Here is a 142094-nt window from a genome sequence, read left to right on the forward strand (position 1 = left end):
CAGATTTCCCAGAAACTTTTTGTTTATGTTGTTAAAAAGAAAGAGGTGGCCACTTCAGGAATATTTGGAATCAGATGAAGAACCAGTAACAACAGCTGTAAAGCAGTCCTTGCTAAGTGACAATAATGGTATCAGAATTTCAGAATTAATTTAAAAAATCAATTATAAAGTGATAGTCCGGAAGCTTTGCTTTCACAGAAAGATAAGAATGGGGTCCTCCTTAAGAATTAAAACCACATTACGTACAGTTCTTATCGTGACACGTAGGAGGCAGTAAGGGTGTTTCTCAATTTTTAGTTTAGGCTGTCTTCAAGCTATAGCTGGCACGTTAAGATGGGCTGAACTACAACACCTGCATCAACAGAGTTCCAGGTTAAATTGCTCCTCAAGTCAGCAAAATGCTGTTTCCAACCCAGCCTCAAATGAACCTGGCTCATGGAAAAGCTCAAGCTGAATGCATGGAGCAGAGATTACAACTTACACAAAACTCATGTCTCCTGTTTCAGCACTGGCATACTTCACATGCTCATAAGCATTTCTTAAAGACATTAGCTTGAATGCTAACCACTAAAACCTAGTTAGTCATTTGCTTACACAAAACATTGGAAAAAGTTGAAACAACTTGCCTGGAAACTTATCAGGTATATTTATTAAGGAATAACATTAAAAACCACAGATGTTATATTAGTATTTTTGAACTTCCATATAAAATTAAAAAAAACTTGTCTGGTTTTGTCAGCGTACTTGTATCTGCAGGTTACAACACCTGGGGAAAGATCCGTACAGAGAATTTTGTTAGTATATTCCCAACATTTAGCTATCACAAAATTTTATGCAAGCTCAATATGCAGAAGACACATCTGCTTCCAGTCCGAGTTCAGCTTCCAATCATTAACACATTTTGGGTCAAACAGAACTACTGAATCACTGTCAAGGCAACAGGTCTTCCCAGGTTCCCAAGAGGAGGTTCAAGTGTACAATAAAATCGCATCTGCACACAAGCTATGCTTCAAGCTTCAGTAATTTATGTAATCTAAATTTGAAATTATGGAGACTTGTGTGTGCACACTTACATGACTTCCTAACAGGTTCAAGCCAAGTATCTGCCAGCCTACAGCTGTTTTTAACAACACTGCTGATGAGCTTGATTTCAATATATTCAATTTTTTTAAACTGCTGTCAACAGGACTGAGCAGAAGTTTAGTTGAACTACTAACTCCCTGTGAAGAGTATTATCAGAAAAGCTGAAATGAAGAAGGCAAGCTTGACTCTTGCCCATCATGTGCAGCCTACTACATGAGTGATCCAGAACAGTTTCAGATCACATAGTATTACAAACTTCTTGATCCCATGTATAGAAAGGTGGAGATAAAATGAAAATAAGGTTCCTCAAGACAATGTTGTCAAGAGTTCTAGTGCTACTTTTACCTCAGTTGTTGGTCCATTTTCTCCTGTATCTTCTGTTAAAAATCTGAATAATGTTTAAGCCTGAAGAAAAAAAAAGTTGAGAGATCTAAAACTTTTCAGTAACCTGCTGTGTGAACACAATTAAGAAGCAACAACTATTCAGTAGTGCTGTTTTGAGTATTTTTAGCTAATCTGAAACACAGGTATAGCAAAAGATACCAATCATCTCCATGCTAGATTTACTTGGAAGTGTCATTACAATATGCAGTTCAAATTCAAGTAAAGGACAAATCACAAGATTTATTCACATTTTTACATACTTGCTTGAGAGTCTTTTTGTAAATTCTCCCTGTCAGACTTCATAGATCATTAAAATCTCACATTAAAAATAAAGTTTTTTCAAACATCACATGATGTTAGTTTAAAAAAATAAATATTCCTGCTCAAAAAAAACAAAACAAAACAAAACAACCAAAAAGACCCAAAACAAAACAAAAACCCAAACCACAACACTTCCCAAAGTAGGGCCACCCAGAGACAGCTGCCCTGGACCATGCCCAGGCAGCTTTTGAGTATCTCCAAGGATGAAGTCTCTACAGCCTCCCAGAGCAACTTGTGCCAGCATTCAGTCACCCTCCTTCCGAAGATACTATTCACCCTGCCTTTACAATTAGAACAAACCCATGCTAGATAAGGATGTTAACACCGAAGCACACATCTTCTTTTAATCCTCTGAACTTTTTTTTTAATGGGGAGAATATCCAGTATTTGGCTTTTTACACCCAAGTTATTTCAGAAAAGGACAATGACAGTTTTGACAAGGATGTCTGTAGTACTGTATCATCAGACAATAAACACATGTCATTCTCCAGAAGGGAAAGCCAGCTCCGCACTCAAGTCATCAGGTGAAATTCAGATCACAAAGTCAAACCTTATCATTTACCAGTCATCTGCCCCATCTTACAGAATATAAACATGCTATCTGGGATTAATGAACTTAGCTTATACATACCTAAATAACAAAGCTTTGCCTTTGTTATTTCCTACAGAGAAAAAACCACTTCTGGGAGAAAAGTCCATAGACTGAGCAAGATAAATCTGTTTTCTTCTGAACACCGGGAAGTTTGAGAATACAGTATATGAAGGAATGTGTACCTATTGATAAATAGGTTAATTAGTTATAACAATTAGGCAAAAGACACAGAAATTCAAATTTAAGTACAAATTTAAACTTGAAGGTCAATGTTAAGTTCAAATATTCAGTTATATTCTATCCTACACCACTCCATATAGAGAGCTCTACTGGAGAAAAGGTGCAGGGAACATACCACAAAGTCAGTTATTGCAATTCATTTATTTTCAAGTAATTAAATCTAAGTAGTAAAAATATGCTTCCAAGCCCTCAGATTAATTCATTAGTTCCACTGTTGGGCAGAATTCTGACAAGGCTGGCAAATTTTGGATGAGTTAGGAAAAGCACTACATAGTAAGACCATTACAGTTAACAGCTGCTGAAAATTCACATTTGCTGCCGAGTTCCATTTACAGCACTGAAATAAGGGCATTTTAAAAAGGGGGGGAAAAAAAGTAAATAGATCATAGGATGTTATTTTCAGAACAAGTTCCCTGAAGAAAAAAATATTCTTACAAATGTACATTATCTTGTACACGGTCTGATCAGCTCAGTCTAGCAAATATTGCAGTATATATATCTGCTTAAGATCAGTTTTATTATGTCACCAGGAACATTTCTGAACAACATACAAAAAATCTTGTACTAAAGAAGCTGAACATACCAATTTGACAGCCTCATCAGTTTCACGTGAAGCCACTGCCAAAATTTCCGTGGTGGGATTGAAGGTCACGCATGTAGCAGATGTAACTAGGTTCATTATGGCTTTAACTGGTTTAGGATGGTTTTCTTTGAGACAGACATCAGTAGTATACAAATTTACAACTCCAGAAGCTGAACTGAAAAAAGAAATTCACAAAGACTACACCAAGAAGTAATATTTACAGTACATATTACTTTGTTTCTATAGCCACCATTCAACTAAAAATATAATTTCCAATTATTTACTGGAGTTTGCAACACTATTTTACTTGGATCTTGATTTTGCTTTGGAGCCTATAACAGTATTTAGCAGAGGAGTCTGGGGTTTTTATAATTTATTTACATATAAAGAGACACGCTGAACTGTGGATGGCCTTGATATAAGCCCATCTCTTACATCAAACAAATTCAAAGCAACAAGAGTTTGGTATTAAAAGATCCTGGGATAGATTCAAGCTTTTTGATTTTTTTTTTTTTTTTAAATCCTGTGAAGCCCTCTTAAAAGTCCTCCTCTACAGCGGGCTACGAAAACGCATACTGTACGCAAGTATTTGCTAGTGTCAGCCACCAATAAGTTTACTGAAAAGCTTCAAAATGAGATAGGAAGAAGTTGTCAAAGTCAAGTCACTTACCCACACGCCACATACTGGTTATTTTTTGAAACAGCAATGCACTTCCCTTCCAAAGAACCTTCATCTTCAAATTTGTGTAGACACTTCCTGCTTCTCACATCCCAAATGAAAACTTCACCTTCCTCTGTTTACAAAATTATAGAAACCACATATACCGAACATATTGTTTGTACATCTTGTTAAACAAATTTCATTAGATGACAACTATTAAAAATAGAGTATTTTTTAAAAAACAACCAGAGCCATACTAAAATACTTAACTCCATTCTTTAATGACCAATCTCGGTTGTATTTTTAGGCCAGATAGCAGCATAAAGTCTTTTAATTATCTTCGTAAATCAATAAATGACTTATAGTAACTTAAGAAATTTAAAAGGAATTATGATTGGTGCTGTTAGAGAGAATACTTACTTGAATAGCTATATATTTTACTGCTGTCTGGAGTGAAAGCAGATGCAGTGCATCTTCCATTTACCTTCATAGTGCTAATCAGTTCCTTTGTCTATAGGATGAAGAACAACAATGGTGACAATGATTCTGCCAAAAATCTGTAGGAAACTTGTTTCCACACTCCTGTCCCACAAAAACCTTAAGTTAGCTCCACTGACATTACAAGAACAGCATCAACATTTTCAGTGCCTACAGACCAAAGAGCAAGTCAATGCTCCTGAGTCCTTGATCAATTCATTATTGCAAAACTACATCTAGTTCAATAAATACTAATTTGCTCCCTCAGTGAAGGATCTTAATTACATAAGGGAACTGAACTTTCTTTTTAAAAAGTAATTTTCCTACCAAAAGCTTAAAACAAATCCAGCTGCCATCATATGGCATTTTCAAATTTAACTGAGAAGATCTCTATGCATTATGAATCACAGTAGATGGCATTATTCATGAATACAGTACATCAGCATGCGCTAGCGCTCGTCCCAAAAAAGCAGTTCTGTATTTCTTCTGCCCTCAGATGCCCATTTCCACACTGAGACCACTCCTTTTGCCAGCACAGTGTTTGCGCAATCAGACAAAATACAACATTGACATATGACTTTTCCCAGCGACAGCTTAAAAACCCATGATAATCTGGATTTAGCTCCACCAGTCCCAAAGAGCATAGTCAGAAAAAAATAAATTCTCACACTCAAAAAATTTTTGAAAGCTACAGTTAGTTGATACAGCAGCTCATTTTTTAAGACCATCACAGTATGTGTCATATTTTTGTTTCAACTGAAAGCTAGATTGCTTTTCAGATTAAATATAAGCAAGTAGATTCAAAAGGAAAAAGGCACCACAGAACTGAAGCTACATGAGCTATGAAGAGAAACTACCTTCATCGACAACAAGTGAAGGTAACCTGACGTTCCGGTTACAAGCATAAATGATCCATCTGGAGAGACTTCAAAGCTTCTGAGAAATCTTTCCTCCACACCTTTAAAAAGAGATTCAGAACTTTAAATTGGTGTAATTCTTTTTCCTCAAGATTCAGAGGTATGATGAATATAAGACCTAACTTCACTTCAGCTATCATTTCTAATACAGTCACAGTAAAGCTACAACTCAGCCTTGTTTATGCATGACAGTTAACTTCTAATATCCCAGACAAACGAAAGATAATGGTGCTTCAATAAAGATCCCTGAAGATAAGTTAAATATACAACCTCCAACAATCCACTGCACTTCCTTTTAAAGCAAATTCATATGCCACCTCTATTTGGGAAAGCTTCAACTATGCCCAGACACTTACAGCACTATAAAACGTACCTCTTACTTTCTGTATAGGAATAATGCTTCCACTCATCATGTCATACACGAAGAACATTCTATGGTGAGTACCCGTGGCAATTACTTGTTCGCCATCAACACTGAAACAAGCCTTATAAATTGGAAAACTCTCCAAATAGATGCTCTGTATTCTTGGATTCTTTACACCGTCAACCTTAAAAAAAAAAGATTATCATATTAAGGAATACATTGAATACTTTTACACAGAAAGTTCCTATCAACTAACCAGTATAAGAGACCTAAAACAGTAAGAGGTACACCAGTTTGGAGCATTAACCTCTTCCTCTCTTCCCAGTCTACAAATAACCTGGCTCTCAGCTCCTATCTAGGCTTCCTGGATACACTTCGCACCTCCTACCCTTCACTGTCTTGCCTACGCTTTGCACAAGTAATCATTTCTATAGCGCTTTTCTGAACAGAAACATTTGCTTCACTTTGTTCTTTCCTGCAGCCCTGTGGGAGTGTCAGATTTGACTTGTGTCTTTGACCATTTCACTGATATTGAGCTATGTTGAAAGTTCCTGAGCAAAGTTAAGATCTTTAATTTTCAGAGAAGCAGGGCAGGAGTGTCCAGGACGAGTAGCTTCCTGCTGCAGTAGAGTCTCTCCAGCCCCAAAATGATTTCTCAGCAACATTACAGTTTTAAATCGAAGCGGACTGCTCCTCACACTGCTTTAAAAACAACTGAAAGAAAAAAACCGTCTTAATCCTCATCACTGCAAACCTTAAAACCAAAAGCTTTATTTTAAAAAAATAAAGCTTCAACTAAGAACTATGACACAAACAAGTTCGCCTGTACTCCATAAGTGGTTGGTATGAAGTCACAGATGGACATTTCTTCCAACAAGACGCCTTTAAGCAAGCAAATCCCACTGTAACCACAGACATTAGAACTCCTGTGAACACACTACCACAGGAAGATAGAAAAGGAAGTCTATTGAATCAGGCTATTTCAGGTATACATATCAAAAAAAGATTCTGTATTAGTGGCCATTTACATAATAGAGATCGAAATTGTTCACCTGAAAGAGTGACAGAGACCGATCGTGTCCAGCAGTCATGACTACTTGAGCAGAAGGATGAAACTGCACAGTTGCCAGTCTTCCGTTAGCAAAACGTTCCTGATTAGCAGGCAAACAGGTGCTCATCTAGGACACAGATCAAGCAGTTTAAAAAAAAATACAACTTAAAAATTTTTGCTTATGCTGACGAACATCCAATTTCATTGCTCTTTATTCTACAAGAGCAAGATCTCAAACCCTATGACGAACTTCTAGACAGCATGACATCAGCAGAACATACATACAGTAAGTTCAGTAAGTTGCTTTAAGGCAGCAGTGTAGACGCAAGATAAACTAAGTAGTATTTCTATTGACTTTGAAACTAATAGTCTATGTAAAACCAGTTACAGTCTGACTCATCAGAAATAGCTGTAAAAGAGAGTGTAGGAAACACTCATTTAAGGCTGCCACTTCTCAAAGACCATTTCAGTAGTCTCAAAGTTGTGAGAGAATTCCATCCTTGCTACACAAAAATTAAAATTTTACCACAAGATGCTACTTCAAAGTACATAAAGTAACTCTTATGTCAAACAATATATCTCAATTTATTGTCTCACACTTTCACAACGTGAACTATCCAATTTGTCCAACTGTTTACTCTTTAATTTCCAGTTACAGAAACAAAGAAAAAAATCATACAATCACTAATTTAACTGCCCAAATAGCAACAAAAGTCAAAATGTGTATACGGGTCAAACGGAGGTGGAAAGAAAGGCTTGCCTTTACCTTCAAAATACCTCTTGGCAGGGACTCTGAGTTTGATATGAAATTGCCAGTCCTACATAGCAGATCAGCATCTTCATCACTGTCACCTAATTAAAACAAAGCCCATTGAAAAGGCTAATTCCACAAACGCTCCTGCATCAAAACCTACAGATTTCTTACAGAAACAAATTAATCAAAGAAAAGTGAAGGAAGGAATAAAGCTGAGTTATCCGGCATATTATCACACTACTGAAACCAAGAAAACATCAAAAATATTTTCTTTCTAAGAAGCTGAATATGGAAACACAGAAATACTTATTAGAATAGTAATGGATTGATTTACTGTCACTTGCAGTCCTTTTGGATTTCTTCATGTTTTCTAAGTCAGCCCAGGCAGGAACTCCTCCCATAGCTCGTTGAAACCTAGCAAGAGAAGGGTGAGGGGGAAAAACAAACAAACAAACTGTTTTTGAGAAAGTCATTTCCTTCTACGCATTAAGCACTTACAAGACGTACAGTTACAATTCGGCAAGATTACTTGCACTTACAACACTATGCAAGTTCTTAAGAATTTCATTCAGCTTTCTGTGTTTTGCTGACTTCCTAAATGTGAAACCAAAGGAAAGTTGATACCAAACATTAAAGTACTGCACTTTGGAGCGATACCAAGACAACCAAACACATCTAAAGTTCTGCTTTGCTATCCAACTATATTCACATTTCACTTAATCCTTATATACCATACGGCATTAGCATCTTCCATCATTACATTTACAAAGCAAGGTATCATTATGAAAAGATAAATTAATTCATGCACCTCTACTAGAACAAGTATTAAACACATTAGTCTAGACAATACTCACGTACATTTTCCTTATCCTTCTTAGCATTTAGATTAGAAAACACTGCAGATACTGTAAGAAGCACTAGCTTCAAAACACGTCACATTAACGCAGTGGGTAAAGAGGAAAGTGACTTCGAATGTCACATAAATGTATCTTATTTCACCTTAATAAAGTTAGCCAGAACGTTAATGAAACTCACTGTTCTTCAAGTCGTCTTTTTAGCTTTTTCTTAGAAAGCACCTTCTCAGCATCACTTTTCATGAAGTCTTTTCTATACTTATGGGTCATATCAACACTAAAGGGGAAAAAAACCACACAGAATATGAAGACCATTTAAACTGAAGTTACTTACAATCACTCCTAAGCACAGCACGCACTTCCTACCTGCAAACTTGAACTTACTTTTCCTCAGCTTCATCATCTTCATCCACCCAGGCTGGCTTTTTAGACAAGAAATTACTTTTTGCTTCATTTTCCACTTCCGAATCACTGGAGTCTTCCTGGAGGCCTTTCCTCTCTGTAGCATCAAGCTGAAAACAACCGAACAGGCCATTTTAACCCAACCACGGGTCAGTGCAGGGAGACGACAGACACGGTGGCTGGAAAGAGGAGGCGGGCAAAGAGCCGAAGCAAGCGCCAGCCCCCGCTCAGGACCGGAGAAACCGCCGCCTCCCCGCGCTCGCCTCCGGCGGGGCCCTCAGGAGAGGCCGCGGGGCAGGAGCTGCCCGCCGGGCCCCGAGCCCTACCCGCCGGGGGCCGGCCAGCCGCTGCAGCAGCTCGTCCTCCTCTACGTTGAGGCTGTCGCCGAACACCAGCTCCTCCAGCTCCCGCTCGGCGCCCGACGGACCGCACAGGGCCTTCAGGTGCCGGGCCCGGCGAGCCGCCTCCTCCGCCGCCTGCGCTGCCGCCGCCCGCTTAGCTGCTGCCACCGCCGCCGCGGGCGGCTGGAGCCGCTTCGCTGTTTTCTTCGTTTTCTTCGTCGTACTCGTCTTCTTCACGGTACCCGTCTTCTTCTTTTTCCCCTTTTTCTTCATCGCCGCGGCCACCGCCGGGCCCGGCCGAGGCGCCCCCGCCGCAGCGCGCATCGCTCCCCACGGGGCTGCCGCCGCCGGAACCGGAACGCGCGCCCGCTGCCACGTGACTGCCTTATACCGCCTTCCTTGCCCCGCCCCCCGGCCGTGATAGGCTCGCGCCGCTGCCCCTCCTCACCCCACGTGACCTGGCCACGCTCCCCGGCCTCAAGTCGCTGTCACGTGACCTCCTTTCTTTGCCTTCCTTTCCTCCTCCTCCCTCCCCTCACCCCGCGTTCCACGTGATGCGGCCCGCTGCCGGGCCACTCCATTGCGCTCCCAGAGGGGTCCCCCTCCCCATTTGACTAAAGCCGACCCTCCCCGGCGGCCCAGCGGCCGCGTCGCGCGTACTACCATCCACTAGAAGGCAAAACGAACCGCAGCGGGGCTGCTTTTACACCCCGGCTCCTGCCCCGTCGCACGGCCCCCCCCTTTTCCGAATGGTTTCTCCCAGAGGGGGTACGGCGAGCGAGGAAGCCCCAAACAGCTGGGAGCCCAATGAGGGCGCGCGGTGGGCCGGGCGCCGCGCCTGCGCAGAGGCGTTATGCTAATGTTGTTGATATTCCGGCGCAGGGAGTTGGGTTTCTTTCTCCGGCTGAGTGAGAGGCTGAACTTTCCAGGCCGCCTCCTGCCCCGCCGGGCCCGGCCCCTCGCAGAGGGGAGGCGGCAGGCGGAGGGGGCCGAGCCGAGGGGAGGGGGCAGAGGCAGCGGGCGTCTCCTGCCCATGAGGGCCTGATGGAAAACACAAAGGACCTGGTGAGTACCACAGCCCCCGGGGGGGGGGGGGGCGGGGGCTGCCGCACTGAGGGGGCCACCCCCCGGGCCTGGGGGGAGCGGCGGGGGGCGGCTGAGCGATCCCCCTCGCTGCCTGTGCCGGGGGAGGCCGGCCCCCGCACTTGTGTGGGAGGGGAGCAGCCCCGGCACCCTCCCGCGTTTGGGGGAGTGGGGAAGGGGGCGGCTCTGCGGGGGGGGGGGGGGTGGGCGCCAGCCTGGGGAGGGGGCTCGGCCGTGCCGGCCCCCCGCGGGCTGCGGGGTTGGTTTGGGGCCGGCCTCCCACGGGGTGCTGTCGCGGAAAGTTTGTTACGGGCAGCCCCGCGGAGCCGAGCCGTCCCGCGGAGCGGGGGCAGCCCGAGGCGGAGGGGCCCCGTGGGGGGAGGGGTGCGGGAGGGGTGCGGGGAGCCGTGGGTGGGTGCCGGCAGCGCTGCGGAGCCTGTCACCCGTGGGGAGCTGCGGGCACGTGGAGGCGGACAGCGGCGGCTGCCCCTTTGTTGTGATCCCGTCGGCTGGCGGGGGCTGTGCTCTCACTGGGCTGGGCGGTTTTGGTTTTTTTTTTTTTTTCTTTTGTGGTTTTTTTTTTTTTTTTTTTTTTTTTTTTTCTTCCTCCCCTTCTTCTTCCTGCCTGAAGTTTCAGATTTTCTCGTACCGAGCGCTGCAGGCGTGCTCGGGTACGCGGTCTCACAGTGGTCCACTGCACTGCTGGCTTTTAAGCAGCTTCCTCTTGCAGTTAAAGCCTTTAAGGTTTAGTTTTCCCGTCGTGCTCATTTTAAGTGCTGTAAAGTATTCTTTAATATTAGCACTTCAAAAGTTTAGGGTTCTTTGCATCCAGTTTCCCCCTCTATATAGTTTTTATGACTGTTTATATTGTTACTTTGTTCTTAATGTGAGGAGCAGTAAACCCGTGAAACCAGTTTCACTTTCAGGCTGTTGCTGGAAGTGTTTTAAAGTGTAGCAATTTCTGTCCAGTGTGGCTTTAAAAAAAAAAAAATCCTACTACAAAGCATATGCTAATTACGGTAGAAACTACTGTTTGTGAAAAAGTAATTCGTTTTAAAATAACGATTTAAGATGTGGGTGGCAGCCCTTGTCATTTTTTCACATCTAAAATCAGTTAAAACTGAAAGCTGCAGGGCAGTCTTCTGTATTTTAGATTAAGATTATTTTTGCAGGTTTGAGAACTTGCATTTATCTCTTGCATTTGTTTGTAACCGTCCAATTGTGATTTGTAAGGAATAGAATAAAAAAGCATGACAGAGTCTAATCTGGAACGCTAAATGGGAACTAAAACAATATATTGCTTTTAAAAAAAGCGGTCAGACTTAGTGGGTTAGTCTCTATTCATGCTTCTGCCTAGGGATCATTTTAAGGAAGTGTGTAATGTAAGCTATAGGGAAATGTAGCAGAGGTATTTACTCTCCTCTGTGGAAGTTAGTGTTTATGCCACAAGAATAGTTCAGGTGTTTGTTCCTGAGGCTTGTCCGTGTGCAAAAAGCCTGTAGACTGAAAGTAAGAATTCTCTTAATTGTGGTTCCCTAAAGAGCTAGATGACTGGCAGTAAAGATAATGTGTACAAAAGTTCCCTCTCATTGGCTTTCATTTCTCTTATTTTCTAAAATTTGATTTAATTTTGCAAGGCTTTTGATACCTTCTGCAAACTGCTACTGCATACCTCCATTTCTCAGGTAAGTCGGTAAACTCTGGGCACGTGTGATATTTTGTTGAATCTGTCTCTGAGCACATGGAATGAATTCAGGTGTTGAAGACTTTGATTTGGGGTTGATGTTGTGTTTTGTTTTTTTACATTTAAACTTTTTTTTTTAATGGTAACACAGTGTTTAAAGTTAAATATTTGCCTCTTCCAGATACAACTGTAAGGGCTTTGTAGAAACATAATGGAGTTTGTAACAGATTTTCAGTTTTCTCAAAATTCAGATGTTGCACATATTAATCATCGCACACACCCTCCAAAATTGCCTGCTAATTTGATATATTTTTTTATGAAAGAGTCTCCCCTCTTGTGTGAAAACCCCTGGGGAAGAGGCTATGGACAAAACCATTGGCAAACAGCAGAAACTGGCTTCAGACAAAATGCTGTCATACATAGCAAATGAAGAGACAGGAAAAAACATTTCTGTAATTTTCCAGCAGAGATTTTACTTATAATAAGAGTGGAAGGCACATTTCCAGATAGAGGTGAGTTGCTTATATAAAAAAGTAAGTTTGGTTCTGATTTCCAGGAATCCCAAGATGTTTAGCTTTGGGTTTTTTTTTTTTTTGTTTGTTTGTTTTTAATGAAAGCTGAAAATATGTTTTCTTTAAATTGGTACCATGTTTGAATTTTCTTTTTTTGTCACGCTATGAGGCACAATTATACTTCGGCTCCACAGGGAGGAAGCTAGTATTACTACAATAAATTATTTTGGCCAGCTTACATTCTGAAGATTTGCAATAAATTAGTTCCATCATCTTGTTTCCTTAATGCCAACATCCAGAGCTAAAACTAAGCTTGTAGCATAAAACATTAATGAACTTTTGAAAACAAAAACTGTGTATCTGATTTAATACCACCTTGGAAGTACACAGTGGGAAATGCATGATCTGTTAACAATATGTGATTAAAGTAAATGTGTCCTGTCACAGACCCTTGGCTTGAAGGTTGTGGTGACCTTGTTGTTGACCTTGGCCTCAAATACCATCTGTCCATACTTCTGTCGTGGTTCTGGGGGTTAAGTCTGAGTATAGAAAGTGATGCCTGTCTGTGTAGGTACTGGTAGGCCTTTGTTAAGCTACAGGTCTCGTATTGAAAGCTTGCTTTTCTGAATTCAAGCACCAACTTGATTCAGTAGAAACAATAACCATTTTGAGTGGTTTGAAATCTTTCTGAGACTGTTTTGGATCATCCACAAGGATGCACTTGGGGGCAAGGAGTTTGGTTACTTAATCATGGGGTATTTTTTTGTAGCAAATTTTCACCTTCAAAACACTTTCTCAAAAATTTTGCCAGTACTTGAGCATAGTCTTCATCAAGACACTTAAGCAATTTCCTGAGTAAGTATTTGATGTCTAAATAACATGAAATGGTTTTATTTTGTGTTTTGGCCTTGCATTGTTCACCCTTTGTGACCAACTTTTTATGCTGAAAGAGTAGTTGTTATGCTTGAAGAACATGTGCTATAATGTGCTGACCAAATTCAAGTGTATATATGTAAGACTGTGTGTTAAGAGAGTGAGAAACTAGTTATTTTTCATATTTATTTAGAGTTGCCTTACTGCTTTTAGGGAAGCTGGTTTCCTTAACTGTGTTCTTTTATTGCACCGTTTGCCTTCTGTAATGGTTAATTTAGAGTATTTCTTAAAAAGACATTGTTGCCAAGTATTCACAGGGAGGAGAGGAAGAACAGGAAAATGGGAAGTTGGGCAGAATAAAAAAGCAGTTCTTCAGAGTTCCTTTCTCCACCCATCCCTTCAATAAAGAAAAGTATGCAAGAAAACCCCCAAGCAAATAGACGTACAGGCCTATTTGCCAGTCCCGCTTACCCTGAACTTTGCATTGCTTTGTAAAAAATCTTTCCTGTTGAGGAACCGGTAATCTCATTAGAAAAACAAGCCTTAGCCAGTATGCCTAAAAGTTTGTCTTGTTCTTTTGTTTGTGCATTGCTTCTGCTTAATGTACCAATAGAGACTCTCTTAGTGGTGGAGTTACGTAGGCCACTGCTCTTTTGATATGAACCAGCGACAAGGTTCTGTGTTTTGTAGTAAGCCAGGCTCTTGCTCAAAGCGTGTTTTGCAGATGGGTAGATTCTATTCTCTCATCTCTTAGAAAGTGAAGAACACTGATCTTGTTGAGTTTTGAGGAAAAGACAACCTTCTCAGCGTGATTTTTAGTGCTGAATTCATCTAAGAGTAGGAAACGTTTTTCCTTCTGTGCCTATATGGTGAAACGTGGATTGATCTTACTACAGTTGGAATTGGTAGATTAAGTTACTACTACTGTTAATCTCTGGTAGCTTTTTTGAGTGAAGGACTGCATTCTTATAGACAGTGTCTCAAAATTCAGTAGGAACACCTTGCAGGGTAGTAAGTTGTTCTTTCTGAGACTTCCATTTGCAGAGGTGCTGTAGGTACCACGACGAAGTGCTTCTCTGTCAGACAGACAAGATATTGCCAGTCAGCTGATAAGGCACACTGCTGCTCATCGCTTGCAAGAACTCCGCAGGAATTGCAGGCTGCTGCTGTTACCGAGGCAGCTGCTTCATCTCTGTTATGGTTCTGTTTGAGGCATGTATTGTCCTTTTTGTAAAGATGCCATTTTTGACCTTTGAGTTCAGAGTTGTACCCCAACTCTTTTCTGTTTCAGATGTTAGACGGAGTTTGCCAAAGAATAGGACCTCTAACTTCTGCAGGACGGGTTATCAGAGGTTCCACGTGTTGTTCGCTTGAACCTTAGTGGTGTTTATTACCAAAATAGAAATGTCTTGGTCCACTCTAGCAAAATTCCAGCATAAGTATTTGCATGTAGTCTTCCCTAACTTCCGACTACTTTTGCACACAAAGTACTTGGTATTTTTTTGTTGCAAAACTGTACCTTTTCCAAGTCTCACAAAACTTATTTTGACATGGTCATCTTCTGTCAAAAACTTGGATAAGAATGTTTTATAAAAACTACAGTATTATCTTAAAACAATAAGCAAAGCTACTGTTTTGAATTACTCATAACTTCAACTGGGATAATCTTTCCAAATATAGACTTAAATGGAAAGGTGATGTATGAGACTTGTTTTGACAGTGTAGTTAAACTTGACAAACTTGAGGACTGCTACTTAGGAACTTGTGTAATGCTGAAGAATTATTTTCTCAGTAGAGGGCCCAACTTTCCGTAGAGAAAGTGAACATGTTTTCTCGTCAGGGGATATTTTGGCAAGGAGGGCTTGGCAGTAATATTCAGGTTCTAAATATACGTGATGCAGAAGAAGAACAAAAACTAAAAAGAGCCAAGTGTTCTGTTGTAGTAACTGCAATTGTAATCTTGCACCATGCTTCAGCTTGCTTAGAGCAGCCCATCTTCACTTCTGTGCCGCTGGTCCTTCATCTTGCCTCCAACCTCCTGTTTCTTCTTTGACCTTCCCTTGTGATGGGAGCAGTGCTGGCTATAGCGTTTCTCTACTGTCGCATCTGAAAGTTGAAGGGACTGGGAATGGGTGCAGTTCTCTTCCTTCTGAGGAAGACCTCTGCCAGCAAAGCAGAACTGCCCTGTGGGTCAGGAGCTCTCCGATCTGAAACAGAAAAGGGATGTCCTGGGACTACCTTGAACTGCAGCCTCCTCTAAAGGCTTGAAGCCCTCCTTTAGGTAGGATGAGGTCCTAATCGCTTGGTGAAATTGGATCAGCTGACTTCTGGAGGTTGAGTGAATGAGGAAGGAGACCCTGCCCGTGGGCTCTGAAACACCACTGATCTAGCCATGATACTGGAAGATGTCACGTTGTTCTGGTATTACCGTTGTGAATGGTTAGTACAGTTTTGCATTTTATTTTTTAGCAGAGACTGTGATGAAGGAAAGTTAAATATTGTGAGACATTAAGGAGTTCATGAAATCTTGAGGAAGATGACTAGTCTTCTTGTTCTGATCTGTAAATTGCTGGCACTGTTTGCAGAGCACTGTATCCATGGCAACGTTGTGCTCAATTTCTGCCTTAATCTACACACACGTGCACACACAAACAAATAACTGATCTTGCATCTTGTTGGCTAATAGCATCAGTAAGTGTGCAGGTAAGACTGGCTGCCAGCGCAGGTCAGGACTAGGTTTTGTTTGGCCATCGCTCTGCTTTTCCTCTAATGATTGCAGCTGTTACCCTCGCTCCTTCAGGCAGATGTCAGTTCCTTCAAGGAGTTGTCAAGTTATCCCCTAATCTAAGTTTTGATTGGTTTTAATGTAATTTTGAATTGTTTGGCCAAGGAATGTATGCATAATTAATATTACACTGACTTTTCTTTTGTTTCAGAGCTGCTTTAAATGTTTTAAATTTGTTTACCTTATTGCTTAACCTTTTGTGCTTACTGGTTTTTGTTTGTTTCTTTTTATTTGGATCCTAGGATTGGGTCAGTGGGGAAATCAATTTTCCCTTTTAACTGTAAGGAAATCCTTCCATAATAGGATTTAGCCAGATTGCAAAGAAGAGCAGAGAATATTACAATAAAGGAATAGCATGGCAGAAAAAGAGTCGGATGAGATCCAAGAATAAAGACGTTGAGGCATATACTCTCTAGGAAAGGGATTTGGGGAATTACTGTGATGAAATCTTAAAGCTATGAATCCAAATGCAATTTAAGAAGGAAAAGTCTGATCACACATTATTATTTTTCTATCTACAATGACTTTTAAATAAAATTAGCTCTTGAAAAAGGAAGTAGAGGCAAAGGCTCTCTTAATATTTTTTTTTTTTCTATTTTCTTGGCTGTACTTCATTCTTCTAACTTGTGCTTCCATTGTAGAATTTTTCTTTGTCTTCTCTTTATCTGTTACTTCCTCTACAACTTAGTAAAATACTGTTAAGGTTAATGGAAATAGTTTGAAATTTTTTTTTTTTTTAGCTTAACGAGAGCAGCTCATGTAACAACAGCCTTGTTTCAGTAGAGCTGCGTAAGATATTAATAAATTGTCATGGTATTAAAATGCATGTACTGAGTGTGCCTCAGAAAAAAGACATCAGTTAATCTATTGTTTATACCTCTTTAATGTCTTAGCTGGAAATTGCTTAACTCTTATGCGTTCTTCAAAATTGTATGTTTTCATTTGACCTCAGATATTTGGTTATAGTGAAACTATTATGTAACAAGTTTTTGTATGTGACAGTGGCAAATTAGTCACCTTTCTATCTTTTAGCATTTATACAGACCCCATTGCCATAGTAACTGAGCTCTTCATAACTGTTAATGTATTAATCCTCAGAGCATCCCTGTGAGGTAGAGAGGTATTCCTGTGTCGCACGTGAGAAACTGAGTCATAGGGAAGCTGAGTGATTTATCGATAACCCCACAAGCCAAGGAGATCAGAAATGTACTCTCGTTTCTGTTCCTGGGGAATAAGTGCCCTCTTGGTTGAACTGTCTTTTCTCTGCCCAGCTCTCTCAAATGAATGAATTTTAGTGAAATTGACTGCAGCCATCTGGAATGTGCTCATTTGCATATAAGAGCTGTGTGGCTGTCATTATTCAGCACATCAGGATTAATGAACTCTGAAGATACCAAGAAAAAGAAATGTATGGACTGCTACTGGTATTCACAGTGTATTGTGAGATAGGTTTTTCTTCCTGTATATCACAATATTGGCTAGTTTTGACTCTAGTAATGCTAGTTTAATTTGCGATATGTGGCTCCTGTCTCTGTGCTGAGAGAGCAGTTTGTTAGCACATCAACTTTTGACAGATGAATTTGACCTTTGAAACTTTTTAAGCTTGATTTTGAAATATTTGTGTTCAGAATGCTCTACTGTTCTTTGGGATTTTTGTTGTTGTTGGTTTGTTGTTGTTTTTGTTTTAATTTTTAGACAGAACGTACTTCACGAGCAGAAAGGAAAAGACGTGATTCATTCGGGATGTTTGACGGTTATGATAGTTGTAGTGAGGACACCAGCAGCAGCTCCAGTTCAGATGAGAGTGAGGAGGAGGTTGCTCCTTTGCCATCCAGTCTCCCAATTATAAAGAACAATGGACAGGTCTATACTTACCCAGATGGCAAATCTGGCATGGGTAAGTACGTGGTGCATGAGTGCAGAGTTTGATATTTGTGTTTTTCAGCCTGTGCTGTGAGTTGTGAAAGTCCAATCCCAAAGTATTTCAATGCTGGTCCTGATTGGAAATAGACCAAAACAGCTGAACGGTTGAGTTTGGTTTGTTTTGGGAGGGGGAATTGTTTGACTTTTGCTAAAGTGAAACAAGATAGATTTTTTGAATTCTACTGTCAGGAGAGAAATAGTATGGGAACATCCGCCCTCCTATCAAATGTGTGTGGTATATGTATGCACATGCATGTGTATGTTCTCATGTACATTGTTTTTATTCTTTGAGCTTTGAGGAAAATGGCAGTGTTCTCTCTATACTTGGGCATATATTCTCTCTACCCTTTATGTTCTATATAAAATATATTAAAATGTATTTCTTCACATACAGGAAAACTTCATTACTGCTACTGTATAAAGTCTGTCAGTGTGTACCTGTTCCCTACCCACTAGCTGTGAGCTAGCATACACTGGAAAAAAATTAAAAAAGGGAAGATTGCTTTTACCATTGAGGAATAAATACTTCAGATTAGTGTTTAGTAGAACCTTGGTTTTGTCTTATTGGCATAAGTTGGTCACAAACTCTTATTCCTCATGGAACAACTCAGTGGGTGATGCTCTCAACCTCTGAAGCTAGAAGACAATATTGGTGGGCTAGGGTACTTTGGATATACTAATTTAAGATTCAAATAAGAGATCTGGTTTTACTTCAAGTCGGAAGTGTTAAATATTTAGAGAAAATCAAGACTGGCAGGCCCAGATTCAAAGCAGACGTTTCCTTGAGAACCATGAAAACACAGAAATTGGGCTTTAGCTGATTTAGCTGGGTCATTCACTTCTACCAGTGGTAAAATTAACAGGGAGCAGAAAGGAGGGACCCTTTCACTAGCGAACTCAAGGTTCGTAGTGTTTGACTGACATTTGTGGTGTTCTAATTTTAAGTTATTTTTCTGTGCAGTTTTCTTCCGGATCAGACCCTGAGACACTGTTTGGTGGTGCCACCTACAGGACCTGCCTCATGTCTTTGTTCTGAATTTTTACTGAGGTCTTTATTACACTCTTAACATTTGTCTTTTTCCTCTCCTCTGATTAGCTACATGCGAGATGTGTGGAATGGTTGGTGTCCGTGACGCTTTTTACTCTAAAACAAAACGCTTTTGCAGTGTGTCATGCTCTAGAAGCTATTCATCGAACTCCAAGAAGGCCAGCATTCTGGCCAGACTTCAGGTAGCGGTACAGACACCATTTTCTTTATATACTTATTATGGTCTGTCTTTGTGAAACGTGTATATTTGTAAAACTTGCATGATATTTTAAGATGAGTCAAATTTCTTAACGCATAAAAATTTTCATGTGAGTGATTTTGTAAGCCAAAACTCAAAACGGCATCAGTCATGAACAAAGTAATTTGTTCAGCAGAGCGAATTCTGGAGAAAACTGACTCATTTCATTTCTGCTGCAGTGGCTCTTCTGCAAGAAAAAGATCAGGAAAAATCTTCAGTCTGCATATGCAGTGACTTGAAATTCCATACGTGTCATACCCAAGATGCTTTCTGGCTTTAGAGAGTATAAAGGTTTATTTAGCATTGTTGTGTTTTGAGGATTTCCTTAACTATATAGATTTGCAAAATGGGTTTTGGTCTGTTCACGCACTTAAAATATTATTCAAATAGTCATGAAGGTATATTTGTAACATTCAAGAAAACAGATAGAAATGCCAGGAAATACAATATCCTACCTCAAATTCGTTACAACAAATGCCAAGAAATGGCATTAGTAAAAATTAGATTAAAAGTTCTTCTTTTTGGCCTGGTTTTAAAAGATATCTTTTTTCAGCTAAACAAAAGTGAATTTGTAATGCTGTTCAAGTTGGAATACTAGTAGAAAAGTAATCTTTTTGACATTCTTTGCTACTGTTTTTTTAAATTAATTTAGTATTACATTTAGTTTTGTGATACTTAGTCAACTTCCATTCTGTGTATTTTTAATTTTATTTGAATGTACCAGAGATATGCTACAGTCGTGCTGGAATTTCCTGACGCGAGTTTGGAAAGACTGTATTTACGTAGCTTTTTTGTTTTAGGGTAAACCTCCAACAAAGAAGGCTAAAGTTCTACAAAAACAGCCCTTAGTGGCTAAATTAGCAGCATATGCTCAGTACCAAGCAACTTTACAAAACCAGGCAAAGACTAAAGCAGGTAATGGGCATATAAACAGAGCTGAAACAAATTCTTTGTGATACAAGATTTGTGACTCCTTAGCACCTCCCTAAATAAAATAACTTTCTCTCAGCAGCTGTCCCTGTGGAAGGTTTCAGCTGGGGTAACTACATCAATAGCAATAGCTTTACAGCAGCTCCTGTTACCTGTTTTAAACACGTAAGTATTTTTAATAGGTGTTATCCTTTTGTGTGTGTGCGTGAGAGTTAATTTTTACAAAACGTTCATATCCCAATATGTTTCATGGCCTTGAACTATGAAGCCTACATTGTAAACTGTGTTAGTGTGACTACTTTTCAGATCGGTATGTTTATCTGTCCTTTAAACCATTCTGAACACTATCAGTTACTCTCATCATACGTGCTCTCATAAACAAAGAAAAAAGAGGAGGGCTCTTACTTGTGAAGTTATTTTTCTCACATTCAAGGTGCAAAATCATTGAATGTACTACAAAGTATCAGACCGATCAGGTCATGCAATGCTAGAAAATGTTACAAAAGGCTTTTTAGATTGAGTCAGGCTTGCTCCATTATTGAACTGATCTTTGGTTACATATTTGGATTTGAGATTTTTTTTTTTTTTTCTTAGTTTTCAGTCACACTCTCCATGTCAGTCATACTGCCAGGTAATTTAGAAGCAGAGGAAAATTGAGGCTTTTTATAAATCTGAAATTTAAAAGGTTGGTTTTCTTTGTATTAGACTTACAAAAATTCCAAACAAAAAGTCCTCAGTCGTTGCAGAACATAATTAGGGAATGAGAAAAATATTTAGCAGCATCTATCGTTATTGTGTTTGTTAAATTCCAGTTCTTAGATCTTGTTTAAAATATTGTCAGTACTTTATATCTCTTAAATAAAAGCTTTCTAACAGAAAGTGTTTTCTCAGCATACTTTTTTTTTTTTGGGAAGTTGAAGTGTTCCATCTTCTTACAGAAGCTTTATTTTGCTCAAAATTTTCTGATTAAAATTGCAATCAAAACAAACACTTTGCTTCATGGAAGTTGTCCATAACGAAGGAGAGAGACATATTTCCTGTCCAGTTCTGGAATTCATGCTGAGCCCTGTCAACTTGTAAATCAGTGGGAGCTGAGAGCTTTTGGCAGTTGGCGCGTTCTGAATAGCACCCTTCATGCTTAGAGGCCTTAACCACTGCCCAGAACAGAGCCTTGCATTAGGATAGCTTCGTGAATTGGTATCAAATTCCCCGTGCTTAAGTAAGCACGTTTGCACTTTGCTTTTGCAGTTATGTGCATGCTATAATAAGTAATTTTATAAGTACCTATCAAAAGGTATCTTTAAACCAGTCAGCAGCTGAAAACGCATTAGTACCCTATTGTTAAATCCTTCTCTCTCTCCCCTACTCTCCACTGATAATTAAAAGAACCGATACTCTTAGTCTATCTTGGAGAGATTGTTGCTGTTTTCTTCTGTGTACTAATATTGCTTTGATTCGTGAAAGTTTGTATTAGTTGATGTTTGTTTGCCATCCATGTTGTGGATTCTGTGCATGTGTTGTGTGTGTCCAAGACTGAATACATAAAGCTTAACTCAAGGCATATCTAACCTTAAATTTGTTATCAGATAAGTATCTGGTTATGCTGGGTGTATCTGTATGGATATTTGATAGGGAACATTGGGATCAATATTAAAGAAGAGAATTATGAGATGTGGAATTTGATTTATTGATTGAGGTTTTTTAATAACCTGGCATACTTCAGTGTTTCAGGTCTGATGTAATTTTCCCAGATCAGTTATTTTTGCTTGCAATTATTTCCTCTTCAATTTAAAAAACAGTTACCTTTTAGAATTAAAACACTTAAATCTTGACATTCTCTCTATCTCTTTGTATGAGAAGAATTAGTTTCAAAGTCTTCTGATGCCCTTAATGTGGCTTTTGTACTTCTCTGATACTTTCATTCCAGACTTTGAGTATTGAGTAACACCAGTGAAATTCACAGTGACAGTGTAACTATACCTGCTTTGCAGTTCAGCAAACTGGAAGCTGCTTTCATTTGTGTTGTATAGGAAGCCTGTGACAAAGCCAGAATCACGGTTTGTGCACCTAGCAGCTTGTTGTTGTTGAATTGCGTTAATCAGAGACACAGCAGTAGCTGATGCAGGGAGGAAAACTCTGAAATTAATGGTTTTAATATTGTGTTATAGCTTAGTAGCATACAATGTGCTCATTGCTAACCTGTCTTTCAATTTAATTTTCTTCTAAACAATTTCTGCTTTTTTCTATATTTGCTTTTAGTAGCTCAAACCATTCCTAGAAATGAAAGCAAATACAGTGCTTTGAGTCATTTGTCAGTACTAATTAATCTACACTTAATGCACAATTAATAGTAATTATTCTCTTCCACTCTGTTGCTAGTGAGATACACATTTTTCTGAAGCTAAGAATTTTTCAGTCTTTCTTCCAGTTTAATTTTATTGAAAGCTGCAATATTTTCATTCTCTTGATTTCTTTTGTAATTAAAATAAATAAATAAAGTTTACTCTAAGGGAGCATTTCCAGGATTTCACACTAGGTGGCAGTGATTTGCTTTGAACTTTGTATTTTAAACCATTTTACACATTGTCTTCTCTGAGGTTAGCTTTTGTGGGGGTACTGTTCACACACAAGGTATCAGCATAGCGTCCTTGCGCTTCAGGAATTGGTAGCATCACTTTGCCATTCAGATTCTAATTCAAGTTCCAAGTCTGCAATCATGGCAATGTTGGTGCCATCCAAAACCTTTAGAAGCCAGTTATTTAACCCATGAGATCTTTGTTCAGCGTGTGGGGATACTTACCCTTTAGGCTCTCCTGTCAAACAGAACCTTCCTGATTCCAACTTACCTTGCAGAGAAGGCAGCTGCCGCTCACAGATAAACCCTCCCAAGTCATCTCCCGGAGCAGGAAGCGATGAACCAGATCTTCCTTGTTTGGGAGTGACATGAAGTGGATCTCTTCGTCATGAGTCTGAAAGGTAAATTTGTTCTTACCTGTAAATTATGGTTCTGCTAGTTCGCACTATGCCAATCCAGACTTCAGAGTTACCCTTCTAGCCAGCAGATGAGTAAGACTTAACACTTACATAGTGCTTTGTAAGTTTTTAGTTTTTCAAAGCACTATGCAAACATTGATTGATTAATCAGATGAAGACAGAGAAGACATGAAGGAAGATGGCTGCTATAGCCCTGGTTTATCCAGTCTTCCTCCCGTAAGAATATTCATAATGAGTGAAAAAAGGAAAAGATGGTGCAGTACCCAGGTATACTGTAAACCATCACTTCAGGACAGTAATGTTATCTGTCATTTCAGTAGTGATGCTACGAGGATGGCTTCCTTCTTCTATAGGGTGAGCCAAATGGATTGGTGTAGGAGAACTAGCAGAACCAATATTTTCACAGACAAGGACAAATTTAACTTTCTGCTATTTCCCTCTATACCAATCCACATGTTAGAAATAAACGTTTGTGACATGTCCGTTACTGGTTGATGTGAGAAGTGTTTTGATATACTTTCCTCTCTGAATCAACTGAATAGATGAGCAGGGAGTAAAATATATTTCAATTAAGTGCAGCTGGATTATGAAATTATTCAGCACTGCTATTTTTAATTGTTTGGCCTCATCTGTATCTCTATACAAGGCAACAAGAATTACTAAAATATGCAGTTTGAAAAGGTTATTTCTCCAGTTCAATTGAAAAAGCTACACATGTCAATTTATAGATGATAGTGAGTATGTAATAGGACTTGATTAAGCAGCTGTATCTGCATATTTTGTGTGTGAAAATAAGCCATCGTCTTTCAAGTTGTTTTTTCCCTCTGTCTGCCAGATGGCAGAAGAGAGCTCTGCGGTCTAGACTGGTGTAGATGGGACATAGCAGAACATGAAGAGACCAGGCTTCAAAAATAAGAAACTGGCATACTTGCAATAACTTATTTTTCTTTTAATAATTAAAACTAGTTTTAAGTTTTGCATGCCTAGCTTCAAATATTTCTGCTAGTGAAGGGCATTTCTTTTTAAGATACGTTTGGCTTTTAGTGCTGCTAGTTGGCTATTGCCAATTGACAGCAAAATTCCAGTATTGTGATTTCCAGTCATTCAGAATTAATCCAACTTTCTTCACTTGTGGCTCTCAGCCAAAATTCTGTGAAGTTAGAGGCTATTCCCACTGAGATGTTAAGTTCTCTCTGTCTGCAAAGAGCTTTGTAAATAGACATAGCCTTAGAATACGTCTGCACAGCATTCCGCTGGAGAGACCAGCAGCTCATGGCTTGGGCAGGCGTCCTCTTTGCTCGTTAAAAAACTGGCTGGATGGCAGGGCCCACAGAGTTGTGGTGAATGGAGTTAAATACAGTTGGCAACTGGTCACAAGTGGCGTTCCATAGGGCTCAGTACTGGGACTAGTTCTGATTAATATTTTTAGCAGTGATCTGGAAGAGGGGATTGAGTGCACCCTCAGTAAGTGTGCAGATGACACCAAGTTGGGCAGGAGTGTTGATCTGCTTGAGGGTAGGAGGGCTCTGCAGAGGCGTCTGGACAGCCTGGGCCGATGGGTCGAGACTAATTGTATGAAATTCAACAAGGCCAAGTGCCGGGTGCTGCACTTGGCTCACAACAACCCCATGCAGTGCTATAGGCTTGGGAAAGAGTGGCCGGAAAGCTGCCCCGCAGAAAAGGCCCTGGGGGTGCTGGTAGACAGCTGGCTGAACGTGAGCCAGCAGTGTGCCCAGGTGGCCCAGAAGGACAACCGCATCCTGGCTGGTATCAGAAATAGTGTGGCCAGCGGGAGTAGGGAAGTGATCGTCCCCCTGTACTCAGCACAGGGTGAGTGTGTGGTGAGGCCATTTCAATACTGTGTTCAGTTTTGGGCCCCTCAGTACAAGAGGGACGTTGAGGTGCTGGAGTGCGTCCAGAGAAGGGCAGCAAAGCTGGTGAAGTGTCTAGAGCACAAGTCTTATGATGAGTGGCTGAGGGAACTGGGGTTGTTTAGCCTGGAGAAAAGGACGCTCAAGGAGATGTCATTGCTCTCTACAACTGCCTGAAAGGAGAGCAGGCTGCCCAGGGAAGTGGGTGAGTCACCATCCCTGGGGGTATCTAAAAGATGTGTGGATGTGGTGCTTAGGGATGTGGTTTAGTGGTGGACTTGGCAGTGCTAGATGAACAGTTGGACATGATCTTAAAGGTCTTTTCCAACTTAAATCATTGTATGATTCTAATACTGTCTGTCCACTATGGTACAGAACCAGAGGATACCTTCCATGGTCCCTGTGATATCTGGATATTGTCTGAACTGATAAGAACTTATTTTTCTCAGAACACTTTAGACTTTGACTGTTGTTCTAAAATACTCCATATCCAAATCATTCCCTTGTTGGTCATCTCTAGCTTAATGTAGACTGAGTCATTTTCTATTTTGTTACCCATAGAACTTAAGTTGAGTAACTTCTAAGGTTTAGATTCTTCAGCACTGTGCATTTCTCCTGTCTCTACAATACCATCTTTGACTGTCTTTTCATGATGCTCTGTTGAACAAAACGTTCTTCTTCAGATAGCAAACTAAATGTAATTTTTATCTCCAGTTTCCCCAAACCCTTAATAGTTCATCAAGCTTGTATTTCTTTTTGTTACTAGCACATTAGTCTAAGCCTTCAGGACAGTGTGTGAGGAATCTAATTGTGCATTTCCTTTTGGCGTTCATTAAAAAGGTGTCACTCAGCCTTCTGTTCTTTTTGCTTGCTTGATGGAATGATCATTTGTAGGTGACACGAAAGCCTATTCCTCTGAGAAGATGTGAACCAGTGGATGATAAACCCCACCATAATAAATTGTCAGAATAGGTTGAAGAAATAACTTTTAGGCATTTTTTCAGAAATGTTTCTGATTTACGGAATGTAAAGATTTTGATGTCTGTGGTATAGGTATAAATTTAAAGTACCATAATTTTTTTTGCAAGTAAAGTTGCAGAGGAATTACACCGTTCTCACTAAAATCAGTAGCTTGCACCTAGTTGAAACATAGTAGAATAAAGCTGACCTGTGAGTACATGCAGTTTGTGCTCGTGCTTTGCACGTTTTTAAACTCGGAATCCTATTGTTTTTGCAGGAAATACACAGTAATAATTGTATACAAGTAATACTACACATAAAGTTCAAATCAAAACCAAACTAGGTTTTCATAGAATGACTGTTTTCTAAACATATGCTTATGTCTTGTCCTATTTATTGATTGTTTTGTCTTTTTAAGTTGCTTGTAAAACACTAATATAAAAAAAAAAAAAAAAAGAAAAACCCAACATTTTAATCTGGTGAACTGGTGACTTTTTGCCCCTTACCTTAAATGATAGGCACCTATGGGGACGTGCTGGGGTGATATCTCAGAAGGAGTGCGAGTGGAAGTTCCGAACACCGACTGCAGCCTACCTACCAAAGTCTTCTGGATAGCTGGAATTATAAAATTAGCAGGTGAATACATTTTAGTGGAAATTATTAAAGTAATGAAAATACCTGTGTGATGGGAGCTAATAAGTTAGTCAGTGATTACCTGGTTAGTAGCATGTAGGCTATCAGAGCTGTGTCGATAGGTCGTATGTTCTAGCACTGTCACTACGTTATGCTGTTTTACGGTGTCCTCAGTGAAGCTTGAGAGTGCCTGTTGGTTTCGTGGGGTTTTTTGTATTGCCTAGGTATAGTAAGGGCAGTGCAGAATGAGACAGGAAATTGTACAATAGCTAGCAAGTAAGCCTCCTTATACAAATCACTTTTCTTGGTTAAAAGTTAAAAATTCGAGGTCACATAGCTAAGAGATGAAAAAGCAGATACTGTGGGTAATTAATTAGTTTTGTCCTCCTACATGTAACTTCTAAAGGTTTCTAGTTCAAGAGTTTTAATTTAAATTAAAATTTTACTTGCATGATAGCACATGCACATTTATCAAATTAATCCATTCTGTGCATTAATAACATGTAGAAATGTGCCAAAAGAATGAAGTTCTATAGAAAGTTCTAGTCTAGAGAATCCAATGTAATATATATTATAATTGGTAAAGACATATTAGTAGATATTTTATAATGTTTTTTAATTTCTGTCTTTTTTTTTAAATGGGGTTACTTTCTTTCAGGCTATAATGCTCTATTAAGATACGAAGGCTTTGAAAATGATTCAAGTCTTGACTTCTGGTGCAACGTTTGTGGGTCTGACATCCACCCAGTTGGTTGGTGTGCAACCAGTGGGAAGCCCCTAGTCCCTCCTCGAAGTATGTAAATAGTAGCCTTACTGATTGATATAAAAGTCTGTCTTTGTTAAACAAAATTTGTTCATGGTTCAGATATCAAAGTGGTTTGTTTTACCATAGCAACTTTTTCAACTGTTGTGAATAAATCATTTTAACTTTTGGAAAAATAAGGACTTGACTGATGCTGAAAGTGTTTCTTCAAGTAGCTCATCTGATGCAAGTAGTTTTTGAGATTGAGGTGGAAGCGGTTAGTTAATCAGGGATATGAACATGCACTGATTTTGTTAATATTTTGTTATTAAATTATTTGCCCTGACATACCCATGAATTTAAATCTTGGGTAGCATTCATTCTCTAAAGAGGTTTTTGTCATTATTGTCATCCAGGTTTTTTAACAGTCATCTGGGATTTCTTCTTTACATATTCCAGACTCTAATATTGTCTCTAATGGACACAATTAAAAATCAGTGGCTTATTTTTTCCCCTTCATTTGCAACAGCCATCCAACACAAATACACAAACTGGAAAGCTTTTCTAGTGAAACGACTTACTGGTGCCAAAACACTTCCTCCTGACTTTTCTCAGAAGGTAAGGCTGATGCAATATCAATGATGTACTATAAACAAAATTGCAGCGCAGTGTGAAGAACTGAGGTATTTTACAATGGCACATTAACTCCTTTTACAGAGAAGATGGTAACAGTAGTTTCCTTCCTTAAATACAATTTTCCTTGGAATCTCTGTTTTCCATTTTTGTCCACACTTGTCAGTAGGTATTTGGAAAACTGTTTCCTCTAGCAGAAAGTAATGTTCTTTAAAAACTAGTTAGTCTATTTTAGTTTTAAAATACCTCAATTGAAAAAAAAAATGCTTATAAGCTACCCTGTGATATTGAAGAAAAATTAAAACTGATTTTTCTAATTTAGGAATGATTTTTATGCACTATTTCATGAAACTGAACAAAGCTTGTTAATATAGCACATATCTAGATGCAATGAAGTACGTACTTTTGAATGTTAATTTTTCACCTGCTCTGGACTAGATTTTTTTGCTGTCTTTAAGTGTGGCAGCTACCTGTATAGTGTGTTATAAGTTTACTTACTAATATTGTGAGAGGGTACATGGCTTTTAATGGGAATGTGAGACTTAGTGTGTTGTTGTCTTACACTACATGCAAATATTAAAAAAAAAAAAAACCCAAACAAAAAAACACAACAACCTAAAAAAACCCAAACCTTTTTGCAGTTGTTCATTTCTATTGAAAAATTGATTTCTGTTTAAAAATTGCCTCGGTGGAAGCCAAATTAAATTGGTGAGGTCTCAGCATTTTGGGGAAGTTCATAATGGAAATGGCAAGTGACAGATACTGATTTTTTAAACAGAATGTATTGTAACAAGGCAGATTAACATCTATTTCCATTCTGTTCCTTTCTTTTTGGTATATTATGAAGAAATAAGTTTGTGAGTTGCCAGTTTTAATTACATTGAAGTGTTGTTTTCCATGCTTTTTATAATGAAGTATTTTAAACCTATTTTGTTTGCTGTATTTTGAGTGGATGACAAAAAAAAAAGTCTTTTGTGTGTGTGTTAAAATTGTTTCTCAAGGTAATTTTATCCATTTTTAACAACTGAACAAACTTTCATTAAGTCAATGGAAAATTCCTTTAACCTATGTGAGAATTGTACTAGGGGCTGTACTTGCTACAGTTAAAGCATTGCAGGATCTATTCTGCTTAGTTTTCTGAAATGTTTGGTTTTTTTCCCCCTGTACAATGAAATATAAGAGAAAACATTTGTGTCATTTTTGCAGGTTGATTAACAAGTACTTGAGTTAAATGAGAAGTGTATTGATATTGTGCTTTAGTAGCAGATGACAGGTGACTAAGGGAAAACAAAGTATGTTGTTAACAGAATGTTTGGGTTTGTTTTTTCCTGTTACTTTAAGGTGTCTGAGAGTATGCAGTATCCATTCAAAACTTCCATGAGAGTAGAAGTTGTTGACAAAACGCACCTTTGTCGAACAAGGGTAGCAGTTGTAGAAAGCGTCATTGGGGGACGGTTAAGATTGGTGTATGAAGAAAGTGAAGACAAAACTGATGACTTCTGGTGCCATATGTACAGTCCGCTCATTCACCACATCGGTTGGTCTCGAAGTATAGGTCACAGATTCAAAAGATCCGGTAAGCTCGTGTTTTTGAGATGTCTTTGTGGGCAGTGTTTTTTAGTATTTCTCTGCTCCACTGAGCTTCCGTCCTTTGTCAGGAACAGAATTTCTGTAAAACATTCCACAAGGCATCCCTTCAGGAAAACCTTCAGTTTTCCTAGTGCTTAAACTTTCACTGAAATAATTTATAAATAAGAGTAGTTGGAGAAATCAAGAACAGTGCTACTTCCCAGAAATAATGTCTCTAACATAGTTCCAGGTGTTCCCCTTGGAAAGCAGTATCCAACAGTTGGCTAAAACCAGCTATGTATATGTGTTTAAAGTAATTATGTACTATTACATTAAAAATATATAATTTTATGTCATAACATAGTGCAAAGTAGTTTACTTGCCAGTCTTTTTTCAAAAGCTTCTATATATATTGGTATCAATTTTGTGATAAAATCAAGTGGTCCTGTAAATATTTGGTTTGGGGTGGTTTTTTTTTTCATAACTGAGATTGTTATAGAGGTATTTCAGGTAGAAGTCAGTAAGGAAAATAGATGGATTATGTCCTCCAGGTCTTTGTTTGGTAGTCTGTTTATAAATCGTATGTGCCTCCCACAGCAGTGATTGCGTTGTACTAGTTAACGTATTCGGAAAAACATACTGTTTGCTCTGTTAACAGAACTTCTGAATAATACGTGTTGTTATTGTTGTAGATATTACAAAGAAACAGGATGGACATTTTGATGCACCCCCACATTTATTTATGAAGGTGAGTTTGCTAGCAAGAACACTGTTTTTTTTTTTTTTCCCAGAGTTTATTGAGGACCTTGCGTTCCTGGTGTGTGTAAAACAGACCTGAAACTCTACTTAAGTCCTGGAAATATGCCCAGCACAAGTATTACTTTTTATTCAAACACTTCCCTAATTTGATGTCCTTGACATAAGCAGAGATAAAACAAGTATTTACATCTGTGCCTTTGACAGCGTGAGGTTATGTTTTGTTCCAGGCGTATTAGATCCTTAGTTTCTGGTGCTGTTTTGTGATTCTTTAGGTAAAAGAGGTTGATGCAGCTGGAGAATGGTTTAAAGAAGGAATGAAATTGGAAGCTATAGACCCCTTAAACCTTTCAGCAATATGTGTGGCAACTATTAGAAAGGTAAGAGAACAAACATGTATTTTGGGAAGGTAGATAGGAATCCTTCTTTCACTTGCTTTTATTCAGGTTTGAAACAAAAAGCTCAAAAATAAAATGAATGCAGTCCATTCACATGGTGAATGTTTATGGAATATGTCTATTGATTATTTGTATACAACTGCTATGAAAAAGAATATACTTATGTAGGTTTTTTTTTGTTTTTTTTTTTTTAAATTTTGACTTTAATCTCTGGAAATTCAGCCTTACCTTTAATTAGAATGTGTTGTGTTTGTGAGATTAATTTGGAGGACAATCTTCTGCTAATTATACCAAATGTTTTGCCACTGTTCAAAAAGAAGCCTCATCTTGCTCGCTTGCAGAAATCTATCAAGATATTTTAAGGACATACTGTTTTCGTAGCTTGTTTGGAAGGGGTCCCATCCATGTGAAATTGTTTTAAAAGAGGAAGAAAATGTAAAAAGTAGCTTAGCAGAGTTGCATAACCTTACCAATGAGGAGTGTGGTTAGGATTTCAAGTCTTTTCTTCTTATTAATGGTGTGCAGAATATCCTTGCAAGCTGAAGAGTAGACTGAATTATAAAGCTTTAGAAGTAGAACTTATGTTCACAAGAAAAATAAACTAATGATCAGAAAAAGAAAATGTTCATCTCATAACTTTGCAGTTAAGAAAGGTACATGTGACAATAATGCACACAGTGTTGGAGACAGGTATGATTTGGGTTTTTTTGTTCTGTTGTGATTGAATGTCCTTCTAAGTGTACTTCCATTATTACTGAGTTACTTTTCACTCTTTTGAAACATGGCATGCTTTCTTTCTAGCCTTATCACACAGTTAAAGGTATTTAATGTAAAATTTTGTTTTTCTTTACAAAGGTTTTAGCAGATGGCTATCTTATGATTGGGATTGATGGCTCAGAAGCAGCAGATGGCTCTGATTGGTTTTGTTACCATGCCACTTCCCCTTCTATTTTCCCTGTTGGTTTCTGTGAAATTAACATGATTGAACTAACTCCACCCAGAGGTACATATAGCATTCTGACCACATTTTATTTTGAATATTTTTCAGTGATATTGTATGTGCCATATGCTTTGTTTCTTAACTCAGTCTACAAAATTCATGTCACTTCTTAGGACTTGTCTCAAGTCTGAAACAAATACAACAGCATAACTTCAAAGTAATCTAAAACAGAGATAACAAACTTTTCATTTAGAAAAAATCAAATTGAACTTCTGCTTGGTTCTGTGGCTAAAATGATTTGCTTTTGCTGTCAGAGATTGAAGATCGCCACGAGTTGAATAGTGTGTTCATTAAGTGAATGGGAAGTATGGTAGTCACCAAAAGGGCTGTTTCAGAATATGTCCTTGCTTGGGAAGTCCTGGCCACGAAAAGGATTAACGAACACTGTAAAGAATCTCAGGCGAATTTGCAACAATACCAGTTAGTTTTTTTGGAGAATATGCACAAACTTGAGCTTTGAGGAAGTAGCCATTAGAGCTGTATGCTGCGTAATCCCTTCTGTGAGAAAAAGCTGTCTGTCCACTAGTACCTATGCCTACAGAAGACTGTATTGCCTTATTTTTTGCATTTTATTGTCTTGGTCTAGCAACTTATAAAGAGGATTGTAACTAGCTCTGTAACAGCAGATAATGATGGTTTTCTATGGATTTTTTTTTTTTTTCCACCATTCTCATTCTTGCAGGCTTCTACTTGCATTGATTGAATTATTTTTCTAGGTAATAACTACAAAGAGAGTCTAATGCAACATGAAGAAAATTTCATATCATTTTCATTATTACACACTAATGAATCTGTCAGTTGGACAGACTTACTATTTTTTCAGCCAACTCACTTAAGGCATTTATTGCCTAGAAATTCATGAGCATAGTCACTCCTTTAAAATATGTGGTGTGAGAGTCTCTTGCAGTAGGAAAAGTTTTTGTGGGAGGGAAAAGCATGTGTACTGATACATGTCAATCAACTTAAAAATAAATACATTAAATTGATTATACAGAATAGGAAAAAAAACTTCCCTTCTGTGATGAAACTTTTCCTCTTTGCTCTTCAAACACTACTTACACAATAGCATGTGAATTTTGTTGTTAACAGATTTAGGATACTTTCATGTTTCTTGTATCGTGGCAACCTTATTCTTTATCTATGTGTATATTATCCTTTTTATTGCAGTTAACCCTAACAGTCCTGTACCATCCACTGAGAGGCGATTATAAATCACTCATGCAATAATCTAAAAGTCATTTGAAAGAGGAATTAACAGGAGTAAAATACAGAACATAAGGCGCATTAACAAATCTAATAGGATCAAAGTGATCAAAGCTTCTTAGCTTTTACGAGAGGTGTATTTTGCTGTCTGAATTTTGGGTTTGAAAATGGAGAGTTTCTTAATTCTGAGTACTCTTAACAAGGGCCATGTGCACATCTCTAGTGTGTGTGTGGTGAGAAGTTAAAGGATTTGCATATAATATTGATTTAGCCAGAGGAACTGTGCATTAGGAAAAAAGCATTAGTATGCAGAACTGATATGTTATTACTCTAATTAATTGTTAGCTATCCAGCTACATCTGTTCATGCAGCTATTACATACCTCATGTGAACGCTCTCTTGCAGATTACATTTAGCAGTGCGGATAACTTAAGTTGCTGTGAAATCATTGGACTTTATAAGCTCATTCCTTCCAAACGTCTTCATCTCTTGCTGAAATCAGTAGAAGATGAAGGTGCTTAGGCACTTTGAAGAATGGGATTGCATTTTGGGCTGTGAATCTTGGCTGCCTGATGAGTCTGGCCCTGCAGTGCTGAGCTGTGACTCAATGGGAGCTCTCTACCCTCACTGCTGTTCCTTGTAGCTCCCCATGCCGTGCCCACTGCGTTGCAATCTTTTAAGAATGTCCAACGCTGTGCACTAGCACAAAGAAATCTTTCAAGCTGTTGTTGCTCCAGCTAGAATTTGAGAATTGTTGGTTTAAGGAATTGTAGAAAGAGTCCTGCATGTTCCATACATATTCAGGAGAAGAGCGAAAGCTAAATATATTTGAGAGATTTTCTTCTCCCTATAGTAGCTTTTAGATTGAAAAGTGAAATCCTGAAATTTTCCATATTATTGCTATTTCTAGCCTTATTTAAGTTTTAAAATATCCATCCTTGTTCTTACCACTCTGTTCCTAACAATTCAAATGTTTCAGTAGCAGAGCTCTTCCCCACAGGAAAGGCACTGGATGTGCTTAATTACATGATCTGTTCTGGGTCGTTTGTGTGGGGCATGGTAGAAATCAAGGACCTACATGGACAGAAAGCTGCTATTATGAATGATTAATCTTAACACTAAACAATACTTTCTGTATTATCCAAAGGTTCATTCATCTTGTTTGTTGCAAGTGGGCCATGTCCCAGGTGACTGTCTTGTCCCTTAGACCAAAGCTCAGAGAGTGGAAGTTTCTGATGCTAATGTTTTGCTTCTTTGTTGTCTTTTTAGCCTAATGCAGTGCCAATATACTGTTTTTGTTGTTGTTCTTACACATGAAGTTTGCAGCTGATGTATGAAAATGTTGTTTAAAATTCACAGGTTATGCAAAACTCCCTTTTAAATGGTTTGACTACCTCAGGGAAACGGACTCAATAGCAGCACCTGTAAAGCTTTTCAATAAGGTAATAAACATACATGTGTGTTTAAACTGCAGTTGGTATTATCTTGGAATCTGTCTCATTTCATAAAATACATTTTGTAAAGCTAAGACAGCAGACTTTTAGAAATAAGAACCATTTGAGTATATTAAGCTTGAGTATTTCTGAAATGTTAAATAAATACAGGGGTACATGGTACTTGATCAATGATACTTGGTCTCTTCTTAGATTAAGTTGACTGAAGTACTCACTTCAACACTGTGCTTAAACCACTTTAATTAACATGTTTGTTTACTGATGTTTGCCTGGTTTGTGTTTGCTTTTCCAGGAAGTTCCAAACCATGGGTTTCATGTTGGAATGAAACTGGAGGCTGTTGATCTGATGGAACCTCGCCTGGTGTGTGTGGCCACAGTCACTCGCATTATCCATCGTCTTCTGAGGATACACTTTGATGGGTGGGAAGATGAATATGATCAGTGGGTGGATTGTGAGTCCCCAGACCTCTATCCAGTGGGATGGTGTCAGCTAACTGGATATCAGCTACAGCCTCCAGCGCCACAGTGTAAGTTCCTGTTTTGTAAATAATGTAACAGTTGCTTCCTGGTCCTTGTTCCTGGGTGATGATTTCCCTAACTTCATCCCTTTCAAGTCAGGTCTCCAAGTGCAACAAAAATAGAACAAATTCAAAGCACGCAGTTCTAATCTCTTCCAACCTTGACTTTTCAAGTTCTGGGCGTTTCTGTGGCTACTTACTGTATTTTTATTTTTTTAATGCCGGAAGATGCTTATTTGATCCAGAGAAAAAGCCTGTTACGTACTCATCAGTTCTGGGTAATATCACTGAGAATTTCTGTTGCTTTAGGATTGCAAATATATATGTAATACCAAATTTGAGGGAACTCGGTGTACACATAGCTGATAATGTGCAGATATTTCTGTGAGAAGACAGTATTTTTAGTGCATCAAGACTTGTCCTGTCAGGTCAATTTATATGATAAATATATCTTATTTATTATATAAATATCCTCATTGATAACTGTATTTCAAGAACTGTTAGTTGTTTAATGGAAGGGCAACAGTAGTTACTGTTAGTAGTTTAACGGGAGACTTTTCCTGCATTAAAGGTACCCTGCCTTTGTTCAGTCACTAAGGAGAAATTCTGTAGCTGTGTAGCAGCTTTGACACATTCTGAAGTGTTTTTCCAAAATACTGAACTTTAATTTTAAATTATTAATTTCTTGCAGCATCAAGAGATAGCCAGTCAAGTTCATCAAAACAGAAGAAAAAATCTAAATCGCAACAGTACAAAGGACATAAGAAAAGTGGGTGACAAAGTAGTATTTGCGCTTCTCTGGTTTAATAAGTTTGTGGTCTCTCCCCAATTCCTTTTCTGTTTGGAAATGTTTGTGTTTAAACAGGTGTTATGCTTAAAGGTTCAGTATGCCATAAAAGGAACTTTTTCATTGAGGCGAACCATTTTTTTATAACTTGCAACAGAGTTGATGTTGCTAATAATAACCTATATGAATTGTAGGTGGGCAACTGTTACAGTACTTTTGGTATTTGGACATCATTTTAGTTAAATAATACATTGACTATGTAGGTATACTGCCGTATACAAAATACTTGGGTATCAATTAACACAGCTTTAACTCTGCTCTTTAACATAGGTGTAGGAATAAGAATCAATTTACTTTGATCAGAAAGAGTAAGATGTAGAAAAATTCAATTACCATCTAGCTGGTTCCTTTTTAAAATAAATAACTTAATTGCCAGTTTTTTAGATGAGACATCTGTGGGAAGCTGTATGTAAATAAAACTTCTATATTATTATTTTCAGAAACAATAAACAGCGTTGCTGTGTGTGACTATTCTTGTCAACAGTAAAACATAGTAATGACATTTTTAAGAATCTGAAGTATTCAGGTTCTTTCCATGGTAATTGTTTCTCCCTGGATCAAGTCATCTTCAAAATACCCAACCAGTGCACATTTTGCATTTCTCCAGTCTTTGATGCAAAAGAGAAGCCTTGCTTAGGAGAATGTGTTCTCGAGTGGCTGTTTCTGCACAGCTTTTCTTCTCTTACTGCAAATCTGCACCTAAAGTGCACTTACATAGTGCACAGACATGTGCACTCTGAGTTTTCTGTGTAATTAGATCTCCGAGTTCCTACGAAACTCCTGTATTCTTTGATTTCTGTAATTATTTTGGGGAACTTTCCAAATTTCCAAGTTCTGAATTTTGGAGAGGCTGGACAAAATTAGTTTTATTTACATGTAGCCTTGTCATTGTCCAAAGGTGTTTAAATTTAAATAGAAACTAGTGTGACCACACTTGTTAAGTCTGCAGAAGAGAGAGCATAGCCCTGATAACAAAGTAAGTTAAGAACACATTTGAGATCAGCCAGAACTTATTAGTTGCATGTGTATTCCTCAGCATTGCACACTGCCTCACCTTTTAGTAGCCATAGCTAGGATATAGGCACGTTGCAGGAGATGCTTATTTGGCTTTGAGTTGGAGTAGTATAGGATTAGTCATGAGACAAGCATCTAGTCTAAAACTTGTCTATCGCAGATCTCAGTAAGGCTCGTGAAACAACTCTTTCCCCTTTTGTACTGTCCTGAGCACAGGAGGAAGTTTCAGCTGTGCTTCATCTTACATGGTATGAAGTGGTTTTGCTCTCTGGCCATCTCATGGTGCTTGTTTAGCCTTCCCACATACTTTACATCTTTGAGTCCCATGAAATGATCTTTTCAGCACAGAAATGCAGCTGTTGGACAGCGCCACTTAAAAAGAGCCGGTAACCAGCCTGTCAGAGAAAAATGATGGTTCTGAGAGACTCGCCTTCCTCTTGCAGATATTCCGGACCATATCGCCCTATCTAACCATTTATTTTTGTACAATCAACCCTTTAATGTGGGTACTGCACCTTTAGTGAAAGTTTTGACATGTTTTCTTTTCAGTGTTCTTTTGATTGTGCCCATATTTTGATAATTATCAGTATTGACTAATGAAACTGGAAAAGTAATTGTGACATTATTGCTATTCATAACATTTTTTTTGTCTTAGATCTCATTTCTTTTTTTTTTCTTTTACAAAAGAAAGAAGAGAAAAATAAAACTGAAAAAAAAAAAAAGGTGTTTTACTTGAATGAAACTTATCTTCTGGGATTTAAAAATTTTAATGTATTGATTACTGTTTGACAATGTTTTTTCTTGTCTCACATAGATGTTTACAGTCTGTTTTGTAGATTGTAAATGGCTAACAGTTAATCTTATTTTTACTTTCCTGAAGGCTAAATAGGGAGTAAACAGTAAACAAGAGGGTAAACTGTAAAATAAGTGTTGTTCTGAGCAACAGTCATTATTCCTATTAACATGTTCAGTTACCTTCTTAAACCAGTGTTTACCCAGAGTTTCTGGAGAAAACTCTGTGGCGAATGTATTATTGTAAGTGATTTGTTAAAATATGTTAATACTAGAGCATAACTTAAAGTTCAGTTTATGGTCAGAAAGCATTTACTTTCTCCGAGATAATGAATGTAAGATAATGGGAAATGTGGAGTCTGTTCCCAATTTCCATAATATTAAGTAAATTTAAGGATAAGTTGTACTTACTTTGAACATTATAGATCTTTAATGTTCGTTTTTGTTTGTTTTTTTTAGTGACTTCATTGCAGCTGAAAGAGGAGTTGCTAGATGGAGAAGAGTACAGCTTCCTTCAAGGAGCATCTGATCAGGAAAGCAACGGATCTGCCAGTTACTACATCAAACAGGAACCGTAAGGCAGCTCAGAAAAGTGAGGGACACAGTATTGGTGATACAAAAAGAGCCTTTCTCCAAGACTGACTGATTTTGTTCCCACTTTGATGGTACAGTTCGGGAGACTGTACCTGGGGCACTTTGCTAACTGTAGATGAGTTAGACTCAGTTCAGAATTTTTTGGAAGGGCGGGGAAACTATTTTAGTGAAAAAGATTTTTCAATTTATTAAAAAAAATGGACACTTTTGTGTTGTATTTGAAGCTTTTGAAAGAATTTTGTAATATTTTCAAGTTCAGATTTATTGTGCATTGTTAACAAGAACTGAAATTCTAATTTTTTTGTAAGATTAAAGTTTAATTAGCATGATTGTGGGAAGCGGTTGGAGGAAGATATAGTTGCAAATACAAATGAACTGTCATAACAAATGAACCTTTTTGGTACAAGTTGGGAGACTTTGACTCTTGTGAACTGCACTGGTCACGCCTCTGGTTTTCTGTTGTGAGAATAAGGCATTTAAGCCCTGATTTAGAGGCATAAATTGTATGTGGAAGATAGTCCTGTAAAGCTCTACTCAGTGAGTAGCCCCAGTTGCAACGGAGCCATCACCTGAGGAAGATTTTAACTTTTCAAGATGTTTTTATTTAGTTTAAAATACTTTTTTTATGTATAAGATTTTTTTTTTTGCAAAGTTCCTTAGGGTCTGATTCAGTGCCCATTAATATCAGTAGCCTTGTCTCCATTGACTGCAGTGGGCATTGGGTTGGGACTGTAAAGCTTTTGTCTGTACGTGAATGTCTGTAGTCTTGGAATGCTTCAGCAAATGTTTGCAGAGCCCTATGCCAAACTGGAACTTCAGGAAAATTCCCTCATTTGGAAGATTAGTGTTAGCTATGAATATAAACTAAAGAAGAAACTTAGATGAACCATAACTCAGGCCTCCCTTAGTCATGGGAAGGAAGTTCTGAGTATTCTTCTGATTATTTTTTTTCCATTCAGAAAGATCTAGATGTTTCCGTACCATCTTAAATATTTATTTCTGAACATTCAAAACCAATGTTCCACATGGTTTTAGATGAGCTAAAAGGAGCCATACAGTGTGGATTAAAAAACTAGTTCAGTTCTGCACAGCCTGCAATATTATTTTCTTGCTGCGATAGCGTAATATGGAAGTTGAGACTTGAGAACAGTATATAAGTCATATACTCTCTAGTATACAATTCATAAAACTGGATTTGCTTATTGCTTGGAATCCCTGTGTCTCACTTCATGTCCCATTAGCCCCACCTGCTTTAACTGTCTAGATTTTTTAAAGGCAGAAGTCATGTAAAAGGGTGACAGTGACTCCCAGCAAAATACAAAGTATTTTAGCACAAGCTCTTAATAATTTGGATTTTATCTTTCTGTAATTTTAAACTTTGTACATTTTTGTAAATGACATCACTCATGGATTTGATTAGTAAAATTGATTAATCAGCCCTGCAGAGCTGTGACTGGAAAAATGTGCATCAAGAGCTTTAGCTTTTACCAGTAAGGTTCATTAACTAAACTCTCAGGAATTAACTGCATATGTTCTATAAGTGCTTCTGGGTCTTAGCAGGTCCCCTTCAGAGCAGTACAATGATCATCTGACTCTTGACCATAAATTAGGGCTTAAAAAAAAATTAATCAAAATTATCACCTGTGTTCCTACAGCCTAAGAAATGCTTTAAGGATATCAACCCACAGGGCGCCAGGAGACGGTTTTTGTATATTGTTCTTTGAGCTTAAAAAAAAAAGTGCATAGAAAGTTGAAAACCAGCAATTTGATTATTTTCTAAAATATTGCTCTAATTTTGGGTACATAGTATTGGTAGTATGCACAGGTTTACCTCATTCTATGCAAGAGGGGTTCATTATGTAAAGTTTTGTATTTACTACTGGAAGTAAAAAATGTCCTGTATAGTGTAGGAATGTCTGGAATTCTTTTCTCCCTTACTGATAAAATTTCTTAAAGAATGACCCCTTTTTACAGCAGCTTCTTATACTGACTGAATCTGGTTATCAGATTATAAGCATCTGTAAATTCAGGTGGTAAAGACATTTTAGCTCTCTAAAATAGCCATAAAAGGACTTTGTCAGGCTTGGTAGACTTCAAATACGTTCTCAGATTCTGACCCACCTTTGACATTTCTTTTGAACAGCCTGGATTGGAGAAGTAGGATTATAGACCATTGTAGTGACACTTTGAGCCTTGATTATTTTTTTTTTTCCTGTGTTCTTCATTTAACCTTCTGTAAAATGCAGCTCTGCAAGCATTGATTTGGTTTGGTAAGTACATTACTATTGATTTTGAAATTTTTTTTTAATGCAACAACTTGCAGATTATCCCAGTCAGCTGGAACAAGGTTGCACAGTCTTACTTTCTTCTGTCATCAATAGCTTCTGACTTCAGTAGAAGAACTCTTGCATTAATTTGTGTTTCATAATGTGAAAATTTGGGCTAGCCGTGAGCAGGGTATATTGCCAAGTCATGAAACCTTGGGCTTCTGCACATTGCCCAGACTCAGGACTTGGTTTCCCGGTCATACCTGATTTCTGAGTTACAGTCTTCAAAGATCAAGAGGAAAAATTAGCACTTAAGTTGAAAACACTTCCAGTGTTGGAGAAATGTACGAATAGGATTTGAGGTCTGTCAGTCTTTATAATGTTCTTTAAAAATAGTTATTTTATTCGTTAAACACTAAAAAGTATGTGAGTTGACTTGCATTCTCGGACACACATGTGACTTCAGTGGAAGTTGTGTGTTGAGATTTATGGGTGAAATTTCTCTTCTGTTTCTGAACTCAAAATAGATCTCAATTGTGCAATTGTCAAGTACAGTGAAATCTGTCCAATTGATTCTTTGTGGCTTAATTGAAGTCACTTGCTTAGGAGAGGTTTAACGAAAACCTGAGCAAAATTCTATCAGGTATGTAGAGAATGGTCTCTTCAGAGAGTTGGGTTACCTCTCGGCTGTGATACCCATAGTGTAGGCTTCACTGTATTTGCAAAGCATTTGTGAGAACATGGCTCTAGGCATTTTTATCTTTGTTTTACTCTAAGCCATGTTACTTGGCTAAAAGAGCAGCAAAGTGTTGGACATCTGAAATCTTCAATGGGGTCGAACTAATTTCAGTATTTGGCATAGTGCATTTTTATAACCGTAAGGTAGCGCAAGTTATGTACCTTACTTTGCAGCTACCCTTCTTCTACTGCTCAAAATCTTTCTGCTGATCTTTGGATTTTGTTATTTTAAAAACAACTCTTTAACCTTTTCCTTGCTGCATCTGAGGAAAGCTAAAGCAGTTATCAATTCCTTGTTCTACGGATACTAACACGGGTTTCAGTGTTTGTTTGTTTTTTTTATTGTTGTTTTATGTGATGTGAATACCCTCTCCTGTCAATATTTGTACGATGGTGCTAATATATTTGGTAACAATCCTTTATTGGGAAGGGATTTTTAAAAACTGTGATTTAAACTGAATTTTTCTTCCTTTTAATTTTCATATTTAAAAAGCCACAGCCATTTATACAAAAAGGCGTCAGCTTTGGCCCCTGGGAAAATGTTGGGGCGGGAATCAAGATTCAACAAATAGGGTTTTTACATCATTTCTGTATGTATTTGATATATAGATCAATATCTGTACAAATTTAATCTTTTATTTTCTTGGTAATTTGTGTGGTCAATGAGAGAGAGTATTTAAAGCTTTCTCATGCAATGTACATAACTAAGTGAAAAAATGCTTTTGGAGAAATTAATGTTACTTTCATTTTTACAAGACTGCAGATTTTCAGCATGGATGTGAAAAGCATTAAAATTATAACTTTGTGTACAAGATGAAAATAATTCACTAAATTTGCCTTTTTTACACAAAAATAAAAATTATAAAAAGCCTTCTGAATAGTGATTGTTTTACTTAAAAGGCACTCCCTTGCACACTCACAAATGCATTCCAGCTTGTTTCTCTCCTAATACAGTGCGGATCAAATACCCACAATTTCTAAAACCATGAGCACAAATAAAGCAGGAGAGAGTCTGAGCACAGGTAAGGTTTTTAATATAAGGTGGCATTAGATAAGCATTTAATAGAGAGCAAGCTTTGCACTTGGTCTCATTTCAGCTGGTGTTAATAGTTGGGTGGGGAGGGACATTTTGTCACAGGGTAGTGACACATTTTTCTTCTAGTTCAGTTCTGCTACGCTGGAATTTATTCTGATACAGCTGTACAGGGACGTTTGTGCTAACTATTCCTTTTATGAGAGGAAAATACTGACCCACAGAGTAAAGTGGCTTATGTGACTATTTGAACTCAGTACTCCGTTTTACAGTGAATGCACCACAACAAATTAGTTCATATCATCCATTTATTTGACAGTGCTGAAAAATGACTAAGATAACCGTGGTGATAATTGCTCCCAGGTCAATAGCTGGAATGAGATGATGTGTTAAGAAGGCACAATTCATTGTGGAAACTTCTTTCACTCATAGATCCAGTCATGTGCACAGGACTTGAAGTCAATGAGCTCTGCAGGTTTGAACCAGAGGTTGATCTCCTTCTGTGCACTTTCTACGGAGTCGCTGCCATGAATGATGTTTCTGCGGAAGGAGACAAACGCATTGTTTCAGCAACACGGTAGTTCCCCCTATGCCAGAACTTGGATGAAGCATCTAGAGCTGCAAGACTACTCTTTCAGGTACAGTATTCAAATACCCCCCCTATATGAGCTACCTAAGCCTAGCAGGGTGACTAGGGCTACTTTACTACAGCAGCCACTGCCAGTGCCTGATCTTACACGAAGCTCTGATGAGGAGCTGCATTTCAAGAAAGTCAGTTTTGTACCAAGCCATTTTCTTAGGTAGCAGCTATGGATTGTGACCTGCAAATAAAATACCATCAGAGTAGGATCTCTAATAACAATTTTGACTTCCAAGAATAAAAGACTACCACCACTGAGTTATTAATCTCAATTGATTAAAAAATTGAGCACAAACCTTCCTACTTGAATGCAGAAATCACCACGGATGGTACCAGGCTTTGAGTCTGCAGGGTTTGTTTCCCCTAGCATTACTCTCCCAGTTTTAACCACGTTGAGTCCTTCCCATACCTTAAGGAAAAAAAGACAAACCAATCCTATTAATCTATGTTTATATAAAATAACAAAGATTAATCTTTGTCAATAACATACTTTGTAAAGAAACAAGGCCTCCACCACTAAAAAAAAAATAAAAATCTAGCCTAGATTCTCTTAGGCCCGTACAGACAACTAGGGAAAAAAAATGAACTGAAAGTGATTATAAAAAAACAAAAACAAAAACCAAAACTATCAACATTATCACTACACTAAAGGAGATGCTTTACCAAGCCTCAGAGTTAAATGACATACAGGGCAAATGTCACCACCTTTCTGTAGTGACAGGGTAAGGACACTCTGCATTGCAGGTGCTCCTAGTTAGGTACATAGCCAAACAGAAGGAGATGCTACTAGGGAAATCTTATTGCTTTGGAGAAAGTGCAAAAAAGGAATGACACAGAAGATGGGTTTCTGTGGGAGAAGGCAAGCCCAAAACCCTGACCCCTTTTTTCCACAAAACAAAAGATTCTTTGGTGCAGAAAACAGGCTTTCAGAAATTTTAGTTAATCTATGCTAAGCATTTTAATATGTATTTTATACATGCACACTTTTATTCTTGTTAATAAATAGTAATTTCTTACTTGATTGTCTTAATTTTAATTTTGGTTTTCTTTTATCAGAACCATGTAGTCTGAAAAAAATGTATTCCCGTAACAGTGTATCTGAATATTTTAAAATAATTTACGGACCCAGACAAATATATTGGAGAAAATAGCCTTTAAGTAAAATCAAGCCACTTACCATGGCCACAATAGGTCCAGAGTTCATGTATTTAACCAAACCAGGGTAGAAGGGTCGGTCTTTCAGGTCAATGTAATGTTGTTTGAGAAGGTCTTCAGAGGCCTTTAAAAGGACCAGTGTAACATTAAGTATCACTTCCAAAATATCATACTACAAAAGGTGTCAGTGCTGCAGACTAAGTAACTGGATTCACCAGCTGTTAGATTATCAGTGATTGCTGCAATACTATTAATGAGTTTCAATGAAAGTTCCTAATGTGAAATTAAAGGAGTGCACGATGCACCATCTTTCTTTGTGGTAGCGTCAGCGGTGCCAAGTTGTCAAAATTATTTCTTTGCATTACAGTAATCCTCAGCAATAAGCTGAGCGCAGGATGTCTGGATGATGTTACCCGGTACAACCTTTTAGTCAAGGTCACTTCAGCTCTCTCAAGGAGGCTGCCTTAAGCCATCCGAGCAAATTTTGTTTCCTTAGGAAACGGCACTGACCACATGTTTGTGCTTGATGGAAAGCTTGGCCTGACGTGTGATCCACTACTGCCAGCTGTTGGGCAAATTCTGCATCAGATTCCCATTCTGATGCAGGAAAAGCCACAGAGGGATATATATATTTATTAAAATATATAAATATATATAAAATAAGTACGTATTTTGGCAGGTGAGGGATATCGTTTCAGACAGAGCCCGAGGGCCGTTCCCGGGCGCGGACACTTACGTGCACGAACTTCATGGCCACCAGCCGGAAGCCCTTCTGCTCGAACCGCTTGATGATCTCTCCCACCAGCCCCCGCTGGACCCCGTCGGGCTTGATGGCGATGAAGGTGCGCTCGCAGTTGGCAGCCATCGCGCTGCGGGGAAGAGACACGGGCAGGGCTGAGGCTCGGCGCACCCCGCCGCCGCTCAAGGTCGGAGGGGGCCGGCGGCCGCCCCGCCCGGGCCCACGTGGCGCCGGGCTCGCGTTGAGCCTCCCCCGCCCTTGCCGCGCTCAGCCCGCGGGGCCCCGCTCCCTCCCCTCCCCTCCGCCGCCCGCTGAGGCCAGGCCCGCAGGCCGCCGCCGCGCCCGGGGCTGAGGCGGCCCCGTCCGCCATGAGGGGCCCGCCGCTGGCGCGGCCCGCACCCCCTCGGCCTCCCCTCACGGAGCGCAGCGCTGAGGGCGGGGGGGGGCCCTCGCCTCACCTCGCCGGAGCTCCCGCAGCCGCTACCGCCCGCACCGCAGCCACCGAAGGAAGAGAAGGAGGCGGAGGCAGGCGGTCTCCGGATCCCCCGCCCTGCGGAGAGGAGGAGCCGCTCGCTTTGCGGCGCTTAGGGGCGGGCCTGCCGGGGCTGCGGGCTCGCTTCGGGGCCAGCCCGCGCTGCCGGGGTGCGGCCCGGGCCGGAGGGACGCTGCTGGTGCGGGGCCTGCTGGCGGCCGCTGCGCTCCCTCAGCGCCCGGCCCGGCTGCCGCCCAGCCCCCGCCGCGCCTGGCAGCCGGCCCGGCCCCTCTCCGGGCTGAGGGCAGCTGCTGGCCGGGCGGCCGGCGGCACCTGCCGCCTCCAGCCCTTCGGAGGCCGCCTATGCAGGGTGACTGGCTTTCAGCTGCCGCAACGGGGCCGTAAGCCTCTTCCACAGGGAAAAGGTCAAGAACGTTCAACTGCACTTAACCATTTTTTACTACTTTGCTGTTTGCAGGGGTATCCCTGCAGCCTGCTAACTAATGGTGGCTACTGCCAGCCTCGCTTAGGCAGAGCAGCACGCCTTACAGCTCCTTGAAATTCTATTTCTCACAGAAAAGTGATGCAGGATCTCTAAGTCAGGAAAGTTATTGGTGATATAGCTGAGATGCAGGAAGATGAAGCTGCCACGTGTCAAAACGCAGGTGTAAAACTCTACAGTCCCTGTACCCGGGTCATAACGAGAATTAGCAACAGTGTTGTTACTTCTTAACTTTACTACTTGGTACTTTACTAATTTACAGAACACATTTTATCTTCCTGAGCTAGTTATGACCATATACCATCACTGCAATTCTAATACCCTTTGCAGTGCTTATGCAGTCTGTTATTGATGAACCACTTAGAATTAGTGAAACTGGACATGCTCAGCCAGGCATCTCAGGTGTGCAGGAGTATTGCATTTCCTCTGAGAGATGGCTGACCTCCACCTTCTCTCAGTCTAAATGCGTTAGAAATATTCATCAGTAGCTTTCTGACAACTCTTACATCTCAGGATAACCCAAATTTATTTATTTTGTAGTAAGCAAATCAAGAAAAAGAAACCTCAAATAATCCTTCAAGCAAAAGTGGAATTGGAGACAACTCATCTGGTGCAGAGGTTTGTCACACGTTTCCATTTCTCTAACAACCTTTAACTTAATTATTTATTTTCTATAACACTGAATGTTTTCAGAAGAGAAGCTAATAACCTCACCTACAGCTTGGTAGTTAGGGAATTTGTTCCTTCTCCTTATTAATTAGCTCTAAGACAATATAATGAAAAATGCCTTTTATTTCACTTAGGAAACAGCAAATATTGTTTTATTCTGAACCATCTGTTTTTAGTAGTTAGATATCCTCATAAAGTATCATAACCATTGAATTCAGCATTCATTGCACACTTTAGTATTTGAAACAAGAACTCACTGTAGGAAAAAACCTGAGAGTTCAAACAGCTAATTTCATTAAACTCTTGCTTTTAATGAATGCAATCTTGCAGGTGAAAAAATACATAATTTTGACCCCCAACACATTTCTTGTTCCTCATCCAGTACAGCTAGGGAGTATTTGTTAAAATCTCTGCAAGAAGCTGACAGTTTTCTCTGATAGAAGCAGACACTTCTACTGAAATATATTTAGCATTATTATGACTGTATTTCTTTACATGATTAAATAAATTTAAAAGATAATGCTATCGTAACTTCTGAAATTCCTTACATAAGAACACCTTGTCGTTCTAACTATTAAGGAAAGAACACAAATGAGAACCTAGCTAAATTATCAGCTGTTAGGTCAGTAAAGCAAACAGCACTGTTGTTGCCGTGTGCAATGTCAGAGGACTGCTACGGCAAAGTGGCTGAAGGTAGATCTCCCTCATCCATCCTCACATTAATCTTCTTTTCACATAAAAGGGCATTTCATAAAGCCTGGCCTGTTAATCCTCCCTTAAAATGCTAAATAAATCCCATGTGGGGAGAAAAAAAAACAAAACAAGTTCAAACCATGTCAATTTAGAGAAAAGTTCCCATTTTAATCAAAACCATGCTCTCCAGGCACAGCATGTTCTGGAGAGATAAATAAATCAGCTTTTTTATACAGCCATTCTGGGCATGGGGATTCGCTTGATATCAAGTTCAATCCTCAACATTTGGGCACACTATGAACATATTTACATACCATGAGTTGTCCCCTAACATTTTGACAACGTTAACCTTTCACGCTGAGCCATTTGCATATTTATTTACCAAATGCCCTCTTTCACCACAGAGTATTTCAGGAAAATACATGTGTTATATACTCTGTATCTTAATCTCGTATGTCTCAGCTTTTTAAAAGTACAATTCCATCTATAACTTCACAGGTTTTTAACCAAAGCAGCAGCAAACACTGACTATATTTAATATTCACAACAGAGCAATCTCACAAATTTCTGAGACAGGTTTCTACCAGTTTATAAGAAAGGTTTTGAAATAGCTAGAGGCTAGCAGATGTTTGCAGAGTAAGGATATCAGAAGGAACAGGCTCAGTTCTACTCATAGATCCATTCATGAGCACAGCTTCTGTAATCAACCAGTTCTTCAGGAGTGAACCATAAACTGATCTCTGTCTCAGCGCTTTCTACAGAATCACTTCCATGGATGATGTTCCTAGGAAAAGAAAAGGTGGATATAAAAGTAATATAATCCTCAAACTCAAAGCAAAGCACAGAGTGTGCCATCCCAGCTTTGCTCATCGTTTTTGCCACCGGGGAAGACCTCAACTCAACTTCCATCTTTAGATCATAACATTACATGGGCACAGGGAACTGCAGCCCTGTGCATAAGAGAGAGGAGGATGGAGCACAGTTCCTACGTATATGATGACATATCACTGGACACTTAGTGTCTTTAGATGATACCAACAGTTTCAAAGAATACCTTCCAACTTGAACGCAGAGGTCACCACGAATAGTGCCAGGCTTGGAATCGAATGGATTAGTTTCCCCCAGCATCACTCTTCCAGTCTTAATCACATTAAGACCTTCCCATACCTTTAAAAAAACCAAACCATTGAGATTATGAAATCTTAGCAGTAGATGAAATAGCAAGAGTTAATCATACCTTCCAGAACTACACAATGCTGTCCATCATGGAACAAATCACCATCTGAATATTTCTAATAGCAAGACAAATTTTATCTCCAGTTTTTTCTGCCAGATTTTTGAAGCATCTCCTGAAGTTCTCCTCTTCTGCACAATACCTCTCCCCTCACCAAGGATGGGAAGAGAGTAATTTTAAATCTCAATATGGTAAACAGCCATCCAAAGCTGTCTGCTCACTGAAGATCTAGCTCTCCAGCTCAACTCTTTTAAAAATATGCTATCAAGGAAAAAAAACAGAAAATCCCTTCTAATTAAGTTAGACTGAAAGAGATTTTCAAAGTTACTATAGTTTAGGAGTATGGTAAAAATATTCCACCACCATTTTTCAGCTTGCTTAATACATGGCATTTCATAGCGGGTTTTTTTGCAGGTTTACTGTTTCTCAAAGTCCCAGCTTTGGTTCCCCCTTTACCCCTGCCCTCTTCCTCAACATGCTGACTCAAAGGAGAGAAAGATTATGAAAAAAAAGATTAAAGGAAAAGGAGTTAACAGCACACCTTCCTAATTACAGTATTTGAATCTCGGTTTTAAGTCTTTTTAAAAGTAAACCAGAATTCAAAATTTAACACAATCTTATTGCAGGTAAGACAGTTAAACAGTATGTTTTTCTTAGCTGAGCTTTCTCTTTAAGAACTCACCATAGCTACAACAGGTCCAGAGTGCATGTACTGCACCAGACCATCGTAGAACGGCCGGTCTTTCAGGTCGATGTAGTGTTCTCTCAGAAGGTCTTCAGAGGCCTGCATTAAAAACCAACCAACCAAACCAAAAAAGCTCACTGTAAGAACTTAGGAGCATACTGAAATCACATAGATTAACCACAGAGCACTATTAATCCTAAAACTTGCACGCACTTGAAAATTCAGCATTTCTAGCATCTTCCTAGAAGTACTTCTGGTCAACATGAATTGGAACTGTTTGCTTTAACCACAACTGAACACAAAAAAGTATCTTTTGCCAATATAGACACCTTATGGGACATGGTACTTGTTGAAGATATTCAGAGATATTTATTAGGTATAGGATGCACCTATAAGAATATTCTCTTCAGACTAAGGACATCAAGCATCAAGTTACTAAAATTAGCGTGCTTAGCATGTCTAAAGCATTTAGCCAGAGCTGGGATTTGGAACTTTTCCAAAATACCCAAAATATTCAAAGACTTCCCACAATTTCAGATATAATTGTTCTGAAGTCTACATTTGTCATTATAGCACGCTGTGCTATTTTAAGGCTGCATTTTATATGAAAAAGGAGACATACGAATTAAGGAAAGCTTACATGTATCAATTTCATGGCCACCAGTTTGAATCCTTTCTGTTCAAACCGCTTGATGATTTCTCCCACCAGTCCCCGCTGGACTCCGTCAGGCTTGATGGCGATGAATGTGCGCTCGGAGATAGAAGCCATCGTCCTAATGAGGAAGGGAATAAAAGTCATTATTCCAGGACCAGCAGGCAAGTGCAATCACAGCCCCGTATCGCGTGTAATATCAGCTATTATTATAATTAAATCTGAAGGTCGTTAACCCATGATCTGCACCAGTCTGATAAATCAGTTGCAGTACAAGGGTTTTCACGAGTGCTACCAAAGTAAGTTTAAAACAATAACAATGTGTCGCATATAGAAACATGCAATTAGCAAACATGAAAATCAGAAGAGCTCGAAGTGGAATGAAAGGTTGGGACTGTCACTGATACATCTCCAGGTGCAGCGTGGGAGGCTGCTGCCCGCAACTCGGGGCAAAGCAGGTGGAATAAAGCCGTATGCACCGTGTTCATCCGTAAACCGATGTTATGGGGGCTGTTTTTTGGAGCAGCGCTTGGCTGCCGGTGTGTCTGTGCGCGCTCACGTATCTCTGTCTGCAGCGGGCACAGCGGGGAAGGGGGGGCTGCAGGGGGGCCGTCACTGCGGGACGCAGCCATCGGTGCGGTTTCGGTGCTGTCGAAAAGCGCTGAAACGGGTCGGGGTTCAGCCCCTGCCCGCGGTGGGGCGAGGCGGGGAGACCATTCCCGCGGCCCCTCTGTCCCGCAGAACCGGGGGCTGTCCGGCCCGCTCGGCCTCCCGCTCCCCCCTCGCGGCCCCATTTCCCCCCAGCGCCGCCCCGTCTCACCTGCTGGCGGCCCCGGCTGGGTCTGGCGGCCCGGCGGGGCGGCCGCACCGGCCAGCCCGCGGCTTAGCCCTAAGCCGGCCCCGCCGCCGCCGCCGGGGCCACCACCTCGGGGCGGCCTGCGCTCGGTTGCCATGGCGACGGCGCGGCCTCCCGCCTGCAGGGGGCGCTGGGCCGGGCCCGGCGGGCGCGGCAGCGGGTGTCGCCGTTCCCACCCCCGCCGCTTCCGGGACCCCCCCCCCGCCCGTCTCCCCCCGGGTTGAGGGTCCCCCGCAGCCGTTCCCGGGACCGCCCGGGCGGTGCCGGCCCGCCCCCGTACGCCTGATCCGCTAACGGGATTTGTTTCCGTGGTCCCTGTTCGTCTCCCGCCGGCGGTCCCCAACCTCCCACTGGACCCCCAGCACCCAGCTCGGGAGGGCTGCTGCCGGCCCACACCATCACCTACCGATTTTCCTTTTTCCAGGTTATTTAAAGCTGGGATGCCCGGGAAATGCCTTTTTTAAGCATTTAAGGCTTAGCTGCTGAATATTTTTTATTTAACAAAAGGCACATGAAATTATTTTAATAAAAATCTCATTATCATACTGTTCTGTTTTACTTAGGTTCCCTCTCTAAAGAAGGCATTTTCTTCCCCACTGGTTATACTGCATTAGATCTTGGAGTCAAAACACTCTTCAACAATTTACCACTTAACTGTTCTGCCTTGAGAATTTTATTCCATTTGAGAGATCTGAGGATAAAACATCTGGATGCCGAGTTCTTGTGTTCTCAGCATGTCCTGCTCAGAGGAAATCTGTGCTTGTCCTGTTTTTGTTTCTCAAACTGGGGTGAACTTCCTGGGCTCTACTCCCTGGCTCTTCTTGAAAGCAAAATAAAATGCATTTCACTTCCTTCTGGGCAGGATTTAGCTGCTGCTGAACAGGGATAAGTTCAGCTTTTTGATAGCGTAGATTTCCTTACTTGGAATCTCTTTTCTTTGCGACAGTCTGTCACGTGCCCATGTCTTACTTTGCGTTCTGGTGGGAGAATCTAGATCTGACATAAGCATCTATTCAAACAAACTACTTACTAGTATTCAGGGGTCTTTTTTTTTCCAGGTATGATCATACTATGATGTACTCATTTTTCCAAGGCCTCTGATTTAATTAAAGATGTTTAAAAAACCCACAGCATTGTACATTCTAGCAAGTTCCCCCTTGAAGATATTTTGGACTTAGAATTTCTGAGTATTCTCCTGATAATGTCAATCCACTACATTCTGTTGTTTCAATACACATTCATTTAGGACGTTTCATACTACTAAAACAAACTCCAATGGTGTAATCCTCACTAAGGCAAAATAGTATTTAAAAATAGGAAAAAAAAAAAGGTCTCTAGAAACAGGATGTTTAGATAAATATTCACTTAAAAGCAGCAGTAGGACATCTATTTACAGCCTTGCTAAAAAGATTCATTTAATGATTAAAGCTTAGGACTTGCCTTAAGTTGGGCAAGCACTGTTTGCAGCTTTAGCGTAGGTCTGCTGTGTGGTCTTTGCCAAGTCTTTTAACCTCATTAAATAAGGGTCATCTTTGTCACTTCTGAGATTAATCCATGATTAGCAGAGCATCTTGTGCATTATCTAGTACATGAAACACCACAGAAGCATGCTTCCTTGTTATTTTTAATGTATAAATGAGCAGCTTTTTTATGGTTTAAAATTCTACCAAAATTACTAAATTACATTGAAAATTACATTTTTACCTAAAATGCAAAGAAGGTGGCAGTCTAGACAAATAATTTCCTAAAAACAGTCTCATCATGAGAAGAGAAAGTAAAGACCTTCAAAGTCTTCAGTAAGTGAACTAAGCATAATTACTGAGCTCCAGCCATTTACACATTACTTAAAACCAGCAGAGATTTTTAAAATAGTCCTGAGGCAAAAGACTGACGGTGAATGTCTCCAAACTTCAAGAAAGTTTAAAAATAGCTCCTAGCTTTGTCGTTTTGGTCCCAGCTTTATAATGATCTTGGCTAACAGCCCATACCTGTACCACTCAGAACATCTGGGGAGTTCTCACTGGGACTCACACTTTGCTTCTTATAACCAGACTCGTAAGTTTGACATGTTTTGTTGCTCATGGCTATACTACTCTTCATTTAGCCAAGTATTGCTGTAATTCATCTGGTTTTAGCTTGATTTCTGTTGCGCTTTAAGATTTAAAGCACCATAGAATTAAGCTTTTAAAACAATTTGGTAAAGTCCCAGTTAAGCTCTTCTCACCCCATACCCATTCAAGGGCTAATTTTCTTCCCTGGTAAATTGCAAATCAATTTACTTTCAAATAAGCTGTTATTTCTAGGGAGAGGGAATATAATTTTTCTTATTATCCAAAAAACTAATTTATTTTTTAGGCAGTTGTTTTCCCCAAGAGTGTGAGTTGCATTTTACTTTTATAGTTACCACAGACAGCCATTGCTTTCAAGCCACAAAGACAATACTATCAGGTTTCTTTTGTGCCGTTTCACATGCTTGATTAGTTTACTACATTGACAGGCCATCAAAGTGCCTTAATCTCCTGGCAAACAATGAAGATATAATTCCGTAACTTGTTCTCTTTTTAATCCATCCCTGAGTTTCTGATCTCACTGGCTGTGAGGTGCACATCACAGAACATCATTCCAGTGGTAAGACTTTTCAGTAAGACACATTTTTACACCCCTTGAAACTTGGCTCCCAGGTAATTTTTCTAATGTTCGTCTTTTTAAATACTTCATTTATCCATGTCAGAAAACCCCCAGGTGACTAGAAATAAAACAAGAGCACAAATGGCTCTCTTCTACCTGTACTTGTCAGTACTGCAACTCTAGTCACAACAGCCTTCCTCTTCAGTGGTGGATTCGTTCCAGATGTGAAAGAAAATCACATCTATCAATTCTGCTAATAGAAATAGGATAAAAATAGTCTGTCCTCAGAGACCCCTTCCCTTAAAGGCTGTCAGCAGACACCTTGACCCATTTTTGCTGTCTGTCAGAACGTTACTGCCTTAGAATCACTCCAAATGGGAGAAAATACAGCGCAAAGCTCTACTGCTCTCCAGTGGAAATTAACGCAATCACCACAGTTAAGTTCCACCCCTTCTCAAGCTTTTGGATTTTTTAAAACACTGATTTCTTTGTTCCTGTACTGCTGCTGGGCCACCGGGCTCCACAGCTCCCTTGTGCGTGAAGTACTTTTACTTAATGAAAAATAGTGATTTCCCCCAATATGAACTGTATGATAAAAATGAGGGATGTGAAGCAACTCTGAAACTTTTCAGTCTCAGCCGATGTTCTCAAATTTACCGTAAATGTCCAGAATAGCTCACATTATTCCCAAGATGGAACACATGATCCAGCATGGAATTCACTGTTCCAAATCCTAGGAAAACCAATCTCTTAGCAAGTGCAAGATGCTTTCCAAACTGTGTTCTTGGTAATAAAGCAGGATTTCTGATATTAATTCATCAGGGGATCTCATTAGAAATAAAAGGTCTTTTTGCTGTCTGAAAATGGCCAACACGGCGACCCACGCGCAGCTTGGGAGCCGCAAAGCCCTAAAATCTAGTTTTAGCCCTGGCAGCCATCCCTGAATGAATCACTTGATCTATTTATGCCTCGGTGGCTGCAATAAATAAATAATACTGCTTTCACGTGAACCGTCAGACGGCATTTCCTTACATCTTCTCTTCAAAGAGACAAAGATTAATTGTGCAATCCCGTGGGGCGCCTCCTCGGGTGACCGGCTCCCCGCCCCCCGCGGGCCTCAGCCGCCTCTTCTCCACCTCCACCACCGGACTGCCCGCCCGGTACCGACGCGGCCTACGCCTCTCCCTGCCCGAGGGCCCGGCAGCCCCTCCGCTCTCCACACCGGGCGGCTCAATTTTTGCTCCGGTGACCCCCGCCACAACGTGTCGCGGGCACCCCGGCTCTCCGCCGCCGCCGCCCCGCTCCCGCGGAACGCGGGGAACGACGCAACCGGAGCGGCGCCGGCATTTCCGCCGCCGCCCCGGCCCCGCCCACGCGGACCTCACCGCCCGGCCCCGCCCCTCCCGCGTGACGTCGCGGCCCCGCCCCGGCGCGGCGGGTGAGGTCAGTGCCGTGCGCCGGGGCCGCTCTCCGCCCCCCCTCCCCTCCCCTCCCGCTCGCCCGGGCTGCAGGCGAGGCCCCGCCGCAGAGGGAGGAGGAGGCGGCGCCGGGAGCGCCCTGAGCTGCTGCCGTCCCGCCGGGCCCCGACAGGGAAAACGCTCGCCGGCAGCCATGGAGCTGGCGGACGGCGTGGTGTACCAGGAGGACCCCGGCGGCCCCGGCCCCGCCATGATGTCGGAGCGGGTGTCGGGGCTGGCGGGCTCCATCTACCGCGAGTTCGAGCGGCTCATCGGGCGCTATGACGAGGAGGTGGTGGCCGAGCTGATGCCGCTGGTGGTGGCCGTCCTGGAGAACCTGGACTCGGTGTGCGCCCACAGCCAGGAGACCAGCGTGGAGCTGGAGCTGCTGCGGGACGACAACGAGCAGCTCCTCACGCAGTACGAGCGGGAGAAGGCGCTGCGCAAGCAGGCCGAGGAGGTGAGGGCGGGCGCCGGGCCCAGGGGCTGAGGCGACAGCGGAGCCGGTGGAGGGCGGAGGCCCCTTCCCGAGGCGGGCGGCGGCTCCGGGCTTCCTCCGCGGAGGCGGGGGGACTTCCTGCCCCGCCGGGGGCGGGCTGCTTGCGGCACCCGGGCCCGGGGTGCCCGCGGCCCGGCGGTGGCTGCTGCCGCTCCCGCGCAGGGAGGCCCTGGGGACGGGGTGGGGGGGTGCCCGTGTCGGAGGGGCCGGGAGCCGCCGGGTGACGAGTTCGGGTCGCGACGCGTTTCGGGAAGGCGGGGAGCGCTGCGAGCCTGCCTGCTCCTCTTGCTTGGCCTCCAGCGCCTCGGAGGAGCCGGGCCGTGCTGCTCCGGGCAGTGAGCTGTGGTCTGTGAGCGCAGCGGTCGGCACAGCGCGGCTGTTCCTGCAGAACTCTTAAATAACTCGGCTGAAGCGCCGGGCTTCGCTCGCCACGTCCGTAGATGAAAAGCAGCCCTGCTTTGCAGAGCAGACACGGAACCACGTACTGACTGCTCCGCTCTTTTGCTTTCCCTCCGTATTTTCTCCGTGGCAGGAGGGGGATAGTCCATTTCAGATCAGTTGTAGAGGGTATTTACAAAAACAGTGAGGAGACACTGCAAAAAATATGGAAATAAGTGCTGTCTAGACTGAAGTCCTTCAGAGTTGGTGCGTAAAAGCTGCAGTCAGCAACAGGTGGTACAGGCTGTTCAATGGAATAAACTCTGACTTAGAATGTTACTACAAAAAATGAAATAAAAATATCCAAGAATTACTTCAGCATAAATAAGCTTGTGAAGCTTGCAAGATTATAAAGCAATACAATAGAAAGAAGCTGTGCAGGATAACCTCCTCTAGCTCATTGTCTTGCCAAACTCCTGTAGGAAATTGGATTGACAGCATTATCTGTAATAGAACAAGCCATCTTATAGGTCTATTTCCAGGCTTCGTGTGCTGTGCTTATCTCTGTGGTTGTGCGTACCTTCTAAATTCTCAAAAAATCAGGGAAGTAACAACACTGAGGTGAAGATAATGTTGACAATGAAAACTTATTTTGAAAAACATTAACCCTGTGCAGGTATTTTTATACGTTATGGCTATAAGTAAGCGAAAAATGTTGTCTGCAAAAAGTTTGCCACAAAGTAATGTGGTGTGACGCTGTCCCCCAAACTCTTGGACCAGCAGACCATTCATCCTGCTTGTCAAACGTGCAGTTGTTTGACAGTGCTTTATGGATTTTAATCTGAGGACTGTTGCCTTGAAGACTTAATCACTAGTTCTGACACAAGCTGCACATAAAAGGCTTTTGTAGAAAACATTTTATTTTTATTAAGAGAGTAAGAGACTGGTAAATATTTTCTGAACTGATTAATGAGAAAATCAATCAGGATTGAAACACAGGCAGCATTTGCTAGATTGAAAAAAGTAGGCCTTGGGCAGCAGAACAGAAACCATAGCAAGATGATGAAATAGAATATGGTATTAGCTGTTACTGTGGCTCTTCAGGAGCTGTGCATACTTAAGCTGGTAGCATACCTCACTGTGATCTCCATTTGTTTGTGTCCTGATAAATTAACTTGAGGAGAGAAGGATTATGCAGTCTAAAAACTTGTACTCATGTTGCAAGACAGCTTACTGATGCTTTCCGAAGTGCAATTAGATCAAAGACCGTATTTTCAGTTGTAAGCGCAAAGGTCACGTTTTTGGTATGTGCTGAGGTCAGTTATGCTGTATGTATGTGAAAATATCTGGCACAGATAAAGCATGTTATATTCATGAAAGATACGTGTTTTATTCAGACTTGATGGTTGCAACCATTTTTTTTTCTTTGAATGTCGAGATGATCTGATGGGTGCAGTATGCAGAAAGGAAAGGAGGGAACACGAGTATAGCACTCTTTTTCTTGGACGACAAGTTACGGGCTTAGTGTGTTTCTTTGATTGTGAAGGTTGCTTGTGTAATCTGATCACAAAATGGAGAATTTTGAGCTACCAAGTTTAACATTCCTATTGTTTGTTCTGACTGTCCTGAAGAATTAGCATATCTTCTACTCTCTACTTGATGTTGTAGGGATTTTTATTTGCAGTAGTATCTTGATGAATATTAATGATTTACTATTTGAATAGAAGTCTCCTTACACCATTGTCCTAATTTACTGCCTTTATTTCTCTTCCTTAAGAAGTGTTACTTAAGAAACATCTTGAAAGTTGTTGCCTGTGGACTTCTGTTATAGTGACTTTAAAAAAAAAAAAAAAAGTTAATTGCAGAAGTTCTGGGCCTACTTCTCAGTCCTCTAGGTAACGAGCATGATCTCTTTAATTGCTATGAAGTCAGTTATCTGACTTTCAACATGGTAAGTTTTGTGATATTTCTAAAGAAATAGAGGAACCAGCTCTTCTGTTGTTCTACTTACAGTTCTGCATAAACTTATCTTCCCACTGAATGTTAGGCAGCATACCCTGCCACAAAGAAGTGGGAGAGGAAGAAGGATTTGGGGTTCTGCTATTTTATACACTTAGAAGTTGTACTTCTGCAGGAGCGTACTGCTCCATACGTGAGTGTCTGTGGTTAGCAGAAGGGGTTTCATGTGGAGTGGGGCATAGGATAAAATCTACTCCTTTTAGGAGTTTCAAGCTGTCTAATACATCTTTTAACTTTTCTGGTGTTGGTGGGATTAAGCTGTTTTTGAAATCTAATGTTCAATACGTTTGCTGCTTTTGCAACAACGAAAAAGGGTTTACCACCATGAAAATTAGTTTAAGTAATAGTTTCAGCTTGATGGCTGCCTTTTCTTTCTTTTCCCAAAGTTAACTTTCTTCCTTAGGATTCTGTGTGAAGTAAACACTCTACAGTAAGAGTTTAAGTATTTTTAATTTGGGAGAAGACAAAATTGAGATTAGTTATACAGAAAGCTTGCTCAAATAGTGTAAAAGTTACTAGGTTGTTTTCAGTTACATGTATTTTTCTCTATACCAAGTCCAGCTGAGCTGGCTTTGTAGTTATTTTTTCTCTCCCTACTCCAGGAAGAACATGCCACTGCCTGGAAAGCTGGCATCATTGCAATAAAAGTTACTGAAGGACATGTCATAGGGTAATAAAAACTGCCAAGTAGGTAGAACCCTGACATCAGATATGCTTAGTGTTGCGTCTGGATCGTGTGACAGGAAGGCAAATTAAAGTATAAGGAAACAGAAGATGACTTAAATGTAGGAAGAAAAGCTTCATTTAGCTAGTACTGTGTTACTAAGTGACTGGATAGTTATATGTGTGAGGGGGGCTCCAGATGTGTATATTTGGAGTCTGAGTTCATGATTATTGCTGTAAACTTTAAGTAGATTTAAAATTGATTACATAAAGACTTTTTAATCTTATTTGTGAAGTATTTCTTCATAATTGTTATTGGAGGTCTTTAAGAACAGGTTAGACAAATGTCTGTCTGACGTGATGTTGTTGATACTGCCTGGAGAAAATGGGAAGGATTAAATGGGAGTTGCCAAACGTAGTTTATGAAGGTATCGCAAGCTTGGATTTCAGCAGTAGGCACATGTAGAAGGAGGCGTGCATCATATCCTGTGCTTGCACCTCATTATATCCTAATCAAAATTAGGATCCAGACATCAATGCTGAGCATCAGAGCCTTGAAACAAGATTACCTTTTAAGGACTGTTCTAGCTGTATCTTCTGTAATCTTGTGGTATTCCGTCTGATTGTTTTAAAGATGTGTTGATGTCCTTCAGCTTGTTCTTCTAAAACATAAACCAGAAAAAAAAAAAAAGGCCGAAAACCCCTCACTTCTTGTTAGAGTTTTAAGATATGGCTTTGTGGCCCAGATAGGACGTCGCTTAAAATGAGGAAAATTAGATTTTTTTTTTTTTAAACTTTTTTTTTTGTTTTGTTTGCCTTTGTATTTTGTGTAACCAGTAGCTTGGGTTGAAATAAGAGAATGTCTAATACCCGTATGCTGGGTGGCTAACATGTTCCTATGTATGCTGCTGCATTTACTTTAAACAATGCAAATGATGTGCAATATTTGAATGTGTTGTCAATGTACGTTAAAACAAAAAAGGCTTTTAATATGAGTGCTCAGGCTGTCCTTGGCTGCTGTGATGGTATATCTGACTAGTCCTTCCATCACAGTCATACAGGCTTAGTCAGGATGATCAATCACCTGGGACTCTGCCTGTGTTAATACTGTCACCGGAAGGAGAGATGAAACCAAACAGAAACATTCAAAGTCTAAAGTACTCGAGCCATTGTTTGATCAGGTATAGTTTTCAACAGAGGAAAAAAAAAAATTAGCCAGCTCTAATTATAACAATACTTTGAAGAGAAGTAACTTAAATTCTTACTTTACCAAAATGAAGGTGAACTAGTGGAAAAAGACCATTTAACTGTAATACAAAGCCTCTTTTACTAGCTGCAGTTGAAGAAATTGAGAGGAAGTACAAAATGATATCTTTAGTTCATTAGTAACAATGACATTGATGGCTCTGAACGGCTGTTTGTTCCAACGTATAATTGTCCCTGGCCTTTTGCAAGGTACGAGACACGTCTGACTTTTGGAAATGAACAGAGAAGCAGCTAAACAAAGATATTACAGTTTTATAATTCTTCTTTCATGTTTTCCCTTGTTTAATTTAACAAACCATGTTGGTCTGTAGCCCCAGTGCCAAATTTGTGTCAAACTTTGAAGCCCCTTTTTAAAAAGGGAGTCTGCTAAGAATATGCCAGACATGACCTGAATCTTCAATACAAAAGGGACAAAACTCTTGTACTGCTTACCACAAAGGAGAGGTGAAATAAGTTAAGTCTGAGTTTTTTAGTATTACGTTGACAAATTAATAGTCCCAAACTTTATATTGGAGGGTAGAAAGACTTTTGCATATCTGTCTTTTTGAAGTGGGCGAATAACTCATTTTAAATTGTAGAACCCAAAGCAGTGCTACCTGGGCGATCGTCAGCTGTTTCTCAATTATTTAATGATTTAGCTTCAAGCGCAGTCACATGAACACCATGCCTAGTCCTGTGATAGCCATGGAGAGCTTGTCTGAAAGGAACTCTTGTTCTACTTCATAGATTTTGATGTGTTTCTACATCTAAAGTAATTTTTAAGCAGAACTTCCTCTGATGACCCTGCTAAACTGAAGCTCTTGTCATAGGGTTATGAGTTTCAGCTTTTGTAAGAGCTATAAAACACATTGGCTAAGACTTAGTAGTAGCTTATTAAAAGTTGATGTGTGAGCATTTGAAGTATTTTTCCCACTAAGTTTTCCTAGCAATACGTAGGAAAAAAATTACAGTCAGATCACCTATAACGTTATGATTTTTAGGTTGCTGCCTCCTCCGTCTCCTTGCTTCCATGTGGTACCTGGCGGCAGCTTGCTTTCTGAAGCCTTAGCTGTCTTGGATGTTTGGGGTTTTTTTCAGCAAAGGCTTCTGGTTTGCTTTTCCTCCCTGCACCATGAGCCTTCTGTGTAGCTTGTTTGTGGCCTTGCCTTCTCTTTGCAGTGCAGAGTAGAGAGTACTGCATGACCCAAGACATCTTTGGCTATTAGAAATGTTGTTTGTGCTATCGGTACACACTGAATTTCTTCAGTTTTTGGTTGAGATAAATAGCAAAAAATGTGCTTTTAAAACTGCTATAATGATGGATTGTAAACTTTAGTGTTATGAAATGTGAACGCTGGTATATGCATCAGTCAACTCCAGAACATTGTGAGACACAAAGCTGGTAAGCCAAGGCAGTAGAAGGTGATGGCAATCAGCACAATTGCAGAGTGCCTGTAAATAGTTTTCTATGCAGTTGGCAGATTGTAGGAAATGGTTATTAAGCATTGGATGAAGACTGTGAGCATTTTATAACCTATCAAATGATAACAGAAATTGGATGGGAATGGAAACATAGCATATAATTTCAGTTGGTGCGATTGGTGATGTATCCCTACTGCAGTGCCTGTACCTTTATGAAGATACGCTCACCGGTGTTCAGTCAGATCTAAGGACACCAGGACTCTGTATTCATGTGCAGTGCTGGCAGGCAAGTGTGTTAAGTTAGGAAAGAATGAAATAGTTCCTATTTATGTTAGTCCCAAGCACACTTCTCTGCAGTAGTTGGCACTTGGTTGATAGTGATTACACAGAGCAGCCTCGGTGGGATGCTTGGTGGACACTGGACTAAAATAGTGTCCTTCGTGTTTAAACGTGGTGTGTAGAGCTGTTGGTTTGGAAACCTGCTTGCACCCTTCTTTGCTCTGGAGGGCTGCTGTGTTGTTTCCTACATGCTGCTTGAAGTGAAAGTCTTATTAAAAAGAAATATAGGAATGACTATGTATTTGCTCTTTCTCTTTGGAGAAATAATTTTGTTCAGGCTTTTTTTAAAATAAAAGTGTTTTGTTGAGTCTGACTTCACCTTTTTTTTTTGTTTAGAAATTCATCGAGTTTGAAGATTCTCAAGAACAAGAGAAAAAGGACTTACAGACCAGAGTGGAAGCATTAGAATCACAAACTCGACAGCTTGAACTAAAAGCAAAAAATTACGCTGATCAAAGTAAGTAAAATGTATTGCACTCCCTTTTAAGTGATATTAGTGCATTTTAAATTTTTTTCTGTAAAATGATAACACATATGCTAAATATCTGTGCTGTCCAGTTCTGTATTTTGACAGATAACTAGGTTTAACTTTTGTGCAAGTTTGCTTTCCTTAGAATTAAGGCAAAGACATTAGATATAAGCTTGTGACTTGTAATCTGATTGTTCTAGGATCCTACTTATTGTTTTATTTTCCCTTTAGACAGTGCTATTTTCATGTCAGCAACTTTTTCAGGAGATATTTAGAACTCGTCCCCTTGTTAATGATCATAAAATAAGATAACTTTATTCCTATTATATTGTTGTCTGTGCTAAAAATAAATGTAGTCTTTGGGTTTAGAAGCACTACTGGGATGAGAATACCATGGGTGCTGATTCTCATTAGCTTTTGTATAATTTCAGCTGAATTATTTATTTCTATGAGGCATTTAGTTTTTATAGGATAAGAGTTAAGGAAGAATACTTCCACTTTTAGAGAAGTTCTGTGTAATTTACAAAAGCCTGTGTAAGTTTTGGAAAAAGATAACAATGATCAGTTTTCCTGAAATACTGAAAGTTACAGTGAGAATATGTTGTACCCTAGACATTCCACTGCACTACTTCTTACCCTGGTACATGGTCATCGAGTGAAACTCGATTACTAGTTTTTCTACTTCTAGTTGAGTAAAGGGTAGAGGAAAAAAAATTAGTCAAACCCACAGAAATCTTATTTCTCATTTCATCTTCCCACAGTCTTAAACTGAAGGTAAGAGACCTATGCTGCTAATAATGGGTTTCTTTTTTTTCCTTTTTTTTTTTCTGCAAGTCTGTTAAACGTGCAATGAAGGCTACAATTTTTGTGTTCATTTAACCTTTTTAGCACAGTGTAGAAATGATCGGCAGTATGAATTAGTGTGACCATTTTGTCAAGCTTCTAAGCTGACTTCTATTGGCATAAGACTGACGTGTCTATCCATTAATATAAAGCTTTTATTGCTGGGCCATGCAGAAATGTAAAGGAAGGCTGTATCAAGCCTGATAAGGTTGAGATAAGATCAGTTTCTAAAAGCAGAGTGCCAGTTTTCAAAATATCCTCTTTTCACTTTTCTTTCTTCCTTTATTTCTACTCAGCCAACTTTCCAGCCCATAATGCAAGAAGTTATAGCTCTCTTGTTCCAACTTAAGTATAATAACCTTCCTGTAAAGTTTAATTTTCAGTGACATGAGTGAGTCTATAGCAGTCTATAGTATTAGTGTGCTAGTGTTAAGATTAATGTAGATGGCATGCAGAGCTGAATCTTTGTGACATTTGAATGGTTTAGAATGCTGTTGGCAAATCTTAGAGGCATGTACTTCTTCAGATCCATTGCAGTTAAAATATTCTCAGATTCTGTACAAACAGTGATGGGGGAACACATCAAGCAGTCTTTTCTAGTGAAAACCAGGGTGATTGATTTCCAGAAGTATATCTTTATAAATTAAGTCAAGCTGAAATGCGTAATCCTAAAGCACGTTGTATCAGAAATGCTATGATTCTTGTGAATGGAAATGTGTGTGTTTTTAAAAGCAACAGAAGAGGCGGGGAAAAGAAAACATTGGAATGAGAGTTGAGTGGTCTGTTTTGGTAACAAAGGACACTGTTTATACAACGACTGTGCTCTAAGCTCGCAGCCCAAACAACTTGTTAATGGGAAACCCGGTACTCTGACAACAGGATTACAGCATCAAGATTGCATTGTATTGTATATGTCATTTACTTTTCTGTTAATACAATAAAAAGTACAAAGTAGTTTCACAAAAAAAGAAAAATAATTTACATTCCTGGCAATTTGAGGCATTATACCTATAATTTCTCTTATAGAAATTGCACTTATAAAATTACATTATGTATATCAATATATATTGTTCTATGAATCTGTGTGACATTCTTCTATTGCCTTGAATATTGAGCCTTCAAATATATATATATAAAAATATTTTAAGCTTTTAATTATATTGTGTGTATATCATATTAACGAAGGTATTTATATGAGAATCTCAGTTGTTCCAGTAGAACCACTGTGTGTTGGCTAGAACTACTTTTGTTTGTAAGAAATCTTGTTGTTGAAGCAGTTATTGTAACAGCCTAAAGTTCTGGTGTTAGAACATTGACTTTCAAACAGTTCCAAAATCTTTCTATTGGGGAAAAATCTCTTGTGATAGCAAAAATGTAACTGTGGAGAAACAACAGAGCTGTGTTGAACGCTGACTTCTGCTTATTATTTGGGTTGATAACTTGTCTTGGACAACATGAAAGACTTAGGCACTTAGGAAGATTTGATAAGCTGCTGGTGCAGAGCAAGATCAAAGGAGACATAAGCACAACTGTTGAATACCTAATGAATATTATGCAAGTGAACTGGTTTTAGTGATCTAAATTTCTGGGGTGTGAAAACCATACTAGTGTACGTATTCTTGAAGGAGTCCAAGTCCACTGCATTCGCTTGTTTTCTGTTTCATAGGCAGGGCGATTTGTATGTCCTGTGATACCAAAGTGTCACTTCAATTCACTGAATGCAACTACAGGTCTTCTAGCTATAATTCTTTTTCTCTTCTACTTCCCATGCTGTTTTCTGTGGTATTGCCAACTGTTAACCACATCAACATTCAAAATAGTGGTAGTGTTATCCTTGATAATGGGAATAGCACATGTCTGGCATAAAGCAAGTAGGCAAATAAAACCTGGCTTTGCTTTTTTTTCTGTCAGAGTGTAGAGTCTGGGATAGCAACATCAGTTCATTATATGATTAATAGTTTAGAATAAAAAAAAACCAGGTAGGACAGGGTCTCATGTAGTACTTTAACTGCAAGACTTTTTGGTTCTTGTAGAATACTTCCTTTTCCTCAGATGAGCAAGATGTGTGAGAACAAGTTTTGTTCATTAAAAAGTTTTGACTCATTTCCTTGAACACTGTCTGTCTTGAGCATTTAGTGAAGACTAGTTAAGACTAGTTAGCTCTGGGAGAGTGTAGCTCTTAAGTTACATGGTAACATTAAGCATGATTGTATGTGCTTAAACATGCACGCCTGTTAAAATTGCTCAAGAAACTGTAATTTTCTTATGTCCTGAAATATAAGTGCTTGGTTTTGCAGTCTTAGTGATTGTCACACTGAAGAAAAAAAGAAATATTTCTTTGCACTTACGTTTATTATGTGGGATTACATTCATAGCCACATATTCAACCACCTGGGTTGGAATCTGCTTTTTGAAATAAAAGAAGTGAAATAAGAAGCTTATTTTGTGTCAACCAGTTACTAAATTCCTGTGATTCACTGGCTTTTTTTTCCCCTGCATTACAAATTTAAACAGTTGCTGTCAGTTGTCTCCTAGGTGAGTGAACTGCTGTACTCTACTCTTTCATAGGAGGAAATGGAAAGACGGAGAGATGAGGGTGACCTGGTGGCACTGCTGGGAGGACTGTGAGCCACAGCAGATGATGAAATCCTGAATGGCAGGGAGAGATGCACGTTGGGTTACTGCTCTTGCACAACGTATGGCACCCGGTTCTGGTATTTGGTGGGTTGTGGTGGTTGCCGAAGTCAAGCCTGCTGCCAAAAAGTGATGAGACACGTTGCATCCTGGGTTCTTCTGGTAAACTTTCAACTGCTTGAAGGAGAGCAGAGGTGTAAGGTTTTGTGACTTCTATTTGAGTTCAGGAATGTGCTGCAGTGGTGTGGCTCTCTGGCCTGTGATCCACCTCCTCATCTCATTTTGCACTGCTGCTCTTCTCTGTAACTTTCCGTGGTTTGCTGCTGCCCTCACATTGGTGTGTGTTTGCTGTCTCTATCACCTGTGCGGGGAACAGAGGAGAGAGTGCCAGTGCTCTCCAGTGCCTGTGGGCTGTGGAAATTAAAGCAAGTTAAATATCACAGAGTTCGTGAAGATTTGTCTAGGGATGATGTTGCTACAGACAGTTTTCAGAAACTCTTGCAGTTGGTCGTTAACAAAGTTTTACTGAGTGTGAGCAAAGGTCTGGTTTTGGTTTTGACTTGGGTAGACTTTCATGGGCTATTCTGTTTTGTTTTATTTTGTTGGTTTTTTTTTTTTTTTCCTCCCCTCAGCAGCAGAGGGCACCTCTGAATATTGTGGAGGTGCACCAAGCATGGAAATGCTATGTTTTCAAACAATGAAAGTTTAACACTTAAATTTTTCTCTTCTCTTTCCCTTCCACTTCAGTGATGCGCCCAAGGCAGGCACCAGTCTGACAGGATCTTAAACGTTTCTTACAAGAGCTTGAATATATCTGACTTGCACATTATTTCAGGTCTTTGATGTGGTGAGACCTTTAGCTCTGTAATTAATTTGCAGCATTAAATGTTTCAAATATCAACCTTGAATCTGGAAAACTAGGCACTTAGAGCTGTTAAAAACTTGTAATAGCAATATGCTGCTCACTTGTCCCGCAGTGCTCCGTGAGAGCACAGCATATGATACTGCTTTGGATACTGCTCGGTCTCCAGTTACCGAAAGGGGTGAGTGCCTTGCAGTGCTCATGTAATGTGCCACTGAATTGTCTGGGGGCTACAGAGGTTTAATTTATTTCCCTCCCTTGTATCCCTTTTTAGGAATGTCATTTTTTTTTTTATGTTTTACAGGCTGTAAGTTAATGAAACTTTTTGGAGTAAAAGATGACTGTAGTGTATTTTGGCTTACTACAGGAGTAGAACAGCTTTGGAGTATGCTTTCTGGAGGAATCATTCTCAGAGTAACTTACTTATGAAAGAATCTGAAAAACATGGTGTCTGCATGGTTGAAGTTCTTTCTGATGGAGGTGGTAGGCTGTGGGAGTTGAAAGATTTGGTTCCTTTTCTGGATCTGCTTAGTGCTAAAGTACAACCAAGGCATCGTACTGCATTTGACAGGACAGCCAAGGCACAGATGGATTTCATACCTCTGAAGTTTATCAAACCTTAGCTTTGTAAGTTATGCTCAAGTTAATTACGTTTGGGGAAAACTACATATGTTTAAACAAAACAAACAAACAACACACCAAGAAATAACTCTTGCTCTTCAGAGCTGCAAATGTTGTGATGCAACTGTTGGGATGATTGTGTTTCCCATGTCAGGTGACGTGGTGCAGCAATTGATATTGCTTGCTGTAGGTTTTATTTGGGGTATGAGACAAACGTTGTGGCAGCTGACCTAAAAACATGCAGATTTGTTTTCCTCAGAAGCTAAATAGAACTAGTGCTTTCACTAGCTTCAAGAGAAAATGCAAGACCAGGTTCTATTGTGGATCTTCTGTGTCTGTTAAGTTATTTGGTATTTTATTTTCACCTGAGCTCTCCAGATACCAATGTTGCTGTCATGTACATCCAGGTAGACGACCTCTTGATGTATAAATCTGAAGGCATCGAGCACTCTTCAGATACAGCTGCACAGAGCTGCCCCAGCAGTTTGATGCAGACATGTCTAGTTAACAGGGAGACTTTACTATGAACTTGCAACTGTGAGGCTTAAAATTTTTTTTGAGATTTGACTTGAGTTGCGTATTTGTGCACATGATTATGTGAATAACTAAACTGGTATGAAATACATCTGCCAATAACGCTATTTCTAGGTATGTCTCAACTGTAGTGTTTATTCTAAAGGAATACAAGAGAGCTTTTCAATAGATCTTGAAAGATGTTGAAAACTTGAGGTTGATTCAGTGGGGGTCTGAATTGTTCCTGTGTATTTTTCAAAGACTGAGAACTCCAGAACTAGTCTTATTTCCAACAAAGAAGGAACAGAATAGCTTGACCTCTTGTATTTCTTGATTAACAAATTTGGAGCTTACAGTTTGTCACTTTTCTCAGTGCAACTGTTTCTCATCTATGTTGGCTTATTTATAAGGCAGGTTGCACCACTGCCCTTCCCTACACTGTGCATCAGGTATTACTTACTAAACTTGAAGAATCTTTCTATAAGGAGAAGTGTACAGGAAAGGAAGGCTTTGTTTCTGACTAAAGTGTTTCTCAGTTACTTTCCTGACTGTCTAAGGTACTCTTGGAACTTCTCAACATGTTTCTGTCCTGTGTTATGGCGATCAGTAATCCACTAGATGGAGCAGAGGGTACAGCGAGCACAGGAGATCGCACAGAGTCACGCTGCAAGGCTGGAGGCTAAAATAAAATGGAGTAGGAAATTAGAGCAGTGATTGGCCCGCTTTAAACTCGTCTATTAATATACCTGAACAAAAGTGGTGAGAGGAGGTTGAAATCCACTGGCGTATAATTAACTGATCGTGTACTTTTTAAAAATTAAGGGAGTATTGTGCTAGCGGTTGGGGTGCTGGGGTCTGATTGTTGTAATAATTCTATTGCTGTAAATGTTGCAGTAATGAAGAAAGTGGCTTTAAGTGTCTTTAGAACTCTTGCATTCCTGAGTCATCACCTGTTACCTGGCTTTAAAAACAAATCCGGTCTACTGTAGCTTTTGTGTTCGGACTGATTTCACGTTGAATTTTCTCAAAAAGTAACTTGCTTCAATAGCCAAATGTATAAATGAAGCATTCTACTATTTTCAAAACAGTCAATCAATTAAAACTTTTCTCAGTGAAACACTTGGCCAGAGACTGGATGAGAAGTTGGTACTAGATCCAAATGATTTTTAACTTGATTTTGGGTAGAAGTTGGCTTGTATGTATCATTGTTCATTTAAATTTCAGCCTGGGTGAGGGATCTGACATATGGTTGTCTTTCTGTTACATGGTTTTAGCAGAAGATTTAAGGAGTTTTTTAAGTTGTATGTCAGGTTTTTGGTGATAAATTACAGTGATTTTTGTGGGCTTGAGACATAGTGGATGCTTGAACAGTCCAGAAGTGTCAGGGATAACACCAAGCAGCTGTATGTGTTGATATTTGCTGTCAATGGAGCATTCTTGACAGCTAAATTTTCTTCATAATTGAAAGTGTCCTACTTTTTAAACTGAGAACTACAGGGACCTAGAGTTCACAGTGCTAAGAGCTATTTGAAGATGTTGATCTTGCCTACTAGTCAAATTTATCACTTGTTTTACAAATCAGGGTTGTTTTTTTTGTGCTGCCTATTTCCAGGTCTTATCACTTTGAGGTTAAATACTTGTTTGATAGCTTCAGTCCTGTTTCAATCCGTGGTTGATGTGCGTGCTCTCTAGCACCTACTGAACAGGTCATAAGGTCTTACTGGATCCTGGGATCGATTATGCTTGGTCTGTATCTTAACTTTGGTATGGGACCTGCTTCCAAGAATGGAGCTGGATGGAAGCTGTCCAAGGAGAGCCTTCAGATAGTCTTAGTGCTAGGAAAGGCTTGTTAATGAGCTGGATCTCTGTCCTGACTTGCGTAGCAGGAACTTGTAATTCCTCTTGAAGGCATCGTACTGGTTGGATTTGGCATTCTAGCAGGTCTGTTTCTCTTTCTCCCCCTCAGGCTTATCAGCAGTTTGAGGCAGAGGACAACATACAGATGGAGGGTGTTCCAAACTTGGTAAAAGCCATCAGACTTGGGAGGTAAGCTCTGATTTTTGAACAGGCAGGGTGGGCAGCTTTTTGCTGCCTAATTGTTTATAATGCTGTCAGGAGGCAGAAACCCAGAGGCTTCTGTCTAGTTTGCTATAGTATTTAATCTCCCATTTTTAGGCTTGATTGGTTTGATTTGAGAGAACTTTGCTTAGGATTGGTACTTCAGGTCATTGAATGTATTAGGATATTGATAGTTTTGGAGGAGGTTGCAGGTAGACCTCGAGCGTGAGTTTGTAGTGCTGTTTCAGTGGGATGCTTTCTCATCAGCCTAAAAATACTAGAATATTTACATTTTATGCTCATACTTATAATGGTGAAAGATGTTTAAAGTTGTTTCCATGTAGACTTGCAAGCATGAGCAGTGAAACTTTATAGATGCGAGTTACATTTTGCATTTATAGTATCTTGCACAATGTAACCTTGCAATATATTTTTTCCAAGGATGTAATGGCTTTATAAAAAGACATATTACATGGAGGCAATGGATGTTTTGCTTTTAGGATGAATATTATCAAACTGATTTTATCATCTACTCGTTAAGAATTTGACATCTTAGTGGAAAAAAGTCTTGGACTAAAATACCAGAGGAGCTTTTTGTGGCGTCAGTTAAGTCAAGTTGATGGGAACTGTGTCTGGTTGCCACTTTGCAGTTCCAGCATGTGTCAGGCAGTGCCAGCGCCCAGCTCTGTACCTCTTGAGGGATGTTATCAGGTGATGCCACACTTCTACTCGTTTGTGCACTGCTGGATTAAAATGGAGCTGGAGACAAGTTTTAAATGTACTTCTGGGTGCCAGTGGAAGTTTGGCTTTCTTTTTTTTTTTTTTTTCTTTGTGTCCTCTTTTAGTTTCCTGTTACTGCTGGTGGGAGTGTACATTTAATAATGGCTTAATAAATTGCTCCAAAATTTGGGCCGATAATCTGGTGGTGTTCCTCAAAATTCTTCTGGCTATCCTTTGCTAGGTTCAGGTATCTTCTATGTTCAAGTCTGTAGCGATCTCCAATCCTGAGGGAGTATTTGATCTCTTCCACGGTGTTTGACTGGAAAAGGGAAGCGTGTTCTGTTGGTTGTTTTGTCAAGATCTTACCTTTGATGGGAAGCATGGTTTGGGTAGAATAGATTTCCAGTGTTGTGTGTCATCCTGCTAGTATTGGAAAAGCCTGTTTTGAGGACTGTTAATGTGGTGTCTGTTGAGTGTATATAAACTTTGTGTACATCCACTTATGACTGAAACTTCCAGCTGTAGGACTGTAACATGTTACACAGCTGGAAGCGACTTCCAGAAGAAAATGCTGAATGTTAATTACATCATTTTCTAGGGCGTTTATTTTTTTTAGCCTTTGTATGTAACAAAAATAGTTACCAGATTTAATGGGCATATCCTCCTTGACTGTGCGGTACCTGTATCTGTGTGCATTTGTTTTCTATGACTTTATTTAAGGAACTATTTAAAATAGGGCCATAGAAGGAGAAAATGATGTGATTCGTTATGGAACCTCCACCACTGTGAAAGTATTTGTTATATCCATAACAGTGGCTTTTGTGGATTTCCTGAAGGCAGGTGACGGACAGCTACGAAGAAGGGTGTTTGTAACACCTAATGTGGCATTAATCTTTATTAAATGCACTATGTCAAGCACTTTTCCCAGAATCCACTGGATAAAATTAATCACTTAGAGCCAGCATTTGCCACGCTGTCTAGCTGTGCACGTACTGAACGTCGGAGCGCATCGCCATGGTTTCTTTGCAGGTTCCTGGTGAGGCTGTATTGAACCATGACTTCACACGGAGCCCAGTGTGAAGCAGCAGCGTTTCGCAGGGCGACAACGTGGGTGAGGGGCTGCCGGCCTCTCGCCAGCTGCTTGGACACTGTTTCCAGGGGAGGGAGCGGGTTTCGTGAAACACGGAGCCAATTAGTCACGCAGCCTGCACTTCCTGATTTCCAGAACAAACCTGTTCTAAGGCAGGCTTAGCGCAGCAGAAAGGTTACCCGGCCCTTGGTCTGCGGGGAATGGAGAGATGGTGGGAACTGTAACACAAAGCCTGGAGATGGTGGAGTCACAAGTGAGCACAGCTATCGCCAGACAGGTTTGGGCAGTGAAAGCTGCTGAGCCCTTGTAGTTGCCCAGTGGTTACTGCTGGGAGGTCTGTGATGGTCAGCTGCTGTAAAATGTAATTACTTCTGACTAGGATGCTGGTCAGTCTGAGATAGTGGGTAAAATTTGGTTTGTCATGTCAGACTTTGTAACTGTAAATTCTGACACTTCTTTCTGTAGGCACTTACCACAAGCTTCCCTGTAACCTCTCTTTAAATGTATGAGGAGGCTTAAAACATCTGTTGCCTAAAAATAATTAACTAGAATAGTCCATTCATTAGATACTGTGTCCTGCATTGCATTTTGGAAATATGTATTTAGGTGTATTGTGCTGTATAATATTTGTACTGTGCTGTAAAATATATTCTTATACCTGTTCTACTGTAGACACTTGTACATCACTTACTGGTATTTGACACAAAGAGCTTTTGTTCAGTTTGATAACAGTGCAGAAATGAAAGTGTTCAACCTTGCGTTAGTATAAATAAAATTTTATTTAATACTTTTGATCAGGTATTTATAGGTGGAGTGCAAAAGGTTGTGGCAAGGAAATTAATGTTCTTATAAGAGAGATTAGATTAGGAGCTAAGAATGTTTACACAGATGTGAGTAGACAACTGTATTTTAGTTCCAGTATTTGGCCCTGGCAAAGATTGGGGTTTTTGTTTGTTTTTTTTTTTTTAATTGACACACACTTACGATAAAATACTGTGCCAAAAATAGAGATATATGGAGCAAAAAGAAAGGGTATATTGGAAATTAATTTTCAGATGACCCAGTTGGGAATATGAAATGTGCAAATGGCACAGAAGATGCTGGTGTTTGTCTTCGGATATTGTGTGTTTGGCAATGAGTCTCTAGAGACAGGTGGCTATAAATTTGAGGTTTCCCATGGTATTTAAACATGGCGAGTGGAATAAGAGAAGCTCAGTTACAGAACTTGAAACGCATGCTTATATCACATAAATATCATGCTCAAAAAATGCCTGAACAAAAAGATGGAATTCACATCTAATCAGCAAAAAAAATATTTTGTATTTGAATGGAAGAAATAAGTTGTGTGAAGGAAGTTATGAGTTCTTTGTCTTTCTGCAAACTAATTACACAGGGATATTGCTGTTTGTTCCAGCTCATCTCCTCTTAATATGAACTTATTGTCTGAAGTTCTACTAAATCTGCTAGATGTATTTTTAATTTCTTGGAATTCCTCCAGAAATATTAAAATGTTTTCTTGCCTTGGATCTATTGCCTTAATACTCAGTGGAATATGAGTCAATGCCAGAAGAATTCTTAATTTCTGTACCACAACGTACAACTTGAAGCTATTTTAAAAATACCTTGTTTATATTTGTCCTAGTTACACACCTCTGGATATTGTGTGGTATGTTCTAGGAAACCGGTGTAGAGCCTTATCTGGAGCTCACAGCTCTCATCCAAGATTGAGTCTAGCTTGTGTGATGCCTCTTCCTACGGTTTCCATGTGCACGTGTGAAACAATCTGGAATGGTGTGAGCAGTAAGCTGTCCTTGAACATAAAAATCCCCTCTCACAGGACTAGCAGTCAGCTAGGGAAAATAGTGCTTGGGCTTTTTACGAGAACTGCAAATAGTAAGGTTGTGTTACTGTGATGTACTTGGGAAACTGAAGTGATGAGAATTTAAAAACACAAGAGCTGACATACTTTTTATCCTGCTCTTCGCTATTCATTATTAAGAATACTCTCATCTATGATGCCTAGTCCCAGGCAAGTCAGTCTCATTTACTAGAACTCTGAATTGAATTTTAATTTTTTTTTAATTTTTCTTCTTCCAGTTAGCAGACTTGAGGAGAGGGAGGCAGAACTCAAGAAAGAATACAATGCACTTCATTCAAGACATACAGAGGTAAGTCGTTATGCCAAGATGAATTCAGGATATCTGTAAAAATGTATCTCTATGGAAAACTTTGTGTTTTGAGCAGCCGGGAAGATTATTGTATGTTTCTGTTTATTCACTGATGCTTGAGTGGTTGTATTGCTAGTGTTAGTTGTAACCAGGCTTCATTTGGCTCTGTAGTTTTTCTCATTCACATCTAAGTGTCTATTTCGCCACGTTAGTTTGATTACATGTTTGTCAATTTTATAGCTTTGTCAGATATTCAGCAACTTTAAAAACTAGGAGTTTGCCTTTTCATATTTCAAAGGCAATTATTCCAAGTGCACTAACAAACTTGAAAGAAATAGAAATGAAATTGCAATCTCAGGTACTCTTTACAGCAATTTTCTGTATTGTTTTTTTTTTACGTGTAGCATGGAAGGAACAAATACTTTCAAAAACTGACCTCCTACTGAGATTCATGATTAAAAGAAATCCCTGCCATACTTATTGACAGTATTTACTAATGAAGATGGAACAAGTTTGACTTTGTTAAATTAAATGTATAGAGCCACACTTCTAAAGTTGGTTCTGGAGCATAAAGGGACTTGCAGTGCTTTGGTTTTTGGTAGCAGCTTGTCTTTCCCTTGCAGGGATGCTTACTGCTGAACTAGTATACTTACTTTTGGGAGGAAATCACTACGTTCTCTGAATAATTCTGATTAATCTGAAGTCCCAGTACTGAGCCCAGTTCTTCTTCTTGCTCTGATTGCTTTGCCTTTGTTTGAAAGGTCAGATAGCTGGTTTTAGATCATCACTGACAAAGAGGGGGATGCAATATTGACTGTTCCTGCTTCAAAAGACCACATGTGGGGAAAGGGAAAGCAAATACCAATACCAATATTGTATTTGGTTACCTTTAATACTTCTTTAGCAATCTTAAGATGAGTATGTTACACTGACAACAGCTGAAAGTGGCTTGAAACCACAACCCGCATGCAGCTTGAGTATTGCGTGACAAAGACTTCTGCAGCTCTTAAATAATAATAATGATATTTACTGAAATCCTCATGTATTTAAGATCACGTTCGTTATTAAATAGTTGTTATAGAATGCTACATTTCTTGAAAACTGGAAATTTAAGTGAGATGAGAAGTGACAAAGCTTAATGTTGCCCACTGAAGTTTGACATCCTTTTGGATTGGAAGTACTTCAGAGTACTATGCGATCGCAAAGTTTTGGTTTATTTTAGTTGGAACCTATGGACAGTATCACAATAGAAATGGCACAGGTTTTTATTGAATCCTATTTTGCAGAGTTCGAGATAACCAAATGTATTGGGCACCATTCATTCAATCAAATGCTAATGAAATCTTCTGAATATCTTTTTACGTAGGTTTTGCTCCAAAATGGACAACCACCTCTACTGGTTTGATTCCAATTTATTCAATGCTTTTACATCTTAAATTCACTTTCTTTGGTGTAGGGAGAGGTGTTTCCTTGGGCTTTATTATTACTGAGGTGACTATGTCCTTTCTTTATAAAGAAATAAGTTGTACTCATACCTCTGTGCTCCTAAAATCAGGTCTCATGTTTTCTGTACTCCTTCCTTTCAGCATGCTTACTTCCTTCTGCCTTTGTTTCCCCAGTCTCGGCATTTTTATTTTTTCCATTTTTTAATGTTTCACCTCTCTCTTTGTTTAGCCAGCTCTGACAACTCAAAATACTTAAGGAAATCAGGATTATGAATAAAAATCCATATTGCATAGCTTCTAAAAACAAGTACCTTTAAGATATTTCTCCTTTCGTCTACATAGACTTTGATCTCTGTCTTTAGGTGACAAGTACGTGTACACATTGCTAGAGGTACATAAAATTCTCAGGCCACCAACTGGCAGCTGCTGAAATACAACTGCACAGAGTTGATGGGGTAATGGGTTTGTGGGCTGCAAAAGCTCGCTGCTGGGCTGGGAACCAAGGACAAAGAATGGCTACCAGCACTGTAGTCATTTATAAACAGTTGGGAGCCTTTTTAACTGTGTGACTAACCTCAGGAAGTTATTTTAAATAGATACTCCTTATCTTCATTGGCAAGAACATTTTTGACTACAGTTAGAGAGACCATTGTGAATCTTGCAAAGTGCAAATTTCCTGATGTACCTTGCTTTCATCATAGACTGTCTCAGGAGCTCAGCATTTCAATGCTGGTATCTGGTGTGTTTGAGATTCAGGGACTAAAATCTCTGGGGAATGGAAAGGGCTGGTAATACTGCCCTTCTTCCCTGTCCCCTTTGTGATTTCCCACTTCCCTTTCTCCCAAAAAATTCTAGTGGTTAGGTCTGTGCAGTAGCTTTTTTCTTTTAATGCAAGATATTTTGGCAAATAAGCAACCTGCTTTAAGCATTAAGTTATCAAGTTTATTTGCTTAAATATTTCTATCACAGTAGTTGTTTCTGAAACCTTTCTGACTTCCATGTTTTTCTAGGAAGGAATTCTTTTTTCCTTTTGAATCAGCTTCACCATTGTCTTTGCAAGTGATCCATCTTTGGTACTTACTGAAATGGCAATTGTTTTCCTTTCAATTGACCAAATAATGAACAGAGCTTTAGAAAGACCTTTTTTTTTATCTCCAAGATATTGGTGGTGATTACTTTAATAGATGTTGTGTTAAAGATGCAACTTGACTGTTTCCTGAAATCTTTAATTTCTAGCAGGTTTTTCTCTGTTCTGCCTGTTTTCGATATTTGCTTCCCTCCATTCCCCCACTTCTTTAATTCACAGCTTAGTATTTCAGACTTGGATGGCTTTCTCTTCCAGCTCTTGACTTCACTGAGGCTCTGTAACCGTGTCCGCTTTCAGCACTAACCCTACCTGCTTGTGGCTGCTACTTTGCTGGACATCCCTGCCCAGCAAGCACACTGGCTCAGCAGCTCACGGGAATTTCACAAAAACAGTTTCAGTGAAAATGGGTCAAGACCTGCTTAAACTGGTTTAGCTGTGGGAAGTTACACCAGTGATGCAGATGAGAGAACCGAATCCCTCACCCGCGGTGTACGTTGTGATGAGTGCCGCGAGCGCTCCTTGGCGCTCAGCCTGCCAGGGACAGGGCTCTGCATTGCAGCTCCAGGGCACCAGCCTCCCCTAGCAACAAGGTGTCTCTGCAGCTGCAGAGACAGCAGGGCTGCCTTGGCTTGTTAAAGCTCTGGCAAGAGGCTTTAGCCTTCTTCACCCTTCTGTCTGTCCTTCTGCTCTATGTAGAGTGGGAGATGAGCTGATGGATGTGAGTGGAATATCTCCCCTTAAGCTTCTTCCCCCTGTAAGTCTGTGCTTGAGCTAACTGGCTTGATTTTTAAATGAATTAGAGAATGATAACCTGAGCAGTTAAGTTGGCAGATTGGAAGATGGAGTGTAGCTGGGCATTTGTAACAGGTAGTGGAGAGGATAAACTGTTCGGTCAGAACAGAATGTATGACTGCAGCCTGAACGTGTTCTTACATCCATGTTGTGATCTCCTGCTTAGTTAACATGCTCTGGTCCTTTGTCTTTCCTCTGCTTGGAGCATATTTTGATCTTGCACTGTTCTTCTAGTGCTCAGAACAGATGAGCAATAAAGCAGTATGCAGAAGTTCCTGAATCTGAGCTTCTGAAATCCAACTATGCATCCTTCTCTGGCTATGAAGGACCAGACGCATCAAATGATCATATAGCCACAAGGACAGTGTTCTAGAAAGTTGGATGGTTGACAGTCGTCTAATCCAAAAATCTCTGGACCTTTGCTCTATGGACTTAGAAAGGAATTTTGTTACTCAGTTATAGCTTTTATGTCAAATACTGCTCTCTTTAATATAAAATCGACTTGTTATATGGCCTGTGTAAAAGCGATCCTGTCTTCTGCATCTGTTGGTGCTTTTTTGCCTTTGCTGCAAAGAGGTGGTGCACTGCTGCTAGCGACTCTTCCAGAGCAATGCCTCTGAGTAGGAGGTAAAGGGTCTAACTTTCTTTTCCTGCATAGTTAATGAGGCACGCTTCATAACTACGGCACTGGCTTTTTGAAGGCTTGGCTGAAGGCTGTTTCACGTTTACTACTCAGTTGGGGAACTGAGGCAAAGCAGTACCTGAGCATCTACTTGAGAGCTGACTAGTGCCTGTGGCACTTCTCTGCACAGGTTTCCAAAATGGAACTTTTATCCTCTTTACAGCAGTGCTTCTTTTTATCCTTTAGGAAACACAAGGCTAAGATGGTTCGATATCTCTTTCCCTGACACACAGAATATGGGCTTAGTTTAATGAAGCATAATTGGGCCATGGAAGTTTCTCTGTTCTGCACTGATACAATGTGACAGAACAGTGAGCCTGTCTCTGGCGTTGGGAATGTACTTTGTCAGGTTCATTTGGATAAACAGATATCCCCAGCAAGTCCCTGTTTGGGGAAACAGGCAGAGAAGGCTGGGTGGAGATGTGTAGTTACTACTGCAGCTAAGCACGGGTACCAGTCATAGTGGTTTTGAGTTTAGACTTTAGATATCTGTTCAAACAAACAGTTTTTCTAAAGCCTTATGCTAAGCATTAACAGCTTGATGTGTAAAGCCTGCGTTTAACATCTTTACATGCTATTGCATCTGCCAGCAACATCATCTTGTATGTGGATAAATATGCATCAAGCTCCCAGTGGGAGTGATGCTTTTACTTGGGTGACAAGCTCACCAGGAATCCTTGGAGGTAAAAGGTGGTTACGTGGAAGTGTATTTAGAACTTTTGTACTGAATCAAGGAGATTCTAAAAACGTCTGTTACCTTAATAAATCTAGATAATGTGGGACATGGAAAGATCTATATATACACAGTTGCTTGCACATTCCCAAAGGGAGGAGCCGCTTGTGCCAAACCTGATTGGATCTGCAGAATGAACAGCAAGGGCTGTAGCACTGAGCCTGGTCTGACAGCAAAAGAATTACTAAAACCTGGCCTGGGGGACTTAAAGCATTGGCACAAAAAGGAAGGAGGAGTGAAAGAAAAAGGGAGGTATAAAGGAGATGCGCTCAACCTGGTTAAGGAAAAGGTGCAGGTAACAATAACCACGACATGGTGTATGTTTGTTCGTTTGTCACAAAGAAAGTACCAAGCTTGTGAACATTGGGAATGGTTGTATTTGTAAGGGTGGGAATAAAAATTGGTGACAGGAAGTTCGCTTCTTTAGCTGAATGCTGAAGTTTAACATGTAGAAAAACCTGCAACACTTTCTACCATTGTAGAACTTGTCACATGCCATATGAGGAAACCAATCTGAGAGGTTTTTTGAGATGGAGAGACATTGCATGGTTGTCATTTGGATTTATCATAGAATCATAGAATCTTTAAGGTTGGAAAAGACCTCCGAGATCATCAAGTCCAACCGTCAACCTAACACTGCTATGCCTGCTAAACTGTGTCCTGAAGTGCCGCATCCATTTAAAGGGAATTACTTTTGTATTCATGCTGTAATGTCTTCAGAAGTTCCTTGTAGTCAGTTTGTACATGTTGTGCACTAAAATGAGCTAAGACATGAACTGTGAAATGCTGTTAACTAATAAACTTAGAAGAATTACCTTATCTTTAATCCCCTTTAATTGAGCAATATATTTAATTACCACAGTGCTGATGTGGTCAGTGTGTATGATGTCTTCCTTGGAACAATTGGTCGTATTCAAAATACTTGTGGACTTCAGGGGCAGCAAGGTAGTCAGTAGTACAAGGTTATGGATGATTAATTATTGACTGCAACTTTTATTGAAGAGAAGGGTAGTAGATACAGTCCTTTATTTATCATCTGTCCTTCAATCTAACTTCAGTAAGAATTGTGCTGAGTACAGAACAATTAAACCCATTTAATCTTTTTTTAAATTGTCAGTAATATTAAAACTTTTTTGGACAGTTGAGTAATCCAAACATAGCAAAACTTTTGATCACATTTTGAGCACTGAGAATTCTAGTGTGTTAATTCATTAGACTTTTTTTTTTTTTATCAGGATGGCACTTCAAGTATATGCTGAGGCTTAGAGTAATTTAGGTTGAAAAAAGTCTCTGCAGGTCATCTGGTTCAAGTCCCAGTGGTTTTGGATGGAGTCTTCAAAATTGTTATGTAGATGAGCAGTTACACTGAGCAGACTTCCCAATAACCTACAGTATTTAAGGTATTATTTCAGCGTTTTGATTAATGGATTTATAGAAGTTGAGAATCCGTGCACTGTCTCATGACTCTACAGCACCAGCGGTGTAGTCCCCCTGTTCCGTCGGTGGGGAAAGAGCGTGAGGAACTCTGCTCCTTGTGGACAATATTCCAGTATTGCCAACTTTTATCCTTGGGACCCTGGATTGAGGCAGTATGTGGACTTTAGACGGTGGTACCACTGCTTTTCTGGTTTTTGGGACACCACAGGCATGTATAGCCCAGATTGGTGGAGCAGTTGCAGTGCTGCACTGCACGTGCGTATGATGTGTACATTTGGGTTCTCATCTTATTTTTGTGTTCCTATAGCTTAACGCACTTTATGCTGAAGTATATGACCTTCAGATTTGCTTAATATACCATCAACGTTATTTTTATCTGCAGAACAATACTAAACTGCGTTGTCCTTTAAATTGACCTACCCTCTAGCCTATGTATGTGGGTAATAAACAGGATGAGACATTTTAGTAAACAACAGAATAGACTGAGGGGAGAGAAGAAAGTAGGTTAAGCCGTGTACTTTACAAAACGTGAAAGCTGTGCAGGTTTTACTGACCCTGCTCTTTTTTTTCCTTTCATGTGTTAGTTGTTCCCTGGAAAGGTACTAGTTAGCCAGCTTCTGTTCACTGGCTAAAAAGCACCACAGTTGTTCTGCTCAAAATTTTACTTTGAGAAACCAATTGGTGGGCTGTAAGTGGAAGTGTTGGCAGGTAGGTCAGTTTCTGTTCTGTGATATCTCCCTCCCATGAAGAGGATACAGAATGGTCTAATGTGTGTTTCAAAGTTATACTTTTTTTTTCCCTAGAATTTCTAAATTAATTTGGATTATAATAAACTTGTGTAAAACTCTGCACAGGAACCATATGAACATCTAATTTTGGTTGCTTGGTGGAAACAGAAAAAAACAAGAAATGTGGGTAGTTGAAGGTGGAGCTTTTAATTCTTTTGGTTGCTTCTGTGTATAGGCTAGCATTAAAAAAACCAGAAAGCAAATGACATGGTCTTAGTGATACACTGCATTTATATTGTTTTGGTGGAGGATAGATTTTATAAGCTTTCAATAGTAGTTAAAGGATATTACATAATGTTTCTCTAAAAATAGTGAGATTTTTTTTTTTTCCTGATCTGAATTATACTAATTAGTTCAGGTGAATGCTGGGAAAACCAGGATCTGTACATAAGCAGTGTTTACCATGGAAGCTACTGATTTGTAGAATACCTATCAATCAGGATATCTTAAGCCAGTTCACTCTACTAAAACCATCTTAGACTAAGAATATATATTCATATACAGCTGATGCTGGCAAGTTTTTGGAGATGCTGATTATGGACGGAAGTTAGTAGCATCTGAAGGTCAAGCTTACCGGCCTTGGACACATCAGCCCCAGCTTGAAAGTCATGTGTAGATGTGGGTTTCCAGGTCCTGCTGAATTCAGTCCTAATGTATGCACTGTCCCCACAACAAAAGGTTGTGTAGTATTGGTTGTACAAATGCCTGTTAGTAACACTGTTCTAAAAGTGTGTGTACATGCTTTCTAGAATAGCAGAATAAATTACAGTTTTACAGAATAGGTATTTTTTTCAAGAGGAAACCTTTGAGATATGACCTGAATGTGTCTCAGGAAAAAAAAGTACACTCAATTCTTCTGCAGTACATCTCTGATGTCTGCCTTTCTTGTTCTGAGTGCCCTATTCATCTGTGAATGTTGGTGCAGAAATGCTGAAAATACTAAATGTCATGTAGGCTTCTCCTCAGGCTTTCCCAGTTTTCCTTTCAAAGATCTCTGTCCAGATTAACCTTTGGAGTGCTGCAGCGATATTTGTTACTTCCCATGCGCGTCCCGGATCAGTTACATCTGATCATCCTTTAGCCGATTGGAATCGGGGTTCATTAAATAAGTCATGACTGCAGGAGCCGGGCTGTTGGCCTGTGGCTGTCTCAAGAGAAAGAGAGCAAGCAAAGCTCTTCTCGAGTGCTAAAAATCCACAGGCACTTGGTCCTTTTTGTGAGATACCAGTCTAGATAATTTAAAACCAAAGCTTTCTGTATAAGTGAACTTAAATTTATTTGGCTGTTGGAAGGGAAAAAGAGAAGAGAAACCGACTTTGTATTTCTGTCCATGGAAATAATCTGATTCTTCGTTTGTAGATTCATTGTGTTTAATATTTGAGGTGCATGTTGTCTGACCTTTGCAGTTCTCTGCAGTTAGGCTATAGTGAAGTGTGTTGCATGTCATATAGTAAATTTTAATATCGGTTGGACACAGAGGTCTTAAGCAGCCTCTGAAATGGATTTGAACATGACACTGCTGTTCAAAACTCTCATTTGTAATATCATACACGCTTTGTGTGCCCTTAGGATGTTTCCTGGGCATGAATGTACAAGTAACTTCTCCAATTTTTTTTTATTTTTTTTTATTATGGGCTTCTCTTCTGGTTTGTGGTTTTACACACTGTATAATTTTACTTCTTTCTTTACCTGTTTCTTTAATGTTTCTGAATTCTTTTGCTATTTTTAGCATTACAGGGGAGGATTATATTGTATTGACCAAGAATTATGCAGTTGTAGTAACAGTAAATGGTATTAAATACTTCCTGCTGTTTCTCTTGTCATTTTAAACAGATGATTCACAATTATATGGAGCACTTGGAAAGAACCAAACTTCATCAGCTAACAGGGGGTGATCAGCTAGAATCCACAACACACAGTAGAATTAGGTAAGCTATTTATTATGCTCTCACTCTGAAATGAAAGGAAAAAAATCCATTCATTTGTGTTTGCAAGACTTTGTTCTTTAATCCTACAACAATGGTTTGGCTGAATCGGAAAGATTTGTTGTATGATTGGAATGCGGTAAGAGAATGGTGTAGAAATCAGTAGAAAGGCTTTTGCTGTTGTACTGCTAAACGTTGAGATATACTTTGTGCATTAGCCTTAAACAATTCCAGCTTTTTTTGAGTTTTTGTATTCGAGTAGGCAGGGAAAATGTCAGCAGCTGTCCCAAAATAACAGATATCTTGCTGGGGCTTTGTGTACAGGTTGATGAAGGTGCGTATCGTGGTACCCATTTGTTCTGAGGGCTTTATGTGAATATATTATGCAGATTTTGAAGCTTTCTAGCCTATGAACTCTGCGTGGAAGGAGGGGAGAATAACTCCAGGGCTGGCTGTGTCTCTGCGTTGCTGCATAGATGCCGCGAGGAGCCCGGCGGCTCCCGGCGCGAGGGGGAGGAGTGCAGTGATGTCATTGCTCTGGAGCTGCTGCAGAAGAGTGGAAAGCTGCTGCTGATGGCATTGTTTTTGTGGCGGCTGAATGACAGACTTTGCCTACAAAGATACACCCTCGGCCCCTGTGTAGCCTTCTTGGTTCCGGCGTTTCACCATGCCAGCGCAGCGCCATGAATCCTGGATGCATGTTGCTATTTGTGTTTGGCTTCGTTGGCGGGGCGGTGGTCATTAACTCGGCTATCTTGGTATCTCTCTCTGTTTTGCTGCTCGTGCACTTTTCTATTTCTACTGGCGTGCCAGCTCTGACGCAGAACCTACCAAGGATACTCAGGTACTCTGACCTACTGAACCTTGGCTTTGTGTGCTCTTGCTGTTTCTCAGCTTTCCATTTTCTTTTCAAACAGAAAGAGCAATGATAAATTAGAGAGAGAAATTCTGTACAAATTTGCAATTCTTTTGTAAGCGTAACATTTCTAGATTGGGATATGACAATGTTTTTCTAATACACTCAAATTTCATTGCCTTTTATTTAAGCAAGTACAAGGTCAGTTTATGTATCTCTCTTTTTTTAGAAAGCTATTACATTGGTTTATTGTAAACTGCAAAAAAACCTGTGCTGATAACATTGTGGATTAAGCTCGTGTTCATTGTATTGTCAGGTACTCGGCTGATCTTTTGTGGCCAAAAATGCGTGCAATCTGAGGCTTTGTGCTATTAAATTTCACTTTTTAAAATCGAAAGAATTATATAAGATCAGTTAATTAATGATCTGCTCAAAACCACAGTAATAAGCTGATCACGTTATTTTTTAAAAAAATTTGATGACTGATGACAGGGGGGAAAAAAAAATCATTATTTAAGCATTAGAGCTCTTAAAGCCTATTCCCAATTGTTCAGCCAAATGTTATCCTCTACTCTTTTTCTATACTTGTATGGCAAGCTGCCAGCTCTCTGTCCCCCTCAAGTTATGTTCTGTTTGTCCTGGGTGCTGGGGCAGTAGCTGAGATATGTTAGAATATTGTGACCAAAAGTAATCTTGACACGTTTTAGTGCTCTAATTACAAATGGAAAACAGTTGGATAAGTATTAAAATATAGCTTTCTGACTCAAAAACTTGACATATTTTAACTGTGGCTGTAAATTGAATAGTAAACTTTATTTAAAGAGGGGAAAATGCTGGAAATAGTGTCTCTGAAAGAGGCATGTGACTCTTTCTTAATACACCATGCATGTAGACTGTGTATGATAGTGCGCTTTTAACTTGTGTCTCTGAGCACAGAGGGGTCATTCCAAAGGTTTAAAGCTAATTATAGGTAAAAGAAATACCAATTAATAATAACAATGATAATAAATACGTGTATGTAAACGTTTAAATACCAAGAAATGAAATAAAGTTGTCAGTCTATACACTGATCTAGTTAGTAAGGCTGCCCTTCTTTAAAAGGGGAAGATAATCAAACCCAAAACAAATGATCTCCAACTCTTAAAAAAAAAAAAACAAAAAAACAAAGCAAAATATTGAACTTCATGTTCAATAACTTTTATTAGACTTCTTAGTTTAAGCAATCAAGTGGTTTAAGAAATAGGTTTTTTTTTGTAATGTGCTTTTGTTTCCCTGGAGAACATTTAATGGATTTGAGGGGTTTGCTTTTTCCTGCCCTTAGTAATTTGTTGGTTTAGGAATTACAGGAATTGGAACTCAGTTCCTTAATCTTTTATTCATTTAAAAAAGATAAAAATATAGGATGAAGGAATCTAATTGTAGAAGAATTGTTTCTATTTTTTTAACACTAGTCGGATTTAGAACGGAGCATCTGGTTGTTTATCCTAAAAGTTCCTGTAAATGCTGTGCTACATCACTTCAGAATATTAGTTCAGGATTTTAAAATACGCGCCTGCCTTTTGCTCACTGTCGTATTTTCAGATATTTCTTGGGACACTGGGGGAGTAGAAGGGGGTTCTTTTGCTTTCCTGTCAACAACCAGTAAAATAAACTGAAATTGCTTCAGTCTGATTAGATAACTTATTTTAATACAGACGTGCATATCGTAGCCTTAATTTCCAAAGTAAGCCCACTTCTCAAACTTAATTTAATGTGTAGTCTCACAGTGCACCTGAACTGTATTTTAGCACATCAAAATGGGTTCATAGTGAACTATTCCACAAAAAAAAAAAGCAAATGTCAGTTGTGAACTTTTTGGTTACATATTTTATCTACGTTCTCTCTCCTGAAGACTGCAGAGAAGATAAGCTTTTGTGTCACATCCTGCAAGTAAGCAAATCTGTCTGCTCTGAACCATTGCTCCAGGAGGCATTTTCCGAAGCGAAGGGCCCTTCACAATGCAGGCTTTATCACCGGCTTTCTTTTCCACTGAAGGGCAGCTTTTTTTCCTTTTTTTTTTTTCTTGTTCCTGGACTTACTAACCAATGAAATGGTTTCAGTCTGTCTTTTGACATAATCTCAGCTTATGTGCTGTGTCTTTTGTTCCCCACACACACTAGAGTTGTGGGAAATCTAAAGAAAAGCAGAACCTGTGACAATAGTGGGAATCGTTGGAATCAAATTCTGTTTATTGCTGCAGCTATTTTTTATGAAGATTTCTCAGCACAGCTCCTTTGCAGATGCTGGAACAGTATCTGATGCTTTTTATTTTGTAACCCTGACTGATTTTTTGCTTTACTTGCTTTGCTGCCTACTTTGCTAAACTACTTCTGAATTAACAATGTACCTTGGAATAATATTTATGAAAGACTAAGTTACATGCAATGTAAGACTTAGTTGCAAAGATTTTTGTAACAAGGAGCATCTTTGAACACCTGCTTTGGAAAAGTTCATGTCCATTAAAACCCCAGTTGAACATTGAGGTTTTTTGAAAAGTAAAATTTACCGAAAGGAGTTTACTGCTTAATTGCTGGATACAATCTCTTCTTGACTACCTTTTCTTCAAAGGAAACAAAGAAACAAACAAAAAAGCCCACAAAACCAATTTATAAAAATGCTTAGCTTTTCCTTTTGCTTTTCAACATTCCCTTTTGTATTTTTGCATGTAATTTATAGGCTGGTACTAACTCTGCACAGAATTCTAGCTAGCTTATGCTTAATTTGGGACAAGACTTGCAAAGTACCACGTGTGGTTATGATTTGACTTTTTATAATGCTAAGATGTGAGATCTCTGAAATCTTAATACTCTGTCTGGATTGTTTCTGCAGGAGTACTTCCAGGCAATGCGTTCTCTCCAGCGTAATTTGCTGCCGTCATTTGTGCACACTTTTATCTTCTGTCTTTAGCCTACTTAAGCTGTGCTAGTTGATTACAGTCCCTTTTTCTGTATTTCATTGTTCTGCCTGAACAAATACTGTGCTTTATCTGAATTCTATGCCTGGCTGATATTTTTCTTTTTCAGGGCCGACCGTAGCATCCTATGAATTCCGTTCTACACAATGTTTTTGTCTCCTGCTAGCAGGAAGAATTAATCATTTTGTTCACTGATCACACTGCTGACAGCTAGATTGACTTGGGGGAATTTTTTTTTAGGGTCAATATACAAAGCTTTGGAATTTCCAGATGTTGTTTTCCTTAGGGAAGAGATAAAGATAGAGATGGTGAAGAGTCGGGATGAAGTAATTTGCCTTACTGGCACAAACTATTGTGGAGCTTTAGGGTGAAGTAGAGCGTTGAAATGATTTTGGTTAAAACTACAGCTTCTGGCTGGGCTAGTTTTAACATCAGTAATTCCTTGACCTAGTTTTTTTTCAGTTACACAAATCCATGTAATTCTTGTGATCTTCAGATCACCATACATTTTGTAAATAGTTGGACTTTACGCTGGTTTTTTACAGCTTTCCCAAATGCTTAATGATTTAGCTGTTGTAGAAGTTAGGTGGTACTGTATGTTGCAGAGAAAAAGAAAAAGTGTAAAATGATATTTTTGAAAATGGTATTATTGAAAAGAGTAATTATGAAATGAGGAAACATTTTCATCTTACATTCCTGTTTGTGTTCCACTTCTGTAAAACTTGTTTACTATAGATTAGCTTTGGTGCAACCAATACACTGCTGCCTAAAGCCATGGAATAGACTGTTTGCAATTAAGCCATGTGAAATGAGGAGTGATGTGCTGTAATACAAACTGTGTATGCTGCGTTGTGTATTTAACAGAGAGCAGTGTATGAATGCTTGAACTTACAATTTTACCACTTCCCGGCTGATTTCAGAGACGTACAGGAAAATAAATTGTGTGATATCTGAAATGGCTGTTGAAACCTGTCTCTCTTTCAAACAGAAAGGAGCGTCCGATATCACTGGGCATCTTCCCATTACCTCCAGGAGATGCACTACTTACACCTGAAACTCAGAGAGAAGCAGGGGAAACGCCTGGGTCAGAGCACTGGAAATTCCATGAGCTAAGTCAGCCACGGTCTCACACAAGCCTCAAGGTGAGCACTCAGCTTGGCTGCCTCGTGTGTTAGGAGAAATTCCCATAAACAGATTATAGATCCTGGTGGGGAGAAAAAGCAAATTGGAGGGGAGGAGGGAAAACACTAAATCATCTTTGTGTAAGCCAAGTACGTTGCTTACTCAAGTGAGCTTTGAGGGAACTTGCTTATTGGAAGAAATGGAGTTTGGGTTGCATTTTTGAAATGAGTTGGTGGTACAGGCTAGTTCTTTCACTCACAGGAGTGGGATTTTTCTTTCTCACTAAGGACCCTTCCCAAAGGTCAGTCACTTGTTCTTTACGCATTAGATATGTAACTAGATAGTGTAAGCAGGTGTGCTGGTTTAATACAGTTTTAGAAGGAAACATTTGCTTACTACTCAGGCAGTACTCTTAACGCAGCGTCTGCCTACTGTCAGGTGTATAGCATGGGTATACTGCAGAGTTGAGAGTGACCTAACTTGCCTAAATTAGCCTGTAATTGTGATTTCCCTTACATGTAGCTTGACTATAATTCCTGCAATTGTTCTGTTTTCCAACAGTGACAGGGTGGCGTAGAACAAGCTGCAGAAATGAAAAAATGGGAGAGTGGTGTTGGAGCGTGGTGAATCTGGCAGTCGGGAGTAGGATGTGCTAACAGCATAGTGGGAGGAGGGATCTGCAGGGTGAAGGACTCCAGAATGTGTACAACCTTCCCGTGCATTTATGTTGATGAGGTTTTTTGGAATACTAAGGATGTGCTCTTATTTCTGAGAAGGTATGCAGCTGAGGGGAGTTTCTTCTTAAGTGAACTTAACTTAGGGGAATGTTAAACTGATAAGAAGTTAAGATATCAAAAAATAATTGGAACTCTGACTTTTTTGTTTAGAGGTCATATGGACATAACGGGAAGTGTAGGTAACAGTTAATTATAAACATATCGAAGTGACAGCAGGAGTTTGGATCTAAAAAATTTGTCACTTAACAAACTCTTGGCTAGGACCATCTTTGGGTCTTAAATTTGTCCTATTCCCTTTGTCCTATGCCAATTAACATGAATAAATTGATGGACTTTTAGGAGAGCTAACTGAAATACAACATAGTTATGACTAAAAGTAGGTGAAGATGAGGTGTAAAGGGAAGTCTCTAATCCCATCCTATCCCCTCAGAAAATTATATTGGTTACCATATATTGTCAAAATAGACTTCTTGGTATAGTTCTAAAAATAGTGTACTGCTGGAAGAGAATTTACAAAACAGCTTAAAAGAATTACATTTTTCAAACCTAGTCAGTCGGAATAAGCTTTTTAGGTCCAAAGCGGCATCTTTGCTCTTTAGCTGTGGATGTAAAGTTCTTCTGAAGTGAACCTGTTAAATAACATTGTATAGTGAAGTCATAACCAGAATTTTAAACTTTATCTATACTTTTATTTCCTCTAAGTACTTTTATCATCAAATACCAGGCACAAGCAAGATTCTACTGCTTTAAGACATCTGTTTTCATGCATGAACATTTCGTTAATGGTCAGTGTTTCCTCTAAAAGTATCACAAAGAGTAGATGTCGGGGAGAGACTCAGAGGAAGACAACTGGGTGTTCTGTAGCTTGTACAGCGGTGGCATTGCTGGATATCACCATAAGACAACATATGGTTATGTACCATTCATTATCTTCTTCTGCTTATTTTTACGAAGCATTATAGATGACCTACTACTAGCTCAGATTTAATCACCTAATTTTTAAACTAATTTTTCTTTTTTCAGGAAAAGTTTTTTGGCAACATTGCCAGAAAAGTCAAATTTGCTAAGTGAACCCGGCATTGACTTTCAAATGCTTAGAGTTGGAGATATTTTGATTAATTCATTGTCACTTAATGGAATTGCATTTCACTTTCATTAGTCCTAGAACAAACATGTTAATCGGAGTAGTTTCCAAGAGTTAGCTAAAAAATACAGTAGATAATAGTCAGAAATGTAAAATAGATGGGATTATTTGAGATTCTTTTAGGGAAAGGACCATTCATTCTCTTCACTGTGTTCTCTCGCACTATCAAGCTGTTTTTCTTGAGCTTTGTGTGTGAGAGTCAGTGATCAGTCTGTGCTGCATCAGTTGGTGGATGCTTTTGGCATACAAAGATGTAGAAATGTTTGAACAGAGCCAACAGCTCTGCGAGGTTTTATGCCTTGTTTGTGTGAACTCTGGATTCCCTCGGTAAGGGGTATCACTTCCTCCCTTCTGTATCAGCTTGCTGAAGTATGAATCATTATCCAGCAGCTGAATTGCACCAATTCAAAAGGCAGTTAAGTAAATTGTGTAGCTTTTTTTTTTTAATGGATACACTGTATCTCATAACACTTCCATATGTTGGGTTTGTTGCTTTGTATACCTATGGGTAAGTGTACATGTTTTATTCCTTTAGAGATGTCTGTTATTTGAATGTATTTCTGAATAATTTTCTCAGAATATCAAATATTAGTAGTTGCTTATTTTGGCATTTACTAAAAAAGGATGAAAACTGGAAGTAATTGATAGGCAGGTCTTGAAAGTGCTGAATTTTGTTTCTAGGGCTTGCGAGGATGTCACTATAGGATGCAAGGCTTAATTTATGCTGATAAACATAAATGTCTGTTTTCTTCCCTGCCCCCACAAATTCAAATGTTGTATTTCCAGGAAGTTCCAAAAGTAAAAATTTAGAGTTTACAGTTCTTAGTAATATTACATAAATAAAAATGAGAGAATGCCTGTCTATATGCAGGGTTTTTTTGGGTTTTTTTTTTTTTTTTTAGTATATATAACTTTAAAATTCAGTTTCACTTGCTTCTCAAAAAGGGATGCTAGCAGTACAATGAACTGATGCTTCACAAGGGCTAAATTTGCTTCATTCTTGACAAATTTTGGTTTCCTGACCTAACAGACATGTCCTCTTTAAATGTCACAGATAGTCTAGGAGCCTTGCTTTCACCTCTGGATCCCAAACAAAATCCTAGAACTCGTTATCAAAACCTACCATTCTGCCTTAGAACTGTAGAAGGGTTTGGGTGAGAAGGGACCTTCAAAGCCCATCCAGTCCAACCCCTCTGCACAGAGCAGGGACATCTCCAACCACATCAGGTTGCTCAGAGCCCCGGCCAACCTGGCCTTGAATGTTTCCAGGGGTGGGGCATCCACCATCCAGCCTTCATTTTGCACATACCAGCCTCAATGTTTCATCTTTATTTTTCCCAAGGAGATTCCTCTAATGCTGTGTGCTATGAAATACTGGCCTAAACAAACATCACATAACAGTGAACAGGAGCTCACTGCAGATATGAAAACAAATTGGTCTAAGTCATAGTTAAGACATCTGGATGCTGGTATGGCTCTGGTCATGAATGAGGGGTAAAATGTGAATTGAAGAAGACAAGGTCCAGAAAAGGGCTGTCAGTGTTATCAGGTAGTAGCCTCTAGTTACAGCAAACACAGTCTAGCCTGCCCCTCCAGCACAGTGCCTGAGGCAGACCTGTCTGAGGAATGACCATAATCTTGAGTCCAGCAGCTGGATTAATCGCTGTACTGGTCGTTCTTGATACAGCGTCACTGGCATGTAAACTGTTGCCGGGAATTAGCTGCCAAGAAGGAGCTATTTACTGACGCTCCATAGTTGATCTGAAATCTGACCAGACAAGTAGTCACTGCAGTCCAGTTTCTCATTCCCAGTGTCATCCAGGGCTTCCAGTTCTGACTGGAAAGTGCATAAAAATAGTTTGAGTGAATTGAAGTGCTTGCAAATGCTGTATACTTTTGTATGAGTTAAATCTGTGTTCTACGTCAGTGCTTCAATGTCTGCTTCTTAAGTTGTTCTAAGGTATCATGCACATCTTGATCAATTAGTTTAACAGCTTTGGGAAGATTCAGCAGTTCACTGTGCAGCGAGAAGGATTATTAATATGGGAATACTGCCTGTTGTCTGGAAGACTTAACAGAAAAGCACCCTAAAGTTGTGACTGTAATTATGAACTGAGAGCAATCATTAATAATAAAAATAGGGCATGTTTGGTGTAGCTATAACCTCTTTAACAGAAGTGAAACAGCCGTAGTCTAAAGATGAATTTTACCATACTGACTTATTCTTTCCATTCCTGTTTCTTTGCATTTTCGTGTTCTTCAGTAAAATACAGTAATTTTGGTGTTTGTTCATTAGTCCATATGCTTAACTCTTTTAATAATACTTCTAACTTGTGTTCATTTTTTTAATGATAATTCCTCAATTTTAGGATGAGCTCTCTGATGTTAGCCAAGCAGGCTCAAAATCTACTACTCCAGCATCCACAGCTGCTTCAGATGTACCTGTACTGCCTGCTGAAACTCCTCAAAAAGAAGATGCTGAAGGGCTTGCAAAGGATACAGATATGCCAAATGAGAAGCTGGACGTAAGCAAGAATATTGAAGTACAAGTAGCTCAGGAGACAAGAAATGTGTCCACTGGTGAGCTGCTTTAATTTTTTAGTATGTGGTTACTATGGACCTCATCTTTAATCTCGTGTTAAAGATCTTAAAAAAAACCAGAACAGTTCCAGTGTCTGCACTAAACTATCAACATCCATAGGTCTTCTCATTTAATTACCTTGATAAGTCTTTGAATAGAAATCTACTAATTTGATGATCAATTAAGAACTACATCTGGATAATGTCATATATCACAGTGATTTTTGGTTTATGGAGATGTACCACCTCTTCCCTAGGTGGAAATGAAAACGAAGAAAAATCTGAGGTTCAGGCAATCATTGAGTCAACTCCAGAGTTGGATATGGATAAAGATCTCAGTGGATATAAGGGTTCCAGGTAAGTTGTGTGTTGTGATTTAAGTAGGAAGACCAGTTTTAGAAGGTATCAGATTTTAGTGTTGAACTTGTGAATTGTTTAGAAATTTTACTGGACTGAAATAATGCATTATATAATCAATCTCCTACTTCCATGACATTACTTCCCCAAATTTTTCAGGAGGTTTTAATTGCAACAACAGTTCTTCATTCTCTTGCTACACCTCATGAATGTTCAGGGTGCATCGTATTATATCAGACTTAAGAATGCTTAAATATTCTTTTCATATTTCAAGCAAAGAGTCTATACCAAGATGTCTTTTCTCCCTAGATTTAAGTTTCAAGGTAACAGCAGTTTCCAAGCTGGGCCCTTGTGTTCTCACCCATATCTTTAAGATCTGGATCTGACTCACTTTGCAAATGTTGCCACATTTATCAGATCCTGGTGGTGGAGTCCCAGGGTTGGCAAAATGCTTTTGCCTGAGTCTGCTTCTTTGTAGGCTTTTGCTTGTGAAGGATAACATTTATTTCCAAAGTTTTAAAGCCCCATAAAAAATAAACAAGTGCTCTTTTAGTAGTGTGGGGAGTGCCTCATCGTCTAGGCAAACCCTGAACAGTTTAGGGTCTAGCCACAAGTCCTTCAAATGTTATGTGTCTGTGTGTTTCGTTCTTGTGATGAGGTTGGAAAAAATGACCTTGTATAGTGAATATTAACAGCGTAAGATCTTTGTGTGAAAGAGGCCCACTTTCTGACCAAAGGAATGGTTTAGTCTCTGTCTGATTCTCTTGCTGTTCCTCTTACATTAAATTACTTCCAGTTTGGCTAATCTGTCTGTTCTTTAAATGTTTGGGCTGATTAAGTCCTGATGTGGCTGAATTTCTGTATGTCAAAACTTGATATGCTTTAATTTATTAAAATCCTGACCAGCTCAGTATCAGCGGCTACCTCAAGTTTGGGGTCTTGATGCCAAAGTAGTATTTGAAAACAGAATTCAGGACTCTAAGCCAATTGAAAGCTTCTGAAAATTTTATTTCTTGTGTCTGGGGAGTAACAAATGAACTACTGGTAAAACAAGGCAAATTTTTTTTTCACTGTGGGAATGTTTTCTTTCTGCTTTTTTTATGTCTTGTTTTAATTCTTTGAATAGCACTCCTACCAAAGGCATAGAGAACAAAGCGTTTGACCGTAATACAGAGTCACTCTTTGAAGAGCTGTCGTCTGCTGGTTCTGGCCTAATTGGAGATGTGGATGAAGGTGCAGATTTACTGGGTAAGACAGGTTATTTAAAGAGGAATTTTCCTTGTTAGTGGAGTGCTTAATTATCCTTGCTGGGTTTACTGTTAGCATTCATTTGCATTACAGTCTTTTGAATATCATCCCAAGGTGGTTATTGAAATGCGAAGTGTTTGGTCTTTCTTCCAATATAATGATATCAGCCCTAATCTTTTGGGGCATTTCTTACCCTGTTCTCTATTTCAATTTTCCCTATATGTTCTCTGACATAGAGATTTTTATCTTGAGCAGGGATTTTTCTCTTGAACTAGTTTTTAGTAGTTTAATTCAGATTGTGCCCAATCTGTAATGGCTTGGCTTTATCACCTCTCTATGGAGTTTAACATGTAAAAGAGAATTGCAGCAGAAGGCCACGGTGGTAATTTGAGAATCAAACCATTAATTGACAGGAGAGGAGGAACCCCCATTTCTCTTCTTCCTAAGCAGCTTGCTGTTGCTTGTGTGCTGACTGAATAAAACGTAGGTTTTGGGAATATTAATTGATCAGGACCAAAAGGTAATTAAAAGGAGATTTCTATAAACAATGAGTGTCTTCTATTACAAGATATTTTTGAACGTATCGGTGTTCACACTTCATTTTGAACTAATGAAAGCTGGTTCTGTGGAATGTATAAAATGCAGGTGCAACTCCTGTGTGTTTTAAGAATGCATTGTACATAGAAAATCAGCAGTTGGTTCCCTTCTGTCGTCTGACTGGGCAGAAATACAGATTGTTAGTAGTGTTGTTTAGAACTGTTGTGTATGCAGTCTGGATTTCTGGTTGTTCAGTGTTCCACCAGAAACTTACTTTACATCAAGTAAGTGATGCTTGTGCAAAGTATTACTCACTGGGAGTAACGGGCCCATCTCCAGTTTGCAAGATGGGTGTTACTTGTTGTCATTCTCTGAGCAGCAAGGACCGCCACATCTTTGCTGGAACATAATTCATCCAAAACTCTGCACTGTGTTGTCCAGGGGCAACAAATGACACATTCTGCATGCAAAAATATAGATATTTGAGAAGAAGTAGTAACATATAGCAACTTCCATCTCTTATCTACATGATAAGTTGTTTAAATAAATCAAATTACTGTCAGGACTTTCTGAAAACAGTTGCTTTGTTTTCCATGGGCAAAAATAGTATTACTTTTTAGTATAACATATCAAAAGTTTGTCACTGACTTCATTACCGTTTTCCGTAAAACTACTGCTAGAAATGCAGTGTGTGCAAAATGCACACATTCTTGTAACGGCGTGTGTTATGCAGAATGTGTTGGTCTAAAAGATGTACTGTGTAATCGTCATTTCACTTGGAGCACAACCGTAGTCCAAATTACTGTGTTAGTTAAAAGCCACACCTGCATCCAAGATAGTCGCTGTGTTTCAGGCATTTAGATCTGTTCTAAGCGAGCATTAAACTTGAGTTTGGAGTTCTGTAAAAGTAGTTAATTGGGATTCTCTAATCTGTTTTCTCTTGGGCTGCATACCCAGGGGAATATTCTGGTGTGTATGCTTCTTTTTTAAAAAAAGTCTTTGAAATCTGTTGCTTCTACAGTTAGGCGTTCTTGGCTGCTGCTTTCATAAAATACATTCTCTGCATTTTTCCCTTGCTTGGTAACTTTTTTTTTTCCTTTGCACTCCGGCTTTCTAGTTTTTGTTCTTGCATTATAAAGGATCCTGAAACCTGTTGGAAGTGATCCTAGGTACTTCTATCTGTGAATGCTGAATACCTTTAAAAAGCAATAGGCACTTGATAAAACCTCTTGATGACTGTGGGGTCTTTTTCCTGATAGTGATAAAGTAACAATAGCTGATCTAAGTTCCTTCACTATTAAATGTCATTTACTTTTAATTCACAACCCAGAGAGAGAAATTGCAAAAGAGGGAGCTTTGACTTGCATGTCTATTTTTAGATATTTTTTTTTTTTATTGTTATCCAAATATCTTTTAAGTCTTCTCTTACCAAAGTTGCTTGGAAGATTGTGTTCATAGAGTATTTTAAAAGGCCTCCACCATTAAGATACCCTTTTTTTTTTTTCCCTTGTGTTAATCTTGAATTAGCATAATTTCTGCCACTGTCAGTGTGGTAATTATTTTGGTGTGCAAGATATCAAATAATTATTTTCTGCCTGAAAGGTTATATTTTTAAAAACCTGCAAATTATTTCAGGCATGCAAACAATATGGTGAGAAATTAATTTCCAGAAATTTAAATACATAGTTACCTGAAGAGTTAAGTTCACTTTCTTCCATAGTAGCATATTCATTTAAAACTTTTACTGAATGGCTTAGCATTTCTTCCAAGTACTGTGCTTCTAAATTATTTAACAGAAAATGAGATAGACTTTTATTAAGTTACTGATTTTTTTGTAAGAGGTCTTCCCAATAGAAATGGTTGTGACAAGGTTAACTCTTCTAACATCTGTCTGTCATATAAATCCTGCCTTTAATCACATCATATTCCACTTAAGATTTTTTTTTTTTTGGTAGTGGCTTTGTTTTACTTCACTCTTACTTCATAAGTCTAAATATTTTATTGCTCTTCACTCATGCTACACCTTACATGAAATGTTTCTTGTTCTTGTTTTTGCTCTACATGGAATGCATGGGCTTTAAAGACCATAATTTCTTTGGTAAGGTATCATTTGCTGTGGGGAGATCTGCAGGGCTTTTGCAATCTGAGCTGTATAACTCAGCATGTCTTGTGTCTATAACTGATACATTTTTGTATCTAACATGGTATAAAAGACAATTGAGCATTTTAAACTTAACTTTTTTGTGTGGACTAATACTTACCTAATGATGCCATGTTTGGGTTTCGACTTACAAATAATGTAACCTCTTCAAAATGTACAGAGCAGGTGGAGGTAGCACTAACCACTAACCTGTGGTTAGCCAGGGTTGCCTTCAGGCTTTAACTGAAGGCAGATTGGGAAGAAGGTGGAGGGGAAGGTTAATTGTAGAAGGTAGGTCCTGAAACTTCAGATAGGTCACAGTTTTTTCTGACAAGTTTGTCATACTTAAAGTTCAGCTGTTGTTGGACAATGACAAAATGTAGGTTTTGTAAATACATCCATTTAATCTGCTAATTTCATGTATTTGTTTCCTTTGGAAAGGAATGGGTCGTGAGGTTGAAAACCTTATTTTGGAAAATACTCAGCTATTGGAGACAAAGTAAGTGTGACTCTATATAAAAAAAATAAGTTCCTGCCCTTCTCTCTTATTTTGTTATATCTCCATACACAGAAAGTAGAAATTAGACAAATATATTTTCAGTTCTAAGAGTAGCGGTGGTATAAGTATTTTGAATTTGTAAGTATATTTGGTGAAATATATGGCTTAGTTGGTATTTTTCTGGATGTTAAGGACCTAAAAGCAGCTTTTGCTGCTTATCTTTCTAAGGCTACAAGAAATGCAGTGCTAGGTCCTAATGAGATCAACTCCCTATCTTTTCTGTTAGAAACACAGCTCTAATTGCAGAAGCTAATCCGTTGGAGCACTGTGAGGAATTCAGCCTCTAAGCATACTGTTTTGGCTTATCAGTACTTTTTTCTAATACAGAGGTGTGAATGTATTTGAGATTTGAGGGGAGAGGGTTTGATCTGTTTTAGAAAGCTGTGTCTTTTTACAGCAGCTGTATGTAAGAAGTGTGTAGGTCTTCAAATTCGAGAATAAAATCAGACTGAAGTTAAAACTATGAGTCCATAGTCATCCTTGTAAAAGTATATTTTAAATGTTTCTGTAGAAATGCACTGAATGTAGTGAAGAATGATTTGATAGCAAAGGTGGATGAATTGACCTGTGAGAAGGATGTACTACAAGGTGAATTAGAGGCTGTAAAACAAGCAAAACAAAAGCTTGAAGAGAAGAATAAGGAACTGGAAGAAGAGCTGAGAAAGTAAGTTTAAATCAATGGTTGTTAAAAATTTAAAAAAAAAACCAACCCACTGTGGTATCTAATGTAGCTGTTTCTATTTTTGTGTCTAGAGCTCGTGCAGAAGCAGAGGAAGCAAGACAGAAAGCTAAAGAGGATGATGATGTAGGTGTTTGTATATTTGTGTATCTTTGTGTGTATAATTCACAGCGAGACTTGAGAAGTTCACAGGCATTTAGTGAGTGCTACTAAACTTTACTGCTTAAGAAGTAGTGGTAAATTTCCATGTATATAAAAAATAGAAGATCTAAATAGCACAAGTAAACTTAAACTGACCACATCTAGTTTTCTTTCTTTCCCCTCTGCACGTTATTGTGTGTTACATAGTTTCTGAAGAACTCGGTGTTTTATTCAGATTATGCTACATACGAAGGATGGGAGGGAGGGAAAGGTAAAATTAAGTCAGTTTTTACAAAGTCACAAATGATTTGGAATCTGGAACTGTGCCCTAAACTGACTCTTATCAGAAGGCAGAGACTGACTCTGCAAGGCCCTGCTGTACTCCTTTGTTCATCCGATGTTTGCTTTTTTGTATGTCCAGAGTGATGTCCCCACCGCTCAGCGGAAGCGTTTTACTCGTGTTGAAATGGCCCGTGTTCTGATGGAAAGAAACCAGTACAAAGAGAGGCTGATGGAGCTTCAGGAAGCTGTCCGATGGACTGAGATGATAAGGTGAAAGGCGCTCTTAAAATCCTTGATACAGCTGCTTCGATTTCACAAGCTTTTGATTTTTAGCTGCAGAGCAGTCTGGTCAGTAGGTTATGTTAAGAGGCATTAATTGCCCTTCTGCCTGTCTCCCTACATGCCCGTGAATAACTTTATTTTAAGTTGTGGGCATGTCATTTACCTGGTCAAAATGGGGTCTTGGTAAGACCGCAGTGAAGATGTATTACTTCGTATGACGTGGAATAAGCGTCCCCTGGAGAAATGTGTGTATTTTGGAAGAGTTACAAAACTTGGTAGATGCAAATGATGTTAATTTGGCGGGCAGGAAAAATTACTGTGTTGTATGTGTGCTCGTACCTTGAAGCAGTGAGCACAGCTGTCAGCTGAGATGTCAAAACAGGAATAACATACAGTCTTGGGACTGAGTGTGATCCATGCGTAAGTTGTTCAGGAGAAAACACAATTTTAAAACTATGCAAGGTTTGTTAAATATAAGGAATAAAGATGGTGATTTACTCAAATTTGCATCCTGAATATTGAGTCTGGAAGGTATGATTTTTGAAAATGTAAGTCTTCTGCCTTGGACCTTGGTTCGGCTCATTCTTGTCACATCCCGCAAGCCATGTCCGTGTCCAGAGGTGGCAATGTCATTCGGTGCCGCCTGCCAGTCAGGTACAACAATGGTATCTCATTTTTTCTGTTGTCCTCGGTACCTCTGAGCCATTTTGACTCTTGAGTCTGTGAGAGGAAAAATATGTAATCCCAAATAGAGGTGGCTTGCTTTTCTAGAGCTGTTTTATCTTGTAGAAATCCTCTCGTATCTCTGTTACTGCATCTGTGCCTTCGGGAACAATCACTTTATCATTTGTTTGCTGATGTGTTGAGGAATAAGATATTTTAAAATAAAAAGCAGTGGTTAATATACTAAAAAGTAGGAGGCAGAACAACTTAAAAATCATTTGCTGGTTTCTTCTAGCTTTGTCCATTGCAGTGGAGAGACAGATTTGTCTTTTCTTTCTGAAAAGCACTTACCAGTTGTTTGTGATGCAAATAAATAGGAATGATGTTTATTATGTAACTTCAGATCATCTAGTGAAAATTTAAATATTGTGCTCTGATCAGAAAAGAAGTGGCAATGTGAAAAAACAGACTTTGATACTTTCAATGTGTTTTTCTGGTGGTTTTTTTTTTTTAATAAGAGTTACACACTGTTCTGTTCCCTTTTTTTTTTTTTTTTAATTAATGCTTACTCAGTAAACTTGGAATTCATTTCTTGTAGAGCATCAAGAGAAAATCCAGCCATGCAAGAAAAGAAGAGATCAAGCATTTGGCAGTTGTAAGTATTGAAATACAACTCACTGGCAAAAATAAATAAAAGACCCTGACCAATTAGCTGGGACATTTTTGTATGTTAGCTAAGTATCTTTTGGCAGATAAAGATGTCTTAACTGTTCTCCTTTTGTTACCTAGCATGCCAGCTCGGTAAGACTGTTCTTGAAGACAAAATGTATCGTAAGCTGCATCACGTAGTGAATGGCTCTGCACTTTGTGTCGTTAAATGCCAAAGTGCTGTAATTTTTTTTCCTAGCTTAATATGCACCAAGACTTCTGTTCTGAACACTTTTCTGGATTCTTTTTTATGATGAAAAATAGAAACCTGACTAGCTTGTGTGGATTGCATTTATTTTTGCTTCCTTTTCCCCTGTGGAGTACTGCTTACTGATTTGTTAAATTTTACTTTCTAACTTCAAGCTCTTTAAATCTAAAACAGTGTAATTCACAACAAGATATTTGTCAATAATCCTTTTGATGTTGTGGTTTGCTGATAACTACTCTATATTTTAGTCTAGAAAGTGTTGAGTTTTTAAAAAGGTTCTGTGCATGAACTAATATGCTCCATAAAACAGTCTTCGAGGTGTGATGTTCACATCCTAATTTTGTTGGTTCCCTCATTAAGTTTGATAAAAAAAGGGATAATTCTTTAAGAATTTTTCTTACTGACCTGAGTTTCTGTGCTTTGAGAGTGTTCCTGAGCGTGTGGAGGCTGCTGCTATGTTGGGCTCCAGCTTCTCAGTCTAACTGGCTTGAGCAGGCTAGCATATGCAGTGTTTTGCCTGCATAGTCAAATTTGGATGTGTCTTACAAATCTGAACTCTCATCTTTCTTTTTTTTCACCTTCTTCTAGTTTTAGCAGGCTCTTCAGTTCGTCTAGCAATACAGCTAAGAAACCAGAACCTCCTGTCAATGTTAAATATAATGCTCCAACCTCGCATATTACTCCGTCAGTCAAGAAAAGAAGCAGCACCTTATCTCAATTACCTAGTGACAAATCTAAAGCCTTTGAATTCCTCAGTGAAGAGTAAGACATTTTGGTTTTATAATACTAGCTGTGCTCTATCAACTATTTACTCTTTTAATCCTCTGAGATAAATAGCATGCTGCTAAGTGAAGTATAATGTTCTCCTGAAGTGAATGTTGATACAGTAAGGAATCAACATAGTGCAGACTGAAACGCATAGCAGTGGATGAGTATTGAGGGTATTTGGCAAATATCACTGCATTTCATAAAAGTGCATTTATGCACAGGAGGCAGCACTTGGTACACTTCTCTGTGTAAGTGTTGTAGCTAAGCAGTAGCTATACAGATACTTTCACTTGAAGTTCACTGGAAAAGTAGAACAACATGAGTCAGGCTAACAAGTGGTTTTAATTTTTTTTTTTTTTTCCTGTGCTCTTTTTGGCAAACTATCCTTTTGGTTTACAGCTTTTAGAGCTTCTGGTAGAGGTGCATAACCCAAGTTAATTTCCTTTAAGGATACTGGCAGTAGACTTTCTGCTTTTGCCTGTCTTAGATCCCTTAGAAATAGCCCCCAGGAAACCTGGTGTTCTGTAGGTGATGTGTGAAAAACTAGTGATCTCTGGTAACTCAGCGCTTCCAGAGGGATCTTGTCTATTGTGTTTAATAGTAACTCCCATTACACAAAGAATTCTAAAGAGCATAAATAACAGGTTCTTCAATGGTTATTCCCTAGAACTGAAGCCAGTTTAGCCTCACGCAGAGAGCAGAAAAGAGAGCAGTATCGCCAAGTGAAAGCACATGTTCAAAAAGAGGATGGTAGAGTGCAAGCATTTGGCTGGAGTCTACCTCAGAAGTACAAACAGGTATTATGCTTATGTTTTCAAATGCAGAGGTAACAACTTCATGTTTTGTGAAATCTGAACAGAGTGTAATTTCACAGGTTTTATTTGAGTCATTCTAGTATTTTTTTTGGTTGAACTTTTGCAGTTAAAAGTCTTTCTAAGGGAAACCACAATGCAATTTAACAAAGTCTGATCCACTGTTTCCAAAGACTGTAAACCTCTTTTAAAGGGGAAAGGTTTTCTGTTTGGTTTTTGTGATTTTGTTGGTGTGTTTTTTGGTTTTTGTTTTTGTTTTTTTTTCCCTAGGTGGCAAATGGTGGCCAGAGTGACAATAAGATGAAGAACTTACCTGTACCTGTTTACCTGAGACCTTTAGATGAGAAAGATACCTCTATGAAGGTAGGATATTTACAGCAATGATATAGAGAATTGGACAACATGTAACTTAAGTACTTTTATTTTAGACCCGGTTGTTTTCTTTTTGAAATAGTTTTCTTTTTAAAGCATAGATGAATCACTATTTAAGCTTCAGTAGAAATGTACATGACATCTTAATGAATTCCTTAAAATGGACTGCAGACACACAATAATTTTCATATAAATTAGCATATTTAACAATGAGTTGGGGGGGCGTTTTGGTTTGGTGGTTTGTGTTTTTTTTAGTTTAACATTGAAGTATTTATTTTTCTTTCAAGCTATGGTGTGCTGTAGGGGTAAACCTATCAGGAGGGAAAACACGAGATGGCGGGTCTGTGGTTGGTGCTAGCGTCTTCTACAATGATGTGACTGGCGTGGACGCAGATGGTAACAAGCAGCAAACAGGATCTCAAAGTAGCTTGGATAAACTAGACCAAGAGCTTAAGGTAAGATCTCAGTAAGGCATATTAAATAGTTTATATAGTTAAATATCTTTACCGTGTATCTGTAGATTAATAATATATTTTGTAATGAGGTTTATTAGTAACAAATAGATTTTTCTTGGGTAGTCATCAACCAAGATACTTGGGTTATTGAATCCATCTACAAAAATACTGTGATTCCTTCTTGTGTGCAAGCTTGTTGGCAAATCTGAGGAGCAAATCAATTTTACATCAAAATGATGCGCTGTTTATACTAGTGCTGCCTGCTTTAAAAAACACTTGTGACAGAATTGTTGAAATATGAGGGGGTTTTGTATTCCGAATATAAAGAGAACAAGTAAATACATGTAACTTTACAATGAGATTAAATATATTTAACTTATTAAGTATTTCTGTCTATTTCTGTAATTGATAATGTAAGAACATGCAGGATCAAAGGCAATAGTTCTGTTCTTGTCCACCTTCCTATTGTTGTTCACTTCTGCTCTGCCTTTATTCCCCTTCAGGACCAGCAGAAGGAGCTGAAACATCAGGAGGAACTATCCAGTCTAGTTTGGATCTGTACTAGCACACATTCTGCTACAAAAGTGATCATTATTGATGCTAATCAGCCAGGAAATATTCTGGACAGTTTCATTGTTTGCAATTCTCATGTGCTTTGTATTGCTAGTGTACCAGGTAAAAACTTGTGACATTTTAGCTCCTGCTTTTTAAACTGTATCTTATTCAGATTCTTATGCAACGAAAACCCGAAGATTTGTTAATTAGTGTGATAAAATGTTACTGTAACACAGCAAGAAGTAGTGTTTAGTGGTAGGGAAAGCTATTGGATATCTCTTCTACTGTTCTGCTACTCAGTTGGTTCTTGCCCTAAATTAACACAAAGGTGGACATTTGTAACCAGGAACAAGTATTTTCTCTGCTGTGTTATGAGCTGTGCAATAGTGCCAATGTTTTATGGAACTGTGAACACTGCAAGAGAAAAATACGGTGACTTTTTAGACCTCTTCAGCCTCTTGGAGATAAGTAGCAAATCTTGGAGCTTCCTGTAGAGGGAAACCCTGTTACGTTCGAAGTGCACGTGGATAGTGGACTGAGGGAAATTTAACAGGAAGATATTATGATTCTGGAGAAGAAATAATTGTACTTTTGGATTTCTTGTTTCTTGGCTTACGCTTCTAGAAGTCTGTAGCGCTGGTTCCAGTGAAGTAGTTTTGTTTAATGAGCTCAGAAGAAATATTTTTACAGTGAAGCTTGAGGTTTTGCTCCATTGAAACTATGTATAACTTGTAAAATCAAAACAGCATAAAGTATAGTAAAATAAGAGAAAAATTTCAGGAAACCAAGAATAATCTTTTAAGTCTTAAAAGTATTTGAGAGGATTGTATGAGAGAGAACCAACTTTTCTTCCAGAACAAAGGATCCATTGCAGTTAAAATCTTTGTAAAGATGTAGATAGATATCCCTGCATATATGCACTGTTAAGAAGTCTGATTTTAACAGAAAACTTACTTGACATAGAAATAAACTAGATGGAAAACTCTCTGGATTTAAATATGATATTACATTCTGATGTGCAGCATGTGTAGATAACACTTCTGTGTTTTGGGCTTTGTGACAGCATCTCTAATGTCTGCTGATCATGTTAAAAGAAGCTTGTAGATAGGTATCTGCATGTTAAATCTCCGTGGCTGAAGAGTTCCTTCAGTTTGAAGCTTAGTTTGTTACTAGATGGAAAAGTAACTCCCCTTCATGCCCACAAGAAACATGCGAGTTAATCTCTTTCAGGGGCAAGGGAAACAGACTATCCTGCAGGAGAAGAAGGGTCTCAAGAAGCAGATCCCAGTCAAGTGGACAAGTCTTCTCTGTGTGGAAGTATGACTAGCAACAGCTCTGCAGAAACCGATAGCCTGCTAGGAGGAATCACAGTGGTTGGCTGTACTGCAGAGGGTGTCACGGGAGCACCTGTAGCTCCCGATGCAAACGGTGGCTCACCAATGACAGATAAACAGTCAGGTATGAAAAGCATACAAGTATGTCAGGGAGGGCCAGGCACCATTAGATGTAACTAAGAAATGAATGGTACGAGTATTTAATTTAATTTGTTTGTAAGTGGTGATAATGTAAAACAAGTACTCTGTGTGAAATGGCCTGTAAGTCTGACATACATGCACTGTGTAACTGTACCTGAGAACTTGGTGGAGGTGATATTAAATGGGTATGGACAATTGCTGCTTTCAAATGCTTTTGAGAGAACTCTTGTCTTGTGCATGGTCTAAAGAGAGCTTTTAAGTTTTATTCAGTATTTAAAGTGCAGATCTTGCTGACAAATAACTAGAGAGAACATGGGTATATGCCTTAAATCTTCTAAAGTCTTAGTGGAGATTTAAGTGAAGCTGCTTACTTAATAGGTATTTTCTCATATTTTGTCATACACCCTTCAGAACTGTATGGTCATATGGTTGTTAATGGATATGTGGTTGTTACACTTCTTCACTGCTGTTCTAATTAATCACTTAAAGGGCACTCTGTGCCATCAGTCACTAAGTTGATAACTTCAAGTGCATTTGACACTTGATACAGTGCAACCTACTAAAGTTTGGGTGTTTCTGATCTGGTGGGGGTTTTTTTGTGTGTTGTTTTTTTTTTTTTTTTTTTTTTTTTTTTAATGAAATGTAAAATCTGAATTGTGACTGCCTGGTTATTACAACTATTCACTTAAATTTTTAAGTACCAAGTTCTGGCTGTTCTAAATAATTGAGTGTTCTCTCAGTTGTTAAGTTTTTAAAATTTTTTGTTCCATAGATATTGCAACTGAAAGCAATTCAGTAGATGAAAACATTCCAACAGCAGAGGAGGCAACAGAAGCAACAGAAGTCAATGCAGGGACAGGAGAAGACACAGCTGATATTGCACAAACTGGAGTCTACACAGAGCATGTCTTTACAGATCCTCTGGGAGTGCAGAATACAACAGAGGCATCTCCAGTGTACCAGCCTAGGTACGTAGTCTCAATCATCGTATCTCTTAAAATGTATTTTAGAAGAAAAATATAATGTTTGTAGGAACACAGCTACTTTTTTTCCTGTTAAGTATGTTGAGGTTTATATAAGAAATCTTGGTACAAGACACTCTATGCTTTGCTTGCATGAAAGGGTCGCCTATGTACAAAGTGTCTTCTGTGTGTGAACTCGTATCCCTTGAGTACGGACACTTCTAGAATGGAGCAGTGAGTGTCTACCAGTTTGTCACTAAGTCCTCTCACAGACTTAATGTGAACGGCACTGATCTAGAGATGCCCGTTTACATTCCCTGTTTTGATGTCAAAGTAAGAATTACGCTTTCTTCCAGTCAAGTGGTTGTTCAAATGTATGTTTCTTTTCTCAGAATAGCTGATCTGTGAGTAGTTACAGGAGTAGAGAAGAAGCTTGACAGTAATCCGTATTTCAAATCTTCAGGATCTTTACTCTCTGTATACAGAAGCAAAAGTATCATACAGCTTTTTTATAAGAGTTTGTCTCAACATGTGCCTCTGGTGTGACTCTCTTCTGCTGTTCTCCAGAGGTACCAGCAATACGGACAGGCTTGAATGGAACCTAAATTTCCTTGTATAAGTAAATGTCCACTTGAAGAAATTCAATGTTGTTGAGGCTTTCATCTGTATCATCTTACTTTCATGCACAGTTACTGTTGTGTGGTTTTGGTTTTTTTTTTTTACATAGTTTATGTACTTCAAAAGCCCATGTAGAAACCAGCACCAATGAAGCATAATCTGAGTAATCCATGCATTTTATTCAGTGTATTTTAACTGTTTGGGTGGTTTTGATTTATTTTATTTTATTTTTTTTTTAGTACTGAGTCAGAGTTATATAAAGACGTTGCCGTTTTGCCAAATGAGCAAGATCTAGTGAGAGAAGAAGCACAGAAAATGAGTAGCCTTTTGCCGACAATGTGGCTTGGAGCACAGAATGGATGGTAAGAAGATGCTAATCTTGTTAAATTTATTTGGAAAAATTATTTTAAACTTGCCTCTTGTGCCTACAGGCCCAGTAACTGTATCAAGTGAGGATTAAGCGCAAGAAGACCTCAAGAGAGCCTAAACTGCATGCTTTGCTACGTTTAGGCGTTACAGAATTCGAAGAAAGTATTGTAGGTGACTAGCAAGCTCTTTTTGGTGGATAACGCTTTTATCTGCAGAAAAGCTTTGGTTGAGTGTTTTTGTAATCAAATTGTTACAGTCTGCTAATTCCCTAACTTGCAATATTTTATTATGCTAGAAAAAGATATTGCCCAATTTTACTGCAGATGCATCTGCAAAGGAGTTGGTAATGTTTTAGACCTTTGAAAAACCATTCTGATGCTCATGTAGTTTGTTCTTTCAGTCTATACGTAGTTTTCAAGGGAAGATGAAAACTTATTTTCCCATTGAGTGTGGATTTCATTTATAGGGGTTTTGCTTGGTGTTTTTCCTGTCTAGTAGACCTTTCCTAGTGCTTTTAATCCCTCCTGATTTGTCTTTGCAGCCTGTATGTTCATTCGTCAGTGGCCCAGTGGAGGAAATGTGTTCATGCCATTAAACTTAAAGATTCTATTCTCAGTATTGTGTAAGTCCTGAAAGAATGTAATCTAAATGATAACCAACTTTTGTTAAAATACTTGCAAAGTAGATTTATATTTCCTCCTCAGATATTGGGAATGTTGGATGCCATAAATGCATGCATATTCTTTGAGGGGCAGTGGAAAACATCTGGGGAGTAAGGAAAATAAAAGGAATCTTGTATCTATGGGAAATACTGTGGCTCAAATGATGAGCTGTAGCTGTATACTTGATGTTTTCTTCAGGCATTTTAGCTAGATATATTTTAAGCTTTCTGAACTGGATTTTGTCACCTTGTTACTGTCCCTTCTATTGAGCTATATTGTAGAAATCAAAAGACTATGGCTAATGTGAATATAAAAAGTATGCTGAAATATAAAATGCTTATACCTTACTTTAAACTTGCAGTTTGAGAAGTGCAGTCTAACGATGTATATTCTTGTGCCTCCTTTTTTTTCCCCAGACATGTGAAAGGAATAGTATTAGTTGCACTTGCTGATGGAACACTAGCAATATTTCATCGAGGAGTTGGTAAGCATTCTGTTAGATCTTGAAACCAGAGAACTTGTAACAGTGTTTAGGAAAGAAACATGCCATGTTTTGAAAATGTATTCCTCAATGATCTTTTCATAGGCTGTCTTCAGAAATCTTTCTAGTATTTCAGTTACAGTTTCAAGTACCACTTTTGCACTGTTCTGGTGCATTACTGGATTTTTTTCTTACTCTGAGGAGGAGAATGGGATATATCTGAATTAAATAGCGAAAAGCCAGTTGATAGTTCACTTTGATCATGATATCTTTGGCTTTTTCATCATACTCAATAGTCTGCTGTTTTGTTAATAGTATTTTTAATTGTTGCCAAATCCTTCAATGAGAATTTTGTAAGCATTGCTTCAGAATTTCTGCCCAAACCACTGCTGGATGGGCTCTACTCTCCAGCCTCCAGAATAAGAACCTGTAGGGGAAGATGTACTATGAATAACTGGAACTTAACTGATGGCTTGTTTCCACTGACTCCCTATGAATTTGTTCATTTCCTTGTGGAGTTTAATCCTTGTGCTCAGCATTTAGAAGAATTAAAGAGGTTGCACAGCACTAATGCAGATATTGGGAAACATGCATCTAGGATGAAGTTACAGTTTTTGTGTTGGGTCTTTTTTTTTTTTTTTTTTTTTTTAATTCTAGTGGCTTACAATCCTTAAGGATCTCAAGTAAACGATGATGATGATCTGTAGCTTAGCTCAGCCTACAAAATAATTGTACTTAGTGCTGAATGACCAAATTTAGTATGCTTTTAGTAGACTTCAGGTGCCTTTCTTAGGATCTTGCATCATATTTTTAAAAAATCTTGATGCACTGGCCAGCATTTCTATGTCCACTCAAGCAGCAAGTGCCCAGCGCTGTGTGGGTAGTTGCTTGTTGCAATGTACACCGATGCCTATCCAAGTAAAGCATTTAGTACTAGGTAACTTGCTGTCTTTAAAAATATTTTTACTTGTTTTGAGCATGAGTCACTGTACAACCTTATTATATTAAAAACAAAATAGCATTTGGGATGTTGGTAGTTTGTATAACTAGTTGCTGGGTTTTTTTAAATGAGGAGCCCAGCCATGAATTTGTATTGACTTATGCAGATTATTACAGTGCTTTTAAAAAAAAATAGACTGTTAAGATATTTGCCTGCACTTCTAATTTAAACTCATAGAAGCCTATGCTTTGTTTTGTTTCCTCTTCCTTCTGTTTTTAAAGATGGGCAGTGGGATTTGACGAACTATCACCTCTTAGACCTGGGCCGGCCGCATCATTCAATAAGATGCATGACAGTGGTACATGACAAAGTCTGGTGTGGCTACAGGAACAAAATCTATGTTGTTCAACCAAAAGCCATGAAAATAGAGGCAAGTTAAAATGGTGTTTAAAATAACTGAATATTTATGTTTTAATGCCATCTCACGCTACAGCTCAAACTCCAGAGTAACTCCAGAGAACAGTAACAGTTATTTGTTTATCAGTACAGAAACAACCAACCAAACGAATTGGTTTTGGGAAATACTATTACATTTTCTTAAGATGTTTTCATTGTTTGGAAGATTTTAAGCCATGATGAGACAGTTCTCATTTATTGAAACCGATTTTTTGGGAGTTAAGTTCTCAGCTTCTAGCCGTTCAGGAACTGAAAAGCGTCCACGTGCAGAGTTTGTGAGGCTAGCTCCCGGCTTATTCTCTATGTGCGTGCCTCGTTACATTCTCCACCCACCTGTAACCTTCTCTATAATCTGTCTTTGCATACTTTAGAGGTTTGTAAGTGTTAATCTTGAGTGTACTCTCCCTCCAGTTATAGAATAGTGTGTTTATATAAGGTGTGTAAGCTGGTGTTTCTGTAGTGTTGTATGTGTACCTGACATCTCAAGTCAGAAAGTGGCTAAGGTTTCTGAAAGCCATTAGCAGTATTAATACTTCAGCTTCTGCCAGCTGGCCTGAAACATGGGCCAGAACTTCTGAGGGTGACTGCTCAGCTCTTCTGAAAATATCAAGCACCCAATTAATAATCTGTTTTTGTGAAGAAGACTATATATATATATATATATATGGGAAAACGGAAATGAAGGAATTCATACAACAGTGAAATTAATTGTTTTGCTGGTGAATAGTGTGTATTTTGTACAGGTGGGTTTGTATGCAAGAGCAAGACTTGACAGAACTAGAAAGAAAAACACTTCTTGGGACTATGTATCCTGTGCTGTGACAGGAGGACCTCATACCAAAAAGACTTCAGGTTAAATGGAGATGGAAGCCAGAGTAGACTGGGTTATGATATGCAAATTAAGACACAGGAGGAGACTATAGCTCCAGGGAAGGGAATTGGCGTTTTACTATTAGTTTACCATCATCATATGGTAATTGTAACTAAGCTGAACACTATACTGCTAGTGATCTTGCAAATCAGAAGGTCGTAGGTGACCAAAGAAAATGGCCAGTATTGACAGTGTAAGAGTAATAGAGAAGTCTTTCTTACTCTTTCATTTGTTCCTCTTCTAATTTAAAATCCAATCTTTCATAGAAGTCATTTGATGCACACCCAAGAAGAGAAAGCCAAGTGAGACAACTGGCATGGGTGGGTGATGGGGTATGGGTGTCTATTCGTTTGGACTCCACCCTGCGTCTCTATCATGCGCACACGTATCAGCATCTGCAAGATGTGGACATTGAACCTTATGTAAGCAAAATGCTAGGTAAGTTGATAAGAATAACTCTTGTATTCTTACACCTGTTGCTGTCTGGAGCTTTCTTTTCCTGTTATGGATCAGGCAATTCTCACTGCAAACTAGGGGGACGGGCGAGTGCAAAGCTAGTGTTTGTGAAAACTTCCATCTGTAAGGAGAAGCCTAAGTCAGTCTGTAAAGCATGATGAGGATGAAAGGTCTTCTGGTGCAGTCTGTTGATCCTAACTGATGTCTAAGGTGTCCCTAAAAACTCAGAACTAATGAGGAAAATGGTGGTTGGGTTGGGCAGGCATCAATAGAGACACTAAAATCTTTCTCTTTTTGCTGTATTGATGCCCTTTTTAAAAAAAATCTACGAGGGGGAATAATTCATTATATGCCTGGAAAAATTGCCTCTTTTTCAAGCAAATACAAATGCAAAAAAGCAAATTCTTATTCTTATTGCAGCTAATAAGCTTTCTGATTTTTTTCATTAATGTTTACTTAAGAGAAATTTGACCTCCTACATAGCACAACAAATACAGGTAATTGGGCCATGGGAAATGCTTCACAAGTAGTTACTTGTGCCATTGTGCTTAGCTGGTCAACCTTCTTCTGCTCCCCTCATGGTGCTAATGGATGAGAAATAAATTTTAATGGATGAGAAACCATTATCTTGCATCTCTAAACTCACTCTTTTTGTTTGTTTGAAATGCTGCCCAGGTGCTGTAAGCCCCAAAAGATTTCATTGTGCAGCATTATGGAGCAGTTGTCCCTTCTATGCATTCTCACAGTTAATGTTAATCTCTTTCTATATAGGCTCACAACTTAATTAAGAGTGTTTTAGCCTTTTAGGTTATCTTTACAGCTTAAATGTACTCCTAGGCCTTGTTTCTGTTTGAAGTGGGAGGGAATTACCTGTCTGCATGGTTTGGGAGTTGGAGTTAAGATTCTCTGTTGTGGAACTAAAATTATTCTTGCTCATAATTTTTGATGAAAAGCATCTTTTGTTTTTAGGTACTGGTAAACTGGGATTCTCATTTGTGAGAATCACAGCTCTTATGGTGTCTTGTAATCGTTTATGGGTAGGAACAGGAAATGGTGTCATCATCTCCATTCCATTAACAGAAAGTAAGTAAAATACAAATGAATAGCACTGTGCAATATGCTGTGGACAGAAAGAGAATATTAAACGCCATTCAGATGCTTGCTAACGGGTAGAAAGCTTTACTGCCAGGTCTGAATCTTTCAGGTTTGTAACAGATAGGACCTGTGTGATGTTTAGCACCTGATCTGTGTACGTGGTTACAGTTACTCTGAGAAAAAAAGCACATCTCCAAAATCTCCTGTACTTCAATTTGAACAGAGTTACTGTGGCTTGGATGAAGGAGACGCTTTGAAGCCTTAGAGGTGTTATGAGCATTAGCAGCTTTTATAGAAGCTTATTGCTTGTAAGAGACTGCTTTAGTTTTCTCATTAATGTTATTTTTGATTGCTATATGATCACCAAAGTATATTTTTGTTTGATTTGAGCAAGTTGATATTGTTGCTAGTACAATTTGATCGGCTTTAGTTCTTGAGAATTCATCACAAAGCTCCTATAAAGGACTGGAACAGCAGTAGTGCCGACTGCTTTGAAGGACATGTTCAAAGTTGTAGGAGTTGTAAACACATTCTACAAATAGGGCACGAACTTCTGGTAGAACTCCAATAATGCAAATCCAGATATCTGCTGAATAACAGACCCCAAACTCTTGTTGCAGGCTGAAACCACTTGGGGGTGGGAGGGGAAGCATTCAGACATGGGCAGTTGAACCTCAGGGGAAGGGAACAGTGCAGTTCAAGGGCAAAACAAATCTTAAATAGGTAAAGCTTGGGAAAAATATGTGTGTAAATTGCATTTAAAACAACAACAACAAAAAAAACCCCAACACTTGTGCTTGAGACTGATGTTAAAACACATGGACGGAAGTTTCAGAAAATAAAATACAGAACTTTGAGAGTCCTAATTGTACTGTTATACAGAAAGTAGTACAGTCTGACAACTTTAGGGTAATTTAAGAGGAGTGAAACTTTAAGGTAATTTAATAGTAAAAACTCTTCATGTTGTATCTGCTTTGTTGAACAGCACATACATGCATTGTTTCTCATACTGTTCCATTGCATTGCCCATCCGTTCAGTAAATGTCTTTTTTTGCATTGCATGAATGTACTAAGGAAGGACAGGCTTCCTGTCATGAATTTGAAATAGTTTAAATCATGCTTTCAAAAATTATAGCTCTTAATTTGCATCAAGCTTAATTAAATGTTTCCCGAGGAGTTTGCTTGAAAACAGTAGTGAACGTGAAAAAATCCCGGTTAAAGCTCAGTTTAATTCAACTTTTGTTAGTTGTTTATGAATCAGAGCAACCACTTGTGGGTAGCCTGATAGCAGGTTTGAGAACCCTTGTTACATATATTCATGGTTTTCAAAAACAGTCGCATGCTTGCGTAAACAATTGTGTATCTCAGTTCCCTGGATCTCAGTAGCAGGGCATCGTCCAGATCTGCAGATGACGTTTCGAAAGGGCACTTGAAAACATGAGTTGCTACATATTTGGGTAGCCTCCTACCATGGAAAGCGAGAAAGGGGAAACATTGCTAATCAATAATAAACTTTATAGCGATAAAGCATGTGGAAGTGGCAGTGCTTTCTTTGTCCACTTTGTACTGAAGCTTTTATACAGAGATGCTGTTTGTGACTTTTTATTGAATCTCCTGTAATTAGATATTTACTGGTTTTAGGAGCTAAAATTTTAAGCTCTACCTTATCAAAAACCAAAATCTAAGAGTGGTGGGTTCTCATTAATCCTTCTCCTCTACTGTCGTACCTATCCATTTCCCCTTTCCTCCTTTCTCACTTTAGCTGTAATCCTCCACCAGGGACGTTTACTGGGGCTGAGGGGTAAGTGCAGATCCTGAACAAAAATCTATTTTCAGGCTTCTAATAGCCACTTTGAGGCTGTTTCCCACTCCTTATAGATTTACCCTTTGTATGTTCCTAAATGTTTTTCCACTTGCAGTTACTGCATTGCAGCAGTTTTCTGTTTGCTAAATGGCCACCAATCTGCTCAGCAGTTTAGTACATCATCCTGTGTTGCAGCTGAACTTTCATACAGACTTTGTTTTTCTTCCAGCCAGTGTGATACCATATCTTATAACTTTGTCATTAATCCACATCATTTACTGTCTTGTTACAAATCACTTTTCTTTCACTCCTTCGATAGTCTTTGGAATGGAGATGGCTTGTATGTCTAGCATGAGTACTCCTTGGTTTTAATGGATTTTAAAATTTCTCAGGAAAAACTAGATGTAGAATTACAACAGGGTAACTCCTTCATGGCCACAGGTGGCTATTTTTAGAGAATTTTTCCTGGCAAGGGGATACCCTATGATTAGTTGGAACAAAACTGTCTTTAATTATGTGTTTAAGTACATTGAATTTGCTCATACTGAAACATATTAGAGGTACTTATTTTCCATGAAAGATACAGTCCTTTCACGAATTATTTTTTCCAAAAGTGGGATATTAAAATCTGATGTTTATGCTAGACTAATAAGAATCCTGCTCCATTTTCTGATGTACTTAAAATAACGAAGCATGCAATCTTTTTTTCTTTCCAGCTCTGTCTTGAATTGGCATTGCTGCCCTCCTGTTTCATTTTTATCTAAGTTGGCTTTAGCTTTTTAGATGGTACCATAAGGTTTCTTAACAAATAACCGTTCTTGTAACTTGTATCTTCAAGTAGAAAACACTTCTTTTCTTTTACAGCTAATAAAGCAGCAGCAGGCTCTGGAAACCGTCCGGGGAGTGTAATACGTGTCTATGGCGACGAAAACAGTGACAAAGTGACTCCGGGAACATTCATACCGTATTGTTCAATGGCACACGCGCAGCTTTGCTTCCATGGGCACCGTGATGCTGTTAAATTCTTTGTCGCAGTACCTGGTGAGGTTTTATTACCGTTCTTCACTTGAAGTTTCTTCTTCACCCTCACTTGCTTAGTTAAAGATAGTGTTTAGGCAAAGATAGCAAGTGTATGAAACTGGACGTTCAGAAACAATTTATCATGTTTTGTTTACAAGACTTGTCTGATTCCTAAGTGCAGTGTTATTTAATGGGAGAAAAAGGGTTTGGTCACCAAGAAAGAAGTGCTTTGCTTCCATCTGGGAAAAAGATACTGTGGTGAGTACTTGCCTGTTAAGAAGGCAGTCAACTGCTAATTGATGTCAGGTCCAATTTAAGAGTCTGACATCCTGCAGGAAGGATGAGCTACTAAAGGAGAAGCCCCCAAAGCAAAGAATTTCAGTTGAAAAAGCGAAGAGTTTCCTAGAAGCTGCAGCGCTGGTTGAGTACTCTCTTGGTGCTTGTATGCACCTCGTGTGCTGCAAGTAAATGACAGAAGTTTGCTTAATGGGCTGACATGCGCTGAATCATCTCAGTTGTGTGTTTTTAAGTCTGTTTCAATGTCATTCTCTAAATCTGCATGCCTGTGCTGTGAAATCTGTCAAGGAGCATTTAATGCTCTGATTTCCATTTGAACTGACCTGAACAGATCCTTCATCTTTTTAGAGACATGAAATGGGAGCAAAGCTAACTCTCTGTCCATTGCTGAAGAGAGATTAGAATCCAGTGACCAAATACAGATGGTATTATTTTGAGATGTGGCATAAAAATGTATTCTGTTTCTAATCCAGGTCAGGTTGTTTGCCCACAGAGTAGTGGTGGAACAGAGCTAACAGCTGATAAACCAGCTCAAGAGTCCTTCAACCAGAGTCCCTTAAAATCAATGTTGGTGATAAGTGGCGGAGAAGGATATATTGACTTCAGAATGGGTAAGAAATACTGAGCTCAAAATCAGTTGTAACCTCTTCATACTGAAAGCTCATTAACTGTATGATAACTTCTGTTGTGATCACAGAGTGCATTTGTGTGGTCAGTCAGTACGTAGTCTTTACCAAACAAGTCTGAGGATAGAAGTATCTTTATTTTCCCTGCCCCTCCCCAGCTTCCTCTTCTCCTCCCAGTAAACCATGACCTCTGCGATGACTCTGAAAAGTTTTATTTGAAACTCTGCTTTGGAGTTAGGTACCACCTGACCATTTACACTTTCAGTCTTACTTTGAAAGGTTAGGCTTCTATCTCAAACTGCTGGAAAAAGTTACTTAAATGCAGACTGACTACAAGAAAAGTCATGTATTACAGGAAGAAAACTAAAAATAAAATTTACTTATTTTTGAGTGAAAAGGGGAAAATGTAGTTCACTTATTTTTGCATGCCCTTCTTTTGGTCACTGCTTTTTTAGATAGCACTTTTGCATAATCTAGCCCATAAAAGATTTATTGTTTAATCATATTTTTTTATTGAAGCTTTTGGGAAAATAGAACCAATATGCTTAGAATCTGCAGCTGGAGACCTTGACAAAATGTATGTAAAAAGCAGTCACAACTCCTAGACCTAGTTTTGACTTTTTGCCTAAAACTGTCTGTAGTGTTTAAAAAACAAACAAACAAAAAACCCACAAACAAATAAACAACAAAACCCCCCAAAATAAACAAACAAAAAACCAAACAGAAAACAAACCCAAAACAAAACCCCCAAAAAACACTACAAAGAAAAACCCATGAAGGCCAGCCCAAATTCTGTCATCCCACTAGTCAATGAAAAACAGGTTCCTGCTGGTAACCTCAGTGGGATTATATGGGAGACGGGACTTGAGGCAATCCTGTGCTACACTGTCGTGGGGCATTAAAAACTCTACGCTTGTTCTAAGCAAGCTGGTGTAGCCACAATGTGTGTTTTGCTGTCCTTGTGGCACGATGCAAAGCCATCAACTTGAGCATCAGTAGTTCAGCTGCATTAGCTCCGCCAGTACCACATCAGGGCAGCCGACTGGCTGAAGAGCAAGTTCAGGGTATTCTGTGTTTAGATTCCTCAGACCTCTCAGAAAACTAGTCAGACTGTGAACTGAAACCTTCCTGAAGTTCTAAGTCGGTTTCCACTTCATCTGATTAAACTGCTGATGTTCTGTCCCACGGCTGCCTCTGTGTTGATGGTTATTACTGTCCACGTGCAGTTTTGTGTAGTGGTTGATCTGTAACCTTTGATCCAAGTCAGGTCATGTCACCTGGAGTTTAGACACAGTTACAAAACTGCTCTTCCCTTTTGAAGAGCAATAATGGAGACTAGGTTTAAGGCTGTCTTCTGCCAGTGTGTGCAGAGTTGTGACAAGCTGGGATAACTAGAGCAGGAGGACAGACAGGGGAAAGGTTCATCATAGACCCCCGCGTTGCATTGTTGCACTTGTGCTCAGTTACTGCTCTCACTTCTAGAGCACCTTACATGGTTAATGTGTCAGTGCTAGCACACTTTCTTGTAGCGTAACCATCTCCATTTCTGCCTGGAAGGGTATGCAAATTTGCAAATTAGGTTGTTGCTTCTTTGCTTCAAAGGGCTATAAGTTATGAGTTGTGTAGAATATGGATACTTAAACTACAGTTAATTTGGGCGGCTAGAACTGAAGAATATGACCGCCAGAATACTAGGCTCTGAGATAATTATGCAGCAGTCTTTCAGTTTGTAATGTATATCTTCGCAATCTTGAATATGGTTTTATATGAGCGTATGGCAACTACTGTCTTTTACAGCGTTTATTTTCTTGTAAACCTTGCCTCGTTGCATTTGGTGTTAATACTGTTTTTTATTGTCTGCCTGAATCAAAGCTGTTGTTTTTCAGGTGATGAAGGTGGAGAATCTGAACTCCTTGGAGAAGCTCTACAACTTGAACCTTCTGTAGCCAAAGCTGAGAGGAGTCACTTGATAGTGTGGCAAGTAATGTGTGGCAGTGAGTGAGCCTGTAGAATGCAGCTGGAGACCTTAAGAAAAAGGAGAAAAAAAAAAAAAAAAAAAGCGCTTCTGCATGTTATTTTATTTTGTGAAACCTGTTTCACTACATGATGTTGAAGCATTTCTTTGCTGTTTAACTTTATATTGCAAATCTGTCATACCTTTAACTATACAGGAATTAGCTTGTGCTGTTTTACTGCACCCGTGTTACATGGAACAGTATAATGAAATCAGACCTTTCTCAAAACTGCTGTGCACACCATAGTAAGCAACTGAAACATTAGTTTTACTATACCACAGCGATCTAATGTAGTTCACTTCTTTGGTAGTCTCACTTGAGTTCAGCTTTATTACAACAGAGCTTCATTTAGCTGCATAATGCATTGAGTAAAACAGCAAAGTTATTCCCAGAGTATTAAAAAATTGACAAATTATAAGATGGATTATTAAGACTCATCCAAGTATCCAGTGAGGGCTAAAGCAAACTGTAAATTTCAGCTTTTGTTTTCAAACTTGGAAAATCTTGCTTATGTAGCGTATATGGTTTAATTTATGTTCATCAGAATTTCTGGGGGGAAGAGGGAATTGCATAGGAAATAAGATGACAATATTTAAATAAAATTACATGTTTTCACTATTGAACCTTACAAGTTTGAGAACTGCTGCCCTCAATAATGAGCAATTCTGAGCATAGTGTTTTTCCATTTCCCTGACATGGAACAACTCTGTTTCCAAAGGGTACTCTTAGGATGGTTTAAATTTGAAAATAACTGTAAAATTCTTGAACAGGGGATTTGTTTTGTTCTTTTCTTGTCTTAACTCCTTATGTCCTAAGCACTAGAATGATCTTCTCTGCCTAGCTGGTCAAACTCATGAGGCACTACATGTGTGAAGGTTAGAGACCTCGATTAGAGCATGAGAAAAGACTGAGAGTGTACAGGAAAAATGCGTTCTGCCCAAGTGAGATTGTAAAGGAACTTTAGTGCCAGATAATTAGGTACAAAATGTGGGTTTTTTTGTTTTTTTTTTTTGTAGTTGCATACCCCAATGTAGTGTTTAAAAAAAAAAAAAAGTTTAGTGGCAATGTTAGCAGGTAACACTAAGACTGAGTAAATTAATGAAAGTCAGGAGACTCTAATATTAGGCTGACATTCTGTCTACTCACCATCTATTTTTTTAACCATAAGTGTGAGTTGAAGACTGTCTTCCTTTTACATTGAATTTCCTACATCAGTCAGACCTAAGTTAAACACTTCATGATTTCTGTACTTCAGAATATTTTAAAACCCAGATTTGCTCTTTCATTTAATCTCTAGAAAGTAAAAGTTTTTAGGGGTTTTAATAAACATCCAGCATTTACCCCTAAAAGGCTTGGACTGTTCTGTTCAGATTAGCAGAGAAATTTAGTAACTTGATTATGTGAGAGAACCGAACAGTTTCGGAGGAGTAAATATAGAAACACTTTTTTAAAACTGCCTAAACATTTTTATGCAATAGGAGCACTTCTGGTCTATCAGGCAAACATGTGTTTATATATTTTCTTAATTTTTTAAATGAACACATTTAGCTGAGGTCTATTGTGTAAATATATATTTAGGCAGCTTTTTCAAATGCATATCATAGCTGATAAACCAGAAAAACTCCATTCAGGTCTATTGGTTAGATTTATATGTATAAATACTTTTTAAGCGACATGTTTTGTACACAGCTGTTCCTCTCGTAAATATGTATTTAGGACATGAACTATGTAGTAAAAATCCTTATTAAAGATGTCTAATATCTTGGTAGTATTTTTCTCTTCAGAATGCCAAAAGTGATGAGAGCATGTTGTTCATAATTTGCTTTCCAAATTCATCTTTAACGTCACTCTTTAAAGTACTTTGGCTTAAATATTAAATCTGGGAGCTTTATAAAAATTATACAAATACAGAAAGTAAACTGACTGAATACTCTTAGATTTATTTAAAATTTATGTAGACATGTATGCTGAACTTGAAGCACATCTGAATTAACTTATAAAATTGGATGTCTAAGAAAAATGCTGTGTAAACTTTTACTGTTGTGCAGAATCTTCACTGTGAGTGGTGCCGTTTCATTGCTTCTCCTGCCATTTTCTTAATATTTTTTTTTCCTCTTTGGAAAACATAGTCTCCAAAGCTTTTTCTCACTGGTTGAATGTCACATTCTCATGTTCTCAAAAAAAAAAAAGCGCACAATTCTGTTCCTTGGTTCTTGTATAGCATTTTATTCGTACTTAGTGATGAGCTGTTCTCTCTGAGCAGCGTTACTGCTATCAAATAGATCAGTTCAATCTGGCAAGTGTGTACCTGGTCTTTTGCCAAATGTATCTGGTCCACCGTGCCATTTTAGTCACCTCAGTGGGCCAACTCTTACAAATTTTTCAGAGAATGATTGTTTCTGTCTGAAAGCGGAAGGTTTTTAAAGAAAACAGTAGGTTAGCTACGTACCACTGTGGGTTTAGATAAAAGGCATGTGCACTTCTCTGTATTTCTCATTTAAAGACTTTATCCCCTGTCCTAAGGTACAGTAGATTAAATGGGTCCCTATTGTCATCACAGCGCACTGGGATTTATAAACTCGACTTAAGGTTGCTTGGAACGGTGAATAAAGGACGTAAAACCCCAGGCTTTGAGATGACAATATGCTCCTACAAATCCGTCTCAAGAATGTGTTTATGCATACACTCGTGTGATTAAAGCATCATATAAATAGGAGCTAATCTCTTGATAGCTACAGCTTGTTAATAGTTTGGAAACATTTCGAGCACAAAATATGCAGCACATTACTTGCCTGGGTAAGGGTGTTTGCATGGTGAAGGTGAAATGCGTTGTGTAAGCTGCTGCGTTGTCCGTTTCTTGTAAAGGTCTTCCTGCGTTGGATCAGATAGAGCTGGCAGAGCGTAGACACTTTATCATAGGCTGCCTTAGTAACAGACAAATGTTAAATCCGTTTTATTATACTAACTGTTCTAAAGAACGTGTGTCTTTTAAAATGCTGTGTAACTGAATATTTATTTCCATGTGAGTATTATGAAAGTTACCAAAGGATTAAACCTGACTTAGCACTCTTGTAAGTGACCCTGTTGAGACAGGGTCTTGTGAAGGCCCTACTCTGTAAAACAAGACACGGTAAACTCAAATACAGTTCTTTAGGGAAATTAAATGTTTTTTCTAACAGGGTTATGCCATACTGTAACAACCTATGTTGCACCTCAAAGCATTTTTCTATACACTAAATGTCTCTCCTGCCCTCTAACAAGATTAAGTTTCCTTTATTAATTTTGTTGATGCACATTTCTCAATCTTTTAAACATATATTTTAAACATTTTATGGTCTGTAATTTTTGAAAGTTTTGTCTGTTGGACACTTTACGCTGAATTTTACTTGCCTCTGTAATCCAAGATGGATACTACAGCGTTAAACTTGCTGTCTGTTAAAACTTGAGGCTTCTTTTCTGTGAGCAGAAAAGCTCATATAGCAGTGTAGTTATTTCAGTATTTATTTCTATTATTGAATCCATGGGGTTCAGAATGTAACTTTGTACATGAAATATATATAAATATGTATATGAAACATGCATCGGATTGGTGTGTTCTTTGTAGTCTCCTGTTAAGTTCAAAGCTGTTTGACGGTACCGGAAGGTGTAATCGTTGAGTATTTTACACTAGCAGCCAAATATTGCACCACAAATACAGGCAGTAATATATTTCAGTCAGCCCACAACTGGTGTAATCCTGCTATTTCATACTGGGCCTAAGCACAAACTCTGAAGAAAAAAATCTTGTTCATGGGCTGGCTCCCAAATGATGCTGTACTGTTTAGCGATGCCAGACTGTTTGCGCCTCTTACGTGGCCCACAAACTCGCTGATTCACAGGACAAGAATCTAGAGGAGGTCCGCTTAACTGCGGCTCAGATGAAATAGGTATTGGCACTGGCATTTATTTATCAAATTTTCTTAACACCTTACTGAAGATTCATCCAAACTCAAATGCCTGTTGGTTACTTGCTGCACCGCGAAGGAAACACAGTGTTTATGAGGCAGAAGAACGAGAACTCGGTGACAAGAGATTCATTTCTACTGCAGAAACAGAACACTCGGCTAGAGCCAGGTTTTAATTTTTTCCTGGCTCAGCTGCTGCTTTCTAACCACATTTGTCCCAGCAATTTATCTTGATTAGTATGTAACAAGTGGCCAGGCCACTGAAAATGTTTGGTTAACCTTTGTTGTAGTGGATTGGGGTGGCCCCCTCCTCGTGCAGTGACAACGTCCGGTCCCCGGGTGTGCTGGCTGGTGCCTTGTCTGTGCGGATGCGCAAGCGGGGGTAACTCGCTCGCATCTCTGCGACAGTACTGACGGGCCCACGTAAGGTTGCTGCTTTTAAATACCTCTAGGATGCAAATACTTCATATTTGCATGTGGAAACATCGGACTCATCCATGATTCAGGAAACAGTGTCCTGTTACCAGTGTTGTACCAACTTGAAATTTTATCATTTTGGTACTTAAACAAAAAAAAAAAAAAATCTTTATGCTCACTGACTGGAGTTTTCTCACAAGATTTTTGCCTCTCCAGAACAGATGTACTGACGCACTTCCCTCTCCTCAGCAGTGTTTATTCTCAGGATGTGTCCGTTCACATGCAGGTCACATCACTGCTCTGTGCTAGGACAGGGGCTGTGTGTATTAAACAGAAGCATCATAAATCTTCACTCTGAAAATGTTTACGCTCTTCTGACAGCACTGCAGGTCTGTGGGTAAGTAGTTTTTCCAGATCCTGTATTGAGAGAAGGGCTAATAGAACTGTGAAGTAGGTTAAGGTGTTACAAATTATATTTGGAGTCTGAAGTTTTAAGCCATTATAAATACCCAGGCCCTTCGGCACTGAAGGTGGTGATGACAGGGACAGCACTCACAGCTTCTGTAGCAGATTTTTTAGAAGTTTTCCGTTGTATCAGTCTCCTGTAAAAAGAGGTATTCAAATCAGAGTACGTAAAATGTTAATAATACAGAAAGTGAAAATGTTTCTGTGTGAATGCTTTTTACTGGAAAATACCTGTGTGCTGGAAATCAAACCTCAAACTTTACTGAGAGACACTGAGATATAATGTCCCTTTTCCCACAATGGAATAGCAAATCCAAATGAGGGATTCTTTTTGCCATCACTCCCCTTTTTCTCATCCTGTAATCTATTTGAAAGCTGTTTGAGCAATACAGTCTGTAAATGTTATTTAATGTTATGATGATCTCTGCACAGGTGCCCCTTAATTCGACTGCGAAAGAAGCATCGAGGTCTCTTGGCCTTGGACCACACTCTGGATTGATGGCATGGCCTTCAGGACTGGCTGCAAATTTGCACGGTTGTAGTTAACTTCTTAAAAAGCTGTTTGAAGATGTCAAACCCGAGTATGAGAACTGTTTTCCTACTTCTGAAAACGCTCTGTGGAGTGATAGCGGGAATGGAGCTGATGAGAAGTGCCGTGGATTCTTGCTTGTGCTTCTAGACGGGATGGCAGCCCGCGGGCCTGGGCCCAGTCCCTGTGGTGTGTAGACACAAGATGGTGCTCTTACAATTCAAACACAGGACGGAGACCTAGAGGGCGAGCTCATTATGCTGGAGTGTTCTCTTCTCCCTGCCTTTCTCCCATCATCCACGTTTCAGGTTTCATCTGACAGCTCTCCAAGGTGAAGCTGTGGTGTCAGCGGTCAAAGGAAGGAGAGGAGAATCCCAGTGTTTGATCATCAGAGGGTTCAGAAGGTGGCTTTGCCTTGCCTTCACCTCTCTGCGGTAGTTAAATCACAGCGTGGCGATTTCTCTGCCTCTGGTACGGCCCCAGCCAAGGGGCTGGGTTGGAGGCGGCTGCTCCGGAGCTGGGACCTCTTCAGCCTACTGCATCTAAAGCTTAGAAAAAGAAAAGAAGGGTTTCCTGCTTTATAAAAAGGGCAGCCCCTGTGCCCCAGCCAGCGGGAAGGAGCTGGGCAGAGTGGGCGCTGCTGACGCTGCACTGGGGCCGAGCAGCTGCTTCACAGCATCCCCTGCCTGCCCCCTCACCAGACTGTGTGTCTTGGTGTCCTGTCTGGCGGTGGCTGAACGCAAAGGAGGGAGCAAGAGCGGGGCAGAGACACAGGTCACCCCGCAACCTGCTACGCCTTCAGGCTTGGAGAGACAGCGTCTTCCTCGTGGAAACAACAGGATTGATGGAAACTGGTGCAGCTGTCTGCATCCCAGCAGGATTAAAAAGCAGGAAAACAGAGAGTTGGTTGGTTTTCAAAGGCGGCTGGAATACCTCTGGATACTCCTCTAGATGTGGTAAATACTGAGAATGAGCTAAAGCTTTACAGTTCTTCCGCCGCTGACATTTCTTGTGCCGCTGCGGAGGCGCTCCTGGCAGATGCTGTCACAGGGATGCGGGTGCCATGCACAGCACCGTCCCCGCTCGCTCGGGGCATTTGGTTTCTGCTCCCCGGGATGGCAGGGGCACATCCGCAGGGATGAGGAGCACGTGGATCAGGTGTGAAGGGTTTCAGTCTTTCAGGCCAGACCTGGCAGCGGTTTGGGGTGGGTAATTCACTGGGAAATGGTGTTAAAGGCTGATGGGAGAGGCTGAATCCAGGAGAGAGAAGATGCTGAGGACTTTTTTTGGCTGCTAATTGATGTGTTCAATGAGAGAACAGCAGGATGTGTGCGTGGGCAGGGAAAATTGAATTCTTGTCAAAATTGCCCAAAAGGTAATGAAAATCCCTGAGATAAGAGAGGTGAGTTGTGCGGTATCCACAAAGCCATCAGAGTCCGGTTGACTCACTTGCAAATAAACACTGTGTGGGTGCTCGCTGGCAAAAAAAGCTCTCTGCCCTTTGCAGATGTGCCTGGTTCTCATTCCTCCTGGGAAGGAAGGATGCTGCAGCCGGGGTCCCTGTGCCCGGCCAGACCTCGGAGGCGCAGAGGGAGCAGGATCAGCCCCCGGCAGCGGCTTTGCAAACTCAGAGCACCAGACACGAGGGAGCCATCCTTGCCTTGGTGCGAGGGGCGGCTGTGGTTTTCCTTGTGAGGGAAGAGAAAATCAGGAATGACATCTCAAGAGGGGGAGACGGCACCAGGAGCATCCCTGGCAGCATCCACCTGGCCGTACCATCACTGTAAAACACCAAGGCAGAGTAAAGACTCCACGCAACGGGGGTAAGAAAACAGTTTTGCTGCCTTTCGCGTGACGACGTGCTGTCAAACTGCTCTGCCGTCAGCTCAGCACATCAAGTCACATGGCCGGCTTTCGCAAGCGTTTTCAAGAGCCGTTTTGCAGCCGAAGCTGAGCTTTTCAGGGTGCTCGGAAGGTCATCTCACCGTAGCAACCCACTTCTGCAATAAAGCCCAAAATGTCAACTTTGGGGCCAAAGCCGCGGCTGAACCGTCGCAGTGAGCTGTGAACGGAGAGGCGGGTGCGTAGCGTGTGCCCGGGTGCGAGGCGAGGTGGGGCTTGTACCTCCATCCCTGCGGGGCTGGTCCTCCGGGGAAACGGTCCGGCTCTTCCGACCCTGCTGGTCTGGCCTCTGCTGCCGTCCTGGGTTGCAAGAAGCGCAGGGCTCTGATGGGCCAAAGCCATTTATTTGGCAATGGGAAGGCAAAATGCCTGCGACCGGCCCATTCTGATGAAAAGGAGTAGTTGTAAGCGCTGTGGGGCGTATCGGACAGGCCAGAGGCGCCTGAGCCCCTCTCATGCGACGGCAGTGGCGAGGCCAGGAGAGGTGGTTCATCACCATCCCGGGTCCCCGGAGGTGATGGGCGCAGCCAGCCCTGCCCCCGACGCACCCTCGCTGGCCATTCAGCCTGGGAATCCCGCAAATGGGTCAGAAACACCGCAAAAAGCAGCACAGGGGAAACTTTTGGGAGGAACGAAGAGACTTTAACAAAGCTCTGCCTGAGCCAGCAGCAGCGTGTCAGGCTGACAGCAGCACTCGGGTGTTGAAAGCGTTCCCGTTTTGTGAGCTGGGATTTGCAAGCACCGTAAGGTGTGATCTTAATGAGACAAAGGAGTAAATCGGAGTAGGTCCTACGGTGCGTTTCCAGCTTGTGAAGGAAGGCGGGCCAGCAGCACCGGCTGGGCTTGCCCTGCTGATGAAGCCACGACTCGTTTCCACGTTCCTCCTCTGGTCCAAGCAGACTTTGCTGGGCTCCTTGAGCATCTGGGTTGCATGATCCCAAGCTGGACCACGCTTCTCACTGCTTGCTCAGTGTTGCTTTAGGCTGGTATCTACACGCCGTAAAATAGAGGTCTGTTCTCAGACTGAGCTCCAAAAGAGATCAGAGCTGACGGCCTTGTTAAAATGGCCGTGGTTCGGGAGAACTGCAGATCAGACAGGCGGGGTTCGGAGGGTTTTCAGTGCTGGTGGTCTTTCTGGTCCTCCAGCTGCTCTGTACCCCAACATTGGCCTTGGGGCGCACGGCGCATGCCTTCCTCCGGGGAAGCTTTGGCGTTTGGACACGAGACACGGGAGGTTTTGCTAATCCCTGCAGCTGCTGCCATTTCCTCTCTTGTTTGTACGAACTCCATATTTAAAGTGTATCTCACACCCTGCGTGTGCTGAACTTGGGCAACTCTCATCATTTCTCATCAAAAACTAAACAAACCACTGACGCTGCAAATCCTGCCTCCCCCCCCAGCTGCGCATCACCCTGCGCGGTGGCAGCGACTTTCGCAAGGGTGCTGACGTTACGCACCGAGCAACTGGGATGAAGGCATCCTGGCCTGCACTGGTTCCAGTGTAGTCTGGGATTATCTAAACTTGGGCTGCTTTGGCCCAGAGGTGGGAGCTGCTGCATGGAGGTGGCCGGGGCCTGGCATGGGTGCAGAGTTTCAGCAGCTGGAGCCGAACCAGCCCGCAGGGTTAACAAACCTGGGCACTTGCAGACTGGGGGCAGTGGAGCAGCCCTGAGAGGAGGGCGCTGATTTGTGTCACGGGTACGGTCCAGCTGTCTGCACATCGCGGTGCCGTAGTACAGCTCGGTGCTTTGGGACGGGGCTGGGAAGGGCCAGTGGCAAATATGGGCAAATTCCAGGCAGATGGAGCAATGCCCCACAGGTTGAAGCAATGAGAGCTGGCTGTAAACAGGGGCCGTTGCTCCGTAATGGAAGAACATGTTGGCACTGAACTAGGAGTGAATCTGCAGGGAAGCCTCCAAGGTGATGCTGGCAACAGAGCAGCTTGTGATGGAGAGATGCTCCGGGGTGAACCCCGCAGTGGTTGGTTTCATCACAGCAGAAACACTGCTGAGCCCTGGGCCGCCTCCTCCCCAGGACCAGGTCCTCCTGCAAGCAAAGAGGTGGAGGCAACGCCATGGTGGAACTTACCTCTTCAAAGATTTTGACTTGCCGTCACCTAAAAGGATGGATGAGGACTGAGAAAAGAATACTCTTGCAATCCCTCCTGGCAAACACCTTGTGTCCAGGGCTGGCACCAAGGGCCGAGACTGGGGAGGGATTTTTCCCCTTGCTCCTCGTGAGAAGACGAACATCAGAGCTGCCCGACTCTCCTGTACCTCGGAGCAGACGCCCACCCGCTCTCCAAGCCCCCATCTCTGACTCCTCTGGCTGCCCCACATCGCTGCGTCTGTAACAGAGCCCAGATAAAGAAATGCTACAGCCTGAGCTTAGCGGGGCGATGGAACAGGAGCCCGTCCAAGGCCTGTAGTAAATAGAGTTACATAAGTCGGTAGGTCAGAGCTCTAACTAAGCATTTTATAGGCTGTAAATCCACATTTCCTGGATTTTATAGCTTTCAGTTAAAAATATTAAAAATGCTGTGTGATTGGAATAAGTCTGTTGATCGTCTCTTAACACAAATACCGTGCTGGGAAAAGCTCCTCACCCCGCGAGCAGGTGGGTGGGCTCTGCGGGAAGCCCAGGGATGCTCCCAGAGGAAAGCTGAACGCAAGCGAGAAGTGAGGCATCGCCACGTACACGCTGTAATCAAGGGACGTGGCCAGCACCGCATCACCACACAGTGACACCACGCCGTGTCCTCCCTTCAAACAGTGTCAGCACCCGGCATCTTTATTTCTGCAGATTTTATGGCTGGGGAGGGTGCAAGAACCTACTGGCTTCTAACAGCTTGGAGTTATTTAGAGATTTTATTTCCCTGACAGCGCTGTGCTTTCTGGGATGCTTTAGGAAGTGTAGTAATTAAATGTTTTTATCAAATGTACCCACTTGGGGAATGTTAAACATTTTCTGTTGTTAACTGCAATTCGGGGACTGTCCTGGTCCGTTCTGGGCGGTGACAAGCACCAGAGATAAGCAAAAGGCTGCGAGCTGAGCTGGTGGCCTGAAGATGGGCACCTGGAGCGTGCCGTGCATCGAGCCTCCCAGAGCAGGTTTCAAGTTCAACGTACGCGCCAGACGAGCAGCTCTGAAACCGTGACCTGGGTGTGTTTGGTTTCTGTGGGGTGCTTGGGGCAGCAGGGACACTTCTCCCAAAAATGACCCCTGGGCTCGACCACCTCAACCCTGCAAACTTCTAAGCACGCACGAAAGGTCGCAGCACGTGTCTTCAGTGGGGCAATTCACGTCCCCACGGGAAGTGTCCGCTTTTCTTCTTGCGGGATTAAGAACGCTGCAAGCCTTAAATTGAGGGCATGAGAAGGACAGAGAGATTTGCCCCCAAAACACTGTAAGTTCCTTTATTACCACCGAGGAAGGACAAAGGCAGCAACGATGACTTTAGACTTTAGGACCTTTGGGAAATGGGGAAAAAGTTGTCTTTCTTTGCTCCTCCTCAGTGAAATGACTCATTACAAGGCAGTGCTTTCTCATTTCCCAGAAGATGAACATTAAATTTGCTCTTTCTCACTGTGCATGAGCATGCTGGGCTGGGTCGCTGCCCTGTCTGGCGGTGAGGGGCGTTACTGGCACTGCGCTGGGGTGCCCATAAGGGTTCAAAGCCATTTTTCTCCTGTCTCTGACACCACTTTGTTATAACCCTGCTTTGCCGTCTTCTCCACTCAACTGGCATCTGCACAAACCATGAGGCATCCGCTGCTTCATTTTAGCCCATTCGATGGTCTGATCAATCTCTCTAACATTTGGCTCACTTTCATTTCCACTGTTCCCCACTTTGTTCATGAAGTTTTTGCATTCCCCCAGGCCGGAGCTGCATCTCCTACAATTAAACCCCGTTACAGAGCTCCGTGCTCAAGCACCTGGCTCAAGAACGGCCTTCGAACTGCTCACTCAGAAGGAATATACATTTTCTATAGCTCAGACTCTTGGGTTCTTCCCCAAAGAAGTCAATGGATAAGTGTGATCGTTAACTCGGAGCGTTCCTCAGATTGTTGGTTCCTCTCTGGCTCTGGGTGCTCTCCCCAGAAGTTAGGTCCTGGCTTCTTCTCCCTGGGTACCACAGCTGGGCTTGGCTTGGGTCAGTTCACCGCCATACCAGAAGACATGTTAAAAGGAGCGGTAGCTGGCTGAAAGGCCTCTGTGTCTCTGCTGGAGGAGAATTAAACCGGAAGAGGGACCTATGGATGTTCCAGAGGGATTCATGTTATGCCTGCGGCACATCAGCTTTTTTCACAACTGGCTTGGGAGCAGATTTAAATAAGGCATGCCTTCATCTGGGGCTTTTCAGGAGGTCACACAAGGCATCAGGACAGTCTTACCCTTTTCACAGTCAATGTGAAAATGTCTTATCTACAGGAACTTCTGGAGACTGCTACCATATTTCCCTTGGTCTTCCATCAGCTCCAAACCCTGGTTATCTCGTTCTCTCTCCTCACAGCCCATATTTTCTGATCATTCCCATTTCTCTCTGGACTTTGCCTCCCCAGTTGTCCAACCCGAGCAGAGCACATCCAGCGTGCAACAGTCCCCACGAGGGTTCCTAAACCGTGCAGTGCGGTGGACTGCGCTCCTCCCTTGCTCCCTGGTCTTTTCCTCAGGATCTCCTGCCTACATGACTGTTCCTCAGCTGTTATTTTTGCTGAGAGGTTTTTATTCTGCATTTGTGCAGAATTTGTGCTAACTTTCAGCTCCTGCTGCACTTTGACTCATTTTAATATTGTTACTATCTCAAACCTACTCCTTGTCACATATTTTAGGAGTAGGCAGGAGACATCCAAGAATCTGAAAGCAAAAATAGGGAGAATGAGAGAAAATAAAATCATGACTTCCAAGCTGTTCTGACTCAAACCCAGCTCTGCAGGCGCAGCAGGCTCCGGGGTACCCAGCGGGATGCACGCTCGCGGGATGCGCCCTTGGCTGCGGCCGCGCAGCCAGCATCGATCTCCTCTTCCCGGTCCCAGTGCTGTGCACGTGGTGGTCAGGACTGCACCGGCTGGGCCATAAAATCCAAAGTTGTCCCAAAATCCCAGCCCCAGATGGCTGCAATGCCCTTCAGTCTCCTTGCAAGTCCTGCAGATGCCGTGCAGGAGCAGCACCGGGCCCCGGGCGCAGGGAGAAGGAGCCGTGAGAGCAGGATGCGTGCTCACCGATCAGAAAGCCTCGGGTTGCTCACACCTCGGATAAATCCGTTGAGTATCCGTCCCCACCGTGTGGACAGCGGCTCGAGCCCAGCTGTCCACCCTCTTCCCTTTGGGTGCCGGGCTCGCCTCTGCGGCCAGCCCTTCTCGCAAGGTGTGGGGGGTCCGCTCTCCACCGCGTAACGTTACCCTGAGGAACGCGTGGGATACGTGCGTCTGCCGGGCCAGGGTTTAAAGCAGGCATGCGGGGGGATGCCGGCTGGGAACTGGTGTTTGACTGGGTGCCCAAGCGAGCCCAAATGGGCTTTTGCCGAGATGTCCGCGCTCGCCTCTCCCGCTGAGCTCAGCGGTCACGGCAGTGTTGGTACGGCCGGATCTCAGGCTTCTTCACAGGTAACAGGGAACCCCCAAACCCACCGCCTTCTCCAGGCTTTGTAGCTGCTTGAACTTCACTTAGCATCAGCATTGATTAAGCCATGTATTTTTTTTTAAAATCCTTATCTGTTTCATTCTGGTTTTAACTACCACTCATTCTTAGAGCTGAACTGGTTTAAACATCCTCCTCCCAGTCTGAGCTTTCCTGGTCCCAGAAAAGAAAACAGATTAGCCGAGGGCTGTTGTTACGGTGTTGAATTTCTCCCCGTTCACAATGTCGTCATCTTTGAGTCAAATGTTTCCAGGGAATAGCAGCTCAGCTAAATAATTCTCTTTTCGGAGGAATTAAAAAAGAAACTTTCCACTTGATCTCACACACAATATCCTGTATGTACAGAAACTAAATATCAGGCGTAAATTGACTGGAGAGGGGCCGTGTCACTGACTGTGGTATTTCCATCTGCCAGATCCACCCCGTGGCTGTTAGGAGACGTCACCGGGTACGGGCGCTAGGCCGAACCCTGGACCCGCAGGGCTCTGGGGCGAGCGCAGCGGCGGGGCCGCGAGCCGATCCCTCCCTCTGCAGCAGCGTTATCGCGCTCGCCTCACTAGCTCCTCCCGCGCATCCCTTGGTGAAGGTCCCTGGTATAAAACCGCTAATCCCCGGTGAAATGGGGCACCCTGAGGAACGGGTGGTCCTGCCCGGCTGGAGGGTCGGTGCCCAGCTCTGCAAAATATGGGCGCGCTGGGAAGCCTGGAGCAGGAGCCAGGGCACAGTCCGAGGGGCTTCACTGAGGGGAGACGGGACATGTCCAGGGCTCTTGCCTTGATCATTTCCATCACTTGAGCACCAAGCAGGGTTTGGACAAAAGCCTGGATTGCAACCACACCAACCACCCAGCGCTGGTCTCAGTGAGGGGCAGATGGCTGTGCGGGAACACTGGGAATTCTCCGTGGAAGGTGCTGCTGCCCGGCATGGGGCAGTTGAGAAAGGTCTGATCACATTATCTCCAGACTGAAAGATGACCCAGAGCTGTGGCTTCTTCTTCCCAAACCACCAGCAGGGAAACGCCGGTGCACCTGCACCCTGCGAGCAGCTCATCCGTGCACCCGTCTCCCCGCAGCCCTGAGAGCTGGCCAGAGGACTGTCCATACATCTTCTATTTTCAGCGGTGGCACGCCGGGAGCCCAGGACACGCCGTCTCGGCTGTTAAACCCGTGTGAGTTTCCTGTTGCTGGAGGGGCACTTGCTCGATGCCCAAAGACACTCGAGCGGGTTCATCGTGACCTACAGCTCTGACGGATCACATCACCGCTATTTTTAGTGCTCTCACTTCTGGTGCGAGCCCTCTATCTATCTCTTTTCGGTCTTTTATTTTCAGTTTCTTATTGCTGTTTCCTAAACTCAGCTCAAGCACCAGGTGGGCAGCAGCTGGGGAAGTATTTTTGTCTCAGTGCGGCACAACGGGATGGCTCCGAGGGCGCGGGGGGACGGGAGCTGCTCTGCTCAGCCAGCAGCTGAAACCCAGCCGGGGCTGCAGCCGGCGTGCGGCAGCTGAGCCCAAAATCAGAGCCCCGTCCCAGGGCAGCACCCGCACCCCTCCGGCTGCCCCGGCACAGCTTTGCCGCAGCTGCCGCGGGGATGGCCACGGCCCTTCCTGCTGGACACCAAGACCGCGGCGGGTCCATCTCGGCCGTTTCCAAACGCGGCTGAGGATGCGGAAGTGGGACGTTGTGTTGGTTTTTGGGGGGTTGTTTTGGGCTTTGCACAGCTGAGGTGTGAGCTTGGCAAACACGGGGTGCTCTCAGCGAGGGAAGGGGCATCTCTGCTGCAAATGCAACACCAGCGTGGCCCTCCTGGCAGGAACGCAGCGGGATCACGCAGAGATGAGGGAGCAGAGGTGTGACAAGGGCACAAGTTGGAGAAGACCTCTGAGTCCCTCCCTGCTCCAGCCAGGGAAACCGATGCTGCGTCACCCTCCCTTGGCACCAGGGCCTCTGGCAGGGACCCAGCGAGCTGGACGGGACGGGAGGAGGAACCCTGGCCCTGAGGGACAGAGCAGAGCTGGGAAAGGAAAACCCCATCGCTCCTGGCTGCTGACAGGGGTACGGAAATAGCCGGTGCCCGGTTGCCTAGAGAGCGGGCACACCGCATGGACATAGGCAGGAAAACCCTTCCCTGGGGTGAGCATCCCTCTGGGCTAGCGGGAGGGCAACCCAGGCTTCCCTCTGCTCCCCAGTGTCTCCAGGCTTCCCAGCGTCGCTCCATCCCCTCCGCACCATCCCTTCTCTCTCTGCAGGCCAGGAGCTCATCTGGAGGCCAGGGGATTCAAGGCTTTGGCAGAGGAATGAAAGGTTTTTGCAGAGAGCTCAACCAGCCCCGCCGCTCCGTGTAAACTGCTGCTCCGTAAATATCTGGCTCAGGCTCAGGTCTCTTGCGACATTTTACAGAAAAACACGGCATTTCCCGTAAAGGAGCCATACAGAAGTGCCGTTTTCCCAGGTCGCAGGGGGATGTCTGTGGTAGGCACACAGCTCATCCCGGGCTGGTGCAGGCAGCCCCCGTGGCTGCGTTGCCCCAGTGCAGCTGTATGACTGCCCGGCCACCACCGCCGTACCCAGCAAGCATCCAGAAGCGACTGCACAAACGAACAGCGCGGATTCGGTGTACGGGCAGGTAACCACGCTCCTCCGACCGTAATGAATCAAGCTCGCAGGCCTGAAGCAAAACAAAAGGAAGCCACAGCTTGAGCGTGTGCATAGGCAATCGGGTCGTGCCCGGGTGATGGGCATCAGAAACGGAGTCCTTTCCAAAGCCGTGCCAGCACCCTGAAAGCCTGTGCAGGACGCCTTCCCAGAGAGGATGCTTCCCCGCGCCAGAGAGCGGAGCCCGTCTGCTCTGCGGCGAGGCAGGGGCTGCCCGCAGCCCCCATGTCCGTCAGTGCCGCTCAGCCATGGGCAGTGACTTTCCCTCCGCTAATTAAGGTGTGGGAAACATGTTCAAGTCGCTGCAAGACATCTGGTTACCTTGAAATGAATTTCCCAAACTTAATTATATTTCTGCTCCTGCAACATATGCTGGGGCGAGGATGAGGAGGGGACCAGTGATGGATGAACCAAGCAGATGCCACAACAACAGGGGTGGGCTGGGGCGAGGGGGAGCAGAATCTCAGATCTTGCTGGTATTTGTGGAGTGTGTAACTGACAGGAACATTTCAGGGCTATGAATACAAGCTGACATACACATCTATGTGCAAACAGTAATCCTGCGAGGACAGGACATGCCGACCACCTTCAGGAGAGGGAATTTCGGGCAGTCTTTTCCAAATGCAATCCTTTCATGTCAACCTCTAGGATTTGTGGTTGCCATCTATTTTTCTTTTTTATTGTCCCTGCTTTCTACGGCTTTTATATTGACCTTGGTGCTGAGATTGGGTATATTTAGTGCACTTTTTATGATCCTGCTCCCCTGCGGCTGGCTGCTGCGCAGGGTTTCTGTGGGAGATGTTCCCAGCTGGATGCTTCCATTCACCTCCATGGACAGAGACTCACCTTTTAGTAGCAAATAGTGGATGGCTGCAATCCTGGTAGGACCACGGGACTCTCCTGGATTGACAGGCAGATCGCAGCAAATGCAACACCACGGTATTTCGGGTACTTTGTTGGAAAGTGCAGGTTAGTGATGTAGAGTGGGTTATGAAGGATCTGTCCCACAAGGATCCTCAATGCTATCAGCTCCAGCAGCTACCAGGTATTTAGCTGAGAGGTTCAGCAGAGCATTCAAGCGCGTGCCCATTGGAATGGCATCCAAAAACACGGCTCAGAAACTTGCTTTCATTTGGGAAACACCCCAGCTCAGCAGACACGTTTTACTGGAAAAGAGTGCTGCAGAGTAGGATGGAGTTCTCTGCAGTGTAATTTTATCTGTGCTAGGGCTTGCAGTCATTTTTTTCTAAATCTGCCTCCTGGCACTGCGTGACTAAAAGAAAATCTGGGGTTTGGAGGGGTTCTTTAATAGTTTCTTACCATTCCTGTAACGAAAACAGTCCTCAGGCATTAACATGAAAAGGTCAATGGCAGGGAACCAGTGGCACTTCAGCAGCTTTCAGGCTTCAAAAAATACCGGGGATTCCTAACTCACAACATCTGAACGGTCAGGACAGGGTTGACGAAGAAAAGAAATCCAGTTGCCCTTTTCCTTCAGCTTCAAAGGCCAGTTCGTATTTGTGTCTGCGCAGTGAAATGAGGGATCAGGGAGGGAATTTGGTCTGCAGCGGAGGTCGGCGGCTCTGTCACTGGAGTAGCACCCAGCCGGCGTGCCGGTAATCTCCCTGCGCAGCGCCGTTCCCTGCCCTTTTACAGACCGAGCAGCGACGCGTGCCGGGGCCCGCCGCGGGGTCAGCTGTGATTCCCCGGATCAGACAGCACGATACGCGCCGTCTGCGTTGCTCCTGCCTCTCTCCCGCTCCCCGAGCAGCTGTCACCTCAACCAGTGCCCGAAGCCATTTGGGCCGGGTTATGGCCCGGGAAACACTTTCCGAAAAGCCTGGGATGGGTGCTAGCTGCCCCCCTGGCACGGCAAGGCCAGGGTGCAAATCCTGGGGGTGCAGCTCAGCGCTCAAAGCTTGAAACATCACCACTCGGGTGCAGTTTTCTTTACCACAGCAGGTCTTACTTAATATATTTTTTTACTGTTAGTAACAGCAATGCATTTTTACCCAAATACTTCTGTTCCGCTGCTTCAGGATGGATTTTGCAGCTCAGACCATGGGCTTTTGTGAAGATAAGCTGGAGGCAGACCAGTCCCTGGCTGCTGACACCGGCAGGAGTCCGGCTCCAGGTTTACGCGGCTTTGCTTGCCTTTCTTTATCATCAGCCAAACCAAAACCTTGCATCCAGCTCCCCATGAATGGTGGTAAACTTTGGATCTGCGCTCCCGTAATAAGCAGTGTTTGCCCTGGCTGGCAGCTCCGGACTCTGTAGAAAAAGATATTTCTAGGTATTATTTCTGAATGGAGAACGACAGTTGAACGAAGAACCTTCTCCAGCCAGCTCCTATGTCCAACTCTTTGGCTTTCCAGGGGAAATGAGTAACTAGAATGAGACAGAGAGTGAGATAAATAACATTTAACTGGTATTGTAATGAACTCGAGCAGTCTGCCTCTGTGGATAACCTGCAAATTACCTCCATTGCCGTTCTGTGATTTTTCAAAAGAGGCTGCGAGTTATTCGCCAAATCCCCTGAAACACAATTGGAATTGAGCAACAAATTCCCAGCGGGCTTATTTGAAAATCCCAGCCATATCCCTACAGGGAGGTAGAGCTCCAGGTTAAATACACCAGAAAAAGGCTGGGATTTCTCTGCGTGGGATGGCAGCGTCGAGAGGGAGGATGATTACGATGTTGTGTGTCATTGACAGACCACCGAGCCCGTGAAGCCATGAGGGTTTGTGACTGGTTCCTGGAGAGCTGGGAGGTTAATTTGGCGATGAAAGCCGAGGTGGATTTTGAAACGAGCTCAGTGCTGCCTGACTGCTGCCACGAGAACTGTCAACAGCCACTGAGACGGGCAGGAAAAAGAAGGGAATGTAAGAATGTAAGACCTGGCCAGGGCTCCCTGTGGTCCCTGGGAGGCAAACTGGGGATGCGCACACCGCAGGGACCCGAGCGCGTGCCCAGAGCCCCAGACTCGTTTCGAACCAGCCCACGCATCTCTGCACGTTTGCTTTTATGTCTGTCCAGCCCCCAGGAAGCAGAAAGCAGAAGATGCCCCATCCCTCTGGCATGTGCACACCCAGACTCGCACATGCAACCAGAACAGAAACCGGGCTACAGCAAAGGACACGCAGAAGGCACGCGACACGGCATATATGTTTGTTTTCAAGATTATCTCTCATCTTGTCTTCAAAAAGCAAACGGCATTTTACCTCTCATACGCTTGCACTTTGCGGTTCTCTAGCAACCCTTCTGAGTGTTAATTAGATGATCTCCACAATTTCTTTACGAAGTGGGTACGCTAACAATCCCCATTTTTAAGGCGGATAAACTATCAAAGCCAAACACCGCTCGCTCGCACACGTGTCCCCCTCACACGTGTCCCCCTCACCGAGAGCCCCTCCGGTTGAGCCTAGCCGTCCAACCAGCCGCCGCACGGCACGCGGACGCGGTTTGGCTCATCTGAAAAAGCGGCGCACACCTATCTCGTGCCATCTGCTCCTCTAATTTACACCTCGGTAGACAAGGCCGCAGGGGATCAGCAGGGATGCGTTTTAATAATTTCCTTACAGGTGTTTTCAGAGGAAAGCTGGAAGGGAGGGGCTGATTGATGGCCTCCCTCTAATTGACATCCAAATCCCGCCCCAGCCCCGACACCCGCATGGGTGCGATGCTGTGGAGGACCAGCTGCCGGGCACAGCCGGCGCCTTCGCCTGACCGAGGATGGGCTGAAAGGAAGAGGGATGAGAGGGTGAAGGTACCGCCATGAAGTCGAGGGGACGTCTCCGTGACTTGTAAATGTACCTGCAAGCTTGTAAAGGGTAGAATGAGACATGTTTGCAAATATTTGGTGAATATTCGTCAGCAGGCTGAGATTGCTCACCCTTTCAGAAGGAGGAAAAAAGGACCATAAAAGTAATAAGAGACGTAGCCAAAAACTTAGGTCTACAAACAGGATTTCCCAGGTTTAAGCTCTGTCAGTGGGGGCACTTGCCTTTTACAAGAAACAACACAATTTCCACCTGCTGCATCAGGTTCAGATATTGCACGTCTAGGGTTTTGTGGAGATTAATTATGTTTATGCCGTACAGTAGAGTTTCACCAGCTATCCGCGGATTTCCAGGAAGAGAGGTATTTCCTAAGGCACCATGCAGGGCTCCGTACAGCCCAGTGAATAAGCTGACGACTCCCTTGGCTCTGCTCCTGGGGGCATTTCTTAAAGTGCAGTCTTGGAACCCAGCGTTCCTAAATCAAAGCATAAAAATAACCAAAACAGCGTCAAGTGAGTTGTAGGAGCTGGCAGAGTGGAGGTAATAAACAAAGTTGAAGCAGCCTGATAACACTATCCTGTTACTGGAGAATAAGCAATACTCTGCCATGGTGAAATAGAAAAACTTTCTTGTGACAAGGTGTTGATTTTCCCAAAAAGGAAAGGGAGAAAAAACTGCAGCCGTGTGAGCACCGAGAGGGTACAACGATGACAACATGGAATAAATATCTCGTCTCCAAAAGCCTGGGCTGCCTGACCTTTCGCAGCGTTCAGGATTGTGTGTCTGTTTAGGATGTCATTAAACAAGACAGGCTTCCTCCAGCTGAACCGTGCACAGATGTAATTGCAGCACTTTGGGAGGGCTAGATTCCAGACTGGCTACTTAATGAACTTGGAAAAGCAACACATCACCAAGAAACCCAACACAAAAAAAAACCCGTTTTGGACAATAACTCTTAACTCCATGTTCAAGTCAGTAACCTGGTTTCCATGACATGTCTAGCACAGGGGATGGTCCTGTGCTCGTCCCAGTGGTCCCAGTTCTTGGTGTGCTACGGAATCAGGAGTGGGACATAAATGTCTTTAAGGCAAATTTAGATCAACTGGAACAGTCCTTAGGATCTTGGTAGTTGAGCTCGTGTTGAGGGGATGGCTACGTGATCGCTGACAGGTTTGCAGATCTGTGCGGGAGGGAGAGAGGGAACCGTTGGCGCTCAACCCAAGGGTTAGCACGCCAAAGCTAAGGGCGGTGCTACCAGCACGTCTCTCGTGGCCGGGTAAGTTCTGAGCAGCATTTGAAAGCCGCTCTATAGACTAGAACAATGAGAATGAAGAACTGTAAGGTAGCTTGAAGACTGACATTAATTACCACTAATTTTCTAGCTGTGATCCATGAAATACTTGTTGCTGATCCCCAGACAGATGGCTAGTCACATAGGACAGGCTTCTCCTTTTTATTCCATCTGCTATATTTCATTAAGACAGCTAAAAATAAAAATATCCCTAATGTTATTTTTCCGTGCAAGTTACTGCTACGGTGATTCGATGCGACTGTGAATAGAAGAGTTTCCAAGCGACAAGATTTTCTTAATTAATTTGTGATCCTTGGCATGAAAAGTGACTGCGAACCCCTACAGTAGATTCATCATGAGCGCTACACTTAGAAGTAAGTGCTATTTATCTAAAAGAGTCAGTTCAAAACAATTTTTTTTCTGGTATAAGGGGAGAAAAGAGGCTGCTGTCTCTTCTGAGCAGAAGTAGTTACCATTTTTAGGTTCTAACCAGTTGTAGATGGCGCCTACGAAATGGAGATGTAATCAAGGAGATCCTTCAGGCATGAAGTCTTCTTTCCCTCTATGTAGTAGGAATATCTCCAGAAACAGCTTTTCTGCACGGCTCCAAGCCTCTTTTCAGCCAGCACAGTGCCCAAAAGCCCCCTTGGGGGGGGATGCATTTTTGGGAGGCTGTTTGGTTCCGTCTCTCACAGATTTTTTGGCTCTCTCTAGTGTGTCTTTGTGTGTGGTGAAGATGGGCTCTTGCAGGCACAGCTCTACCAATTTCAGTGTTTAGTTCCTGATGTATTAAAACATTCTCCAGGGAAGCTAAGATCCCCTCTATGCAATTTACTTGTTTTCCAAAAAGGATAAAAGCCTTGTATATATCTTTTCTAGTTCTTCCACGCCTTTCCCACAAATTCTTTCAGAAGGACAGAAACTGTGCCCTATTTCATGACGAAGTTTTAGCATGTTTTGGAACAAGAAACTGAGGGGTGGCCCAAACACCCCAAAGTGCAGACACAGGGAGCAGGCAGCCCAGCAGAAGCAGCTCGGTGTGACGAGGAGCTCCAGGGACTCAGCCAACACTTGGTCTCCAGAACTGAAGATGAAATCTGGGACTGACATCTTAGACCTGGGTATTTTTATTCTCGACTACACAAGCCATTGCCATAGACCTCCTGAACGGCGACCACAGATGTTTACGAGAGATGAACTCAGTTACTTTACCCTACTCTAAAAAGTCTAAAGGCAGCATGTTATTTTAAACAACACAACTTGAAGTGACACTAGTACTAAATCTTAGTGACACTGCCTACAACACAGGCGAGAACCTTTTTGCTCCCCCCTCCCTTATTAGTTGCTTCTGCTCAGAAAAGCAAGCAATTTCCTCACTCTGCTGGCAACGTTCCCACGAGGAAATTCCTCCTCCCAGGCCATAGCCACAGAGCCAGTCATACAACCCCTCCTTCTCTCGGATCACGCCGTTTTCCCATTTGCCCGAGATCTTTCCGCTCGCCACAGCCCGTCACGCCAGGAGAACCTTTGGCTCTGTTCTTGTGCCTGTTCTTCCTCCTCCAAGAGCAGTTATTTGAGTTCCACCCTAAGATCACACTGACTTAGGCCCTAGTTTAGCAAGGAATTTTGTTACGTGCTAAAGTGTAATTGACTTAGACCTTCAGTCTGGTTTTAGCTTATCAGGAGCGTGGGCGGGTAAAGCCGTCCTCTTACGCACTCTTGGCTCCCGTCGAGGTTGGCCGTTGATGAGCAAAGAGTGCAATGTGCAGAGAATCGAGCAGAAACTCAGACAAGGAGGACTGCTGAACTGCACTCCATCCAGCATGGTGGGCTGTCTTTTAGGACCTAATTATCGTCACACAACACTGTGGAGGTGTCAGCTCCACGGCTGTGACACACTGCAGGTTACTGGGTACTCCCACCCCAACCCACCACCGCTGCACAGTAATTAAACTTTGGGTAATCTGTGCCTTTTGCCTCGGGTATTAGGAGTTCTGCCTACTCTGAGTCCTAAATAAGGACTTCAGGATTAATTCTTAAACTTCGGAGCAGAGAATGTGGCTAAAGTTGGCAAAAAGCAACAATTGCCTCCAGTCCAGAAACAAATAATCCAGTAATACTAGATTCAGTATTTTATTCTGCTTAAACCACAGCGAAGTCGGACACAGCAGCACCTCATTTTCCTGCAGAGCCTCATCAGATCCGTGCAAAGCTTAATGGCAAGAGCTAAAGAAACAGAAAGACACCACGGATTTTGCTTAGCCACTTTTACCTTCTGCCATCAAAGTACGGCATATTTAATTCAGATCATATAAAAATTCCAGTGGTGAAGGGTGGAGAAAACTGAATGTTGAATGAAGGCTTTTATTTTCCTGAGCAGAGCTGAAATGAAGAAGCAGCTGGGTGGTGACGATCAGGTTTCTCCCATAGGTCAGAAGTTCAGTGCATCATCGGATTTCGTGTCGTGGGGCTGTTCTGTTCCCGACTGCAACCAGCCAGGGCTCTGCACACAGAGAGCTTTCACTCTGGGCTTCTTCCATAAGACACATATTGCAGTTATAGTAGTAACTAAATCATTTCAAATGTATTTTTAAGAGTGAATCATTACCTTTCAATTCTACAACACAGCAGAAAACGAAATTAGATGCTGGCTTACGTTCATATAAAATATAAAAACCGATGCTTAATTGGATCGTGGCTACAGCAAGTTTATTTTGCACAAGTTTAATACAAGCATTAAGCTGTGAACCTCTGGTAGCTATGATCTCAGATTCAAAGGTATCTGGAACAGCACAGGGACAGAGGAACCAAGACCCCGAGAAACGCGGTCCAAGGGCCCAGGCGCCGACCCCAACGTCAGCTGTGGAGGGCGGATGGAACAGAGCTGAGCTGAGTTTGTGCAGTAGGTGAGAAGGGGACCTGTGCACTCTGCAGCACAGTCCTGAGTGATCCCCCTATGTAACTAATTAATTATTTATACATCTCCAGGAGAGAAGCTACAGCCACATCTCAAGCTGAAATTAAAAAAAAATCAGCTTAGCACTTAGCTGATAACCGATCTTTTGAATAACTTAAATTTGTCAGAGGCACTTATGGTGGACTGGCGTGACCTCCTACGGACACCTCGTTCATCTGCAGAATTAAATGAGACAGAGCGAGCACGTGAGCTGTTTGGCCGGGCAAATCACAATACTGAATTCTGACAGAGGAACATGGGCTGTTATGCAAGGATGCTATGGGGCAATGACTGAGAATCAAGTTGGGGTATCTCACATTAATCCCTTAACTGATGAACGTTAACCTACCAATCCTAAAACAGCTTTACATGGTGTACGTCCTCTGCAGAGCGCCTTTCAGCACACCTCCGCTTTAAGAAGCCTCTGTCCCTCGTGGTGATTAACTCTCAGAGAGGTTTTATCCTCCCTGCATCCAGGACAGACCATCTTGTGACCCACAACGCCTTCTTTCCTTAATAAATCATCATCTAAACATTTTCATACTGAAAATAGGGCTTTCACAGGTTTCAGCACGCTCTGCTTTCCCATGTTAGGAAGAACGAGGCTTCTGCTGGTGCGGTAGGACGGCTTCGGGATGGAGCTTTGGAGAACAGTGCCAGCCAAGAGGAGCAGGACTGCACAGAAGACACGTCTGTGTTCCTTGGATGCTAGGAATTTCTCTTAAAGCCAAGAAACCTGAAACTGCAGTGGCAAGTCAGACTTCCTCTCGAGATGCAGTCGAGGCAGGCTAATTTTAGTCACCATGCACTATGCAAATCATCATTCTGTAGCTGAGTTTATTTTTTAAAGTGCTGACTGCCAAGCCTGCTGCAGGGCATAGACTCTTTGTATGGGTCTTAAAGAGGTTTGGAACCAGCTCCTTGGTTAGCAGTGTTATATTTCAGACGAGGGGTGTCCCTAAAAGGGGCTGGCAGGAGGGCTGGAGAGGGACTTTTGACAAGGGCAGGTAGTGACAGAACAGGGGGTACTGGCTTTAAACTGGGAGAGCAGGTTTAGATGAGAGATAAGGAAGAAATTCTTTACTTTGAGGGTGGCGAGGCACTGGCACAGGCTGCCCAGAGAAGCTGTGGATGCCCCATCCCTGGAAGTGTTCAAGGCCAAGTTGGACAGGGCTGTGAGTGACCTGGTCCGGTGGAAGGTGTCCCTGCCCAGGGCAGGGGGGTTGGAACAAGATAAGCTTTAAGGTCCCTCCTAACCCAAACCATTCTGTGACTCTATGACATATTGATGTCATAGAAAACTGGCCAGAATTGGCTGTAGGTGGTTTTTTTTTTGGAGTAAGTTTTTGGTTCTACATGTAATTTTTCCTTTTTTCCTTCAAAACTTCCCTGATAAGCTGCACACTGTGGACTCAGAGCAGATGATGGGAGTGCTGGTATCTGGATCACGCCCAGTATCTGTAGACAAAGGAAGCAGATCACTATTAGTTTTTAGATTTATTCTCTAAATATTTGGCACATTCACAGAGTTCACTTTTAACTGGGATTGACTGGACTTCCTAGGAAAGAAGTAATTCTTTAAAAAATTATTCTTAGACTGTGATTCATGGCACTCATTTAAAAGACAGAGGCAGATACAGGAAACACAGAGCTGCAGGAGCAAGGCAAGGTACTCTTCCAGGAAGCCCAGGATTTAGCATGGACTGAAAATTGTTACATTTCTCTTCAATATTAAAAAGATTTAGCACGCAGACTTTCATCTGATAACTTTCATAATGTCTCTATCACAAGTCATACTATGACTGAATTGTTCTTTGTATTTAAAAGAAATAGCTCTCCATTATTCCTTACCAACCTATCACACCTAGCTTCAGAAACTTTCTTAATTTCAAGAACACCACTTCCAAGTTTGGTGTCTTACCCATAACCTTCAAGGCATTTGTCCATCCAAGCAGGTCTGCCTGGAGCAGAGTTTGGGAAGGCACTTGGAATCCTGAACTCAAATATGAGACAGGAGAGTAAGAGCAGGAGCTAGTTTTCAATGTGAAGTTGTTTTAAAAGGTACTCCTACGTTCTGTGGCTGATCTTGAATCCTTAATGTAAGTGCTTTGGATCTGGGAGCCGATCCCCAGCGAGCGGTCAGAACTTCTCCTTGAAATCTCCTGCAGCGAGGCCTTGGAGAAAAAAATGTGCATAGCAAAATCTAATGTAGATACAGAGATTATGAAATATCTGACTGCATTTAGGATGTGAAAAGGGACCTCCACTGTATTCCTCACAAC

The 142094-nt window shown here is 40.9% G+C and overlaps 5 protein-coding genes across 20 annotated transcripts; 2 read left to right on the plus strand and 3 right to left on the minus strand.

Moving 5' to 3' along the window:
* Positions 1-622: 622 nt before the first annotated feature.
* Positions 623-9367, minus strand: UTP18 (UTP18 small subunit processome component). The gene is made up of 14 exons (XM_086762299.1): positions 9010-9367; positions 8666-8793; positions 8463-8558; positions 7762-7841; positions 7440-7525; positions 6675-6800; positions 5632-5806; positions 5199-5299; positions 4285-4375; positions 3874-3997; positions 3204-3378; positions 2420-2562; positions 1429-1488; positions 623-766 (listed from the first exon to the last, which is right to left on the minus strand). The coding sequence occupies exons 1-13, from the start codon at positions 9346-9348 to the stop codon at positions 1464-1466; spliced, it is 1689 nt and encodes a 562-aa protein (XP_086618425.1). The 5' UTR covers positions 9349-9367; the 3' UTR covers positions 623-766; positions 1429-1463.
* A 339-nt stretch (positions 9368-9706) lies between these two features.
* MBTD1 (mbt domain containing 1) lies at positions 9707-42300 on the plus strand. Of its 10 annotated transcripts, XM_086762553.1 has the most exons (18): positions 9722-10089; positions 11745-11792; positions 12115-12303; positions 17657-17858; positions 18981-19120; positions 19971-20085; positions 20180-20265; positions 26444-26561; positions 27217-27351; positions 27830-27918; positions 29275-29509; positions 30195-30250; positions 30534-30638; positions 31512-31659; positions 34219-34301; positions 34606-34840; positions 35523-35600; positions 37944-42300. In XM_086762553.1, the coding sequence occupies exons 4-18, from the start codon at positions 17705-17707 to the stop codon at positions 38060-38062; spliced, it is 1896 nt and encodes a 631-aa protein (XP_086618679.1). In that variant the 5' UTR covers positions 9722-10089; positions 11745-11792; positions 12115-12303; positions 17657-17704; the 3' UTR covers positions 38063-42300. The 10 variants fall into 10 exon arrangements, with proteins under 10 accessions (XP_086618675.1, XP_086618676.1, XP_086618669.1 ...); XM_086762550.1 differs by lacking the exons at positions 12115-12303; positions 37944-42300 and adding an exon at positions 36909-36965 and having other exon boundaries at positions 9709-10089; XM_086762543.1 differs by lacking the exon at positions 12115-12303 and having other exon boundaries at positions 9716-10089.
* A 106-nt stretch (positions 42301-42406) lies between these two features.
* LOC104474998 (nucleoside diphosphate kinase) lies at positions 42407-45258 on the minus strand. Its single transcript, XM_086762554.1, has 5 exons — positions 45109-45258; positions 44648-44780; positions 43934-44035; positions 43053-43165; positions 42407-42656 (listed from the first exon to the last, which is right to left on the minus strand). The coding sequence occupies exons 2-5, from the start codon at positions 44774-44776 to the stop codon at positions 42539-42541; spliced, it is 462 nt and encodes a 153-aa protein (XP_086618680.1). The 5' UTR covers positions 44777-44780; positions 45109-45258; the 3' UTR covers positions 42407-42538.
* An 875-nt stretch (positions 45259-46133) lies between these two features.
* On the minus strand, positions 46134-50487 carry LOC104473395 (nucleoside diphosphate kinase). The gene is made up of 5 exons (XM_086762555.1): positions 50378-50487; positions 49546-49678; positions 48903-49004; positions 48041-48153; positions 46134-47770 (listed from the first exon to the last, which is right to left on the minus strand). Exons 2-5 carry the CDS (start codon positions 49672-49674, stop codon positions 47653-47655), a joined length of 462 nt encoding a protein of 153 aa, XP_086618681.1. The 5' UTR covers positions 49675-49678; positions 50378-50487; the 3' UTR covers positions 46134-47652.
* A 4049-nt stretch (positions 50488-54536) lies between these two features.
* SPAG9 (sperm associated antigen 9) lies at positions 54537-119814 on the plus strand. 7 transcript variants are annotated; one of them, XM_086761991.1, is made up of 30 exons: positions 54537-54958; positions 61400-61520; positions 72971-73041; positions 81839-81933; positions 86728-86881; positions 91112-91322; positions 91580-91679; positions 92806-92927; positions 96046-96103; positions 96675-96827; positions 96917-96968; positions 97405-97535; positions 98809-98865; positions 99715-99888; positions 100562-100691; positions 100977-101069; positions 101366-101533; positions 102037-102208; positions 103319-103546; positions 104336-104531; positions 105383-105505; positions 106054-106134; positions 106591-106658; positions 107877-108025; positions 109189-109360; positions 110348-110461; positions 112236-112274; positions 113142-113318; positions 114068-114205; positions 116107-119814. In XM_086761991.1, the coding sequence occupies exons 1-30, from the start codon at positions 54653-54655 to the stop codon at positions 116220-116222; spliced, it is 3969 nt and encodes a 1322-aa protein (XP_086618117.1). In that variant the 5' UTR covers positions 54537-54652; the 3' UTR covers positions 116223-119814. The 7 variants fall into 7 exon arrangements, with proteins under 7 accessions (XP_086618117.1, XP_086618118.1, XP_086618119.1 ...); XM_086761994.1 differs by lacking the exon at positions 54537-54958 and adding an exon at positions 64947-65071 and having other exon boundaries at positions 61401-61520; XM_086761995.1 differs by lacking the exons at positions 54537-54958; positions 61400-61520 and adding exons at positions 64976-65071; positions 68972-69051.
* Positions 119815-142094: the final 22280 nt, after the last annotated feature.

The sequence above is a fragment of the Chlamydotis macqueenii genome, chromosome 18 (assembly GCF_036417535.1).
Source record: "Chlamydotis macqueenii isolate bChlMac1 chromosome 18, bChlMac1.mat, whole genome shotgun sequence".
In the NCBI taxonomy this organism is placed as follows: domain Eukaryota; kingdom Metazoa; phylum Chordata; class Aves; order Otidiformes; family Otididae; genus Chlamydotis; species Chlamydotis macqueenii.

Bases quoted from the DNA above. Each gene is read 5' to 3' on its own strand.
- LOC104474998 (XM_086762554.1), bottom strand. From the start codon at position 44,776: ATGGCTGCCAACTGCGAGCGCACCTTCATCGCCATCAAGCCCGACGGG. The intron at 44,036-44,647 runs GTAAGTGTCCGC...GTCCTTTTAAAG, and splicing joins TGGCCATGAAGTTCGTGCAC to GCCTCTGAAGACCTTCTCAA. The intron at 42,657-43,052 runs GTTTGTGCTCAA...CTCCTTCCGCAG, and splicing joins TTCTGCATTCAAGTAGGAAG to AAACATCATTCATGGCAGCG.
- MBTD1 (XM_086762543.1), top strand. From the start codon at position 10,069: ATGGAAAACACAAAGGACCTG. The intron at 20,086-20,179 runs GTAATGGGCATA...ACTTTCTCTCAG, and splicing joins CCAGGCAAAGACTAAAGCAG to CAGCTGTCCCTGTGGAAGGT. The intron at 26,562-27,216 runs GTGAATACATTT...ACTTTCTTTCAG, and splicing joins TGGAATTATAAAATTAGCAG to GCTATAATGCTCTATTAAGA.
- LOC104473395 (XM_086762555.1), bottom strand. From the start codon at position 49,674: ATGGCTTCTATCTCCGAGCGCACATTCATCGCCATCAAGCCTGACGGA. The intron at 49,005-49,545 runs GTAAGCTTTCCT...TTTTTAATGCAG, and splicing joins TGGCCATGAAATTGATACAT to GCCTCTGAAGACCTTCTGAG. The intron at 48,154-48,902 runs GTGAGTTCTTAA...GTTTTTTTAAAG, and splicing joins CTGGACCTGTTGTAGCTATG to GTATGGGAAGGTCTTAATGT.
- SPAG9 (XM_086761991.1), top strand. From the start codon at position 54,653: ATGGAGCTGGCGGACGGCGTGGTGTACCAGGAGGACCCCGGCGGCCCC. The intron at 81,934-86,727 runs GTAAGCTATTTA...TCTTTCAAACAG, and splicing joins ACAACACACAGTAGAATTAG to AAAGGAGCGTCCGATATCAC. The intron at 91,323-91,579 runs GTGAGCTGCTTT...CCTCTTCCCTAG, and splicing joins GACAAGAAATGTGTCCACTG to GTGGAAATGAAAACGAAGAA.
- UTP18 (XM_086762299.1), bottom strand. From the start codon at position 9,348: ATGCGCGCTGCGGCGGGGGCGCCTCGGCCGGGCCCGGCGGTGGCCGCG. The intron at 5,807-6,674 runs GTGAACAATTTC...TTTTTTTTTAAG, and splicing joins GGTCTCTGTCACTCTTTCAG to GTTGACGGTGTAAAGAATCC. The intron at 3,998-4,284 runs GTAAGTATTCTC...TTTTGTAAACAG, and splicing joins TAAAATATATAGCTATTCAA to AGGAAGGTGAAGTTTTCATT.